Raw genomic sequence first — 121,896 nt, 5'->3', positions numbered from 1 at the left:
GGCGGCCGGAAGAAGGTGGCACAGCCCCCCCCCCCCCCCGCAGCTCTCCGGAGCCTTTTCCTGGCCGCTGGAGCAGCCTGGCCACGTGTCTCTGGAGCCCTCTCCCGGCCGCTCCAGCGGCCGGGAGAAGGCAGTGCAGCCCCCCCCCCCCCAGGCAGCTCTCAGGAGGCTTCTCCCGGCTGGTGGAGTGGCCTCACCGCATCTTCGAGGCCACTCCAGCAGCCGGGAGAAGGCAGCACGGCCCCGCAGAGGACTTACCGCATCGGCTGCCAGTCAGTCGATGTGGTGATTTCGTGGCCGGGCAAAGCAGGCAACGGGGAGCCCGTTGGCTGCTTGGAGCGAGATGGACACTCAGAGGGGCCAATCAGGAGCCACTTCGCGGCTCCTGATTGGCCCCTCCAAGTTTTTATCCCGGACAGGGCCCGCCCTAACTCCTCCCACACAGCCCTTAGTCAATTATTAAGTCCGCGGCACGCCGCGCCGTGGCTGGGGTTTAAAGATGATTTATTTTTTGTTTTTCAACAAATGGGAAATATAATCTCTTACTGCAAGGTTTACAATATTACCATTAATAACTTTCTCCTAAAAAGAAAGTAATTAACAGTTACAAGTTCTTGACATCACAGAAACAAAGAATAAGACCATTTTCTAAGAACTGATGGTTTCAAACATTATAGATATCAGCATGTTTTGGGAGTAGGAAAAGCTAATTATACAACGATATTATATCATGGAGCAAACTATTGCAGTTGAGAACAGGCCAACACAGAAAACAGGGAATACTGGACAAATGTGTCATAAAATAATACATATACACACCATGTCGGATGAACATCATTCCTACTTAACATGCGGCTTGCTACAGCTTTTAAATTACTTAAAAAAAATTCAGTCAACTTCTTATAAAATGCATATTGGTCCATGAACTATATGATAAAAATAAATCCCAGAGCCTCTAGGAAAACACACACAGCCCAATTTAACAAATGAGAATGATCTATCAAAGCACAAAATGCATTTCCTTTTTTCAAAAACAATGCTATGTTGAGTCTTCAAGAATATATTTCTTTTGGCACTATTTGTTCACCTCTCATTTTCTCTCAACAACACCACATCCTTTATCGCTTAGCAAGGCATTCTTTGTCCCATCTCCTTCCAACTCTTGGAGACTAAAAGATCCCTGCTTTTGAGGACAGTCACTATGAAACATCCAACATAGTAGCCATAAATTTGACCCACTCCAGCATTCTTCCCCATTGAAAGCAGGAAGGTAAGTGAACCTAAATGGGAGACACAAAGATTACTGACAAAAAAAATTGTAGGTCTACGATCAGGCTCGGATAAAAAAATCAAGATATTAATTTCATTCTATGCTTATACTAGCTTCAAAGCCCGTTCCTAAGAACGGGCCTTGAAAGGGCCCCCTCCCCTGGGCTCCGGCCAAGCAGCTTAAGGTGGCTTTGGGCCACAGCTCACAGCCGGATCAAGTGGGGGCAGTCAGGGGCTGGCCAGGTCGTTAGCAGGCCCAGGACAGAGCTCCTTAGGCAGTCAGCAGGCCCTTGTTAGTAGGCCTTGCTTAGCAGGCCAAGAGGCCCTCGTTAGCAAGCCCTCCACCATGACCCTTTGCCGAGGGCCCTCTCCCCTTACCTACTGCTGGCTCCAGGCACTAAGGCATGTCTGAGAGCAAAGAGGCTAGAGTCCAGGGATGGAGCTGCAGAGGCAGAGCCAATCAAAGTGCAGCCATCTTTGCTGGCTGCACCCTGATTGGCCCTATTCCAACTTGGACAGCCGAACACACATGGCTAGATCAAAATCATGCCCTTTATTTGTACCTATTTTTAAAAAATCAGAGGTTTGTCGCATGCCTTTGCAGATCTTTTTACCTGGCTTGTAGGTTTTCAGAGGTTTTTGTGTCAGGCTGTTGATGATGTTGGTCACAGCAACGTTGGCATGAAGCCCAGCATGGTATGCCATCTTTGGCTCCTTGACATGAGCACAGTCGCCAATGGCATAGATGTTCTCAAACCCTTCCACTTGGAGGTGTTCGTTCACCTTCAAAGCACCATCATTTGCCAGCTTGTCAGCTAAAAAGGAAAAAAGAATAACTGAAGTTCAATGAACTGACCAACAATTAATAGCAAATGTAGTGGGAATGCCACAACCCTCCCCCCCACACACACACAAAGCAATGCCATTGTTTTCTGTTATTTAAGATAGTCTTCTATGCTTAATTTGTGGAAAAGGTAATTATATTACTTGAAACTGACAAAAGCCAGATAGTGGCATGTGGGATGCACATAAAATGCTGGAGAGGCAGGGTGGGAAAATAACTTACAGAATGCACTGCTGTATGCTGATGAATTGACCTTTATTCCAGTGCAGAGAATTACCATGTCGGTAGCAACCTCTGAGCCTTTGTCAGTCTTCACTGTCATATCCTCCTTGAATTGGTTTAAAGTCAGCATATCCAGATTGGAAACTCTCTCACCTGTTACAGACAAACAAAACCAAGCCTCACACCTCATGGAACCTCTGAAACCAGGATGTTACCACGGCTCTCGTATTTTAAGACACTATGCCAAAGGCTACCCACAGAGTCTCACTGTTTGAAGAAATATTGTTTTAAACACCACAGGAGACCTTCTAAGCCCACTGGTTTCAATGGGCCATGAGAGCTCCTAGTCTGTTTAGGACTTTAGTATCTCAGCAATGAAGAGTGATCATTACCAATCATCCAAATTAAATGGGATGTTTTGAAAATATCTTTGTGATCAGATGCAACTAAAGTTCAGAAAATAGAGTGCAGTTGGGCGGAGTTTACTGGCACCAAGGGCAGGGCTATGCACAGCACGCAGCTCTTGAAAAAACTTTCTGTCAAAATAAATACACTCTGTTCACTAAGCACCTGGAAAAGCAGAGAACAGCAGGATGAATTAATCTTCCCATTACATCTAACGTCTGCCACAGAAGGCACCTCCCAATAGAACTGTTAACATTTCAGCATACAGAAAAATTACACCTGCTGTATGTCTATATCTCAGCCTAAAAGAAATGCAGATACATTGTTCTGCACATCAGATTAAAATACAGGCCAGCAAAGCCTCATTCAAATGTCTTTTATCGAGACTAGCAATGAAAGTTATATCAAGTGTAAACAGTCCTAATAGAGACTCTGCAGGTGCTAGCTAAGTATTTGGATATTGGGTTAATATAGCAGTTTGCCCAGTCATAGAAGCATGATACAGAGTGCAGTAACTAAATCCCCCAAGAAGTATTTTGCAAAAGAAGTAAACTTGCATTGATTTAAGTAGATTCGGTTCACATTCAGATTGTAGTCAAAGGAAGTGAAGGAAGCGTAATCTGAAGAGCGCTTTCCCTATCACAGATGGCCAGCTTGTCCAGCATCATGGATGTGGAAGCATCTGAATCTACAGGGGGGACTAGCAGAGATGTGTGTCTCCATGGAAGGCCATGTAAAGTGAGTGAAAGGACAAAGGGAGGGGAAGGTTTAGAGGGCAGCTCCCAGTTTATGACAAAGGGCAGCATCTCATTTAAGGAGATAAAACCTATATAGAGTGATACTAAGGACTTGGAAGTCCTAAGGACTTGGCTTAGAAGGGTGTAACTTTGCTTAGGATGGGGCAGCCAATCTAATTTGAAGCATCCCTTGGAAGCACCTTTGATGGGATCTGGCCGACAAGCTTACAGGTTAAACATTATTACTGGAGAAGCAAGTCAATGCCCCTGCAGAAAAGGCCGCCTACCAGCTTCATTTAGCCCAGAAAATGGACCCCTACCTTGGCTTGGCTGATCTGGCCATGTGGATTCATGGTATGGTTACCTCAAAGTGAGACCATTGTAAAGCCATCTATGTGGCTCTGTGCTTGAAGACAACTCAGAAACATCCGTTGGTACAGAATGCTGCAACCTTATTACTATGAGGCAATAAACAGAACATGTATGTCATACCCGATTCTACTGACACGCCATTGGTTGCCAATTTCAAGGTTCTACTGCTCACTCCAAGCTCTTAATGACCCACATACCTGTAGAACCATTATTCCCACTATACCAAGTTTTCTCAACCAGGGTTTCGTGAAACCCTGAGGTTTCTTGACAGCCCTGGAAGGGTTTCCAGAATGGGTGGGAGTTAATTTTTATATATTTTTTTAAAGTGTTATATATCAGGTGATATGACCCTATAAGGTCATGTTGACCAGTTTTTCCTTCCCCAGATGGCCAATGATGGGCCAGGAGGGGGTGGAAGGGGAGGGGCCCCAGATGAGCATGTACATAGCTATGCTTCCCAACCCTATTCAGCACAATTGTTCCACTTCTGGGATTTCTCAAAGCCTGGAGAATGTTTCAAAAGTTTCTCAATGGTAAAAAAATTGAGATAGGCTGCACTATACTCTGCTGTGATAGCTTCGTGCACCCAAGCAAAGCCTTCTTGGTGTAGCGGTGTAGTGGTTTGTTGTAGTGGTTAGGAATGCGGACTTCTAATCTGGCATGCCAGGTTCGATTCTGCCCTCCCCCACATGCAGCCAGCTGGGTGACCTTGGGCTCGCCACGGCACTGATAAAACTGTTCTGACCGAGCAGTGATATCAGGGCTCTCTCAGCCTCACCCGCCTCACAGGGTGACTGTTGTGGGGAGAGGAATAGGAAGGTGACTGTAAGCCGCTTTGAGCCTCCTTCGGGTAGGGAAAAGCGGCATATAAGAACCAACTCTTCTTCTTCTTCTTCTTCTCACAGTGCCACCCTGCAAATGGGTAAGATTGGCAGCTTCCTGTTCACATGCATTCTTTGTCCCATCTTGTGGGACAGCCTGGGGAGGACAGGAAGTCTCCTATACTTGCATCATTCCACAGAATGTGGAAAACCATAATCTTCAAGAGAGCATTTTGGAAAAGGTACAAAATATGGTAGCATGGAGCCGTCCAGAAGGGGACCTTTATAACATGGCAGGGTAGTAGTCCACTGCTCTGATTACTGTAGGTATTGCTTGCAACTGATTGAAGAAGATAATGAAGTTTTTTTATTTCTTGCTTTTTATTTTAAGGCAACTCAAAGTGGCTTACAATCGCCTTTCACTTCCTCTCCCCACAACTGGTGCCTTGTGAGGTAGGTGGGTCTCAGAGAGGTCATCCAGGAGGCTCCATGTGTAGGGGTGGGGAATCAAACCTGGTTCTCCAGAATAGAGTCTGCTGCTCTTAACCACTTCACCATGCTGGTATATAGTGAGACTCAGTAAGAATGGCAAGCTATATAAAGAACATAAAATAAAATATACATACAGGGAAAATGCCCTGGAAAAGTTCCCTTCAGCTAGGCAAGAGCTCAAGATACCCAATTAAATACTGCGTATACATAAAAAAAACAGTTATGTACCTACTGAACAAGATATGTACTCCCATCTGGATAAGAATCTCCTTCACTTTCTGCCGCACGCTAGGGAGGAGTTCTACATCCGCCAATGCAATTTTTGAATGAATAAGTGTGACCTGAAAGCACAAACACCAAGCAAAATAGGTTCATCTTGTGGAAAAGCATCAGTTTAAGACCTTCCATGTTGTGTTTGTGAAGTGCCTTTAAGTCACAACTGATTTACGGTGACTCCATAGGGTTTCCAAGGCAAGAGATGTTCAGAGGTGGCTTGGCTTGCCACTGCCTGCCTCTGTATTCCTTGGAGGTCTCCCATCCAAATCCTGACCCTGCTTAGCTTCTGAGATCTGATGACATCCATATTAGCAGCTTTTAATCAAAATAGCTCTGCGTTTATTACAACACAGGGACATGTACATTTCAAAGCTCACAAATTATGAAACTTTTCAGATTCATGCTGACTCCATCAGCGCATTAAGTTAAATCAGTTTCTCTGGAGACATTATCCAGCTATCCCCCAGAAATCTATTATTAAGACCCCCCCCCCCCACAAAAAAAAAGACTTCCAGCAAAGCTGTGGCATCATATACTTATAGGCAAATGTACGGAGGGAAACCATGAGCTATTCACGCTTTACGATTAACCACTGAAGAAGAAGAAGAAGAAGAAGAGTTGGTTCTTATATGCCGCTTTTCCCTACCCGAAGGAGGCTCAAAGCGGCTTACAGTCGCCTTCCCATTCCTCCCCCCACAACAGACACCCTGTGGGGTGGGTGAGGCTGAGAGAGCCCTGATATCACTGCCCGGTCAGAACAGTTTTATCAGTGCCGTGGCGAGCCCAAGGTCACCCAGCTGGTTGCATGGGGGGGAAACGGAGGTTATGAGAACAAAAGGTTGGATGTACACTCTCAGCTGCAATTATCCCTTCCCAGCAGACTACTCTTTGGTGAGGGGAGCTAACAGAATCCCAATCTAATGAATATTCCCAGGATTCTTGGAGAGAAGCTATGACAGTTACGCTAGTCTAGAGCATCTCTGTAGTGTACACGCTCCTAAAAATACAGCCATCTTAGTTCCTCCTTGGGGAACAAGCGTGAATTTAAGGAGAACAACAACAAACAGGTAAGTAGACTGAACCTTGTACCTCTTTGGCAGGATATTCCGTCTTAATCTCTGCTGCCATCTCAACACCAGCAGCACCGCCACCCACAACCACTACGCGAGGAGCTTTCTGAACCTTTCACAATTGAAGAGAGAAACCAAGATTAGAATCACGGCAGTGAGGCCTGGGCCTTCCTTTCAGAGGCCAAAGAACGTCCGTCTTCAGCAGCCCAACCTTCACAATCTCTCAAAGCCTGAGGGGAACTAGCTTCTCTACTAAACGTGTCACAAGGCAGTAACCCACCCTGCCCCTTAACTGAGGACAGACACCTAAAGAAAGTCAATTCTCAAGGTGTTTGGACCAGCCAGTAGACCTTCTATACCAGGGGTAATCAAACTGCAGCCCTCCAGATGTCCATGGACTACAATTCCGATGAGCCCCCTGCCAGCAAACGCTGGCAGGGGGCTCTTGGGAATTGTAGTCCATGGACATCTGGAGGGCCGCAGTTTGACTACCCCTGTTCTATACTATATTTGATAACACAAAGACATCCTTCTGGGGGGGATAAAGACTCTCATGCAGGCATTATAACTGCAATTCAAGTGTTTTCAAGGCCTGGGTATCTATTACATTTCTTCTAAAGAGTTCAGAATGGCATACATGGTGCCCTCATGTTCCATCTTACCTCAAGCAATCCTGTGAGATGTCTTAGGCTGAGAAAGAGTAACTCTTCTAAAGTCATCCTGTGAGCTCTAGGGCCAGTTGCTTAACACACCCTGGTTTCCTTTTTTGTAAGTATCTGCCAGTATTTTAAATGTTACTCAATTTTGCGGCCCGATGTGAAGCAAGAGTACGGGGGGAGGGTTGAACAGGATCACTGTATTTTTCATGCTGGTCTTCTTTCTTTCCCGTTGTTTATGTTTATGCTTTATTACCTGCCTGGAGGTGTGCTCCAAAACTACACAAATACCATCGCCATCTTCCATTTTCACAGCTGGGAGCCATCTCATTAGAGGCCACCCTTTCAGTTCTTGACTGAGGCAGTTGGAACCCTCTGAGGAATTCCAACCACATGATTCCCACAATAAGCATTTTAACTCATCAAATTATTGGACCTATCTACAACCACATTCATGATACAAAAGCATAAGCAAAGGGATTTACCTCCTTGACCATGTCCTCATAGGTCTGAATGGCTGATTGCTGGTCAACAATATGGTTAAATTTCCCAGGGAAAGGTCCGTCACTCCCTGTGGCAAGGATAAGGTGAGAAAAGGAGAGTTCCTAAAGGGAATATTTAAGAAAAGGATTCTGAGGCTTGCAATGAAATCAGTCAAAGTGTACCTTTTTATTGACTTCATCAGACTTAGTATAACTCTCAGCAATAAAGCCTGTTTTCTACAGGAAAGGTTGATAATATTTTCCTGCAGTGATCAGAGCTTTCAATGCTAAAGTGCTGTCTTATAGGGAGCAGCAATCTGGGTTCATAAGATAAACAAGACTAAAGATTGGCTGCTAATACAATTTTTACATCAAATCTGCAGGATCCCAAAATATGCAGCTGGTATCATTCTAAACTGGAATTTGGCTGGCATTCCAGTAAATCTAGAGCCCAGATTACATCTGAAACTTAATACAATATTCTCTAAAGATAATAGCTTATTATATTCATGAAGCAAAATAATTTCTCCAGTTCAAGGAATCAGGCTATAATAGAAACACTGAACATTGTACCGTATGGTCATATCTTAGGTATATTGTTTTCAGACAGATATTGCGGTTGTGGGTTAGGTATCACAGAATCGGTGAAGGTTTGATTTGAAGGTCCATGGTATATACCAGCAAAACAAGCTTCCCCAAGATACTCTAGATACTATTTTTTTAGTATTTTAATTACTAAATGTTAGATACTTTAGTGATTAAATCAAATGGGATTCTGTCCCAGGAAATAGTCTTTTTTTAAAATCTAAATTCCTTGTTTGTTGGTTCTATAAGAGTTTGGGCAGCCTGTGACAAGACCTCTGTTGTCATATAGCCTGCCCTCTCTGGCTTGAATTCTTTCTTCCTTTTCTTGCTAGTTGGGATTGACTGATATTATACCAGACCTGTCGGCAGAGGGAGGGAGGGAGGGAGGGAGGGAGGGAGGGAAGGAAGGAAGGAAGGAAGGAAGGAAGGAAGGAAGGAAGGAAGGAAGGAAGGAAGGAAGGAAGGAAGGAAGGAACAATGCTGCTTAGGACTGCAGTTGCTCTCCCAAAGCAAAGAGGACTCACACATTACCACAAACTCACTTCACCATCATGCAGCAGTACGTGTTGTTTTTCCAAGTCTATGCCAACCACTTTGCCTTGCCTGAAACTGTCCCCAAATGTCACTGAATAGGAGATGAAGGTTTTTGGCGCAAACCCTGCAAAAAAAAAAATTAATGGTACCTACTGGGGAAGAATACCGGAAGTTACATGTCAAGGACTGCATACATGTGCAAATTCTAGTTCTAACACCAACCCATCATTCCGGCTCACAAAGGCACACTTGAACTGAAAAGAGTGAGTGCTGCAGTGGAAGAAGGGAGAAGGTGCCATTTATCTGCTTGAATTTCTTAGCGGTTCTTGGTTCATGACAAAATGGATCAGATTGCCCCTTTGAGAAGATGGCTGGGGTTTAACAGCCGAGGCACCTTCTCTCTTGTGGCTTTCTGGCAACGCTAGCTGCATCCCTGCTCCCAAAACTGCTATTCCCTCTCAGCTTTCTCCCCTCCTTCCCTTCTGCTCCTGCCCCAGGCAGTAAGCACATGAAGCCATTGCCTAGCAACGCCATCACAGGAGGAGGGTGGCAGGGAGAGGCCTCCCTTTGTTTGCTCATAGGCTCCGCCCACCCCCACCCCTTGCTCCTGCCACTGCCCGGCAGAGCAAAGAGCATGTCAACATACACAGGAGGGGGAGCCGGACTGTAGGCACAATTCAACTGGGAGGGGAATTCTCTCATCTTGCTATCTCCATTTCTCTCCTTCTCTCATCTGAGGTTCACACACATAACAGAGAATGAGGTGGAAGAGAACTCAGGGGGCAGAATAGACCACCTTAGACTGCAGGTGGAGAAATGACGTTTTTGGAACACTTTGTTAAAACGAACTCCCAGCAAACAGAAACTGAAATCTGCCCCTTGCTTTTCTGATCCATCTTCTACTTTTGAAATGGGAACGGACTTTGAAACGAACTCCCAGCAAACAGAAACTGAAATCTGCCCCTTGCTTTTCTGATCCATCTTCTACTTTTGAAATGGGAACGGACTTTGAAAGCTGGAATCCACCCCCTGCCCCGTGAAATGGTACGGTCCATCCTAGATGTTCCACGTCTGCCTGTAGGCATCTGCTACCCACCACCTTTGGGAGCCAGATCTGGAAACCACTACCCAGCACAAACTCCTGTTCTAAGTCTCTACTTGGAAAGAGAGAAGAATAAGTAGTGTGAGGATAGTGTTCATACAGACTGTGAGGGGCAAATTCCTTTCCGGTGAGGTTGGGCAGCAACTGGAGAGAAAGAACTGTGGCCAAGGAGAATTCTAGAATAACATGGGTCCTGTTTGACACAGAAGGGGGTCCGCCTCCAAAAAAGACCTTGACTATGGGCTAAGATACAATTCAGAGTGGTGAGGGCAATCTGGAACTGCTCTTATCATACTCAATCAAGCCAAGGTCCCTATTCCCTTCCAGGGTTGGGCTCGGGGGAGTGGGAGCTCTACAAGTGTCAACTACAGAAGGTTGAACATAGTTGTCATTGGCTGTCCTCCATGATCTCACCCCGGAAGTCTTCTCCCCAGTTCTCGAAAACTGTTTATAGCTTTTAAAAATCCCCTTTAAAAATGAATAAGACAGCACATGGAGAGATTAAACAATTGCAAAGTGTTTTAAAGCCAGCATTTACTTTGTTTGCCTGCATGTCTATCATTTAAATCACAAAGCTGTCCTTCATCTTTAGACTCTTCCTTCTAAATCAGAGACCTCCAAACATGGATCTGGGAGCCCAGTTGTAAGTTCATTTAGAAACACACAAAAGATTTGCTTCGAAGACCCAGGCTGCTCCCTTCACCCAGCAGCACCTTGCTTGGTCTCCTAGGCCTCTGAAGCAAATTGGGACAATGGCATTTTGTACCCCCCCTTCCCCCAATCCTGGCTGGACAGCCCCAGTCTAACAAAGCCTAAAACCAGTGACCGAGGGGGCTGAGCAACAGAGAAATTACCACTGTCAACGGAGGCCCGGAGGGCAGCAACATTATGGTGGAAAGCGTCTCTCATGTCCACAAGGATAAAAGGGACCCCCCAAGATTTCAGTTGATTGGCAGCCGCAATGCCACCAAAACCTCCGCCAACGATCACGACACGAACCGAGTCACCCACAGAGAGTCTGGACCCCATCGCCAACTGCTGCTCCTGCTGAGGATAAAAGGAAACTGGTGAACTTTGTTACGGGTTCAACATACACAGAGAGAGAGAGAGAGAGAGAGAGGAAAATGTGCCGGTCCCAATCCCGTCCTCGCAGGGACCGCTGACTGCTCCCTATATTCCGCACCCCCCACCCCTGGAAACCGAGGACAGGATTCCCCATCCCCACATTGGAAGTTGACACCGGGCGGCAGCCTGCGGGGTCCCGGCCGCGAAGGGCTGCTCTGTGCAAAAGGAGCTGAAATCCAAACTGCTCGCCTCACCGGCGGTTAAGGACTCGCCGCTCTCCTCGCCTGCACCGCGGCAAAGCCCCGGGCGCTTTCTCTTTGCTAACTGGGGCGGGGGGGCGCCGATTTCTATTCGCCGCCGCCGCCAGCCCTGCGAACGCTCCTTGCCGGGCGCCGACTCAGCCCCTGTGCTCTCCACGGGATTTGACGGCCCGGAAGAGGCGCGCCGAAACTGACCAGCCGCCCGCGCCGCTCTGCTCCTCGCTGCCCCCTGGCCGGGCCTCGTGAAAACAGCAGGGGGCGGGCGGCGGAGGCTTCCGCTTTCACCACGCGGAGGGGGCTGATATTCGCCCCAGGAGGAGCTGCGCTCTTAGCCGACTGCAGTTTCTGTTGGGTTCATGGCCAAATTTCAGTGGGATTTATCCCAGGATGCACTTTGGAGACGAACAGAGCGACTGGCAAATTCTGGTGGAGAGCCCTGTTGGATTGAAGTAGCAGAACACAGTTGGAGTCCAGGGGCACCTTTATGGCCAAAAAAGTTTTACTCAAGAGACATGAGCTTCCGTGTGCACACCCATTTCTCCAGGCAGTGCAATGGGAATCGCTAGACTCCATACATAAGGAGAGAGTAAACTGGCAGTAAATTAATAATAAACAGCATCATAAAAATATACCACAAATATCATGAAGATGTTGAGCTGATTCAAGAGCCTGGCCAGAAAAACAAGCTGAACTTCTAAGTTTATAAGTTTGTGTTCAATTCCTATTGGAAAACTTAGCAGAGAGGATAATATTGTCAAGATGAATGATTAATGGCAGATGCATTCCCAGTTGTAGAGCAGAGTACTAGCCCCATCCAACTTCAGCCAAGCATCCCGCCCCCCCAAGTGAGTGAGGTCTCCTAAGACCAGAGAATGAGTGGCTCAAGCTTTTGTGAGCTTGAGGCCCATTTCTTGGCCTAAAATGGCAGCCTCTTCGCTTTAAAGGGGGGATTAGATTCCTGGAGAATAGATCCCTCAGTGTTCAGTCGGGCATGGGGAGCAGAGAGAACCTCCATATTCAAATGGGGGAGGAGGTGTTAATAATCTTGAAAATAACTAAATGATGCAATATTGCTTTGGTCCCGCCCGCAATGCTCCAAATGCTAATGGAGTGCTCAGATGCACCATGAAAAGAGTCAGTTCTCCAGGAGTCTACCCCCTGGTTATATAGAAAGGGTAGGGATGGGGAAAAATATGATGCAACAGAAGAGGGGGAAAATGGAGACAAGGAGGTAATCGGCCGCATTACATTCCTCAATCCAAAAGAAAACCATCCGCTACATTGTGTTCCTCGATCCAAAATGCAACGAAGTGAATCAGACAAGCAGCCAAAAGAACAAAAGGAAAATCTTTCCTCAAAACTGTTAGCTATAGGTCAGATGTTTGAAAGATTGACCACTTGTGGGTTCTTAAAATTTTTATTTGTTTCCCATTCTGGGCTCCCTCAATCTCTGTCTCTTGCCTGGTTTCCCTAAAGAAAATGACTCGTGGTCCTTGATACAGAACGATCAGTTTTGAGGAAGGGTCTTCCTTTTGTCCCAACACCTCATCATGCTCCTTAGACTGATGGCTGAAATCCTGGAGTTAGAAGAAGCCATACAGGCCATCTAATCCAACCTCCTGCTCCATGCAGGATTAGTCTAAATACTGCATATGTTTGAACAGATCAGACTTGCTATCTTTTCAAAGAATAAGAATTCAGTTGTTGATGTCTCAATAACAGGTTCAGAGACCCAAGACTACTTTGAATAAAAATCCCAGAGTATTGTTTTCTTCAGGAGCTTGTAGAGGAAGAAATTAAAGAACTTGAAAGTTCAAGGTGTAATTTAAAGAGACTTGAACAGGGCATGTTAAAAAGGCTTTCCACTTGCAAGGAAGCTATTTTTAAACCAGCAGATAAGGGTGGAGTGGGGGGGGGGTGAGGACAGCTGTGATATGCGATAGACATGACTGTATTGCAGAGACATTTAGATAGCAAAACAACATCCAGCATTACAAAAGGAAAACAGGGAACCCTTCTTCTGTGATCAAGAACAACATTGTTAGCATTTTAGAGGAAGCATTATTGGAGGGATATATTAATAAATCCACATATGATTTCCTATTGGATACTGAAGCTACAGAGCCACAATTCTACTTGCTGTCTAAAATCCGTAAAGGTATCTTCCCTTCTCCTGGCAGACCCATTGTCTCAGGTTGTGGTTTAGTTTTGTAACTTCTGGCAAGTCCAGCAGCACCTTTAAGACCAACAAAGATTTATTCAGGGCATGAGCTTTCAAGTGCAAGCACTCTTCCTCAGACTATGAACTCCTTACATGAGAGGGAATATATATCAAAAAAAAAAAAAGGGGGGGGGATATTCTGGGGCCTGGAGGTTTGAACAAAGACATTTATTGGTTGTAGGTCTAATTCACTTTGTTGCATTTTGGACTGAGGAATATAATGTGGCTGATGTAATTTTCCTCTCGCGGGTATTGCTGATTACCTGTGTGTCACCGTATTTTTCTCTTTTGTTGCATCATATTTCCTCCTACCCCACTCCCCAACATACCTTTTCTATATAATCTCTCTGTCTCTGTTAGTCTTATATGATAGAAACAATGTCCTTCTACACTGGCTAATTTCTAGGAACATTCAGAATACGTATCTCATTTCAACTGCCTCCAAATGCTTAGGTAGAACCAGTGATTTTAATTTTTCTCTTCTTCTCGCTGACTGTTTAATGAGACTACCATCAAGGTAGCAATGTGTACTGGGGTGCTCAATAAGGAAATTATTATTATTATTTAGAATTGTTTTAGCATTTAAGTAATTTAATTTTATCACTAATTTTAGGAATTCTGTAAAGAATGCCTGGTTATGTATCCAGTGGGCATTACACATGGTTGTTTTGTAATTAGCAGATCATGGATTGTAATAAATTATGTATGTATGTGATTATAATCTGAGGTTTTATAAACTCATCTCTCTGAATGCACGATACTGCTGGGGAAGATGTTGCAACACGTCATTCCTTTAGGATGCCCCTTCCTTAGGGGTAAAATTCCCTTATGTCAGTTGATGATGATGAAGTTAGCCATTCACTCTTCAGGCATGGATACATGGGAATCAGCTCCACTCAAATCACTAGGGACACTTGCCCAAATATTTATTAGCATACAATTGCACTGCCACCGTGCCAAAGAAGAACAGTCACCTCATGCCCACCAGAACGTGTGAATGACTTTGTTCCCCATGAAAAAACTCCCCCCCCTCCCCAGACATTCTATCAGAGTTTGGCAGAGCTATGTAGCCAACGGGTGACTCCATCTTCGGCAGCCGTTCAGGAAACAACTGTGGTGGTGACTTTGCAGTTCTTTTGCAATGAGGGTTATTAAAGTCCTTTTGCAAATTAAAAAAATAAGCAAAGACACTTCAGTGCACTTCAATGCAAATTCAACTCTCCTACATCTCAAGAGGTATAGCAAAACAATGAAACAGAACTCATAATTTGGAGCTGTGCTCCTCTATATGCCATTTAGCTTATTACACTAGAGCAGGCTTTCTCAACCAGGGATTCCTGAATGGGTGGGAATTAATTAAGTTTAATATACTTTTTAAATTTGTTAAACATGTACTGGGTGATATGACATGTACTGGGCGCGGTCCTCTCCCCCACACTGTTCAACATCTCTCTCTCTCAGCTAGAGACGTAGTTAAGACCCTACCTATGTATCTCCATTTTACTCTCAAGTTTGTTAGTTTCTAAAAAAACCTTTACACTTTAATCAGATTGTGCACTGTTCCTGTATTAATTACTCTGCCCACAGGTGTCAGAATAGGACAGGCTTTCTCGGCAGGGGTTTTGTAAAACCTTGTGGTTTCTTGATGGCCCAGAAGGGTTCCCCCAATAAGGTGGGAGTTAATTAATTTTAATATATTTTTAAAATAAAAAATATTGAGTGATATGACCATATATGGTTATCTTAACCCCTCCCCCCCAAATGGGCAATGATGGGCCTAGAGGGAGAGAAAAGGGGAGGGGCCCTATTCATAAAAATCCTTGCTGACCAAGGCTTGTTGCACATGGTAGCAATTTGGGTCTAGGCAGTACTATCATTTTAACTTAACTGCGTTTGGGGGATGGGGGTGGCAGGGGGCAATGGAGCAGCAGATGCCTGCCTCAGCCCTGTTCCCAGCCCAGCAGAGTAGTCCACTGGGCCATTTCTGGCATTGGGGTGGCAGGGGTGATGGAGCCCGATGTTACATTCGGTGGAAATGCCTGGGTGATGTCACTTGGTGACATGTGACTTCTGGGATCATGGCAGGGAGGTGTGGCCTGCTGACATCACTTCCAGGGTTTCTCAGAGCCAGAAGAATATTTCAGGGCTTGCTCAATGGTTATAAGGTTGAGAAAGGCTGGACTAAGAGGAGGTCCCATACAGAATCTTTGGGTCTTGTCTGGGTTAACCAGTCATACATGTGTTTGTGAATTCCCTTCTGGGAACCCAGTACTCCAGCAGTATGGGCCTGATTCTGAGCAGGACCCTAGCATGTAGGAAGAAGGGTCATGTGAAACTGTCCTGGGGGAGAATTGGGCAAGTCTTCATGTGCCCCACCATGAACGCGTTGAGTAAAGAGGCAAATAGAACCCTTCCCCATGCACTTCAGGTCATGAAAGTGGCGTAGGGAGAAGATGTAAGTCCTTTCTCCCCCTGCACTACGTCCCAATCCAAATGGGTTCCCACCTGCCTAGAATTTCAGTTCCCAGTAGGAGATTTGCAAGTGCCTATGACATCATGTGACCCCTGAGAGCTTGAGCCACACAGCCTAACCTACCATGTGGGGCTGTTGCGAGAGCAGAACTATGTATGCCACTGAAATCCTTGCAGGAAAGCTGGGATAAAAATATAATGGAAGTACATGACTTCCCAAAAGCCTTATCAAAGTCCTCCTTAAGTCCTCCTTTGTTTAATCAAATGTTCTTGGAAGGGTGCACAGGACTGTGGCCCTCCATTTACACGGAAATCTATAGGGTTAACTTCCAAGAAAACAGGGAAATAATCCAGCCACACGTCTCTAACGTGGTGTGAGCTTCTCTCTCTTTTTTGCTGCTATGATGCAGAGACTGCTCATGGCTGTCCCTCTACCTAGTGTACAGAGCAATTGTAAGACCACTTTCCTGGACGAAAGCCCCCTGGAATCGATCTGAGTAACGTCCTGAAAAGACCCGCCAAGGTCTGCTCTCCTAGCAGTCGCCAAAGCAAAGGCAGGAGCAAAATCATACAGAACAGCCACATGGATTGCAGAAGTCTAATTTTAACCCGTCTGCTTTATTTGCTGTGAGCAATCAATGGTTCTTCTGGATCCAGATGCCATCACACAGGGGATGAGCATTTGTTTCCAATAAGTTTATTAAAACACACATGCATAGGCCAGGCTCTCTTTCAAACGCTTGGCAGAAGCAAGATCCTGTCCCCCCACAGCACATTTTCAAAGCCAGTGGATTTCAAGCCTGGACTCCAATCAACGAGGCAGCTCGGCCAGCATATAAAACAAGCCCTGGCCCAAAGGAAACAGCTGAACTCAAAGAAGGTGTTATGAAAGGAAGAGGAAGTCTAGAGGGGCAAGCTCCCAGCAGATGGAAAGGCACACAAAATGCAGCTGCCAGCGTGGTAAACTGGATGTTTTTCCTGTGCCGGGTACAGGTGTGTGTTTCATGCTTTCCCAATATTGTCGCATACCTCCGTGTTTGGATGTTATTTTCAGCCTGCCGTCGGCAAACAGGGCCTCTCAGTAACAGTAACAGTCCAGTTGGTTTCCAGCTGGTGGTAGTTTTCTTTCCACGGCCTGGATAACAAAGATATGTGTTTAGTTCTCAGAGGGATGGCCACCGTTCCTATTGGGTTCAAAACTTCATACGATGAGAACGTTTCTGAACTGTCCAGCTGTGACACAGAGTGGTTGTCACTGTTTCCCCTGAGCTGCCAGATTTCCACCGACAGATCAAGTGGCCAAAAACACGGAGACATGAAGGCGCTCTCAGAACACCCTAGCCCAGCTCAGCAGGGGAGGAAGTGGAAATATCCCTTCCCCTCAGCAGAGAGGTCTGATCCTTGCCAGGGCCAGCTTCACTCCTTCCTGAGCCCATTAAGCAGCCCCAAAGCTAGTTAGTTCACAGTATGGTGCTCTGTTCATACTAAACGCAGTTTCTCAAAGGTTCTCCTGTACAGTCCTACCGCCATTACTAATGAAAGATACTGTTTAGGGTTATTGCTGGAAGGCCCACTAGAAGACAGAGGATGTTTCCTTGACAATTCAGTCTTCTTACTCCTGCAATAGCAATAGATAAACAGAATTAGACACTGACTTCAGTGGACTTACAGGGTGCAATAAGGGAACTCACTGATTAGCCACAATGGCCAGGCTCTGTCTACCGTGTTCATAGATTCAGCTATACTGTCTGAAGGAGCAGAACAAAGTTCTTTGTTTATTTGTATCCTGCTTTTACTACCTGAAGGTTTACAATTGCCTGCCCTTCCTCTCCCCACAACAGACACCCCTATGAGGCAAGTGGGGCTGAGAGAGCTCTAAGAACCGCGACTGACTGAAGTCCCCCAGCTGGCTGCATGTAGAGGGGAAGGAGGGAAACAAACAAACCCAGTTCTCCAGATTAGAGGCTGCCACTCTCTTAATCACTACGACAGAGCTGAAAAGGAAGCTTTGATTCTGTAAGGTGCTCCTAGACTTGAATCTAGCGGCCATATGGATGTTTTCTCCAACTTAGCTAAAAACTGGTGCGTCTTGAGGGGGGGGGGGAAGCATCTGTTGTAATCTAATCATGCTCCAATTGTCCTTCCCCCGTCCTTTGCATACTTTCCCCAAACTGCTTTTTTCTGATTGGGGGGTGGGCATTGCAGACCAAGCTTATCCTTGTACCTTCTGGACAGGAGCATGTTCAAAGGTCCTTCCCCTCCCCTTAAATTTATCATCTATGAATTCCCCCCTCACAGCCCCCATTTTGGTCAATGCACCAGGGGATGGCTTTTCAAGGTAGTATTCATGTATTTGCATGGGGAATTGTTCTGGTTCTGCACTAGTTCCTGATTGGCAGGGGCGATGGTGAGTGATCGAGAGAAATGCAAAGCAAACTCCTGTGTGAAAGTTCTGTGCGACCCACCGCTTCCGCTTGGAGGCTGATCTCTGTTTCAGCTGCTAAACTGTGTGTGTGTGTGTAGGGGGGGGAGGATTGGGAAGGGAAAACCTCTTCATCATGCCCTGCTTTAATCACCCTGTTTCCAGGGTGTATGATGGTGGTCCCAAATGATTTTGCAATGTGGAGTGGCCGTTTTTGAAGCAAGATTAATCAGTGAAGGTAGGAAGAAAACAGGAAAACAGGTTCGTGTGCAGGATTCTAAAAGGGGGAGGGGTCATAATACATTCCGGAACCTCTGTGGAACTTCGTAGTTTGTCCTTTGTTGCTTTATCTTGAACTTTTTATTATTTTTCTATCATGTACCATTATTAATAAGTTTTCATTGATTCAATGAGTAGCTTTTTGTATTATTTATTCTATTTAATCTTTTTTGGGGGGATTAAACCCTCAGGTTTTTTGGAGGAGGGTTAAACCCTCCCCCTTTGTGCACAGCCTTGAAGGAAAACAATGTGCACCATGGCTGCATGTTGCCTTTAGGAAGTAGCTCTTAAGCAGATCACTCCAGCAACAAAGACTGAATACAAAGTTGAGGAATGCATCTGGGTCTGTGTGTCTGTTAAGGATAACTAGAGGCTTGTGAAAAGATGCTCGATTCTGCCCCACCCATGGCAAGAAAGACCAGTCATCTGTACAGCAGCTGGATTGGAATTTAATAGCACGTCAAGGAACAGGGTCCTCAGAATCCCAAGAAAGGGAGAAAGAAGGGCCTGAAGTCAGTGGGACTTCACAGGCTGTTGGGTCTTCAGCTGTACCACACGAGAGCTCTTCTTTTGGCTAGGCCGGATGGGGATGACACTGTTCTTTCATTCCCCAAAAAGACTTCTAAATTTTCTTAACAGACATTTTGATCCCTCCCAGAGCTGGCCTGCCTCACTTCCTTTCCAAGGGAAAAATTATTTTGTTTATTTTTATGACTCCACCTTGTAAAACTTGGCACGTTAGCAGACAGAGAGGCTCTCTCTTGAGCGCCACTGCAAAGCAGACATGTGTCTTCCCTCACTTTCCCATGCACACAACCATGAACCTGCAGCAGCATAAGGAGAACCCATTGACTCTGGCTACAGGCTACTAATCTTCCCAAGACCTGTACCCAAGATCTTCCTTATGCCTCTGTACTGGTGGATAGAAACTGTCTTTTGCTTTATACAAGGGTCTTCACAGGCTGAGGTTTTGTTTTAACATTTTCTTTACTTTCACAATCAACAAAGACAAAAGACTTTACGATGGCCCCAGCAAAGGGCTTCCAAGGCAAGCGAGGAGCAGAGGCAGACGGCTACTGCTTTCCTCTGCAGACTCTTCCTTGGTGGTCTCCCTTCCAAATACTGGGCCTGCTTCGCTTCCAAGATCAGGCTGTTCCATGCTGCCCCCCTCCAACAACTACACAGCAAATAGAAATTCAACAGGAAAGGCTTTCACCATCTTTCGCTCATACCGTGTCTATATTTGCAGTTTTTGTTGACAGAAGAATCTGGACAGTCTCACTTTTCATTTTCTCAAAGGCTGGATTCCAGAGGGATTGAGAAGACTTCCAAGATAGCAAGCATTCGCGTGTACATGCAGGAGAGGCACTCTATAATAGGCTTCCCCCACTGATATCCTTCCAAGCCATGTATGGCTTTTTGGATCACAAATTGTGCTGCCTCTTCTTACTCTTATCTCAATGGTCCAGGAGAAATAGTCCATGAAATGAATGGAAGCTGAGCTTTTCATGGCATGGAAACTGCCAGGATATTTGTTTTTCCTCCAGGCAGTTGGCAACTTATCTCCTGGCCCCTCCATTATCTCAGATTGCCATTTGCACCAATAACGTAAGCTTAAGCAGTATGACTTAAAATTGCTTGTTTTAAGGTGCCATTTACTTTCTTGAACCAGACATAGCAAGACTCTGCTCTCTAAACAGAATTTCCCTTTTATCTCAGCACCTCGCCGGGAGGGATGGGGTTATTTCCTTGCTGTGCTCCCGATTGGACACAAGAGGGCAGTGTACTGCAGTTTTGTTTTGTTTTTAAAGCTGCACAGGAACTAAGAACAAAATCCATGCTGTACCTTTTATGAAGATCAACCAATTTTGCACAAAGCACTATGCAAGATTTCAGGCTCCTCAGAGCGCTTCCTCAGGGAGGATGTTAGGACAAAGTTCTAAAAAGTAGAACTGTAGAAGGCAGATTTCTCTGGTCATGATCTGAATGTTCATGTAATGATAAGTGTGTTGATGTTTATGTTGCTACCTCACTCTCTCTTGTTACAGACTATACAGCTATCCCTCTGGAATATGATCCTGATTTTTGCCATCTTAACCGTATTTTGCTTCCTTGTTGGCTCAAACGTTTTGGGACCAGGGAGGGTGACACCTCTGTTGTCACAGTAGCTATCCAGCAACTAGTCAGATCAAAGCTTGTCAGCGATAACAACAGTGCAACAGCAAGAACAAAGCATAGTGCAAGGCTACATACAATCAAAACTCAGTAGTGTATTTGTTATTATGCCCTCTGAGCCTTAGAGAGACAGAACTCTCCCATTTAGGTTTAGGTTTTGTGCTTTTACCTGTATATGCAGCATTCCACAGTAGATTCTTGTAGATCGACCAGCTTGGTGAAATTGAGGTGATTCTTTGGAAACTCTGAGATGGATTTAAAATCTAGAAATAAACCCAAGTCTGTGTTTGTGCAGGTTTTTTGAACAATTGGTCATGCAAGATATTGAAAATATTGAAAATCATTTCCATGTCCATACATTATCAAAGTGGGCTCTTTTATTATTATTATTATTATTATTATTATTATTATTATTATTATTATTATTATTATTATTATTATTATTATTATTATTATTATTTATTATTATATTTATATTTATATTTATATTTATATTTATATTTATACCCCGCTTCCCCCCGAAGGCTCGAGGCGGCTTACATAACCCCGTCCCCTAAACCATAAAATAACAATAAGATCCGATAATTTACAGTAATGGCAACAACGATGGCTTAATCTGCTCATTTGGTCTCCGCATCCTCAACTACAGGAGGGGGGTGACTCTCTCTACTGCCAGGGGGGGCTGATCTTCTTTCTGCCCGGCCTCAGTTATAAGCCTGGCGGAAGAGCTCCGTCTTACAGGCCCTGCGGAATGCTGGTAATTCCCGCAGGGCCCTCAGCTCTTCCGGGAGCTCATTCCACCAGGTTGGGGCCAGGACCGAAAAGGCCCTGGCCCTGGTTGAGGCCAGGCGGGCTTCCTTGGGGCCAGGAACGACCAATAGGTTAGCCCCCACAGAGCATAAAGCCCTGCGGGGGATATAGGGTGAAAGGTGGTCCCTCATATATGCAGGGCCTAAACCACGGATGGCCTTGAAGGTCAAAACCAAAACATTGAACCTGATCCGGAAGGCGACCGGTAACCAATGCAGCTGCCTCAGAACTGGCTGGATGTGAGCCCTCCACGGTGTAGCTGTGAGGACTCTAGCAGCCGCATTTTGGACGAGTTGCAGTTTCCGGATCAAGCCCAGAGGCAGGCCGGTATAGAGCGAGTTACAGAAATCTAGTCTAGAGGTGACCGTCGCATGGATCACTGTGGCCAGGTGTTCGGAGGACAGATAGGGCGCTAGTAGCCGAGCCTGGCGAAGATGGAAAAATTCCCGGCTAGCTACCTGTTTAACCTGTGCCTCGAGTGTTAGTGAGGCATCAATGGTCACCCCTAAATTCCTGGCCTGAGACGCGATATTAAGTTGCGTCCCAGCCAGAAAGGGTAAGCGCGCTTCCTGATCTGCCCCCCTACGGCCCAACCACAGAACCTCCATCTTGGAGGGGTTGAGTTTCAGGTGACTCTGTTCGAGCAATCCAGCTACGGCTTCCAAACATCTGGCAAATGGATCTGGGGGGGAGTCCGGGTGGCCATCCATGAGGAGAAAGAGCTGGGTGTCATCAGCGTACTAGTGGCAACCCAGCCCATAGCTCCGTACCAGTTGAGCCAGAGGGCACATAAAGATGTTAAATAATGTTTTTTTTAACATTAGACAGATTGGCTCAGGATCAAAATATTATTATCAAGCTGATTGACAAGGGGGGGAGCTCCTCCTCCTCCTCTTCTATAATTGTTATGGATACAGCAGATTATGTAGCTGAAATAGATGGTTATGTGATACTATTAGCTGTAGGAAATTAAGCAAAGATCCTGCAAACAATGTACTCAGGATCATAAAAGTAGTGGTCCAAGAGGCTTTGGCCTTTGATCATATTGATTTTAAAACAGCAAAGTTTCTAGTAAAAGAGTTTTCTAAGGTACCCATATTTTATTGCTTGCCAAAAATTCACAAACTGGGTCATCCACCTCAAGGGCAAACGACTGGGCTGGACAATAATCCATCATTGGAACCCCCATCTATTTGTGCAATTTATTGTGCAAAAATGTACAACATGTACATTAGAGATTCTTCAGATCGTATCTCAAATATTGATAATTTAAGTTGTTTTGTGAACTTGTGTTTTGTGACCTTGAACGTCACATCTTTATACGCAAGTATCCTGTTGGTGGAATCTGTGCTCTCAAATGCCACCCACTTATTTTTGATGGGCCTCACAGATACTATTTCAGAAAACAAATTCAGTCAAGTCAAAAGTGGTGTTGGGGTTCATAGAATCCTTGCAGCACCAGACTAGAGGTATCTCTGTAGCTGCTGCCTGTTCTCTCCAGACCATCCCACACAGGCAGGTTTCTAAGGCAGAAGAAATGCATGATCGGGATTCTGACCCTCCCCCTCTTCTGAGTATTAAAGGTAAAGGTATCCCCTGTGCAAGCACTGAGTCATGTCTGACCCTTGGGGTGACGCCCTCTAGCGTTTTCATGGCAGACTCAATACGGGGTGGTTTGCCAGTGCCTTCCCCAGTCATTACCGTTTACCCCCCAGCACGCTGGGTACTCATTTTACCGACTTCGGAAGGATGGAAGGCTGAGTCAACCTTGAGCCGGCTGCTGGGATTGAACTCCCAGCCTCATGGGCAAAGCTTTCAGACGGCTGCCTTACCACTCTGCGCCACAAGAGGCTCTTCTTCTGAGTATTAGGTCCTGTCAATTTGTCTATTCAGCCTTAGGTGAAGAGGGATCATTTGTGAAGGCAGCAACAGAAGGACACCTAGATCTTAGGAAAGTGATCTCCACTAGAATCAATAATGCATGGGATGGCTGTAAGTGTGGGCAGGGGGGGGGGCTGGATAGCAATTGTGTAAATTCTTGCTGTGAGGGTGACATTAAAGGCTGTCTTTAAAGTCCTTAAGAAATAGCTGGATAGGTTCTTTAATCCAAAAACAAAATCAAAAGACCAAAATAATGAGTTTCTCATTCACTCTTATTAGATATATTATTCCTTCAACTTTTTGGCAACCAGAACGGGGTCCCAGGTAAGTTTCTTCCATTTTCTGATTCTTCCTCAATGATTGCCACTCCATAATCTATGTTCCATTTAGCAGTTATAAATCAAATAAAGTGTATCACTTTGTTGTCTTGAGACAGTTTACTCCTACGGGACACGTAGGACCCTGTTCTGGTTGGCAAAAAGTTGAATGATTAATATACCCAATCAGAGTTGATAGGTGCTTTAAGCGGATCCTGCATTGAGAAGGGGGTTGGACTAGATGGCCTCTATGGCCCCTTATGACTCTATGATTCTCTTCTATTAAAGGTCAAATAACAAAGTTTGAGAACGATGGGACCTTTAAGAGAACCTTATTCAGTGGAACCTTATTCAAGGTATAATCTTTTGGGTGCATGCATGTTCATGAAAGTTCATATGCTGAATAAAACTTTTGTTGGCCTTAAAGGTGCCACTGGACTCCAACTTTGTTCTGCTGCTTTGTGCTACCCACCTGAAACTATTAAAGGTAAAAGTATTTCCTAAAGAAACAACATTATTCAGGGAGGGACACTGGCTCATTAGTCTGGTTTTTTTTTTCTGAATGAAGCTTTGTACCTTTAGGTTCAGCTTAATAAACTGGCTCATGTCTGGGGGTGCTTCGTCCACAGTGGACTGTTTCTATGGCAATGACTATCCCTTCTTGAAAACCTTTGCCAGATCCACCTGCAATGGCCAAGGCTAGCCACAGAACATGGCTTAACAACTAGCAAATGAACCAGTCCTCCCAAATATAGTACCAGTAGATTTATTTATCTTATAGCCTGTCTGTCTCCCAGTGGGGACCCAAGTGGTTTTCATAGCTCTTCACTCCTCCACTTTATCCGTATAATGATCATGCAAGGTAGATTAGGTTGAGGGCGTGGACTGATCCAGTGATGTGAGACGTATAACAACCAACGTTCTGACCTGATCTCCCCACTTTTACCTTTTCCTAATGCCACAGATGCCAGGTCTCTTGAACTGCTGCTGATAATTGCTCGGAGACCACTGAATGGGTAGAAATTTTTATCTATAGTTATGACCCACAGGGTAAAGCAGTAAACATCACTGGCTTTTTCTTTTTGTATTATAGAACCAATTTGTATACTGTTTTATATTTTGGATGCCATTAAAGGTTTTTGTACTGACAGAGTATTGACGGACCCAGGGGCTTTCCGCACCGGGATCCTTGTAGCAAATTGTTTGCTGAACGAAAAATCGCCATTTAAAATAGTGCAATTCGTCATTATGCATACCTGACTTTGTAGTGGAATCCAGTTGCGTTTCTATCGTTTCCCACAAGCTTCCGGTCTCAGCAAAAATCGCTAGACAGGAAGCGCTATTGCCAAGCTCGTCCCGCCCCTGGCCGTCAAGCAGCCAATGGGCAGCCGTTAGCATGCTCCCAAACAGCCCCTTTCCCTTTAAGAAAGGTTTTTTTTTAAAAAAAACACACCCATTGCAACGAATATGTGTTGATTCGTTGCAACAGAGAGACCCATCAGCTGGCAGGTGTGTTTGAGCTGTCGTTTCATCGTTGCCACGCTCCCCCCAAGTGAAAAAAAAATCCCCCCCTCACGGGCCCGATTTTCGGCCGAAAACAGTGTAAAAAATAAAGGGAAAATACATCAGCAAACGGGCTTGTCTGTTGTTTGTGCTTAGTGAATAAACAGCTCTGGGGAGGGACTGAAGCCGGGGAAGCCTCTAAACAGGCTTGCTGGTGGGTTGAACTTCGCTCGCTCGGAGAAAAAAAAATGGCGATCGCTTCGCCGGAAGATCAGAGGAGAGAGCCAGGGGGAGGGACTTTGTAGAAACCACAACAATGGTAACGCACAGAACTTTCCCGCTAGTGTTGCAGATTGGTTGCAGGAGTGTAGCGCTTTCTGGAGGGTGAATCCACTTTTGGGGATTTCCCTGAAAGCGCTACAAGGAAGCGCTTTTTGCGGATCGGTTTCAGGTGTGTGGCAGATTGTCAACGACGTTGTGCATAATGGCAAATCAGTAGCGTTTTCAATTGGCAACCATTGTGCGATTTTGAAGGTGTGCGAAAAGCCCCCCAGTGTCATCCAGCAAGTTTCCACGGCCCAGTGGAGATTCAGTCCTCTGTCTCCCAGACTTTAGTCCCATGCTCTTACTGCTGAACAAGATGGCCTCTCTGTGAAACAGGATGGAAGGAAGCAACCTTGCAGATACATTTTTAGCATTGAGAACATCTCAGAGGGAGCTTGTACATTGCTGAGTTAGCAAGCACTCTATCCACCCCTGGGGCCAGGCGGGCTGGACAATGCATGCACCACATAAATGAAATTCTCTTTGTGGACATTTGCCCCAGTCCCCCTTGGAACCTGTGCCTGTTGACTGGGTGATGGTTGGTGTCATTCAGCCTTTTCTTCATACGATAACTTTCTGGCCTGCAAGCTTTGAGAGGGGCTGTGTAAGGCCTAATGACAGAGGGAAACTGGCAATTGGAGATGGAGGAATTTCCCTTTGAAAAAGGTATTGAAGAAGAATAGAAGCCTTGAAGCTCTGCAGGGGTAGTCAAACTGCGGCCCTCCAGATGTCCATGGACTACAATTCCCAGGAGCTGGCAGGGGTTCATGGGAACTGTAGTCCATGGACATCTGGAGGGCCGCAGTTTGACTACCCCTGGTCTATTGAATGAATAGAAGTATATGTAAGTCTTCCATCGAACACAACATCCATGCCTTTTCCCCAGGAAGACCCAAGAGCCGTATATTCCCCAACATTTGAGCTTCCCCTTTCACCTGAATGTAAATCAGGAGACTTGTCTCTCTAAATTAGCCCCTTCCAGTTTTTCTTTTTATGCTGACATTATGCTGTTTGCTTATTTTGGTAAATTGAAGGCTTACATTTAGGAGCTATTAATAGTGTTGGGTGACAGAGGGAGGTGGGGAAAGTGAGAGGACAAATTGGCTGCTATTTGTCTTCTGCATCCAGCTAATTAAAAATTTAAAAACGCCCCCCTCAATCCAGCTAAAATATCACACCTTCTAGTGACAAACTTGATGGTTTCACACCTATTTTAAATATCATTAGTGTAACAGGTTTTTACATAAATATTCATTTATTTACCTACCAATAGAGCAGTAAAATGGAGCTACCAAGTGACAAGGTAGGGGTGCCAACATACTTGGGATTCCAGTCCATTAATGCAGAAAGAAAAACTGATTTTTAAAATAAGAACCCCTCCAAACAATTCTGTAGGGTGAGCATCCTCATTCCCCAAAAGGAACGGTGGAATATTGAGGGCAGTTGAATGTCGATTAAGGGGGGAGAAGGAAAACAAAATGGGAAAGGCAGAAACGAGCCCATAACAGCTTAATAGTATCTTAGAGCATTGGACCACTCAAGTTCAGGACTAGATAAACTGCTGCCTTCCCACTTAGTCCCAAACTTCAGGAGTTGAGGGAACTACTAGACTGCCTGTGTTCCAACCCCCATACATTTCTCATGAGGTTCATTCATGGGTAAAGATTTCTTGTCTCACGCCAGGTGGTGCCCAAAAATCAAGAGTTTCCCACAATGATATTTCGATAAAATCTCAAACTTTTACATTTGCCATTTTTCCCAGTTAAAAGAAATCCCATTACTGACACTTTTGTTTTTCATTCTCTTCGATCATCTCCCCAGTGATACTTGGGAGTAGCCCATATATGAATGCAGAGGCTTCTGAGCTTCCCATGCTTGGTCCTTGATTGCAGAGCTGCTCCTGGAAGGGGCTACAAACAAGCAAAATCTTGTTCCTCTCTGGCATTCCAAGGCTTCACAGCACCACCACAACGTTTATTTTAGTGCTTGGGCATTCAGGACATGTGCAGATATATCTAAATAAGTTTATGTAGTTGGATATCTTCAGGTTGGACAAAAATATGAGCTGGGATTTCTTTTAAAAAAAAAAACTCTACACACACTCTACACCTGTCATGCTTTGACAGGTTCTATTCATTCAGGATAGCCGAATCTCATCAGACCTTGGCAGCTAAGCAGAGTTGGCCCTGATCAGTACTTGGAAGGGAGACCACCAAGGAATACCAAGATGGCAGGCCATGGCAAACCACCTCAGCACATTTCTTGCCTTGAAAACTCCACCAGGGGTCACCATAAGTCAGCTGGCAAAATAACAACAAATCCTTTGTGATGCAAATTCAAGATGGGAACCAAGACCTATCAAAACAATCCAGCTGTTTGCTTCCATTTGCCTCTCTGCTGTGGCCTGATTATAAATAGGAAACAATGAGTTGTCTCTTCCATGCATTTGGCGGATGTTGCACATTATAGAAGCAGGTTGGAAGCTGGAACCAGTTTTGCATGGCAAAAGGCATGCAATGAGGTGATCAATGGTTTTTTAAGGGAAAGTCTTTCCTACCTAAGTGCTTGCTTCTGTACCCTAATAGTACCTGCTGAAATAATATCTGTAAAATAAATTATTTCGGCCAAGACATCACAAGTGTCAATGCTTTCTTTTCTAAAGTAAACCTAGTCCTATTACAGCTGCTCTGCAATTCCCTCTCCTTGACCAAAAGAGAAGCATGAATCAATATTCCAATTATATGAAGGGATATCTGACAGAGGAAGTACTGCCTAACAGGCCAAAACAAGTTTTGAACATTCCCATGAAAATTTGGCAGAAGATGACTAACACCTGATTGATTCAGAGAGCTATGATAAGAATAATTTCCTACATGTATTTCCTATATAATGTAATCTATACTTTTAACAGTTTTATGGTCTAAGATTTTATATTATTAACATATGTATGCTTTTAGCTGTTTTATGTTTTGTAACTGATTGATTGCTAATTTTCACTCTGCCGATCTATGACCGTAATAAAGATCTGTTTACCGTTTAGCTTTTGAACAGCAGTTTGTCCCATCACTGGGCAAATCCTCCTCTGCTAAAAAATCTCCATCACAGCATATAGGGCCAGTAAGAAAATATTTACACGCTGGTTTAGCTGCCGAATTATTTTTGGGAACGCTCCTAGCACATAACACAGACAGCTCCACATTCAGGTAAATAAACAAAGGGGCTGTTTGACTCCTTCGGAACCTCTTAACTGCACTCCACTTGTTACTCAAAGAACCCACCGCCAAGATATTTTCTAGACACATAACTTGGCTCTCCTCCTTGGCCTCCTTCCCCCATGAGGTCCTTTCCCCTCCATGTGGCAAATCCTTGCCGTTTAAAGATACAGAGTCTACTTCTTGTCCTGTATGTGGGTGTTTCTGTTTTGAATAAACTAAAACAGCTGTTACTGGCAGCACAATATTGTCCTTTGAAACATGGGGGAGTTAAAGTGACAGAAGAGGCTTCCATGTGAACTAAAACCAAGGCTGGAAGTCATGGAAGGCAAGATGGTAATCCACCCCCCCCCCCCAGGAGAAACAAGCTTTTTAGTAGCCTGCTGAAAAGTTGGCAGCAACAGGCTATGGATATCTTTCTGGCCTGTTGCATACCTTCAGTTCTTTTACGATGCCTGTCCTGCTCTAAGGGGACATCTGCACAGACCATTTTGTACACAGCAGCCAAGAGAAGGCTCTGGACCAGAGGAATGGAAAATAAGAGCACTGCTGGCTCCCTAATTCCGGTTGTTGTTGACGAGGGGGAGTGCATGAATGGGAGCGTGACCCAGCGGCTTAACGTCATACTGGCCCCTTGTGGTGGTATGGGGCAGAGTAGGGCAACAAGAGGCACAATTACCAGTGTGAGTCTCTCTATGAGCCGCACGATATAATCCCTGCTTTAGGGAAATGTATTTCAGCATCCTCTAATGAGCTCTGAAGTGATGGAGCTGCTGTGGTCCCACACAGATGTCCTTGAAACTGGTTATTGAAAGTTTAGTTGTTGACTTTAGGCACTATAAACTAACAGTCTTGCCCTTGAAAGGTCACCCTTCACCAAACATCGCACCTTTCAAAGCTGTCCTGACAGCTGATGGACATCTGCCTGGCTAGGTTCAAGAGGCCACACAGCAACAAAGCCGATAACTGTTTATGTACCATTCTCCTGGGCCAAGTACATCCCATAAAACATGGCCAGAAATGTAGCAAACATAGTGATTGGCAGAAAACATGGAGGGGGGGGGGGGACTGCTTTCCTATAATCTGGTTCCCTAAATGCCTAGAAGACTATTCATTTTTATTTAGAAAGGGCTGTCTCCCGGCTAGACTGAAGATGTGTTCATCAACTTTTTTTTACGGGGGAAAAAAGTTCCTTAAGTAAATAAATTACCTCTGAATGACTCCCTTGTGCTTGGGAAGGTCAAGTGACTGGCTTTGCAGAGAACTGGCTCTCTCTGTCTATCCTGAGGCTAGCAATGGAGGAGGGAGTCCTTCTGTGCTGTTCCTCAAGAGCTGCTAATGAATTCTGCTCTGACTGGTGGGTTTGCTTCTACCCTGAGAGGGAAATCCCAGACTGCCCTGAGCTTCATCCCCAATGGAAGACTTTCGGGGACTGTACTTTGCCAAGGCATCATAAGCCCACACAGATCAAAATGATCTGCATAAAATCAATGCACCCTTAACCAAACTAGGCCAAATCCTCATCTGCCAAGATAGGTAAACTGAGATTTTCTGGGGAAGGGGGGTAGGAATTAACTCCCACACTTACCAGGTTGTGCCTCTGAAAAACATCAATACATCAGACTTTGCAGCCAATGTATTTTCCACTCTGATCTTCACCAAATCCCATCCCCTTTGTGTTCATCTACTGCAGGGCAAAATTAAAGTCCTACTTACATCAGCACAGAGCCGAGGAAGTTCAGAAACTAGAGCCAGGAAGCAGGGAAACAACCACAGGAGTCTCCTGGACCCATTCTGCACACATTAGATAATGCGCTTTCAATGCACTTGAAGCAGATTTCCCTGTTCTGCACAGGAAAATCCAGTTGCAAAAGCACACTGAAAGTGCATTATCTAACATGTGCAGAATGGGCCCTGGTCTTACAGAGGCAGCAAACCTAGCCACATTCCTTTTCAGTTCAATGATGTGGAAGAAAGATCTGATTCCAGACCAGCTGAGTAGCCAGTCCCTGGTGTGGAATGCTTCAGCAGAGTTCCAAGTTGCAATCTAGCACAGTGGTCCCCAACCCCCGGTGCGGAGATCAGTACCGGTTTGTGGATCAGTCAGTACCGGGCCGCGGCTCCTCCTCGTCCTCCTCCCCAGCTGCTGCCTCGGGGGCTGCCCTGCCACTCTGCTGCTGGCTCACCTTTGGTGCTCTCCAGTGGCCGCCATGGCTGGGGCTCCTCCACGGCACAGCACTGCACAGCTGCTGCTGGCAGCACCCTCCAGCGGGCGGCGGGAAGTCAGGGGCACCAGTGGGAAAGCAAGTAGAGCAGGGGCTCAGGTGGCAGTGGTGACGTCCCTCAGCAAAAGACTACCCCTCCCCGGGCCTCAGTAAAATTGTCAAGCGTTGTCCGGTCCCTGGTGATAAAAAGGTTGGGTACCACTGATCTAGCAGGTAGGCATGCTTGAGCCTCCCTGAGCCTTTGTTTTCTTGGGGGAGGGGGGTTGTCATGGTGACCACGTAGTGTTTTCAAGGCATGAATCATTCCGAGATGGTTAGCTACCGCTTGCCTCCAGTCATGACCCTGATCTTCCTCAGAGGTCTCCCATCCCAATGCCAGCCTGGGTCAGCCCTGCTTAGCTTCTGAGATCTGATGAGATCAGGCCAACCTGGGCTATAAAAGTCAGATCGATGATCTTTTAGTTCACACAACTGGGCTGCAGCTCCTTTGTGTCTTCTCGTGTTGTTAAATCAGTACCCAATAGACCTCTTTTCTATGGATTGTCATTGTGTTCTGACACCAGAACTCTTGATCAAGCTAGAAAATGAGCTAATTCCATGTGGTCACAATCACATTTCCCCCTGTTCTTGGGGGAAATTAACTAATCCTTTTGGTAAGTAACAGAAAGAGGAAGTCTGAACTGAGGATACGTAAAATATTGTTGGGGGAACAAGTGCTGCCTTTCCTCAGTACCCCAGACAGTGAATGCTATTTATGGCTTCAAGATGACAGAGAATGAAATGTCATGGTTTCCCGCTTGGGTTCTCCCCTTAAACAGAACACTTTTTTTCCTGTGAAAGATTACTACAATGTTAGTAGGGGGGCGGGGAGACATGCACAAAACATTTTGTTGAAATCAGACCAGAGCCATTCTTAATTCAGTTGCTTTTCTGCTTCCATTTCCTGGGAGACATTTCTGAGCTTTTATTTATTTGTTTTGGTGCAGCTCTGATTCCTGCTAATAAAGTATTTTCCATCTTTTTTCCCATATATATATAATAAATAAATAAATCAACTGCACATTTTATACAACTAAAAAAAGAAAGAAAGCCAAAGCCCTCCAGGTACTGGCAAGTTGCAGCCTCTCTTTTGAAAAGCTGTTACAGCATTTAAAAAAATAAAACGTTCAGGAGGAAAAATCCGACACCAAATGGAAAAAGCATAAACAAAACTAAAAGAGCAGAAAAAAAGACATAGTTGCACAGTCAACATAGTGCTGGTTGGAACCTCTCATAGCCAAAGAAAATTTGCCCTAGGAAGTACTTGAAGTAGTCCACCTCTCTGAGAATGAGGATGGCCACCCTCCGGGTTGGGCCTCAAGATCTCACAAAACTACAACTGATCTCCAGTCAGCAGTCAGTTACCCAGGATGACATGGGCGGACTTTAGAGCTTCACAGGGTGGACATTATAAAAACTCACCTTTACTGAGCATGCTCCCCAACCTGCCCCCCTCCCCCGACTCTACCCTGAAATCTCCAGGGATTTCCCAACTCAAAGTTGGCCGCGCTTCTGAGGACTGTAGGACTAGCATGCTGCAAAGCCAAGCCCACCCATAAGTACTTTAACGGGTGGGAGGCCCTGATTCAACCACAATGTCTTAGTCATGCTTTCTCATGCTTCCTGGCAGTAGCGTCCAAGAGAGGGGAGCAACGTAATTATCGTTCTATTATGCCTGGCACTCATACTGCTTGTGGGCCAAGCTATATTTTACAGGGATGATGTTACCATTCATATTAAACAAGTACTGGAGACCATTCAAGATCAAAGCCATGGTTCCAGGGAAGGCTTAGGCCCCCTCTTTTCTCCCGTGCTGTTTCCCTGGCAGAAACCACAAAAACCTCCAAGGGGCTCTGTGCTTAGAGAAAAATACAAATGCTTAAGTTGTTTCTATTCTTTTTTGGACTACTGTGGCTAGTGGTGGTTTTTGGGCACGGGTGGCCAAACTGTAGTTCTCCAGATGTCCATGGACTACAGCTACCATGAACCCCTGCCAATTGGCCATGCTGGCAGGGGCCCATGGTAATTTGTGAGCCACACTCTGGCCCTCCCTGTTCTAGAGAGTGATTTCTATAGAACAGATAGTTCAAGGAAAGGATAACACCTTACCCAGCACCAGAATCATTGATCCAAATTTCCCCATCTTCTATTGCTGCTGTTAAATATTACATGAAAATGTTTATTTATTGCCTGCCCAAGAATACACTACGAAACATGAAGCTGGTAGGAGTGTATGTGTGGTTTAGCATATATAAATAGAGTGGGAAGCAGCTGCAAGAGTCCTGAACATCACAGAGAAGTAAATTGCTGCATTGACATCTCAGTCAATGCGGCAACTTACCACTACTGCCTTATGTCCAATAGACAGGTGCAACCAACACGGACTGTGCTGCATCAGCCCTTGCCCTTCATGTTACCCTGGGTATGAGTGGACACACAAACACTTTCTAAAATGCTTTTCTAAACTGTGGTTGAGGACGACATCACAAATTAGATGGCTGCTCCCCTTCCCACTCCCTCCAAGCCCATCATTGGCCATTTTGGGAGGGGGTGCAGCTCAACATATGGTCATATGTGGTCAGACTACCTGATAAATGATTAACAAAAATAATTAATTCGCACCTATTTGGGAAACCCTTCCAGAGCCATCAAGAAACCCCAGGGTTTCACGAAACCCTAGTTGAGAAAGCCTGGCCTCCTATGATATAGGTGCAGATTAGAAGAGGAGTTGGGTTTTGTATCCCGCTTTTCACTCCCTGAAGGATTCTCAATGCAGCTTACAATTGCCTTCCCTTCCTCTCCTCACAACAGATACCCTGTGAGGTAGGTGAGGCTGAGAGAGCCCTGACAGAACTCTGTGAGAACAGCCCAAAGTCACCCAGCTGGCTGCATGTGGACCAGTGGGGAATCAAACCCAGCTCCCCGCTTTTAACCACAGGACCAAGCTTAGCCCCTCCATAATGCTTTCTGTGCAAAATTTGCAAAAAGCTAACTGCACTCCAGAAGCACTCTGTCTTTCTAACCTTTATTCAAAGACTGTTATTTTTATCTACTAACAATACATGTTTCCTATTAGGATCGATTTTTTCCCCCTTGGCGTTGGGGAAGGGATCCAACATAATTACATGGACGGGGATGACTTAATTATACATCTGCAGCAGCTGTGCAAAGTTCGGCTTTCATTTCCTGATCACTTGGTACCCATCAGGAAATAGGACCTCAATGTGCACTGCTGACTACTCTTTTGAGTGAGTTAAAATCAACGTGGTTTCTTATTCACTGCTTCTGCCCTTTTATACGCATTGTAAGAGTCAACAGCCTCTGTTTAAAAGGCATCAATAGAAAAAGAAATAAAAACAAATGAAGCTTTTAAAAATAAGTGCCTAATAATAAAACGTGCCAGAGTTTACTCATGACAAGAAGGAGGCTGACTTGTTGCTGGATTTGAGCCTTTCCCCCCTGCATGTGCGCAGCTCTGACTGAAGTCTTCCCGGCTGAAGAAGACTTCTGTTTAATATAGATTTGTGTGGTGTCTGAACTTGGATACTGCAACAAAGTGGGCCTTCTTTCCGGCCCACAAATAAGGAACGGGGACGTCTGAGAATATAAGAGGCTCATCTTCATGACAAGCAGCCTTCGGGTTGTTTGTGATTTCTGACTGCTGCCTATATTTTTCTTCGGAAACTCAGGCTGTTGCCCAACATGTCTGCATCCCCTAGACTTCTTTTTCTTCTTTTTCGTCTACATGATTCAGTAGCCTAGTCTGTAGGAAAATAAATCCTCTTTGGAAAGCAGCAGAGGAGAATTATTGGCAGCTTCCAACCAGCACTTTGAAAGGGCACAAAAAACAACTGGGGGGGAGGGGAATACAGATACAATACAGTCATAACCTTCTATTGCCCAATTCAAAACAAGCTTTTGTCTATCTCCATTTCCAGACATTGATTGTGACTCAGTAACAACTGATTCAGAGACAAGACTGAAAACCAGATGGCAGACTTTTTTTTTAATGGCCTACTGGAGACCAAAACAACTGATGCAACTCAGAAAGAAGATCAGTTGATCTCCAGAGACGCAGGATAAATACTATTCCATTCTCTCCCTCTTTGAATGCTGTTTTCATAGCCTGCTTTTTAGCTCTCGTCCAATGGTTTAGGTGCAGGGCAGGACAAAAGACTGCAAGTGCATGAAACTCCGTGGATTCGCTCCCTGTTTTGCCTGGTGATCTTGTGTGAACCGGTCACATCTCCTCCAGTTTAAACAAGGCTTTAATTTATCTGAAGATCTCGTGCAGAACACATTCAAAAACACCCTCTGTCTAAATAATGCAGCCAGACTCCTTCCTGACTGTCCTCTTCAACAACTTTCCTTCCTTTCTCCCCTTCCTCACCAAATATTGGCTTGACATGTTCTTTAAGGCTGCCTTGGCAATAGCAGTGCAATACTATGCTTTTGTCACATTTTCTCAGCAGGATGAGTAACCAGTTTCTTTTGCTTAAAGTATAAATGTGGGGATTTTTTTTTGAAAGGAAAAAAAGAAGTCTCTCTTTCACTTTGGATGTTTACTATATAAAAATGCCCCATGAATGAAGAGGCGATGCCTGTACTGAGGAGAAAATGCACATGAGGTAGGGAATCCGGTACCCAGCATTCACTGCTCCGTTCTGCACCAGCTTCTGGACTCTTCTTCATGTCAAAGCATGGCCTGCATGATTATCCAGCAGGCACCTTGTGAGAACAAAGCGCACAGGAGAAGCAGAAGCATGAGCTGGGCCCACCAGAGATGGCTTCCTCTTGCCCTCAAGCCTTTCCACTAAGGGTTCCTTCCCCAGTTCATTCTTGTGTTCCGTCTTGTCAATTCCACAGAACACCAAGGTAGAGAAAGTCCATCAGCCAAGGCCGCTTTTACGTGACCCTGAAGGTCCTCCTCTCCTCTAGCAAGCTGATGGATCTGTTTATGAGGATCTCGGGGCTGCTGGCCAACTTGTAGCCAAATAGGTTCATGGCTGGACTGCAGACATTCTGTACCACCTGGGCAAGCTTGAAGGGAATGCTGAATCGCCACTTCTCAAACTGTTCTGAGGAATTTTTCTGGGTGGAGTAGATGCCGTTACTATCCTGAGGTGCCTGAGTGTTCTTCTGAATCCATTCCTCCACCTGAGGCGTGATGGCAATGCCAGTGAATTTGTACATCTCCTTGGCTTTTTGGAGTGGGGACCTGGCAATGTCCTCGTAGCGGACCAACATGTAGCGACCCCGTAGCCATGCTGGCTGCCTCAAACCAAGTTCAGCTGAGAGCCGGATGCTCTCGCAGTTACCTCGTAGCCTCTGTACTTCATCATCACTGATGGTCGCTGCACCTTCAGTTGCCCATTTCTTCCATGTTTCGTACTTCCCTGAAAAAGCCACCATCCGAGAAGCCAGCACTGCTCGTGGGTCCCGTACCAGCTGAATTATCCTCATGTCCAGACGAGGGTCTTCAACCAAGGGGCGCAAAAACTCTAGCTGGCGAATCCGTACTGCCTTAAGTGCCATGTGGTCTTTGCGCAGGCAGGCTTCTGCGGCCAGGGTCATGTTCAAGGGACCACAGCGGCGGTTTTTGCAGTGGTACTTCTCGAAGACCTTCTTGACAAAAGGTGTGCAGACAGGCTCCTCACATAAAGAGCGGCTTGAACCACGCCGAAACATAAACTGAGTCAGGTGATCCTCTGGGAATGGAATTATGAAGTTCTCCAAAATGTAGAGGTCACAGAGGAAAAGCTGTTTCAAAACATCTCTGTACACGAGGGCTGACCCCACAGCATTAGCACCACCAGGTTCAAAAGACACCGTCCTTTCAATGTGCCAGAGTGGCTCAAAGAGGTAGAAAATGTTGCCCTGTTGGTTGAAGAACTCCCCTACAAATGAGGAACCTGTGCGGGTAGTGGCCATCAGGAGCACATGCTTTCGAGTCCCTTTAGCGGGTGCCAGGAAAGGTTCCCTAGTCCCCCCAAGTTGCAGTGTGACATTCTGAAGTCTCTTCTTGAGCTGGGAGAAAGCTGAATCCAGTTCACTGAGGGACATGAGGGAGCCATTCTCGGACAACACCAAGCCAGGGTCTGTGCTATTGGCTTCTCCAAGGGACAGCGGAGACTGCTTCAGTTTGTCTGACACTCTAAAAAGAAAAAAAGAATACTTGAAGAGAAAGCGAGACCAGTGTTTGGAGATTACTTTGGGGCTTATATAGAAGAGGGCTTTTTGGTCTGTGTAGTTTATCATGCAGGAAGCTAGTGGGGCACAGTTGGTAGAGGGCAGGACTATAAATAATGAAGTTCAAACCCTATACAGCCATGCAATGAACTGGTTGTCCTTGGACCAGTCATATGCTCTCAGCCTAACTCACAGGCAAATTTGCAAAATGGGGAAGGACCCAGCTAACCACAAATGGCTGCTATGACAGCTGGAACCCATCACAATGTCTGAGAGTTCCAACCCAGACATGTTCCCATGATGAAGGCAGCCACTCCCACAGGGCTGCTCCCTTCTGGCACAAAGGTGATGCCTCATCTGCTCTTCTGAACTACCTTCTACTCCAGTGAATGGAGGAAAACCAGGGTTGGATCTTTGCACTTTTTTTTTTGAGGGGGTGGGAATGGACACCAGCTGGATATTCTGATTGGTGGTGCCATGCTAGGCATCACTGGCCTAACAGTAACATTTTTGTGAAGGGATGAACTCCTTTTGGGCACTAGTCACAAATAGTTTAAAAACCTGGTCCCATCAATTGGAGGCTCAAATACCAGCTAAAGATTGGGCCTTGCATTTTAGCAAGGTCTTTGGAGCCCATCTGGCCTTACCCTCAATATATCCCTTCTGACCTAGCAGATCTTCCTGTTTGGCCCACAGTTTCAGAGGCTGAAATCAATGGTCTGATCTCCTCATTAGCATCTGATAAGTCCCAAGGGGAAGATCTCATCCCTGCAGATCTTTATAAAGCCTTTCCATCATGGGGGGTCTACTGTACTAGCAAAAACTTTCTCACAAATTAACAACACAGGCCAAATCCCCCCTGGATGGAAACTTAGCATTGTTGTGCCCATTTATAAAAAAGGGAACAAATCAGCTCCTAATAACTACAGACCTATTAGTCTGCTGGATATAGCAGCAAATGTACAGCAAGTATTTACTGATTAAGCTGGATGAATGGGTAGGTGAAAATCATATTTTATACCTGCATCAAGGTGGATTCAGAAAAGGCCTTAGTACCATTGACCATTGTCAAATACTTGTCTATTCAGGAATAAATGGCCCTCACTGCATTCGTTGATTTGGCTGCAGCATTTGATTCTATAGATAGGCATGGCCTATGGCAAAAATTAGAAGATGAACATTGATAGGCAGCTCCTATTCCTACTGCAGAAGTTGTACTTGGACACTTATGCTCAAATCAGAGTGGGAACTTCCAGCTGCTTAACCAACAAAATGCCAACATGCTAGGGTGTCAAACAGGGATGTGTGTTAGCTCCCCTGTTGTTTAATTTATACATAAACAACATTGTAGAAAGACTCTGTAGTCCACAATTTGTTTCTCCTACACTTGGAGATCAAAAAATATCAATCTTACTTTATGCAGATGACATGGCCCTAATTTCCCTCACAAAGATTGGGATGCAAAGACTATTGCAACAACTTGGTGCTTATTGTAAAGAAGAAGGTCGTAATATAAACTACAATAAGACAAAAGTAATGGGCTTTAGAAAAAGGGCTAAAAAAATTCTTCTATCAGTCACAGAAATTCATTTAAATATTGGGATATCATATTTAGTGAGAGTTTGAATTGGAAACTTCATCTGGCCACTGTTAGAGCCTCTGCAACAAGCGTAATGAGCACTGCTGTTCTGATGAAGGCAGAAACTGGTCTACCTTCTCTTAGTGACCAACTACACTTTGCAATTCTAAAATTGTGGAAAAACCGTAGGTTAGCCAACTCAAAAAAATATAGTCATCAGTCTTTTAATATAATGTTATCTAGGGATCTAGCATGGCATAGCCTTATTAATAGCCTTCTTGCATGCTACTCCATCCCCGATGACCTCCTAAATTCATCAGTTAATAACTCCCACCTTAGAGACTGGATCATCAAAAGTGATGCCCAGATACACAGAATGCAAATTTTGAAAATTGTCAGCATCATGGTTCAAGCAGTTTAAATATGACTATCAAACCCTGATATAATTGAACCAGTTGCAAAGTTTTTATATCTTGCCATGAGAAATCATGAATACATTATGTCTTACTCTAAAGCATGATCTTTGCCTTTGTTTTCTCTAACAGTGGATCCTTTTGCACTTTCCCTCCTTATATTGCACTTTTATATGCTATTAAAGGCTTGTTGTTGTTAAAATATGACCATCGTAGACCCTCTTATCTAAAGATTCCGAACCATAATCTCAGAGCAGCCTTTACATCACTTCGTTTTGAAACAATGCCCATGGAGGTCTTGGCTATTATAGCTGTACACAAAAAAAACAGTGTTTGTGTATTTGTGGTGCACAAGCTCTGGAGCATTTACCTCATTACATATTTGACTATTTACTTTACGCTCAACCTAGGGCCAAATTGCTCGATGAGGTTTTTTGTGGCTCTGTTGCTGAAAAGATAATCTATCTTTTATCTGACTGTATTGATAATGTCACATATAAAACCTCACTATTTGCTTTGGCTGCAAAGAAAATAATGGCCAATGTTGTCACCATTAAGGCAGGCTCTTAATACTCCTGCTTCTCTATATTTTTGGAGGCTGTTTCATAGTTCTGTGGTCTTAAATGTTATGTTTTTATACAGTTCTTTTTATTCTGTGTTATTGTTTATAATCTTGTATCTTATATTTTGTAAAGGCCTATGGCTATATACAAATAAATTTATTGTACTGTGAAGGGATGGACTGTATATGCTGCTATAAGTTCTATAGTGTGAGTATAGAATAAACAGGGGATAGAGAGAAAAAACTGCACTTGCTGAAATTCCCTCTCTAGGACATTGCTCTAGGAGACCATTTTAAAAATCAAATTAAATAGCATACCACCAGTTACATGGCCCACTGCTGTGACCTATTGTGGTGTTTGTGTGTGTGTTTCAAATGATCTGGCTTCCTTCCTGGATGAAGGAAGCCAGATCAGATCAGCAGGTGCAGATATTTACCATGTTTCAAAAAGACTGGAGAGATAGTCATAACAAGTTAGGACCTGCAAGACTGATACGCAGACAGCCTGAAGACAGAATAAAGACACAAACATTCTTTGTCTACTTCAAATCTCCTTTCTCCTTACCTTGATATTATGTTGTTTTCCTTCTCAATAATGACAAGGGCTACTACAAACACCAGGAAGATAGCAAACCTGCTCCTCATCCTCAGGCAGTGCAGAAATTCTCCAAAATCCTGGGGTAATGTGCGTCCTTTGTCCATGGAGGAAGTCTGAGATGTTCAAGGTGTCGCCAGGGAAAGGTCTTTCTTCTTCACATGGAGCAAGGGACGGGGGGAATCCCTACTTTAACTCATTCAGTGTCCTTCAGCTATCTGGAGACCATTTCCTGATGCTAGTTTCTCCAGATGAGAGGCACTGCTCTTGTTCTGCAAGAAGAGAAAAAAATGGTGTGCGTCAATAAACACATGGTATGTACTTCTGGACAAAACAGATGTGGCATCCTTTTGCCACCTATGATGAGCAGCACAGAGAAGTCACACAAGTTCCTACACTGTACTCTTATGTGAAATGGTTCTTAGACTGTGAGGAGACTTCTCATGACTCCAGACAGAGCTATCTGAGCCTGTCTTCTCATGATCTGGAGCCAAGAAACACAATCAGCAGAATTATATGTTGTAGTCCTTAATGAACATGCCATTTTAAACTGTCCCTTCATGTAAAAAAATATACTGCACACTTTTGGAAGTGATACTTGCAGAGAACTTTTAATTTTTTGGGGGGAGGGGGGGTGCATTCGAACTTGTTACCGACCCCCTGTACTCTGTAGAACTACAGTCTACTATGAAACAAGATCTTCCTGATAATTTCGTTTGGCTCTAACTCTGTACTCTCAGGGCTACTGAGCTCATTAATTTTTTGTGTGTTTTACCTCCACCTTCTTGCAATGCGTGAGGCATAGGATGTTTGTGTGAAGAGTGTGGCATCTTGCTCTCATAGTTCATCTAAATGCACCTATCTATCCGTCACTTTCTCCCCAAGAAGTACAAAAGAAATAAAAAAAAGAAAGGTTCCTAGTGCAAGGCACAAAGGAACTGCGGATCAGCTTTCCAGGCAATTAATCCTAGTAAAAGACCCCTTTTTTCTACAGTAAAGTTCTCCTTCTTCCTCAATGCTGACTTAGGGCTAGTGCAAATAAAGGTGAAGGTCGCTCCTGTCAATCTACAGAAGCTGGTTATTTATTGATTATATTTTTAAGTTGTATTCTCTTTCCAAAGGAAGATAATTCAGTCATTATTTGTTAGTTGCATTCTCTTCCCAAGGGCAACAGAAACAATATACTGCAATCTGTAAAACATACAGCACTTTGCAACATACTGTGTAATTCAAAATCCAATAAAATCCAAGGTTAACCATCACATAATAAACACTATAATGATAATAAAACAACCATATCTATCCACTATCAGTTAAAACATTATTATTATTATTATTATTATTATTATTATTATTATTATTATTATTATTATTATTATTATTATGCGATTTATTGCCCACCACTCCCTTGCGGCTCGTGGTGGGTTACAACATTCTAAAAGCCCATAAAATCCATTAAAATCCGTTAACGATAATAACAATCCCCCAATTAATAGCAGGCTAACATGGCAAGACTGGCTAGTCCACTTCTCCCTCCCCCTACTAGCAGGTGGAGAGGGGATAGTGATGGTCCCATCCCAATCCTAATCCCAGGTCAGAAAACATATTTCTGAAGCCTTTACCTTCTGGCAGAATGTAGTTAGGGAGGTAATCAGCTGATTTCAAAAACTCCTTGCTTATAGAGTTGGCAACCTCCAGGGCTTGGAAATCTCCCGGGATTACAACTGAGCTCCAGAATAGAGATATCAGTTTCCCTGGAGAAAAAGGCGACGGCTTTGGAGGATGGCATTATAGGGCTTTCAAAGGTCCACAGGGCCTGCAAGACGGAGTTCTTCTGCCAGGCCTTTGGTTGAGGCTGGGGTAGTTAAGATCTGGGCTCCATCCCCTGAAAAAAATTAGATTGGTGCAGCTCCCCTTTAACCACCTCATGAGGTGTCATCTGTCTGTATGAGCTGAAGGAGGGAGTGTCGGCTGCTGCTGTCTTGAATTGGCTATGTTTTTAGATGTATGGGGTTTTTAAAGTGGAGTCTCATACATTGTTAGCTGCCATGAGCCAGTTCATGGGAGTGACGAGACAGGAGCTGAATTATAAATAAACTAGGGGCCAAGCCCGTTGCATCAGGAATACAACAGCGCTAGATTGGGACGAGGGGTGGAAGAACTCTGCAGAAGGTCTCTCCCTCTCCCCAGGACCTGGAAAGGCTGCAGGCAGCTGTAAGGGAACTCACCAGTAGGGGCAGCTCTCATGCAGCAGGGATTTGCAGCCTTTGAGCTTCGGTGGGAAGTGGAAGGAGGAGGGGGTGGTCATGGAAGATGATTGGCTGGCTGCTGGACAGACAGGCAAGCCAATTGGAGGAGGAGACACTCAGAGGCAGGTCAGCCACCCTGAGTGGGTGTTAAGAGCTGAGTGGCACTTAAGCCATGAGACACGCTCGTCCTCCAAGGCCTTACCAGAAATATATTATGTGGGGCAGATTATAAATAAATAAATACTTTTCTGAGGTTTCTCCTGTCTCCAAACCCCACTCTTCTCTGCCCTTCCCTAGCAAGAGGGTCTTATACTGAAAAAGGACACAACTCTACTTCCTACCCTTCCGGATTTTACCTGGATAAAATCTGAACTCAGAGCAGATGGTCTCTCCTGTACTTATGGGGATGGAAGGGAACAGCCTTATTATTATAGAAGTCACTACTGTGAGTGGTAGATGGAAAGCTACCTTTTCAGTGCATTTCCTTCACTTCTGCTATCCTCACTAAACTTTCTCAATAAAGCAAAAATCGATTGGTTTCCTTGGACAGTGTCCTAAAATGAGAAAGTGAGCACAACAAATGGATTTTATAAAAGCTCACTAGGATTTATTTATCAGATTTCTACTTTCTGGCACTTCCTCCATCCTGACAGAGGTCAGAGAAGAATGTCCTTTCTTTTGAATGGAGACATAATGTGTGGAAATGGGCAGCCGAATCTTTCCTAGGCATGGAGGCAAACAACATCCCATTAAGCCTCTATTAAAAGGACACAACCATTTTATTCTCCAGGCAGTTCACAACCCTACACACGTCAATGGAAGGGCAGAACAGACAAGAATAAATTGTTCACAGTCCAGTCCATTTCATTCCTATGGGCAAACTTTAAAAAGAAATGGAGGAGGAGAAATTGTGTTTTTGAATGGATAGGAGAATTCTGTACACAGAATTTAAAGATTTTATATGTGGGCCATTCATAACAATCAGAGAATAAGCACACATGGAAAGAAGTGGCTCTACACGTAGCCTTTTCTGTTCTCTGAGAAATTTAAAAACTGCTCTAAGCAATGACAATAGGACTGTGTTTCTCATCATTAATCATGTTACAGGTAGAGCTACCTGTAACATCCTGGCTACTGGTTGGGGATGAGGGTTGCCAGATCAAATTGGGAAATTTCTGGTGATTTGGGGTAGAGCCCGGAGAGGACAGGGTCCTCAGTGGGGATACAATCACAAAGATTCTACCCCCAGCCATTTTCTTTAGGGCAGGGGTAGTCAAACTGCGGCCCTCCAGATGTCCATGGACTACAATTCTCATGAGCCCCTGCCAGTGAATGCTGGCATGGGCTCATGGGAATTGTAGTCCATGGACATCTGAAGGGCCGCATTTTGACTACCCCTGTTTTAGGGGAACTGATCACTGTATTCGAGGGATTCCAGGGGATCCCCAGGTCCCACTTGGAGGCTGGCATTCCTAGAATTTAAAGGCACTAGCTGATAGAATAATAGTCACAATGGCCACACAACAGCTAGTTTTGGCTTAAAACACTACTACAGAAACAATAAACCTGGTTTGTTCAAAGACTGTACTATGTCAGAAACACTGTCATGGAAAAACAACATTAATTCTGCAATAGCCCTTCCAAGTCACTGCATCTATGCCTGGAGGACACAGTAGAGAGCATATCTCGGATAACCTGCTCTCTCGAATTTGCTGAAGTAACAGAAATGCCATCAGGCATCTGTAGGCAAGAAGGGTAGTTAATCCATCCCCTACATGCTGATTGTCTTTGCAGATGTTCTACCCAAGGCTGTTTCTCCTATTAGTGCTGTCTATACTGGAACATATTATGTGTTTTCCCTGTTACTGCTGCAGCTGCTAATACGGGACTTGGGAACAGGGCTTCTACATGACGGTTCTCCCACATTTTTGCTGCCCCAGTTCCGACAGAAGTTAATGCTCCCTGGTTTCAGCAGGGGCTTCTTCGCTTTTTGTTTTGTAATCAGCATCTGACATATTGTTATAGCATTGTACTATTATAACCATTTGTCTACCAGGTTCTCTGAAGCTTTCATGAAAATGGTTCTAGCCTCCTTTTGCAGCAGATATAGGTTTCCTCCTATATTTGTGCAATAAAATAGTCTAGAGCAGGGGTGGCTAAACTGTGGCTCTCCAGATGTTCATGGACTACAATTCCCATGAGCCCCTGTGCCACCCCTGCTCTAGAGACTTAGTTTTTTAACAACGAAAGAAAGCTGAAGATTCAGAAAACCTGACATAATGTTATAAGGCCATAACAATATAGCACCAGGAGATTTTTAAAAGATGTTACCAGTGGTGGAGCCAATACAAGCCGAACTGGGAAGATCCGTACTTTCCTATCCTCATGGGTGGAACCTTGGCTTCACTGCTATCTTTCCCAAAACATCTTAGCAAAGTAGTTGGAAAACACTGCATGAAACGAGTGAAAATCTAGGAAGCACACAGAAGCACTGAGATGTTGCGGGGAAGCAGGGAGAGAATAAACCCACTTCCCAACAGCATGGGAGCCAGGTCATACAACCCATGACCTTACTTTTTTTTACTGCTGGTAAAACAAAATCAATTAGAATCAGCCTGCAGGAAAAGACTAATAGGGCAGGGAAGGGCTGAACACTCTTTTCCATACTGTAATTGCTCAGCTATTCTGCCTGAACCACCGAGGAAACATGTGTAACTCTCAGCATATGGAGAGCTGGTGTCTACATCAAGGGCTCATACTGTGGTATGAACAAGGCTCCTAGTAACCCTGAGAGCAATATAAAAAAAGCAGGGGGCCTCCTTTCTCTTTGTATCCTCCATCCTGCCCAGGAGGAGCAGCTGCTGAGAGCATCCGTCAACCTCTGCCCTTTACATCTTACCTTTCCCAAAATAAATCTTCTAAAAAGACCCTGTGCTGAACTTCCTCTCTAGCGGAAGCCCTCCTACTTTTCAGGCTCCCATGCTCAGAGCTCTACAATGTAACCTTCTGCATTGTGTGAACACAAACCTGCCTATCCCACCAACTGCTAACTTGTAGAAGTCTCAGTAGGGTATTGCTTTTATTAGGATCAAGTGAAAAGGTACCAAAAAAAAGAGCAAACTTCTGAATTCCTCAAGCTGGATATTAGGCTGAATATTAATGTCACACATGTGCCACACACACACACACAACCTACAAATGGGGTATGTTGCAGGGCAAAGGCCAAAAGTGCAAAACTATAGATCAATTTTGTTTAGTTCGTAAGTCTAGGATCCCCATACCTGGCAGATAAATTTGACGTTTTTCAAACTCAGCATATAATAAATATAAATAACTACACTAAACTGTAAATATCTATACTGAACTGCAAAACCATGTACCTCAGGTGTTTTATTTTTTTCTCCATGACATAAATGTTATTCTTGTTCACTCTAAAAACACATATTCTGATTTAAGCTCAGGATAGAACCAAATAACTGCTGGTGTTTTCAAAAGGAGAACAGACATGTTTTCTGTGCAATCAGGATTCTGGTTTAAAATCAAGCATGACCTAACCTGATCAAATCTCTGTAACACTTTCCTAATTCTATTTAAAGACTGTTTTGGCTTTTGCTTTTGACTGATGAAGAATTGTAATGAATTCACAAGTATGCTTGCTCGCTTGCTTATTTATTTATATATACCTACCTCCAAGCCTGCGCCCTCCCCACCCAATCAGCCATCAAAGTGCTTACAACATCATTCTCCTCTCCTCCTTTTTATCCTCAAAATGTTGACTCTGTGGGGCAGGTTAGGCTGAGGGAGTGCAACTGCCCCAAGGTCATCCAGACAACTTCAATGACAGAATGGGTTTGGAACCCAGAGGCCAGCCTAGACCTCTAACCACTACACCATGATGGTTCCCTTCTGGGGTACCAGGGTCCCCCCCCCATATTATTATGGTAACATCTAGCCAAGTGATTTGTTTTGTTGTGATACTTGATTTGGATCAGAAACAAATGGGGGGGGGGTGTCAGTGTTTCCAGGTGGAATTTTTATCTAGGGGTCCATAGTTGCTCTTAGCAGCCCTGGAGACACAAGCTAGAGAAGCCACAGCCTCATGCAGAAGAGTAATCAGCTTGAAGTCTGTGTTCCTCTGTCCATAGCTCCTTGCAGGATTCGGGCTCAGTAGTGTTCTTGCAGGATGAGTCCCAGAGGTAACACCTGCTTCCCTCTAGGAATACTTAAGACTCAGCTTTGCTGGTTCAACTGTTTTGTAGGGGTCCTCTTGTGATTTAGGGCTTGTAAGTCTTTAGAATTCATGGATATGACGCTTGCATTATATTTGGGGATGAAAGTGTAGTCCTGTTACTGAATTTCAGTTAACTGGTTTGCCTGGGAACATCTTGCTCCTAAGGAGGCCTTCTCCAACATCCTGCTATCAAATGAAAGAAACATACATACTAATAGTAAGATATATATATATATGTCATATACATGACTACAGATTCAACAGTATCCTAAAGAGATTACGAGACCAACAAAAAGGCAGTGATAGAAGGGTCCTGGTCTTCTTACTGTTTATTAATTCCTCTGTAAACCTAGCTTTTTAGCTCAGGTGCCTATTTCCAATAGTTCATATGGTTGCAGGAGTCTGAGTGTTTGCAACTTGAAAACAAACACCCCTGGTGTTATTTCCAGTTAAATGGAACTTCTTTATTGCTTAACACTTCAAGATTTCATTGGTTCAAGGTTGTAAACAACTGGAACATGGAACAGATGTCTTGGGCTGCAGACAGACTATTCAAGGAAAGAGGTCTGAAAGAGAGACTGGCTGCTCATATGTTCACCCTACCTTTTGGTTCTGGCAAACAGGATTCTTCAGGCTTTTGATTTAGTAACTACCACATCTGTTTGATCACTGGTGACAGTGGGATAAAAGTTCGCAGGGGACTTTAGAGAAAGGGATACCTCTTTACACGTCTACTGTCTTTCTCAGGTCTTAATATTATGAAGTTATATGTGACAAAAATCCAGCTGCAAAAAGCTATTGCAAACTTTTAATTTAATATGCCTTTACTAAAAATTTCTTGCAAGGGTCCATGAACTACTTACTCATATTTCACTAACCTTGGCGTAGGGTCTTCTAACAGGTAGAGCATGGAAATATACCCACCACAACAGCTAATCAGAGCAGTGCTCCAGATCAACCTTGTGCTGGGAAAAGTTTTAAAACCTGAAGGAGTGGTTGTTGCTCAGAAGATTTTAGGATGAAGGTTGAGAGTCTGATGGTAGTTTGGAGAGGTGAGGGAGAAGAGTTAGTGTAACAGAAATGTGCATTAAGGGCCTGAGGGATATCTGGTTGTGGTAAGTTTCCCTCCCTGAGTTTACTGAGGTATTAAAGTAGACAAGCTGGGTTTTGCTAGCAGTGCCTAGGGATGTGCACTGGGGGAAAATCTGCTACTTTTCAGATTCAAGTTTTCCTGATTCATTACAACTCAAATCAACTGAACTACTAATTCAGTACATTGATTTGAATTTGGCTGCTTTGGTAAACTTGAACTGATTTGACTGAATCAGCTGCCAGATTTGGCTGGTTTAAATTGATGGGATGTGTGATTTGGCTCAGATAAGCCCGAAAAGTATTTGAATCAGCCCTGATTCTAGTACTTTCAGTCTTAGCTGAAGCACCATCCCATGTGTAACTTAGTTATAGGACAGTCAGGGCACCATACCTCTTGCTATGGTGGGAGGCCTTCTGCTGGCAACTATTTTGCCCGCTGTCACTCTGGCAGCAGCTGGAAAAAGTGTGAGTCATGTCCACCATGACTGCACTTCTGTAAAAACAGGGACATTGTATTGGGAAGCTTTAGGAATCATCTTAAGCTCTATAGTTTTAGAGCTACTTGATATCACTTCCAGCCTACATTATTCTGGACGTGACATCATGGGAAGAAGAGTTGGTTTTTATACCCCACTTTTCACTGCCCCAAGGAGTCTCAAAGTGGCTTACGCTTGCCTTCCCTTCCTCTCCCCACAAGAGATATCTTGTGAGGTAAGTGAGGCTGAGAGAGCCCTGATATTACTGCTTGGTAACAACAGCATTATCAAGGCTGTGATGAGCCAAGATCATCCTGCTGGCTGCATGTGGAAGAGCAGGGAATCAAACTCGGCTCTGTCACTCTTAGCCATTACACCACACTGGTATGATGCTGCATGCCCCCAATATCCCCTGCCCCCAGGCTCCCCCCACATTACTAGGCAAGGCCTAGCAACCATAACCATATTGCTGTGCTGATACGTTATGAACTTGCCCAAGTGAGTGCTTTCTGATAATGTACGCCATACCATTCCACAGTTCCTTGGTAGGTGCTAATATTTATATCAGGCACCATATTGTGCCAGTGAGTATTATTGCTCCCTGGTTATGCAATTTTCTGCTGTGAAATGTTTTTTTTCTTGCTATCTGTTTTATCTGGCTGCAGTGCTGGATTAAAAATAAATTTGAATTTGAATCTGAAAGTCAGTATTATTGATCAGTCCAGGGTTTGATGGGTTATGCTCAAGCCTACATCCCCAGCTTCCTTGAACCGATTTTCTCTTTTTAATTTCCCACTGTGAACGCCAGTGCAGTAGGGAAGGAGATAAACTGTGTTATGACGGGAGCAAAAATTCCTCTGGGGAGGTGTCAGTCATAGTGCTGTTTTACTAATAACTATCCCCCTGCCTCAAAATACATCTGGTCTGCCTTTGAGTTTTTGCCTTTGAAACCCATGCACTTCTAACCAGGAACTTGTAACTTGTGCAATAAATAGATTCTTTATTCTTTGTTTTTTTATTTTAAAACCAATATGTCTACATAAAGTCTAGGGAAGCAGAATATTCAGCTCCAGAAAGAGGAGGGCATGCTTTGGCCAGATGTCTTATGCTTATGAATACCATATGTTTAGTACTTTTAAAGACCAATGGGTAAAAAAGCCTGCTCTACAGATTACATTGCTAGAGTTGTACAGTGGTGTCTTTTGCAGTAGTTATTACGTGGTATCTGAATGAGAGCATGCCAGGAAAAAAGGAGCATTTTCTAGAACACAGCAGTGGTGAAAGGGGGGGGGACCCAATTATGACTCCATTCAAGCACATATGGGAATAGCTGTGTATAATATCAACCTTTGCAAGGAGCAGGCAATATGAATGATTGCCCAGGCCAGGTATAAGCTTTACTTTCTACCCTTCTGGTCAACTGCTAAGTATCTCCTTCCTGCTGCACCTCAGGACCCAACATTAGTTTCTAGCTGTAGTGTCAGTAGCATACCTGGAAATCTGCTGCAAATCTAGGTTCTGATACATAAAGCTCACAATCTGATATTGCTTTGAAGGGATGTTTTTTTGTTCTACTTTTTGGGTAACACAGAGTCAAATTTCCTCCAAAACAAAACCTCAAGCATAAAGTGTCCCTTTTCCTTTTTACGGATTAACATTCCAAATTATAGATGCCTTTGAAAATTCTAAATCTATTCCATTGTGTTGCAATTGGCTCTGACATGATGAACAATTCAGTTAACAGATCTGTCTTTTCTTGAGAAAGATTTTAGAAAAAGCAGTGGGTTTGGGGTTTTTTAGTTCACCATACAGTCACTCCAAAAAAAGAAAAGAAAAAATCCATAGTATCTTTGTAGACTCACACACACAAAAAGCCAAGAACAAGAATCATGTTCAAGACACACAAACTATTCTTAGTTTCTCCTGTAGGTGACACACAATAATAAAAAGACACATTTACTAACACATAGCCTGAAGGGCTACATTTCTTATTTAAGGTTTAGCATGTGTTCTCTGTGCTGCTTTAACACACAGCTGTCTGCTTCGAACCCCAGAAAAATGTGGAGCAATTTTTCTTGCTCCACCCCTCCCACCATTATGTGCCATTTCTAAATCCCTTTATGACCCATGTCAAAATATCCTGACAATGGAGACATTGTTACTTCCAAATTAGTACTGGTGACCAGTTTTTATGGCAAAAAATCTCAAGGATAAGGAAAGGCAGCACATTTGTAGAGCTTTCCTTAATCTGGGCACAGATTTCTAGCAGAGGCTACAAAAGAGCAGTGTCAAGTCCTTCATTTTTACACTATGGAAAGCTGATAAGAATACTTTTCTGGAAGGAGACAAAGATAAGCTTTCTGCTGACACATGCTTAGCCTTGGATGAAAAGCAGGAAAATGGGAAATGGCTTCACTCGCTTTAAAATAGGGGTTCCCAAAGTGGGCAGTGGCTTTCCCCCAGGGGCAGTGAAAGGATTGGGGGGGGGGAGGAATTTAGGGGCAGTAGGGTTGCAGCACTCTGACTCTTCCTACTGCAGTTGTGTTTTCCTAGCAAGAGATATTCCAAAGTGGCCTGTCTTTGCCTCCCTCTGGGTAGTAATGACCCTGGACTTCCTTGGTGGTCTCCCATCTCAGTGCGGACCAGGCCCGCCCCAGCTTAGCTTCCTGGGAGTGACAGCTTCAGAATGTGGGCTGGATGAGGTCCTGCTGAGATCCTTCCCCTCCTTGGACTCTGTCCTTCCAAGGACCCACCCCAGATCTCCAGGATTATCTTCAACCAGGGTTGGGAACCCTCCCCCTCTTTAGGAGGTCAGAAAAGCCTTCTCCTGCTTACTCCTGGCCATGGGATATTCCACGGCTTGCTTCTCTCTCTCACACACACTCACTCTTTCTCTTCAATGAGGACCTAAAGGGGCTTTTCTAAGAAATTCATATATTTTTTCCAGACTAGACTTGTGCGCTTCAGCCACTTCGGCGGTTGTTCAAGCCTGAAGCTGCCAGTGCTGCAGTGCAGGGGGGAGGGGCAGTGCCAGTGGTGGCACGCCAGTCAGCACATGCACGCAGGCCCCTCCTACCCATGCTGCGGCGCTGGCCGCTTTGGGCTTGAATGGCCGCCGAAATGGCTGAAGCGCACAAGCCTAACTAAAATATGGCTACTGCACAATGAAAAAATAAGTGTAGGCAGTATAATGGACTGAATTTGCAGTAGACCTAACACCAGGAAAGAGGTGTGTGTTTGTTTGTGGGGAAGGGGGCACAAGGGATGTGACCTGACAGCCAAGGAGGCAGCTGCCTGAAAAAGTTTGGGCACCAGTGCTCTAAAGCAACCTCCTTCCTTTAATTGTTCTGTTTATTTGATTGCCTAAACAAACTTCAGTTCATTATATTTCTATTTGTGGAAGGGGGGTATATTACACATTATATACAAAAATGTTATGTTTAGAACAGATATCCTTATCTTTTTTCAACCTGTGGGATCTGTCTGTCTATCTATCTATCTATCTATCGTCTGCCTTCCTTCCTGAACTCAAGGCAGATCATATGATAACACCCCATAAAACCCCATTAAAATCTTAAAACTATAAAAATCACAAACACAAGATGGTGTCCATGAAGGGGTTCATCAGATGGAATGGTGTAGCCTGAGAGGGCCTATTGATCTTAACAGACCTGACCTCAATTGAGGACCTGGCGGAAGAGCTCCGTTTTACAGGCCCTGCAGAACTTTGACCTTTGGAATTCTGACTGTGGGGTCACAAAATGGCTGCCACAGGAGGTGGAACCAATTACAAAACAGTTCCCACAGGAGGCACGGCCAACCACAAAATGTCATAGAATGAGATGTAACTCTATGATCGCTCTTCACCATTTCAGGAAGAAACCCTGCTTTTAAACCTAGCATATTGCACTTTAAAACGTTTTCTTACATGAATACAACTAAGAAACATAATCAAGTAGTTTGTCTTAATTTTGCAGGTGTCTGACACACTTATGCAAGAAAAAAAGGGAAGAATACACAAATCCTTCTTTACCTTGCTGTCCCCAAAAAAGCAAACGTCACATAAGCTGTGAAGCCACCATCAATATGGATTGCTTGGAGACATGAGATGAAGAACCAATCATATTCCCCATGCCTTCCTGAACTGAACTTCTTCCACACAGACACATGGCATTCAATCTACACCCAATGACTCAAGGGTGAAATGAGGACAAAACCCTGGCGAGACAGCTGATGGTCAGTTTAATTTTAGCTTTCTTTGAGCTTGTTTTACTTCAGGGGGAAAAACATCAGAATGGAGCAAACCTCCAAGCAAAAATGTAGTTTTGTTATTTCCCATTTGCGATCTTGTGAGAACATTCCTACCTTATTCCAAGCTCCACTCTCCTTAACAGTCACAGGTAACAAATATTTTCATTACCCAAGGAAACTTACACTTGATATAGGAACTGTGTAGGTGTTTCCTCATTACTAAGCTTTGAGCAACCCATGTCTGCTCCTCTATTGCTGCACTTTCCGAGTATAGTATGTCCCTTCAAGCCAGAATTTTATATTACAGCACACTCACTGACCTCTGTCTCACCACAGGCCTCCTCTTAAAAGCCATATTTCTGTTTATGAGCTATTCTAAGGCCTGTTAAAAGTCTGCAGTGGCTCACAAAGCAATATGGTCTGCAGTTTTCATCTCAGGCTTTGCTTGAGGATGCTCTTCAAAATGGCTTTTATCTCAGTAGGGTGTAAAATACCATGGGCAAGTGACCAAGGACATTTCCTTGTTTTTTTGTGTGTCATTTTATTATATATTAAAATTATGACTCATGGAAAGTAAGCAGAGGTTGGAAGATCCAATACCTAAATGCAATAGCCCCAAATTTTTGGTTCCTGTACCAGGCAGTGCTCCCCTTGACGGCATCATATAATAATAAACTAAATGCTTGACAATTTGCTAACAGAAACAAGCTGCCAGAAGTAAGCCACTTCATCATTTTATATAATAAGAATGCTGACTATGCCAACATTCCAAAAAGGACAAATCCAAGAGACTTTTTCTTTGTACAAGAATTTTCTTACTTTACAGTAGAACACAGCAACCCACCCAGCCAGCCCTTCTCCATGAGGTACACAGAGTACACTTCTTTCCAATCTCCTTTCTGTTCCTCAAAGTTGCCTAAGGAGATGGTGAGCTCCCCCTCACTGGCAGTCTTCAAGCAAAGGTTGGATACACACTTTTCTTGGATGCTTTAGGATGCTTAGGGCTGATCCTGCGTAGAGCAGGGGGTTGGACTAGATGGCCTGTATGGCCCCTTCCAACCCTATGATTTTGTGATTCTAAGTTAAAATGATAACTTCCATCAAGCTGAAAAGGGGGGGGGGGAAACTAAAAAACCCAAAGGGAAGTGGAAGGTGATGAATGGAGCGCTAAATAATCCTAGTCACAGCCCAGACCTTTTGCAATACATCCTCATATGCTACACATATCCCAGAGTGTCCAGAATCCTAAATTGAACCCAGGCAGCAAAATCCCATACTACTCTTTTCACAATTTAGAACTAAGTTTGGAGCTGACACAGTAGTGCAGCAAGGCTCATTGTCTTCTCAGGACTACAAACATGGATGATAAAGCCAAGGACTAGGAGTGTCCTCGTGTAGCATATAGGTTTTGTCTTCCTGGTCAGACATGGCTGCAACTAGGCAGAAAATAGAAGGAGGAGTGACTTGTGCTCCCCCTTTCCACAATTCCATGTTTTGTTCAAAGCATGGAGATGCCTGTATCTATCCAGAGGAGATTACGTCTTCCTTGTACTTCAGGGGAAATGTAGGATCACCTACACCTTCTTTCACATCACGACCCAGCCATCCTATGTTGGCCAGTGATTCTGAAAGCCATTAACATGTTCAAGAACACAATGTATGCTAAGACAACATTTTCCTGTAATGTTGTTCATGTTACAATTACTACGATGGCTTCAGTTTGCTGCATTAGAACCTATTTGAATTTTTATGAAATGCTGCTAGCTGAGATTGGGGGAGAGGGGATTTCTTCATTCATGTTAGACTTTGACTAATTTCTAAATTTCATGTTTAATATTTGCCTTAGGTGTTTTCAACAATGATGCAAAAATCCTGATAAGCATATTGCATCTAGAGTATCAGCTTGTAGATAAATTGTAGCTCTGAACTGGCACTATCAGATACAGATTTGGTCTTTTTATTGTCCGATTCTGACCTCCAACAAACAAAACATGAATGGGAGCCAAAGGAACTCTGCCAGACATTACATCAGGCAAGAAAACTCTTGAACTCAGCCTGAAAGCCAAAAAATACATTTTTGGGTATTGGATGTCAGCTGTCACTTCCTATACATCCTTCCAGCAATGCAAGGAAAACAGTTCGCTGAAACAAAGCAGCCAACAAAGAAGAGCATGTTGTAGTGAGGACAAAGGTATATATAGTACAAATTTTTAAAAGATGAACAGAAAGAAGGGAACTCTGTGCAATGGACATTAGTTCCAAAGTGAAGTGTTATAGTCGATAGATCAAAAAATCTGTTGATCAACTTAAAAGGTGTTCCTGATTAAGTGGGCAATATGTTTCAAAAATCCTGCTAATTATCTTTCACACTTTTAAAAGCCCACAGGACGCAGGCAGCCCCTTAGAAGATATTCAGACCTTCTTTGTTCACCTTCCTAATCAAGAAATCATACTGTTCCTTCCAACATACACATAAGCAAGCTTTGAAAATCAAAAGGCTATAATATAACTTGCCTGAACTGAATGGCCCAGTCACATCTTGGACACTAAGTAGGATTAGCCCTGGTTAGTATGTAGATGGGAGACCAGCAAGGAATTCTAGGGTTGCAGAGGAGAGAATGGCAAAGTACCTCTTTTAGTCTCTAGCCTTGAAAACCTTATGTGGTTACCATAAGACAGCTGCGACTTTACACACACACACACACACAAACACACACACACACACAATATAACAGAGTTCATGAAAGCATAGAGTTGGACGGGGCCATACAGGCCATCTAGTCCAAACTCCTGTTCAATACAATCAAGTGCAAGGCCAACTGATTTTCAGGGCTGAATGTAGTAGATTGTGGTTCAGGGATCTACTATTCTGTGTAGGGCTGTGAAAATATTTTGGGTCATCAGAATATATATATATATATATATATATATATAATATTGCCTCTCCTTCAAAAAGCTTAAAGAAGCAAACTCAGATCTGCCTGCTTTCATTTTACCCTCTACAGGGGAAGTGTTCACATTTGGGAAAATCTATGATTCTTTGGAGGGCATACATATTTCACACAGAAATAAAAATGCATGGGATTCACCTGAAACACGGGTGTGATTTTGGGAATTTATATACATCGATCTAATACAGGCATTTTCAACTGCAAGGAACGGCATGCAATTTCAGTCATGCACAGGCCTGTCTATAGTAATCTGAATCCACATCAAAACCCACAGGCCTATACTCTGGCCTGCCTTGGGTACCATGTCTCAGGTGTTTTGTGACTGATCATAATCTAACAAAGTATGCCCTTACTTTTTACCTCCACATTCCTGTCCCTAACAAGTGTGTTTAAGGACTGAAGAAAATAACTCCCATACATGGCAGGGGCCTACAGCTGCCTTCCTTCCTCAATAGACACAATTCTTAGCCAATTCATACACCCACCTATTTTTGGCATGGTACAGTCCTTACATGGGGACTGTAGCATATCACCTCTATGGGAGGCTTTTTTAATGAAATAATGACAACACACTATGTTACAGGGAATGATGTGTTTTAAAGCATTCTTTCTCACTTGGCATCTTTTATTGTTTATGGAGGGGGGTGTTTAACAGTCGCACATACAAAACCTACATACACAGTCCCTGTAAGAAGATATATAACATTAAAAGATAGCACAATAAACAGTCATCAGTGTATAACAGAAAAGACTTGAGAAACATTAGCACTGGGCAGTAGTAACTGAGCAGTTGATGTTGCAAAGTCTAATTTTATCATGGGCCCAGCTTCAAAAGAGGCCATGCAAAACTGCTGTCATATATTAGTGGGCTTACCAAAACCTGACTTTAGTAACTTTATCAATAGCACGTCCCAGAACAGGCAGTAAATGGAAGAAGGCATCTCAAGATAGAAACTAACAATGGCTTCTCGTGAGAATTGGAAGTTTAAAGGAGGGATTTGTGGACACCCAAGATGTATACATTCAACCAACCCGTTCTGCAAATTCATGCACTGCTTAAAAAAATCTGAAAAACTTATTTGATCAAAGGTAACAGTGGAACAAAATAAGTGTGTACATATATCATGGGAACAAGCAAATAAAAAATATCTGTAACAATCTGCACCTCTGTTTTGGCTATCATCCTCATTAATCTTAGACAGCAATAACTGCAGGGCAGTGGATTCAATATTGTGAAAGCAAGTATTTCAGGCGATGCATGAAGTAAAAAATATACTGGTTTTGAGGAGGTTTGCAGTGCACTAACGTGCTCTAAATAAATAAATTCTATTCCATGCTTAGGTGGGAATAAACCCCATTGGGTGTAATTGGTTTTAGTTCTGGGTAGAACTGTTTCTGATAGTATTTCTCTGCTATCATCTTACAGTGAAGTCAGAAGTTCTCTTGAACAAACTTAACTGCCCACCTACCACCAAATGACACAAAGAAAAATTCCATTTATACTAAGCTGAACAGAACTAAATGACAGCTTGCTTGAATTACTGCTTGGCAGTGATGGTGGGAGAGCCATTAGCACCATAATAATATTCATATGGTGATGCATCTGCAACTTACTCATAATGTTCTGAATTACAAAGATCTAATTAAATGTGAGATCTGCCAAAAGAGGGGGAGACGAATACAGTGGGGGAAAAGCTATCTTCTAGGCAGCTGATTCAAAGACACAAGTTTTTGTAGCTAAGATATATTTCCATCCAATTAACCATGAGTACAAAATAATCTGATCCTGTGAAAGCATAGGTGTCAGTTCATCTAAATCAGAGCATATGGCTTTAATCTTTATTTTTTACAATTTCTACCTTGCTTCTGCAGTGTGTTCAAACTGGTTTTCAACAACAAGTAATTCTATTCCATTTATCTTCCATTCAATTATTTTATTAGTGCTCATAGACCAGCAGGTCTATGTATCCTTCCCTGTTTTCTGTAAAACGCCCTGAGCACTCGGGGAGAGCAGCATACAAATAAATAAATAAATAAATAAATAAATAAATAAATAAATAGATAGATAAGCAAGCAAGCAAGCAAGCAAGCAAGCAAGCAAGCAGAACAGAGAAGAAGAAAAAATGAAAATTAGTTTAATGTTTTACAGGTTTTGGTCCTACCTCAGTCTTTCTCAACACTGGGGTTTCTTGAATGCCCCAAAAGGGTTTCCTGAATGAGTAGGAGTTAATTAATTTAAAATGTATTGTTAAATTCATTAAACATTTATTGGGTGATATGACCATATATGGTTATGTTGACCTGCCCCCCCCCAATGGCCAATGATGGGGCTGGAGGAGGGAAGGGGCTACAGGTGTGTGTGTACAAAACTATGCTTCCTGGCAATATTCTGCACAATCATGCCACTTCTGGAGTTTCTCAAAGGCTGAAGAAGGTTCCAGGGGTTTCTCTATGTTTAAAAAGTTGAGAAAGGCTGTCCTACCTTAATGGTAGGAATCCCTGTATTGAATCCTAGAGCAACATGATGACACTTCCTGTTTTTCCTGGAAGTTATATCAGGTCACATACAACAATAAAGCCCCCATAACCCCAGCCCCCCCCCCCCCAATCTTTTGCCCTATGCCAAGCATGGCCTGGCAACTCTTAATAGGGACTATATTCCTCTAGTCTGATTCCATCTGCACTGCCTTATTTGCTTCCGGGTCCAATTCAAGGTACTAGTATTGCTTTAAAAAACCCTATATGGTTTGGAGCCAGCACACCTTAAGGACTGCCAGTTACCACATCAACCTAGTGGACCACACTTGTCAGCTCTGTAGGCCCTGCTTTGGGTGCCCACAGTCTAGATCTTACACCCCCAACCCAATGTGTTGTGATATGGGGGCCATGCCATAAAGGGCTTTAAATACTCCTCTGTGTCCACATTTGCCAGATACCCTCCAAGCCCAGAACGAAATACCAAATGCTAAATACCCAATGATCCACACTGATATGTTGTTGTTTTTTCAAAACAGCTTTTCTGCAACTGCGGACCCTAACCTAGTACAGCATCTGTGCACATCAGGCTAGGTTCTTCTGCCTTTCTACCTTTCAATACTTTTACCGCAAACATGTTCCATTTTTGCACCAGTTTTCTGCTTCTGCTTTTTCTGAACTTGCACACATCAACTTTCACAGTAAAAGGTAAGAAGAAAAGAATGGGACAAAGGTGCCAAATGCATGAAAAAATATGCCACTCTAGCAAACTTGCAGGATTAGCCACAGGGTTTCAGTTTCTGAAACACATTTAGATCAATGTCCTTCCTGCTCATACTAAATATACAAACACTGGCAAGTGTAATATATGACTGCTTAGAGAAACATTCATTTCAGAGCTGCAACTGAAGCAACGACAAGCAGCTATTTAACTTCACATTCTGGAAGCCAATTCCCGGCAGAGCAGTTTCAGCTCACTTCCCCTAGCTGTGGGTGTACAAAGTAACTTATTGAAAAGCAGGAATGATTACAGAGGTCCATGCAAGACGTCGGTTCAATTTCTGAAAACATTACTTGCATTATCTCTGATAATGACCCGCCGTCTGTGTATTTAAAGCTCCTATTAGCTGCTATTCAGATGGAATGTGCGATTGGGGTAGATGCTTTCTTGTTTCCTGACTTCTGAGTCTGCTATTAATCAGGTTTTGTCCAGACAGTAAAGCTTTCCATGTTGCTCAAGGCCTACATTCCAGCAGAACATGTCCCGTTCTGTCAGGAACTGGGGGGGGGGGGGAAGAAAAGAGAAATAAAAGTATGCAAATCCCTCCCCACAGCCTCCCCACACCCCATTCAGAGACCCTTTTTAGACTGCCAATATGGTCTAGCTCAATTCCCATGAGCCCCTGCCAGCATTCGCACACATGGGAATTGTAGTCCATGGACATCTGGAGGGCCGCAATTTGACTACCCCTGGCCTAGCAGTTAAAGTGCCAGCTCAAGATCAGAGGCACTCATCTGCATGATCCTGACTCAGTCTCACACTCGTAGCCTAGCTACCTCACAGGGTTGTTGTTGTAAGCATAAAACGAGAGGAGACTGACACGAGACAGTTTGGGCCCCCACTGGGCTAACCTGATTGATGGAATAAATAATGTACAATAGGCAACTGGTGGGAAATGAATATGCTGCAAACATCTTGCAATAATTTATATATACAGTATAGCATTATATGCCTGCCATTACTGCTGGTTATACTGGGAGAAATGCCAGCTCTGGGAAGAGATATTCAATTCCTTTTTGTCTTTCTTTTTTCAAAAATAAGCTATTACTGATATCAAGTAGAAGTGATCGGAACGATGCAAACCTTGCACAGCAAGTCACATTTCTGGTGGTTATTGACACTGTTTTTACAGATGGGTTCTTTCAATATGTGACTGTTTCAAAAAGTATCATGAATCAGTCCAGCCTTGTTTTTTCCCAATGAGATGTCAAACTGAGGTCATAACCACACATACGAACTCAAAATCTCATGGCATTCCTTCCTTGAAAGGGAAGGCCTGCATAGCATCCTGGCCAAATTCCAACATTAGTTACTGGGAATGTAGCAACCAGAGCTCATCTAGTTGGAGGAAGGCATAGCATTTTCTTACATGCAGCTGATACATCACTGTGAATCACCTGCTCCCCTATGATTACAAAGCTCTTTTTAGACTTGGCATAGCCAAATAATTAATGGGGCACAAAGAAGTTGCTGGGCTGCACTTTGTCCACACTGGATTGCCTATCTGCCTCTACCGTCGCTGATGTGTCCAGGCAAGATGAAGAGAACATTAAACATCGGAAAACGGGAAGCAGAGGGACAAATAAGGTTCTAAAAAGAGAACTGTGTATCAAAGAACTGGACTGATGATTGCTATGCATCTATAACTGCCTGTCTGTGCAGTTGTTAACTTTTCCTCCTCAATAAATACCTGTTCAACATGCAGGAAGGGAAACCGGTTATTACAGCAATAGCTTAGGTCTCCAGTCCCTTCTCTCCTCCAAGGATGCAAACCCTTGAAGTTCCCACCACTCGAGGAAGCAATCTATGGAAACCTGACAATCGGTGCCTGCTGTTTATTACATATCTCATTTCACACAAGAGATGCTGACCTACACAAAGTAGTTCAGGGACACAAAAAATAGTGTTGAGTGGGAAACTGAAAAGGATGCACTTTAAAATCTAACACTAAAGACAGAGATACTCTTCTGCAAGAATGAGATTTGCTCCTCTAGCAATTAAAGTAGGAATGGATAGGGCAGTAGTTGGTAAGTTTTATTCATTTATCATGTGGCATGTGCGTAATGTAGCGGATGTGGATATTAGGAAAAGTATTTAGCGGAGTAACTTCTATATACTAGAAGAAGCAGAAGCAGCAGCAGAAGCAGCAGAAGCAGCAGCAGAAGCAGAAGAAGCAAAAGAAGCAGCAGCAGCAGAAGCAGCAGCAGAAGAAGATCAAGAAGATCAAGAAGAAGAACAAGAAGAAGAACTGGCTTTTATGTCCATCTTTTCACTACCCAAAGGAGCCTCAAAGGGTCTTACAACTGCTTTCTCTTCCTCTCCTCACACCTTGTGAGATAGGTGAGGCTGAGAGAACTCTGACAGAACTGTTATGTGAGAACAGCTTGTAACAGAACTGTCACTAACACAAGCTGGTTGCATGTGGGGAAGCAGGGAATCAAACCTGGCTTGCCAGATTAGAAGCTACTACTCTTAACCACTACACCAAGCTGGCTACTACTAGCCACTAAGTGCACAATGCTAATTACCAAATACGCCTCAACCACAACTAAAATGTTAGGACATAAAACAGCACTCAATAATGCAACTTTATTCATACAGTTATGTTTATGATATATGCTTTTGATACACAGACCTCAGGCATGCATCCAAATGAGACCCTTGTGGCTGACCCTCTGTTTGATTCGTTTGCCGCTTTAAGGATCTGGGGCAGAAAACTAATATCCTGGATTTTATCTTCAGGGTAGGATGAGCAATATAGAACAACTGACTATCAGAAGCCCCTATCAGAATGACCTAAAACCCAAGATGTTCCCCATCTCTCCCCCCCCCCCCCCCATGCTTCCAAGATTTGTCAGGTACTTCTATAGGGCTGTAAGGATCACTGGTTTAGCATAATGCTTATGTCTGCCCAAACTGGTGGGACATGTCCCTAGTGGTTTGGGGGAACTAACTGGGGAGGGAAAGGAGCACAGCAGGATATATAATGTCATAGAGCAGGGGTGGCCAAACTGTGGCTCTCCAGATGTTCATGGCCTACAACTATCATGAGCCCCTGCCATCATAGACCATAAAGTCTACCCTCAAAAGTTGCCATTTCCTCCAGGGAAACTGATCCCTGGAGTCTGGAGATCAGTTGAAATTCTGTGAGACCTCCAGGCCTCCTCTTGATGTTAGTAACCCCAATACTACACTACGGACTATTTCATTTTTAGATTCAAAGTCAAGTCCAACATAACATGGTAAAATTCCACTTTTGAGTATCACTTTTCTCTTCCTCTAAAGTGTAACGTCCAGTTGTAAAACTACCTGAATCTGGGCAAGATTAAAATTATAGGTTTAAGGGACAAGCTAAGGTTAGTTTTCACAAGACAACTCAGGCAGATGTGGAGAGATGCAGACCATGTCCCTGGCAGGGCTGATGAATCAGGTAAAACAGAACAAGACACAATGAACAGCTGATATGCAGTGACCAATCACAGTGGAGAGTGGAGCTAGGCAAAGAGATAGCAAAATGACTTGAGCTGAAGGATGCTTATGCCAGTATGGTGTAGTGGTCAAGGACAGCAAACTCTAATCTGGAGAACTGGGTTTAAGAACAACAAAGATGCCATGTTGGATCAGGCCAAGAGCCCATCCAGTCCTACACTCTGTGTCACAGTGGCCAAAAATGTCAAGAGGTCTACCAGCAGAGCTGGAACTCCAGAAGCCCTCCCACTATTGCCCCCAAGCACCAAGAATACAAACCATCACTGTCCCAGACAGTGTAATAGCCACTGATGGACTTCTAATCCAATCTCTTGTTGAAGCTATCTATGCTTGTAGCTACCACCACTTCCTACAGTGGCCAAAACCCAGGTGCCATCAGGAGGCCCACCAGTGGGGCCATAACTCCAAAATCCTTCCCCCTGTTCCAGTCACACCTTGTGTCTAAGAGCCATTAATGGACCTCTGTTCCAGATGTTTATCCAGTCCCCTCTTGAAGTTCTCTATGCTTTTAGTTGCCACCACTTCTTGCAGCATTGAATTCCACCTATTAATTACTCTGCAGGTGAAGAAATCCTTCCTTTGATCTGTTCTAAGCCTACTGCTGATTAATTTCATTGAGCGCTCACAAGTTCTTGTATTGTAAGAAACGGATAAAAGTAATATTTTCTCTACCTTCTCTATCCCATGCACAATTTTGTAAACCTGTATCATGTCACCCCTCAATCATTGTTTCTCCAGTCTAAAAAATCCTACCCCCTTTAACCTTTCTTCATAGGAAAGATGTTTCATCCCCTTAATCATTTTAATTGACCTTTTCTGCACCTTTTCCAGAGTTGTAACATCTTTTTTCTAGTGCGGTAACCAGAACAGTACGCAATATTCCAAGTGAGGCCACAGCATAGATTTGTACAGGGGCATTATGGTACTGGCTGATTTGTCTTCAATCCCTTTCCTAATAATCCGCAGCATAGCATTTAACTTTTTTATTGCAGTCACACACGGATTCGACATCTTCAGTGAGTTATCTACCATGACTCCAAGATCTCTCTCCTGGTCAGCGATTGTCAGTTTGGACTCCATTGACATATATTTATACTTATCCTTTTGCTGTTTTAATATTATTCTCTAGCCTTTGATCTGGGGTTTGATTACCCACTCCTCCACATGAAGCCTGCTGGGTGACCTTGAGCCACTTACAGTTCTCCCAGAACTCCCCTCAGCCCCACCCACCTCACAAAATGCCTGTAGTGGGGGAGAGGAAGGGAAGGTGAGTGTAAGCCGCTCTGAGGTTCCCTAGGGTAGGGGAAAAAAACTCTTTTCCCCCCCACAAGGATGAAATGGCATGAAAACTCTGGAATACCACTTCATTCCCAGAATGTCTCTTATTTAAACCAGATAAGAAATTGAGTCCTAACTTAATCCTGATTCAAGTCACTGGGATTCGGATATTTGAGCAGGAAATGTAATTGGTTGTTTAGAATAGATCATGTGGACAACATAATATTGTAACATTTGTCCCTTGAATTAACCCCTTGAAAGCAGTAAAGGTAAAGGTAAAGGTATCCCCTGTGCAAGCACCGAGTCATGTCTGACCCTTGGGGTGACGCCCTCCAGCGTTTTCATGGCAGACTCAATACGGGGTGGTTTGCCAGGGCCTTCCCCAGTCATGACCGTTTACCCCCCCAGCAAGCTGGGTACTCATTTTACCGACCTCGGAAGGATGGAAGGCTGAGTCAACCTTGAGCCGGCTGCTGGGATCGAACTCCCAGCCTCATGGGCAAAGCTTTCAGACGGCTGCCTTACCACTCTGCGCCACAAGAGGCTCTTTGAAAGCAGTAGCTGTTGTCAAATGATAAACAGGGCCAGATCCTGGCATAATAATTCTAGGCACTTGAGACTTTCCCAGCACAATCTGTATAGCTGTATTAAATTTTAAAAACACAGTGGGCAGAGTGATCGGAAGAAAGTGTTCAAAGAAATTCATTTTAAAAAGCCCAAACCTTCCTCTTTGCAGTCATTATATACATTTAGATAATAATAAAATAAGTCCAACCTGTATTTTTGTACCACCTCTGTAACACCCTTTAGTGCTGGAATTAAACTCTTCACTTATGTGATCGCAGTCTGAGCATGAAGGCAGAACTTAAAGTCACAAATGGTCCATTGTTAGGTGAAACAGAGAGTGTCTCTGTGCACCTTTAAACACTTCCCCTCTTTGGGCAAGCTGCTCCCAGCTTTCTAATGTTAATGGCAATTTGAAGCAGGCGGTCTGGAGGGCAAGCAATGCGAAGCATTTTCTTTCAAACAGAAGTTGACTAGTGTTAATAATGCAAGCTAAAAACCTTCATAAAACTCATGTGTCATTGCCTTGTCGAGCCGTAAAATGCTTGATATCATCAAGCCAGGATACAAAATACATCCTCCTATTTGCTCCGGAGGATGAGAGGGAAGGCTTGAAGCAGGCTTTCTCAGCCAGGGTTTTGTGATCCCTGAGGTTTCTTGACAGTTCTGAAAGAGTTTCCTGAATGGCTGGGAATCAATTCATATACATACATACATACATACATACATACATACATACATACATACATACATACATACAATTTGTTAACTATTAATCAGGTGATATGACCATATATGGTCATGTCAACTTGTCCCCCGCCCCCCCAAAGAAATGGCCAATGATTGGCTTGAAGTGGGTGGGAAGGGGAGGGGCCCTAGGTGGGCATGTACACTGCCATGTTTCCCAATCGTATTCTGCACAATTGTGCCACTTCCGGGGTTTCTCAAAGTAAAGAATAAAAGGTTGAGAAAGGCTGGCTTGAAGGGGGAATGTGATTTGCAGAAATAACCCTGTGTTTCTCCTGACATGTGTAATTCCACTTTTGCAATATGTGAGCAGGAGCAACTAATGCCAGTGCTGTGTTGTAATATTCCAGATTTCCCCAGGTCCAAATTATAACCAAGCTGGTGTGCTCCTTTTGTTTCTAGAGCTTAGGCCTTCACGCGGCACTTCTTCCAAGCGATAGGGCTGGAAATAGTCTTTTACAATAAAAATATAGCCCAGAGGGACTAATTTCGTCTGTCATGCAGCTGTGTGCTCACTATCCCACCTAACGAGGATAATTATAAATTAGCATAGGATTTCCTCCCTATTAGTAACATATGTAATTGGAATGCTGCCTTTAGGAAGAATGAGAAAACAGAAAGCATTACACACAGAAAAGAAAGAAAGGGGCTAGAGTTGCCAACCTCCAGGTGGGAACTAAAGACATCCTGTAATTTCAGCTAAAATCTCCACACTACAGAAATCAATTCCCCTAGATCAGTGGTTCTCAACCTTCCTAATGCTGTGACCCTTTAATACAGTTCCTCATGTTGTGGTGACCCCCAACCATAAAATTATGCAAGTGTTCTTTCACAGAAATTAAACCAAAACTGACCAATGGCGTAAAGATCCATTGTTCATGATTGTATATACATTGTTTTTTCCCCGGAATTTCTCAGTTCAGTTCTGTCTCTTGTCCCACCATACCGTTCTCGCTCTTTTCCACTGCTCCAGACAGATGAACGCTCTATCTTGATTTACCTTGCAAGGCTGTTGTGTAGATGGTGCCCCCCTGGCCAAGCTACTTGCCTTGCCGCAACCCCTGTGAAAGGGTTGTTCGACCCCCAAAGGGGTCCCGACCCCAAGGTTGAGAACCAGTGCCTTAGATAAAGGGGCTAGTTTGGAGGGTGGGCTGCAAGGTATTACACCCAGTGAAGGCTCCTCTCCTCCATAAACCATGTGCTCCCTATGTTTTACCCCCAAATTTCAAGGAATTTCCCAACCTAAAGCTGGCAACCCTGATGATCTAGTAATCAAGCTACAGTGTACATTCTCTTTCATTTATCAAGACATCTGGGGGACTGTGTACAAGAAAGGAGGCACATTTCATGGGAAATGTGAAGGAAAGCAAGAATAAATGAAGTCATGGTTTCCCAAGATGACTCAGTGTTCATCTAGAACTCTAGAAGCGAGAACAGAAAATAAACATAGCTGTAGAATTCTTTTATTCATTCACACTAATTTATCTGTGGGAAGCTTTCACCATTCTGCCTATACGTCTAGGACTGAAATCAGAGAAAAATTAAACCCAGTGGAAATCAGTCTACAGCCATGATCAATGCACTGTGGTTAAGCCATTAAATGGTTTATGATGACAGGCCCCAGTGCACTCACATATTAAGTGGCTGGTCCTGAGGAAGGAACTTCTATATTTGGGAAAAACTGAATTTGAGTCCTGCTAAAAAGGTGGAAGACTGACTTTGCCTTTGACTTTGACTTTGCCTGATCTCTCTTGACACTCAAAAACAGCCCCACCAGAGTCTCCATGCCATGAATTGCTTCCTATCTACTTTCCTTTCCAGGAATCTGTATATTTTCTGTCTCTTCTTTCCTTTCTCCTCCAGTCTATTAACAGGACCCCACTAATGCAACTGTGATGGCCAAACGCCACCTTCCATGAACTTCTATGCCACTTTCCTCTTACCATTTTTAAAAGAAAAGCAGCTTCTTAAAACTGCCATCAAAAGTGTATATGAAGGGAGACTAGAAAGGACTACTCAGCCACCTCTCTCCTGTCATTACTTGATGTTTAGTCATCAAGAGATAAACTGGTACCAACCACAGATTATTTCATCCATCAATTAAGATGTTATTTACAACCCTGGGGAACCTATATATGGCAAAGATTAGCAATTGACAGCCCTAGATTGGACATGTAAAGCAGGTACATTTCATTAAAGGATCTTTGATAGTGCCACAACCCTGCCCCCACAGCCAAAAATATCTAGTTAATGGAGCAATTGACTGAACTATTTATATCATTGTTGACTACATATGATCGATTGCCTGCAGTAGGGACTTGAGACAAGAATATCCTTGAATATCAGGGGGGCATGGTATGCAGCAGCACAAAGAAATGGCTGTCTTTGCCTAAGGCAACTGGGAAGGTCACCTTGAGCCTGGATTTTCTAAGTAGGTTGCAGTAAATGGAATTAAGCCAGACCTGGATTCCAAATAATAAAAATGCCCTTGTTGCAGCACAACGGTCAAAAGAAAGAGATAACTCCCATGTTTCCAGATGTTGCTCTCTCTCATCCCCAAACATGCGGCCCTGAATCCAGTCTTTCCCTTAGCAGCTGGCTCTTCCTGGTCAGCCTTGATGAGTCACTGGGAAACTTCCCATATTAAAACCATAGTGAGCTCAATGTGCATATGTCCTTGCACATTTTTCAAAAGAAGCACAAGCAAGTCAGTATATCAACAGTCCAATAAGACTATGGATGCTCGGGGGAAATGAGAAGGAACCTGAATGTACCATCTGGAGCAATGACCCCTAATCACCATTCTTGTTCATATAAATACACAGTAGTTCTTGTTTACTATGAAACCATAAAATAGCTACCGTAGTTGTTCTCTTCCCTGCAGTACAGCCACATGCAGTGTCACCTCTGGTCTAGTACATCTTTGCAGTCGGCAGTTTTTGCCACTTTGCACAATATCAGCTCTCCCCACCACCTCCCCAATTTGCCCCTTCTTTCTCAAAGCCCATTCTGAGGTTTTTCTGCAAAGCCCAAACCTTTACTAAGTTACACAAAAACAGAATTTGTTTTAAATATTTAGTCAAACATATTCTGAGATATGCATTTACCACACATAAGAATGACTATTAAACTGGAACACAGAACTAGTGTGGCTTGAAACAACCAAGACACTTCTCTCCCTCAAGCAAGAGCACATTTAGCAAACCATTATCCTAATACGACAGCAATTAAATTAATGTTAACTTTGACAAATGCTTGCTACTTTAAAATGCACAAAAAGAAGTGATTTCTCAAAGCAAATGAAAGATTCAAGCAAAAAGTATTGCTGTTTAGTGAAAATGAACACCGGGATAAAGTATAAAACAGTGGTTCTCAACCTGGAGGTCAGGACCCCTTTGGGGGGTCAAACGACCCTTTCACAAGGGTCATGGCAGGGCAAGCAGTTTGGTGGGGGGGGGGGCGCCATCCACACAGATCGAGGTAGATTGAAGGGTAGATCGAGATAGAGCGTTCATCTAACTGGAGTAGTGGAAAAGAGCGAGATCAGCATGGTGGGACAAGAGGTAGAACTGGACTGAGAAACCCCGGGGGGGGAGCCCAATTTATATACAATCATGAACCATGGATCTCCAATGCCATTGGTCAGTTTTGGTTTAATTTCTGTGGAAGAACACTTGCATGGCTTTATGGTTGGGGGTCACCACAACATGAGCAACTGTATTAAAGGGTTGGGAACCACTGGTATAAGGCATTGCCATAACATCTTTTCAAGATGTTTCACATAAAGCACTGAAACCAGTATGAGCTGGGCTCCAGAGCCTTCCCTCCTACTCCTTCTAGAAGAGCTGGAACTTTTTGCTATCTGAAGAAATCGTGGCTTACAATCCGCTCCTGTTCCTTCTAAAAGTCAAATCAGCTCTGCTGTCCGAGTTGCCATCAGTGCTAACTGAAAGGCTCTCACAAAACGTTTACCTGCTTGCACTGCGTTATCTATAATTCTGTATACAAAACTGAATGTTTCCTTGACAAATTAGTCACATTCCTTTCATATAGTTGGTTAAACATTTATCACTATCATGGTTTGGATCCAGGACAGTGGCTCTCTAAATTAAAGAATACACACACTCTCTTATGCTTCAGCCATAAGTTGCATTGCATCTCATCAGTTTAAAGGTGCCTTAGATCTCCATTTGGCAATGGCTCAATAAACAGGGGATATACTTAAAATTATGGCTACCATATCCAGTCACTAGCCATTTATTCTCCCAAGGGTTTTTCATTCTCCTCAGTATCTGCACAGGATTTTGCTGTGGATCCGATATCCTCCACCACCACCCCCCACACACACAAACCATCCATTCTCCACACAACACATGTGCACTCAACTTGGTCTTCTCTGATCCCCGCTGCCTAACAGATGGGGATGTCAACAGAGCCAGATGAGTTTCCGTATCTGCATGACCAAATGTGTGTTGTCAGCATGGGATTCCCCCAGAGAAATCATGCTTTTTTCAATTCATATACTTCTGGCCAGATTATAAATGCTGACCTAGGAACAAAGATGTTCATGTAGATGCACCCTTAATGGCTAAGCTGAAATCAAAGTTATGTGTATTCCACAATTCTGCAAATACAAGAACAAAACTAATCCTGGGTGCAAGGTTTAGTATTCCAGGAACCTTGCTTTAACTACACCCTCTCTCTCATACACCACCCCCCAAGGAGTTAACCCTTTATGTGAAGAGGGAGTCTGAAAGTACGTGGGTTACTCATGCTGCGGTTTCAAGTAGAAAAGCATAAATTTTAGAAATCTATCTACCCCAGCAGCTAACCCTTCCCTACAGCTCTGGGTGCTTTACAGAAAACATTTCGGAACATTTATATGGAACAGTATCAGTATCAATATATAACAATATAATAATGTAACAATATAACAAAATAACACCAAATGGAACTAGAACAGTATTTCGACAACAATAACTTTGACACTCCCTTGGTAGGTTCGACCTCTCAGTCGGGGGGGACGGGGGGACCTGTAGATGTTATGGGTCAGTCGGCCCTCAAGCAAATGCCTGGTGGAAGACCTCCTTTTTGCAGGCCCTGCAGAACTGTGGAAGTTTCACGAGGGCCCTGATCTCTTTGGGGAGCTCATTGCACCACGTGGGGGGCAGGACTGAAAAGGCCCTGGCCCTTGTTGAGGTCCGACATGCCTCTTTAGCACCAGGGATCTGCAGCCAGTTGGAAGTGGCAGAGTGTAGACCTCTTCTGGGGGTATAGGCAGGGAGGCGGTCTCTCAGATACACTGGGCCCAGGCCGCATATGGCCTTAAAAGTGATTACCAGAACCTTAAGCTTAATCCAGAATTCAACTGGGATCCAGCCAAGTTCTTGGAGTACTGGCCGGATGTGAGATTTCCATGATGTCTTAGTGAGAATCCCGGCCGCGGCGTTCTGCACCAGTTGGTTTCCGGATCAAGGATAAGGGTAGGCCTGCGTAGAGTGAGTTGCAGAAGTCCAATCTAGAGGTGACCATCGCATGTATCACTGTGGCTAGGTGCTCTGATTCCAGGTAGGGAGCTAGTAGTTTGGCTTGGCGGAGGTGGTAAAATGCCAGCCGTGCTACCTTTGTGATCTGGGCTTCCATTGTAAGGGAAGCATCCAGAATCACACCCAGGTTCCTGGAAGAGTGAGTCACTAGGAGCTGCAAACCTTCCAGCGTGGGCAGGCGCGCTTCCTCCCATGGTCCCTTCCTACCCAACCACAGGACCTCCATCTTTGCAGGGTTGAGCTTCAGACAACTCTGCTTGATCCACTTCGTCACTGCTTCCAGGCATCTGGCTAAAGATTCTTGGTGGGGGGGGGGGAGTACAATGTACAATTAACTATGTACAATGTACACATAGAATCATAGAATAATAGAGTTGGAAGGGACCTCATGGGTCATCTAGTCCAACCCCCTGCACTATGCAGGACACTCACAACCCTATCACTCATCCACTGTAATTTGCCACCCCCTTAAGCCTTCACAAAATCAGCCTCTCTGTCAGATGGCTATCTAGCCTCTGTTTAAAAATTTCCAAAGATGGAGAACCCACCACCTCCCGAGGAAGCCTGTTCCACTGAGAAACCGCTCGAACTGTCAGGAACTTCTTCCGGATTGAGACGGAATATCTTTTGAATTAATTTCATCCCATTGGTTCTGGTCCATCCCTTTGGGGCAAGAGAGAATGCTCCATCCTCTATATGGCGCCCTTTAAAATACTTGAAGATGGTTATCAGATCCCCTCTCAGTCGTCTCCTCTCCAGGCAAAACAGACCAAGCTCCCCCAACCTTTCTTGATACATCTTGGTCTCCAAACCCCTCACCACAGGTTTTCGAGATCAATTTGACATACAACTAAGATGCTTTGCTGCAAGATTTTTAATTCCAGGTCAAAATATATACAAGCTCAAAGTGATACCACAGTATGAATTAAAAACAGGATAAGCAGAAAACACCTGTGTGTGTTTTTTTTTTGGGGGGGAAACCACTGCATTAATTAATTAGGTTTGTATCTTGCCATTCTAAGGGGCTCAGGGCAGTGTACATGGATTGTTCCATTTCTTCTGCTCATTGGAAATGAATTAGGCTAATAGACAGTCCCAAGGTCACCCCTGTGAGCTCACAGCATGTCACTCCAAAACTTTAACCACTGCATAAAATGGCCTTCCTGACAAATTATTTATAGACTTGCATAAATCACTGCAATCAGTGAAATTTCACTGCGCTCAGTGAAATTAGTTAAACTTGCTTCCCAATAATCACTGAATAGGACTGCTATGGTTAGGGGGGGGAAATCTTCAGATAAACAAACATATGAAAGAAAAAGAACATTCTGTTTGCTGTGGTCATTGTTTATTTTCTGTTCAGTTGATTTGTTTGCTTCTTGATGAATAACAGAAGTGTGCAGATGTCTCTAGCTTTTATTTTTATGTCATGCTGTGCAGGAGTTTTTCAAAAGTTTTATATGCACAATAGCAAGGAGCCCAACTGGTGGTGAGGGACCTTCAAATTTGTAACATGGCCCAAGTGGACACTTTATGCTCAGAATTTTCATGTACAAAAAAAGGGAAGAGGGATAGGATTAGTCTCTACGGGTTGCAGAAGTCGCCATAGCCACACTGCACTGAGAGAACCTTTTTCCCACGACACTTCCTAGAATGATGGGGCATTTGGGGCCAATTCCACATGGGCGGAAAAGGCCAAGAGGACACTCCTATGGACGCAGGGCAAATCCCTGCTTCCACGTGGCATTGCCACCAGGTTACCACCCTCCCGGGCCTGGCGCGGATCAGGTCCCACAAGCCCAGAGCTAAGGGAACGCAGATTCTTCTGAGTTCCCTTAGCCCACTGCGGGAGCCAACAAGGTCTGTCCCACAGCATGCCCATCCTCCCTGTCCTATAGTGGCCTAGAGGAGGCAAAATAAATGCCCTGGTTGGCTTCACAGTGCTTTGTCACGTTGCAGGGTGAGGCAGACCGGGGCATTTATTTTTATTTTGCAAGAACACAATCCCACCTTCCTGCAAAATATAACCCCTGCGCCCCTCCCTTGGATGGCAAAACTAATCTGGTGCTGCTATGTGCCCCCTGTGGGGAGATGGAAGACTTCAGAGCTTTATGCTCTGCAGCACCACATGGCCGGTGGCCCGGCACAGCTGCCATCATGCGGGATCAGCCTGAGAGAGACATACATTTCTCAGACACAAGCTTTCAACTTATCCTACCCTGCAGCTCTCTAACACAACTTCTCCTATCAGTGTTCTTAGGGAGGAGACTGACAGATGTGCAAACTTGTAGACACCCAGAGTATTATAGAGACAAACAAGATGGTAGGAACATATGAAACGGTCAGAGTGTATGAAGTCTGCAGGGTGCCACTTGGGACAGTACAGAAGATACCAGAGAGAAAAGGCCTGATCTGTTGTTTAATGCTGACACTTGTGAAGTTGCATTGCAAGAGGTTTCTCCTCGCTACTGTTATTTGAGAGAGAGAGAGAGAGAGAGAGAGAGAGACAGAGAGAGAGGTTCTGCACCGGTTGTACAAGATTCTCCACTCATCTGTCACGTCCTTTTCGACTCACATTAGTGCAGTGGTTCAAGAGGAAGAGATGGACACTTTTGTTCTTGTGTGTGTTCTTTGGGTTGTTAGGTTTTGCTTTTGCTTTTGGTGGAAGCTTTAATTTTTAAAAAGCTGAAGTCCCCTATGGCTCTCCTCAGATCCCTGCCTATTTTCCCATGACAAGAAGCCAAGACAGATTTCGTCTGCTTCCTTACAAGTCCTCAGCCATTCTAGATGCCCAATGGAACAGAGCAATTAAGAGAAAAATTAGACTGAATGTTATGAGTCCCAACAGGAAATCCATTCTCAGCAGCACTAAGAATGGACAAGGCCACACAGAGACAAAGCACGGAAATATAATGAAGAAAATAGGACAAGATTAGAGCTTCCCTGCCTAGATTGAACTCTAAACACACACACAACAGCTGTCTGAGGGGAAAAGTCGTCATACCCTGAAGGGCCAATAAAAGAAGGGCTTATTACCAAAGCTTAAGTGAAAACCAATTCATGTTCACAAATAACAACAGGAACAAAAACTAGATGAACAGGACAGATATTCTGTGGTTTCCTCTTGTACTTACTTCTTCTTGAATGAGCCGGGAAGGGAAGGGGGGGGGGGAGAGACTGAGGTCCTGTTTTCTCTGGCACAAGCCAAAACTGCTGAAGGTTAAAAACCGAGCCCTAAAGCTCGTTGTGATTCATGTAAGTACCTGGAGTACACACACGGAATAATCAGTAGAGAAGTAGAAGAAAGCAGGGAAGTAAGTTTGGGCCTAGTCTCCACAAAGCCTCTCTGGAGCCAAGGGTTTTCCATCCCTGATCACAAGCATGCAGGCTCTGCTGGATTTTGGAACTTGCCCTAGTAAAGAGGAGGGGATGTGCAAACATCTCTTCCCTGTGGATAATAATGTTAGGCCCAAAATCTTAGTGCAAATGCTCAAAAGCCAAAATAACAAAAGTTCCCCAAAAATCCAAAGTAAGTCAGGCAAGAAAACTTATGGATGAAACAAAGAGAAAAGGGAGACCAAACAGCACAGCAAAGGTGTCTGAAACAGTGATCTCTGCCCTTCCAGGGCTGAAGAGAAAGTTTTAATACTTCGCATTCCCATACTTGTACAGTGTCCATGATTGATTGGATCATGTACAGATGCTAACTATTGGGTCAGTCCGTTGTTTGGATTCTGCTCTGACAGGTCAATAGAACTCTGATACTGGTGTTCGGGATGCACATCAGAACATCATTTCCAAACAGTTCTCATGGGAACAGGAATTGCCTATGGATGGGCACATTCCTTACCTCCAGTTGGTAACAGTTACAATGTAAAGGAACAGTGATGAGTCTCCCTGGAAACTTTGTATTGGTGCCACCAAATTCCATGAGGCATGCAGGGTAGGTGCTGTCTCCACTTGCCCACTATGGTGCATCCTGACCTTGCAGGAAAACCTGGACCAGAATACATGCTCATTATGATTCAGCTTAACAAATATATGAAACAGCAACAATTAGTATTCTTACTAACTATGGATCTAATTGGAAATAATCCCACAATTTCTACCCGCCTAGCTTTTCTCAGGTATCTTCTCTCAGGCCTATCGGTAATGACCACTTCTCCACAGAGATAAAACTTCTAAAGCGTAGCATATCAGAAGCAGCTCTAACTGGGTGAAGGCAGAATTAATAGTGGTGGGATTGGGAGAATCACAAATTCCAAAACTGAAAAAAGGTAAACAAATATCCAATACAAAGGAAACCCATAACTTTGGCTCTGATATTTTCTTATCACCGACTCACTAAAATTCAGGAAAAGTCGACTGATAACATGTTTGTTTATTTTCCTCAGAATTCTTCTCAAATGTTTCTCTTGGATGTCAGTAAGTTAACAGAAACACTGAGTCTTCAAAGTGAGGAGGACTATCCCTGAACAAGATAGATCTTTGCCTGGTCCCACCATTCTTCATTCTGTATTCTAATAAACTCTGGTAAAATATCTACAGTGGGTGTGCCTAAACTAACCCCTAGTGAGTGAGGCATTAAGATGGAATAGTTCATAAATACCCTACCTCTAACAGAAGCTTAATATGTGGAATTGAGACACTGAAACTGCTCATTGCAATATGGTAAATAACATTACTTGCTAAGTAACTTCCCATTTTCCTCACACAGTTGGCTACCCTATCCAAAACAGACAGAAAGCTTAAATTAAGTATACACATAAGCCTACACACTCTTTGATGGCTAAAAAACTCTTGACACTTGAATCTATTCTCCTAAATGTGTGAAAAGTCTTGTGATGAGAAGTGGGCTTGAGAAGTGGGCTAAACTGAATAAGATGAATTTCAATAGGGACAAATGTAACATTCTGCATTTAGGTAAAGGTAAAGGTAAAGGTATCCCCTGTGCAAGCACCGAGTCATGTCTGACCCTTGGGGTGACGCCCTCTAGCGTTTTCATGGCAGACTCAATACGGGGTGGTTTGCCAGTGCCTTCCCCAGTCATGACCGTTTACCCCCCAGCAAGCAAGCTGGGTACTCATTTTACCGACCTCGGAAGGATGGAAGGCTGAGTCAACCTTGAGCCGGCTGCTGGGATCGAACTCCCAGCCTCATGGGCAAAGCTTTCAGACGGCTGCCTTACCACTCTGCGCCACAAGAGGCTCATCTGCATTTAGGTAGGAAAAACCAAATACACCAATATAGGATGGGGGAGACTTGTCTTGGCAATAGGATGTGCAAAAAGGATCTAGGAGTCTTAGTAGACCATACATTGAACGTGAGTCAGCAGTGTGACTTGGTGGCTAAATAGGCAAATGGGATTTTGGGCTGTATCAAACAGAGTATCGTGTCCAGATCACAGGAGGTGATGGTACCACTTTACTCTGCTTTAATTTGGCCTCATTTGGAGTACTGTGTTCAGTTTTGGGCACCCAGTTGAAGAGGGATGTAGACAAACTGGAGCATGTCCAGAGGAGGGCAACAAAGATGGTGAGGGGTTTGGAGACCAAGATGTATGAGGAAAGATTGGGGGAGCTTGGTCTGTTTAGCCTTGAGAGGAGGCAACTGAGAGGGGATCTGATAACCATCTTCAAGTACTTAAAAGGCTGCCATATAGAGGATGGAGCAGAGTTGTTCTCTCTTGCCCTGGAGGGACAGACCAGAACCAAAGGGATGAAATTAATTCAAAAGAAATTCTGTCTAAACATCCGGAAGAAGTTCCTGACAGAGTGGTTCCTCATTGGAACAGGCTTTCATGGGAGGTAGTGGATTCTCCATCTTTGGAAATTTTTTAATAGAGGCTGGATAGCCATCTGACAGAGAGGCTGATTCTGTGAAGGTTCAAGGGGGTGGCAGGTTACAGTAGATGAGCGATTAGGATGTGAATGTCCTGCATAGTGAAGGGGTTGGACTAAAGTTCCCTTCTAACTCTGTTATTCTATGATTCTATGATGGGAGACACTGGTCTAATATAGAACAGGGTACATCATCATGCGATAGGCCTGCAGTTCTGTGACCCACAGCCCACCTTTGAACACTAAGGAGTGAGAGACAGCAATTAACTGCACAGAGTATGCATCTCATAGTTGTATTTTTGGCTCAGAGTATTTCAAAGGATACACCCCAGAATGTGGGTGTCGTTTTAAAAGGAAACACACAATGTTTATATACAATGCTATATTCTAGACCACCAGGAATGACTGGGAAGCCCTGAAGCAGCAAGCTGATGTCTTAAAAGTTCCTGCATTTGAATGCAACTGAGGTGTAGCTGGCTGCTGTTCAGTGTTTTGTTTGGGTTTTTTTGCTACAGAAAAAACAATGTTGGCTGCTGTGTTCACACACACCTCCCTGCTGTGCCTTCAGGGCCTGTTCTAAACCACAAACCTACATCTGTGCCTAAATAAATTGTGTTTTCAGATCAGACATTCTTATTTCAAAGGTCTTTTAAGGAAATTATTTATCTCTGCGGACATCTATTTCATTGTTAAGGAAGATGGCATGGAGGCTGAACCGTACCTCTTCCTACTTGTGAAGCTTTTCCCACCCACCCCCAGACAAAGAGTCCAGAGAAATTGCTGAATGGGACGCCTGTTCCTTCCAGCTAGTTTGGAATCTGTATTTGCTTCTGTTTAAAGTGGTAAAGCAAATATTGGGCTCAATTAGAAGGCAAAGACTGGTGTTGAGAAAAAAATTCTTCCTTGTAAAGCAATCCATTGTCATGTTCTTAAGGAATGGTGATACATTTCCCAGAATGCACCTGACCTGTACATGCAGCACATTTCCAGGAAACTTTGACCCATGTCCAGTGTAAATATGAAATCAGGTTTGTAAAAATTACCAGACAAAATAAATGTGCTTTAAAAGTGGATGTTGAAAAACAGGGAGACCATAAATTCCCCCAATTAGTCACTGAAAAGGGCAACCAGTACTAAAATTGTAAGGGAGGTTTACCCAGTCTTTCCCAGGGAACTATAGGGTAGGACAAAATCCAGTTTATATGCACAACACTCTATTCTCCCCTTGAATGAATGAGGGTTTTATGTGGATGATGCTTCCGAATACTAACAGGAATTCTCCACAGAAGTCCTTACATGCTCTCACAGAAGAATTTGCCCATGTGTCTTTTGCTCCAACCTAGGATTTGGCTACAGCAATCAACTGTGTCAACAAAAGTCAGAGCTTCCAATCACAGTGGCAGAGGTCCAAGCCAGAGGAGCAATGGCATTGATGAAGTGTACGTGAACCTGCCTATGCCAGCCTTGGAGGAGAAGCTGGAACATTCAGATCCATGCAACAGTCGGATCAGGCTCATTTTTTCCACAAGTGATCACATCTGGGGAGGATGCGCCATGCCTCCGAATAAGGAAGAAAGGGTGCCATGAAGGATTACACAATTGCCACCTATTTTTGACTCCACCCCTTTTTCCAGAGCTGGCCACATCCTAGACAGTACCTAACTATCTGGAGGATAACATTCTGTCACTTTCTATAAACCAAGTTAAGTTATAAAGTTGCCAGCAGCTCTACAGGAAAATGTCCTTTATGAAAATTTAATGTGTGGGAACGAGCAGTTGAATTTTTCCATACCACAGAAGTAGACAACATCAACATAATTTCCATTAAATCTCTATTTAAGGGGCAGAGCGTTTTACTTCTAGGCCAGTTGGCATGCCCAAGTAGAAATATTAACAACCAGTGTTGGACACTTCTTTCCAAGGAGTACCTGTTAAGATTATAGTTTACAATTTCTTTAGACTCTTTCAATTTAACAATTTGTTGCATGTTTACAGGAGGCAGGTGACAGAACTGGCCTTTCCCCAAGTCTGGCAAAAACCGAACTCCCACATCTTATTTCTGTCAACAAATCTGCTATTCCACCAAGCAAAAAAACATAGTACAGCCCTCAAAAGATGTATATAATATTACGTATCCAAAACAAAAACAAAAAACCTGTATCACAACAGTTGTAACTGCTTGGCTTACTCAACTGTTTTCATCTCTTACATTCTGACGGCCAAGATCAGGATGCTGAAGCAGCTGAGTTAATGAAGTGGCAGTTAGATCAGAACAATGTGGGAAACATTTTTGTCTTGTTTTAAGTGGAAATAGGGGAGATCTGTAGGTTTGGATATTAATGTGAATTCAGAATTGTACATAGATTCTAGTGGGTAGCCATATTGGTCTGAAACAGCAGAATAAAATTGGAGTCCAGCGGTTCCTTTAAGACCAGCCAAATTTTATTCAATAATAAATAAATTTGAATAAAACTTGGTTGGTCTTAGGTGTCACTGAACTCAAACTTTGTTCAGAATTGTACATTTGCAAATTGTTTCTTCCTACCTTTGGTAAGAGCCTCTTGTGGCGCAGAGCGGCAAGGCAGCAGACATGCAGTCTGAACCTCTGCCCATGAGGCTGGGAGTTCAATCCCAGCAGCCAACTCAAGGCTGACTCAGCCTTCCATCCTTCCAAGGTCGGTAAAATGAGTACCCAGCTTGCTGGGGGGTAAAATGGTAATGACTAAGGAAGGCACTGGCAAACCACCCCGTGTTGAGTCTGCCATGAAAATGCTAGACACCGTCACCCCAAGGGTCAGACATGACCCGGTGCTTGCACAAGGGATACCTTTACCTTTTTAACCTTTGGTAAGAAGCTGCTTAGACCTCTGGAAAATGTAAGAAGTGGCACCTTCCCTGCACAGATATGTGTCTTGGAATTCTGCACACCTACATGGCTCTTTCATGCAGACTGCCCAGCCTATAATTTCTAGCATTCTAGCACTCCCAAAGACACCCATTTTGTAGCAATCAAATAACACCGCATGCTGGGTGGACATCCCCTCACTGTAAGTTGAGGGTGAAAGTACATGAATGCCAGGCTACAACACACTACAGATACATGTGAAGAGTTCATAACTTCCTTTCAAAAGTGTATCTAGGATGTTTCATTGCAAATGGTGCAAGGGATTGGTGCATTTTGTACCTCAGTAAGGTGCAGTTTCCTGATTGTTTTGCATTAGTATTTCATATTCTACTTTAATCTCTTGCAAAAGTTAGTACCTCTTTAAAGAACTTGGCTTTCAATAATTTGTTCAAAAAATATTTTTCAATATTTGTCATCCCCATTTATTGCCCGGCTTCTCCTCCATTGGCAGTCTTTTTCTTCCTCTAATTTTTTGAAGTCATCCATTCACCACAAGCTTGCTTATTTTTCCTCAGCTAATTTTCTGGAGAAGCAGATAGGCACTTCAACCCAAAATGTATCTCAATCCACAGAAAATATCTCAAGCTCCCTCTCCTCCCCCAAACATTTTCCCCACATTGAATCAAATAATTGGTGTGCACAGGCCTTGTTATGCAAATACAGCTTTAATGTAAACAGGCTCATAACTGGGGGCTGCAACTATGAGAGGGACCATGACAAAGACTTCAGAAATGCACAAAGAACCAGGGGAACTAGGAGCAAAGGAAAGTGAGATGACAAGTAAGAACACAGTTACAGGCATGCCTTAAGCATTCTTTGTTTCTATTCTATCTTTCTTCAAAGCATCCCCAAGAATGTACGTCTTCATTCAGTAAATTAAAGAGCACAGCTAGAGAATATCCCCATCTGACACAAGTCTATCACACTAGTCCAAACAAAAGCTGAAGCCTAACTTTACATCTGTCTCTTGCTACTATCAGTCCTGCGTCTCTTTAAACCTGCTAGCATTTTACATTACTAGGTGGTTTAAGCTTTAATGGAACTTTTTAAAGGATTCCATCTAAAAACAAGGCTTGTTGGAGGGCTGAGTTTCTAAAGTTGTTTTTAAAAAAATTGTTTTAAGATTACCAGTGTACAGACCTTAGCCCATCTGGATGGGCCATACTGCCCCTGAATTGAAGAAAAGGGCTGTCTTAGAGATGATCTACAGCAGGGGTAGTCAAACTGCAGCCCTCCAGATGTCCATGGACTACAATTCCCATGAGACCCTGCCAGCGAATGCTGGCAAGGTTTCATGGGAATTGTAGTCCATGGACATTTGGAGGGCCGCAGTTTGACTACCCCTGATCTACAGAATATGCTTTGAGTCCCATTCTTCCTTCAGGTCTCACTTTGTACTTATTTTTCATTCTCCATCAATGGACACCTTTTCTTCAGTAGCTATAATTTAAAAACGGGTAATCTTAATCCAGATCCTGTTTTGGCTCCCTTATATAATTTCTGAGAGTACAGCAATTTGAATATAGAATATTTTGGAAGAAGAATTCTTGTTTTGTTGAATTAAAATAAAAGAATCACACCAGATACATTAGTCAACACAATCATTTTTCACCTATACACCACTTTCTTAATATTGCTCGCTGGCTACTGTGGAAAGTGGCCTGCCTTTCTATTGACAGTTCAGGGCAGGAAGAATCAGGGAGGACTAAAGCCCTGCAGAGGGCTCTGTCGAGGCAGGACAAGTAGGCATCCATGTGGCAAATGGGGTTCAATATGGGCAAGTGCAAATACCACACGCTGGAGTCAAATATCCTAACTGGCAGGAACTGATCAAGAGATAGACCTTAGAGTTGTGGTACATAACTCACTGAAGATGCCAACTCAGTACGCAACTGCAATTAAAAAGGCAAATGCTAGGCTGGGGATTATTAGGAAGTGGACAGAAAACAAACCAGCCAGTAGCATAATACTAATCTATGGTATCATTTGGAATACTGTGCACAGTTCTGGTCACCACACCTCAAAAACAATAGTATAGCATTGGAAAAGGTGCAAAAACTAAAATGATTAAGAGCATATAGTACCTTCCGAATAAGAAAAGTTAAAGAAGTTAGGGTTCTTTAGCTTGGAGAAACAATGAATGAGGAGTAACATGACAGAGGCTTACAAAATTATGTATGGGACAGAGAAGGTAAAGAAGAGCTGTTTTTTTGTACTCCACTTTTTACTATCCAAAGGAGTCTCAAAATGGCTTACAATCACCTTCCCTTCCTCTCCCCACAACAGATACCCTTTGAAGTTGGTGTGGCTAAGTGAGCTCTGAGAGAACTGCGACTGGCCAAGGTCACCCAGCTGGCTGAATGTGGAGGAGGAGTACAGACTCAAACCTGATTCTCCAAATTAGAGGCCACCACTCTGACCTCCTACACCAAGCTGCTTCTCAAGAAAAGAAAGAAGTACTTTTATCCCTCTTCTCATAGGCTTTCAATGAAATGAATAAGCAGTAGGCTTAGAAAAGATAAAAGGAAGTACTTCTTCACCCAACGAGCAATTAACCATTGGAATTCACTGCTGCAAGCAGTGGTGGCAGCTACAAGCATAGACAGCGTCAAGAGGGGACTGGATACTACAGCTCCCACAGCACCCACTGCAGTTCCGCCCAACCCACTGGGCTATCAGTATGAGTTACTTTCATATTAAATTTTTCTACGGTTCCATGTTGCTTGTTGTTTCACTTCATTCATCATTGTCTGTACTGTTATCTGTACTGTTTTGTTCTGTTTCATGTGAACCCCCCTGAACCTTTGGGGAGGGTGGTATACAAATACAATAAATAAATAAACAAACAAACAGAACAGAGGTCTATCTGTGGCTGTTAGCCATAAGGTATGGATGGGATGTTATACTCTGTATTCTTGGTGCTTAGGGGACAAAAGTGGGAGGGCTTCTGGAGTTCTGGCCCCACTGATGGACCTCTTGATGGGTCCTGGGGTTTGGCCACTCTGTGACACATAGTGTTGGTCTGGATGGGCTATTGGCCTGATCCAACATGGCTTCTCTTATGTTCTTATTTTTTCAGTTGCAAGCTACAGAAATCACTTTTTCTCAGTTCCGAATTTTGGGAGACTTTGGTGTATGATCTAGAATTGTCAAGGCAAATGCAGTTCAGAAATGGTTTCCCATTACCTGCCTCTAAATAGTGAATCTGAAGGTGATCTCCCACCCAAATACTAACCAAGTGCTTAGGATCTGAGATCGATGCGCACATCATGTATCTGGGAAGGTAAGATCTGACTCAGGAAATCTTATATGGAGAAAGACTTGAGTCTCTAAAGTGACACTAGACCCCTGCTTTATTTTGCTGCTGAAGATTAACACTGCTACCCATTCTCCAAAAATAGACAGGAACTGCTGCTCTGGGAACCTCCCCTGACTGAGGCCCTCCTACAGCTCTAATACCTACTCCTGGTTATCTGCATGAGCTGTTTCCTTTTCCCCACACCAGTACATTTGATCCTCACCAATTGCACAGATGAGCTGAACTGCATATTCAGTGTGGGTTAGCCCGTGGAGTAGAAAGATAAACAAGATCCTGCACTACTTGGCAATTTCTGCTCTTCCAACCTTGAACTGCTTTATATATCTCCAGTAGACAAACACCATTATACTATTTTTCAATATTTAGACTTGAGAGGCCTGGCTTCAAAAAGTGCATGATGGTCCCGTCCAGAGAATGTATCACTTCTGAATGCAGATGGGGCAATCCTAAATTTGAAGCCCAGTTTTGTAAAGTCCCTGTATATGGGAAGCTACCACATCCAGGAGGAAAAAGAAATCTAGGCCAGATTTCTACCTAACATACTAGGTTTCAATATGTGGGGAGTTTTTTGTTATGCTGCAGCAGATCCCTAGTCTGTTTTCTGAAGAGATCATAGGCAGACACACCAGCTACCTTTCCTGAGAACCAGTATGGAGTAGTAGTTAAGAGTGGTGGCCTTTAATCTTGAGTAATGGGTTCAATTCCCCACTCCACCACGTATAGCCAGCTGGGTGACCTTGAGCCATCCACAGATCTCTCAGAACTCTCTCAGCACCACCTACCTCACAAGGTGTCTGTAGAGGGGAAAGGAAGGGTAGGCAATTGTAAACCAAACTGAAACTCCTTCAAGTAGTACAAAACAGAGTACAAAAAAATTAGCTCTTCTGTAAAATTGGCACTCCAATTTATTTCTACGATGTGTAGTCTACTATCAAAATACAAAACTAATTGTTATAATAGTGTTGTTATTTACAAAGAAACAAGAAATAGGCTCTGGCCAGCATTCTTGGAGAGAAATTTATTTCTAAATAAATAACACATAGAAAAAAAAATACAAATCTAATCCTTAATCCAGTCAAGGTCAAGCAGAGTGTGAGGTCTGCTTTATACATGAATTTCCCACACGCTAGCTTTTTCAATGCAAAATGGTATGAATCTGAAAATGTATCTACTTTGCCACGTGTTTATACATGTCAAATATTCACACTCATTTATCACGCACGATGAATGACATATGGAGGTCTCTGGCAGTTTCCTATACAGAGCTGTGCCCAGAAAATATTTGAAACAATCTGTACATGCTGAGCTGAGGGAAACAAGAACTGCACAGGAGCACTCTAGCATAGCTCCCATTAATTTCAGTGGAGATGAGTGAGAACTTCCAGGTGGATGGGACCCCCTTGTCTGGTGTGGCCTTATGAAATGCATGATTTATTTCAACCCATTAAAATGCAGCATGCAAGCTGCTGACTCTTCCTAATTGGTAGGTTTTCGTCCACTATCAAAAGCATTTTCAGGACAGGAAAACCAACCTTGTGTAATTTTTAAAATGCACATCTTTCAATCTTAAACTGTGGTTTTTTTTTTTAAGAACATTGAAAGTAATGCTTCATTTCCTACCCTATGTTTGAGGGAAAAGAACCATTGTTACCTTGCACCGCAGAGATTTAGCAGGCTTTATCAACAATGTAAAATCTATTGACGCAATCCCATCTCAGTGACCGCAGTGGGATCTTTGAAGGGTGCAGGGTGATGCCTGTTTACTCGCAAGTAAATCCCACTAACTTCAAGGCGGCTCCCACTTGTGTACCTGTGACAACTGCGGGCTTAAACAGACGCTGAACAGTCCAACGCTACAGAGTCACCCCCCTTTAAACCCAATGGATTCAGACGGGTGCATCTCCGTTTAGGATGGGACTCTAATTCACGCGCAGGAGTTTAAAATGCTTAGTTCTGGCTCCACCGCGCCTTAGCATAAAAATGCATGCCTACGGGGATAAAATCTTCTGCTACTTCCTCTCCTAAGTAAACTTTCTACGTGTGTTTGGCTGGGAGCCTCCCCTCCCCTCCCCTCCCCCGCCAGGTACCCACGGAAGCTTTGCTCTTGCTGCCAGGATGAGGATGTGCCCGGGATCCCCCCCCCCGGACGCATCAGGAGCCCAGTCGCCGAAGCACAAAAGGGCTCCCTCGCCACCAAGAAACAAAAGAGTGTGAAAGCGGCGGAAGGCGACGGACGGCGCAGCCAGCTGCGAAGCACGCCCCCCCCCCCCCCACACACACTCACCAGCCGCGCTCGGGGCGCATCTGTCGGCTCCCCCTGCCGCCGGCTGTCCAAGCAGGGCCCGGGGCTGGCAGCTCTTTCCGAAAGGGGCGGCCGGCTGTGGCCCGCGGACCAGCCGCTCCAAGCGCTCCCGTCGACTGGGGTCCCCTCCTCCTCCTCCTCCTCCTCCAGCCTCGCGCCGCCTTGGCCTCAGGGAAGCCGCTTGCACGAGCCTGCCCCGCGCGGATTTGCGGGGATGGGGAGGGGGAGCGGCGGCAGCAGGGCGGGGGTCCCTTCCTGCCCCTCGCGCCGGGCTACAAGAGTTGCATTGACGCCGCCGGAGGGATAGGGGCTGAGGCGTGAAGCCCGCTCCCCGCAGTCCCTCCTCCCCCGCCTCCCTTCGGCTACCCTGAAAGACACACGCAGTCCTTCCTTCCCGCGGGGATCCCTGAGGCGTTTCCAGCGGCCCTGGAAGGCGGCGCGCGCGCAAAAATCAGCCCACGGGCGCCGCTCCGCGCACGAGGCAGCGCCGCTTGCCCGAGGCAGGCAAAGTTGGGAACTGGGGAAAGTCGCGCGGTGCCCTCCCGGCGCGGAGGCTCCGGTCTCCCTCCGCCGCTTTATGCAGGCGAGGGAGGAGACAAGGAGGGGGGCGAGCCCCACCCCACCTCTTCGCTCCTTCTCTCGCTCGCTCCCCTCCCAGCCTCCCTCTCCAGGGAGCTGCCGGCTAACAAGGACCCTTCTGTTGGCTTTGTCCAAGACCCTCGCTGACAAACTATGCGGCGGGTTCCTGAGGCGCTCGCCTGCGGGCGGGGGCACGGAGCAGCGCCGGCCTGAGGGCTTTGGCCCAGGTGACGGGAAAGGCGCGGCCTCGTCGTGGCCTCTCTGGGGGCCCGTGGCGCGGAGAGAGGACTAGAGAGCCTCGAAGGACCCTGGACCCTGACCTGATCGCTCAGGCACGCCCGATCTCGGAAGCTAGGCTGGGATTTGGATGGCAGACCTCCAAGGAATATCAGGGGCATGATGGGGAGGCGTGCGATGGCAGACCATCTCCTGCTTGGCTGCCAGACAATCCTGGGATCTCCTGGCTGCAGTACACACATGCCGTATGATAAATAAATAAGCCTTCTGGACTCCTTGGCGATCAACAGGTGGCATGGCCTGGGTTGCATCGACTTCCTCGGGTTGTGGAACATCCTTATGTGAAAGCTTTAGTATGTGCTTTTGCAGTGCTGGAACAGACCTAAAGGAAGTTTTACACCACACTATTTTCGAGTATGATAGGTGCTCCCGTGGAAGAATTAGGAGGACACTCATTTCCCAAGCTTTCATCAACACAGTAGAAATGACACGTGCATGTGTAAAGTCACCATGTGGAATCACTGATTTCGGACAAAATAGTGCAGATAGGGTGTAGTGGTTAAGAGTGCGGACTTCTTATCTGGCGAGCCGGGTTTGAATCTGCGCTCTCCCACATGCAGCCAGCTGGGTGACCTTGGGCTCGCCACAGCACTGATAGAGCTGTTCTGACTGAGCAGTGATATCAGGGCTCTCTCAGCCTCACCCACCTCACAGGGTGTCTGTTGGGAGAGGAAAGAGACAGGCGACTGTAAGCCGCTTTGGGTAGAGAAAAGCGGCATATAAGAACCAACTTTTCTTCTAAGTTTTAATGTATTGCTACAAAATCATATTAAACAAAAATCTCAAAATGTGAAGCTATTGTTTCTCAACATACCCCCCATCTATAAATCTAGGTCGGAAGGCAGTGTTTCTGTCTCTTAACTCTTCGGCAAAGAATTCTGCGCTCTTCAATTTACACGACGTCAAAACAGCAGTTCTGGCTGTTCAAGGGACTTAAATAGTGTTCCTTTGAAATGTTCTTTGAGTTTGTGGACCAAAAAGTCTGAAGGGTCAAGATCAGGGCTGTCGGGTGGATGAGGGTAAGGTTTCCCATCCAACTTCTTGTAGTGCAGTCCTTGCTACCCTCAAAGATTGAGCTGCTGCATGTTCATGATGGGGTAAAAATTCCTTGGTGCAACTTTCATGGCTTGTTTCTCACTAGTGCAGTTTTCAGTTTTCTGAAAACTTCACAATAAGTACCTTGTGTCTTTGATAAATTTGTTTTGTTTGGAATAAATGTTTTGCTTGGTAGAAACCCATGTGTGTGTGAACTGGAAGCATAGTAGCAATACTTTCTGTCTTATCCTTATATGGCTGAGCCACTAGCTGAATAACATCTTCACATACTGGCATAGCAAGACTCTTGTCACATGTGAGTTTTTAAATGCTGCCTATACAGCTTTGCTGTGTGTACAATCACATTTTATGGTTTACACAGTTTTCATGTTAATTCTTCCACACGCAAGGTAGGATGCTATAACCATGCATGTGAGGTAGGCCTGAAAGGCCAACAGCAAAGAAGATTCCAGAAGCTTGATGGGAGAGGAGACCTAGAATAGAAGAATCATAGACCAGTAGTCTGACTGTACGAGGCAGCTTCATTTATATATTTCATTTATCCCTCTTTCCTAGGCCTTAATTCCAGAATGACAAATATCTGTGTCTTGTTAAATCCTTTCTGTGCATTTTCAGAAAGTAACTAAGGCAACAGTACACATCTGATGTGGCCATTTGGCATAGTTAGGAGTCTAGCTTTTGCCAGTACGTATCACAGTGTTCTTCACTGTGAGGACCATATTGCATTTGCTTTGCTCCTGTGTTCTAAGAAAGCTGATCCACCTTCTTCTGCCCACTCATCTTTCATCTCTGCTTGGTTCATGACTGAAGAATCTCTTTACAAATTCATGAAAGCTTGTATGTACACAGCAGGACTTTTTAACTCCCCCCACCCACTGCAAACAACATTACTGGCAATACTGTTTGCAATTTCCCTCATTTACCAAACCGTTGTTTAGGTGACATAAGGTAAACAGGATCTCTCTCAGGAAAAGGGGGGAAATAATTCTATGCATAGACCTTGTTGGATCATAGTCTTTGAGATAAAGTCCAGCATTGCCAAGTAAGCAACAACCCTAGCACAACGAGGTACTTTCAAGAAGGATGCCTATAAATCATTTTCTTACCTACTCACACTATCCAAGACCTCCCACATGAAGTACTCAGAGATTCCAAAATCTTTTCATAGGCATTCCCAGTTTTCATCCAGATCCATCGGTGATCTTTCCCATAAATTAAAACTTAAAAACACAAGTTTGGCCCAAGAAATTCAGATTCCTGAGGCTGAGAAAATAAACAGAATAATAAGTCAAGTACACAACAGTTACAGATATCAGGGCAGATTTTTAATTGGCTTTAAAAATTAATTACAATGTAATAAAATGTTGGATGCCAGATAAACTGTTCCTGAACAGCAAATGAATGTTGATCTGTTAACACTGGATGCAGTGGAAATGGGGAGATGCATATAGTTTAGTTCCATGTATACTGCCCTAATACAAAGTGCCAGCTAGTCAATTTTCCTCATAACAACTTATGGATGTGAAAGCTGGATCCTGAAGAAGGAAGACAGGAGGAGAATAGATGCTTTTGAATTATGGTGTTGAAGACAAATGCTGTGAATACCATGGACAGCCAAAGTTACCAACAAGATAGTTTTAGAGAGGAGCAAACCAACTATGTCATTAGAAGGGAAGATACTACGGCTAAAAAGAAGATAGAGACAGAGTTCAACGAGATCTGAACACAATGGAAAAATGGGCAAATGAGAACAAGATGCAATTTAATAAAGATAAGTGTAAAGTTCTGCATCTGGGTCAGAAAAATGAAAAGCATGCCTACTGGATGGGGGATACGCTTCTAGGTAGCACTGTGTGTGAACGAGACCTTGGGGTACTTGTGGATTGTAAACTAAACATGAGTAGGCAGTGTGATGCAGCGGTAAAAAAGGCAAATGCCATTTTGGGCTGTATCAACAGAGGCATCACATCAAAATCACAAGATGTCATAGTCCCATTGTATACGGCACTGGTCAGACCACACCTGGAGTACTGTGTGCAATTCTGGAGGCCTCACTTCAAGAAGGACGTAGATAAAATTGAAAGGGTACAGAGGAGAGCGACGAAGATGATCTGGGGCCAAGGGACCAAGCCCTATGAAGATAGGTTGAGGGACTTGGGAATGTTCAGCCTGGAGAAAAGGAGGTTGAGAGGGGACATGATAGCCCTCTTTAAGTATTTGAAAGGTTGTCACTTGGAGGAGGGCAGGATGCTGTTTCTGCTGGCTGCAGAGGAGAGGACACGCAGTAATGGGTTTAAACTTCAAGTACAACGATATAGGCTAGATATCAGGAAAAAGTTTTTCACAGTCAGAGTAGTTCAGCAGTGGAATAGGCTGCCTAAGGACGTGGTGAGCTCCCCCTCACTGGCAGTCTTCAAGCAAAGGTTGGATACACACTTTTCTTGGATGCTTTAGGATGCTTAGGGCTAATCCTGCGTTGAGCAGGGGGTTGGACTAGATGGCCTGTATGGCCCCTTCCAACTCTATGATTCTATGATTTTATGATTCTATGATTCTAAAACTCACTTACTTTGGACACATAATGTGATCAAACTTGTTCAAAAAATTATTAATGCTTAGCATGGTCAGCGGCAAAAGGAAACGTGGTTGCCAAAGGATCCGCTGGCTCGACACGATCAAAGCCGATACTGGGATGACCATGAACAAATTAAAAGAAGCAGAGATGGGCACATGGCGAAGACTTTCCTATAGAATCGCCGAGGGTCGGGCACGACTGAATGGATAACATCATCATCATCATACTGCCCTAGTTATGGAAAGCCAACTCAAGATTTATTGCATCCAAAATTTTGCTCTTTTCAAATGCTTCATTTGTCCTGCATTTTGAACAGGAAAAAATCCAACAGATATATCATACTGAATTCCTGTGTAGCCCCAGGTCACTTCTGAGGAGAGGCACATTAATCCTCTCTTCATTGTAGAGAACTGCCTAAGGCATTCAGATACACTGAGCAGCTGCTGCTTGCACTTCTGACCTGCTCCCCTCCCCAGACCCCAAGATTGTTGGTCTCAGGATAGCTCCTCTGAAATAAGAAACATTCGGGGGAAAGTTGAGGCTAAATTCCATGTCATGTATACATATCCTGTCTCTCACCCAAAGAGCACCTGTTGGGTGGAGTAGTCATCCCACTCTCTCTCTCTTTCTAAAGACAGATTGTTATCATTTTATCCAGATTCCCTGCCATGAGCTGCATGTGGGAGTGGCAGGCTAGGGGTCTAATAATTAATATAAAATTATAAAAAACCAAAAAACCAAAACACAAAACACAAAGCATCAAGAACACAGAACAGGCAATCTGCACTGCTCACATTTCACTCTAAGGTTACATTCTTATTGTTGTTATTAAGTTATTTCTCTTTAGCTTCTCCATCCCATCATCCTGTAAATCATAAACCCCAAACTAGACCTTCCATATTTTTATATCATATATATCTTTCATCATATTTAAATAGTAAGTAGGTAGGTCTACATTTACTTTCTTTAACCTTCAATACCACAGGTCATCCCATTATTTCTTTCTCTTCTGTATATATAAAGGCAATAAAAGGTTTCCATTGCTTCGTAAATGAAGACATTGTTTTTTCTCTAACCATTTCTGTAAGATTGGCCATTCTCTAAGCATATATATTATTTTTATTGGCAACTCATCTGTCTCAGATGGTGGAGTGAAGTCCCACTGGCCGGGAAAAGGTAGCAAGTTGAACACTGAACAAGATGCAAGCTTAAAAAGCCTAACTGGAGGAAATGTTTACTCCAGTTTCAGCATCAATATCTTTAGCATATCCTGGATAATGCTGAATTAGTCTTCTCCTGCCTTGCACCTCCTTTCACTGGTAGCAATAATAAAGGCAAGGGTTTCTTAACTATTCTTGAGTTTATGGGCATCTTTGGAATTCTGTCACAACATGGTGGGCACAAAATAGCTGCCAGAAAATGGCTTGGGGCCCCAGAAAAAGCATCCATGGTGCCATGTTGGGTACCCCTGATATAGGCTAACTTTTTATGCAATGTTGTCATCTTTTCTTTGCACAATGAACCCTGAATATGGACATTGCATCTGAGGAAGTGTGCATGCACACAAAAGCTCATACCTTCATTAAACTTTGTCGGTCTTAAAGGTGCTACTGGACTCAACATTAGTTTTGCTGCTTCAGACCAACATGGCTACCCACTTGAATCTAGCTAAATATGCCGTACAGTTATGGATCTTTTTGAATGCCAGTCACAGGGATGCATATATATAGAGGCATCCTTAGAGAGATATCTCCACGAGAGATCTCTGATCCCAGATTGCCTGCATTATTGTTTTGGTGCTGAAATAGCTCCACGTGAAGTTCCAAAGCAATCAACATCTAGTGGATGAGCGACTCTTTGGGGCCAGTAGCCCTACCCTAACACACATTTCCTAGCTTTTGCACCTTTGTGTTTTTTTTTGCCCCATGTCTTTTCTCATGTCTTTTCTTGTGCTACAAGAATAAGACAAGGGCTTCCAGCATAGCACAGATTCAAATGAATAGAGTAGCAATCCCCACTGCTCTAACAGGAGGTCAACAAATTCAATTTCTCTCCCTAGCACCTATTTAAATTGATTTCCGACTCCAGCTCCAAGAACGGCAAGTGCAGTGTCACTTCTGAGGTTGCTGCACCAATTATTCTTTCTGAAGGATTCCCCCCGCGTTTTGGGGGGATCTGGTATTTGAAGAAAAAATGCAATCTGAATGCAACATGAGTAAAAAATAATTTGGCTGTGTTATGTTGCATGCATTAAGAGTTGTGTGTGTGGCACTGAGACTGGTTTTAACAAAGAACTGGAAAGCACCAGATCTATTATCTCCATCGTGGCTCGATAAACCGGTGGAACTTTCAAGTAAAAAAGTCTGCAGCCAAAGCAGTAAAGGGAAGCAACACGGTAGGAAGTACTATGGACATTTTAAACGACACATTAGAGCAATTCAGGGATGCAACAAAGGGGTAGAAAACGGAAGAAGGCCGTTTTTCTCAAAAGCAGCTCAACCATGCCTTGCTAACCCAGCGCAAGCAGGTTTGTATGAACAGGTAAATAAATTTCACTAGCAGTCAGTTACTGAAATGGGTCTGTCTGGAATAACAGAAAAAATCCATTTGCTAAAAAATCCAGTTACTAAAATGGAATACAGAGGCAGTTTGAAAATGGCCTGCATTAGAAGGGAGCTGCAAAACAGCAGGCAAACAAGGAAAGCATGGATAGAAAATTGTCACAAGATACTTTTAAAACTGATAACCACATCCTATTATACTAACAGAGTTCCAGGAAAGTAGACCTGATCTCTTAGAGTTTCTTTGATGCTTCATGTCTTTTAAAAGCAATTCTCTTCACACAAACACTGCTATTTTGACAGCCACCCCGTGACAAGGCTACTCCTTTCATTTCCCTATTATCATGACAGTCTTGGGCCTATTATGCACGGCCGCTGAAACGGCGGCATGGAGAACGCGGAGGAGGAAAAACCGAAGCAAACCGCTTATGCACGAGACAGAACGCAACGGCGGCAAAACCCAGAGTATCCAATTATGCACATGGCTACTCTGGACCCGCTTCTGGTTGCATCCTGGTCCCGGGAAGCTCCACATTCTTCTGCATCTCGCTAATCAGGCTTTTTCGGCGGCATAAGTTGACTCTGCACCCGGTTGCCGCCTGCAGCGTGCATAATTGGTGATTTTAGCCGCCGCCATTCCAACCCGAATGCAGACTTTCCACTCCGTGCATAATGGGCCATAGAGAGAACCTCTAATTTGAAAGGGCACTGCAGAGGACTTTGTTGCCATGTTTTTCAGCTGCATCCGCAGCATTTTCGTTTTCTCAGCCCCAGCATGTGTGGCCACATTTATGCATTACATGTACGCAGGACATATACACAGGAATCAAGTCTTACTTTATATTTTCACGTTAACTTAGCACTTTACACGGAATCAGACTTTCAGTCCATCAAGATTAGTATTGTTTACTCATGTTGGCAGTGGGTGTTGAGGGTTTTAGACTGAGGTCTTCCACTTCATCCAGTACCCGGTCCTTTTAACTGGAAATGCTGGGGATTCAACCTGGGACTTTCTGCATGCAAAGCGCATGATCTGCCACTGAGCCACTACTTTAGCACATGATTTTCAATGACTTTTGTTTCATTTCACCCTTGGGTACTGAGAGATTATATTTAGGCATCAAGATTAATCAGCAGGTTTCTCTAATATCACACAAAGGCACTTTGAGCCAAAGTGTTTACTATGTGAAGCTGATATGGTAAAAATGTTCTTGCAGTGACTTTACAATCAGACAACCAGATTTGTAGGAGAGTGGGTTCACATTACATTCTCCTGAGAACCGCATATCTTTTAAGAGCCCTTGTTGGAGTTATCTGCTCCGTAGTGGCACAAACATGGGGTAGTTTCACATAGTACATTAAAAGTATGGAGGTATGAATTATTATTCATTTATATTATATGCAAAGTTTATATCCCACCTTTTGTCCCACCAGGGTTACCAAGCAGCTTTCTCTTGTACTTGCAAGATTGTTTTGGGAAGATTCCCCTCCCAACCCCAGGTTTAAATAGACTGAAAGGAACTCACTCCAGTTGTGGGACTAAAGAATCCTTTTGTTAAAGTTTAAATAGGTCCAGAATCCTGTAAATGAATATGCCTACTGGAATCAGAATCCTGCCGATGATTATGACCACTGCTGCTGTTCTTCTGGGCAGCAGGAAGAAATTCCCTGGTAAATGAGTGCAATCCAGAAATGACATCATGGCAGAGGCTAATGCTATAGCATTCTCCCCAAACTCTATGGTTAAACCTTAGGCTGTTTGGCAAATGTAAACTTTGGGTAAATGCTAGAGCATATCACCCCCTGCACAATAGCATCACTTCTGGGTTATGACAGAAAGGACATCATTGCACTAGGGATGCCAATTCCTGAAAAGCCAGTCACTGTTCTACTGTTTTTGTTGCTCCTGCTGGTTGGTGGCACAGTCTGGAGGACTGGTGATCCTGGATCAGGCCTGAATGTGGGTTAGCTGTAATTTCTTCTGGAACATCTACCAAGCCATGTCTGGCAATAAGTGGAAGTCCAGGGGTGGGGTAGGGACATGAGGAGATTCCCAGCAGTGACATCACACCTTTTTGGGAATCAGCAAAACAACATAGTTTTACCATGGATTTTTCAGCAATTCCTAGAGAGGATTGATATCACTTCCAGGGGCTTTACGCACCGGGATCTTTGTTGCAAATTGGTCACTGAATGAAAAATCTCCATTTAAAATAGTGGAATTCGTCGTTATGCATACCTGACTTTGTAGTGGAATCCAGTTGCATTTTGTAGCGTTTCCCACAGCTTCCGGTCTCGGCAGAAAAGGAAGCGCTATTGCCAAGCTCGTCCCGCCCCTGGCCGTCAAGCAGCCAATGGGCAGCCGTTAGCATGCTCCCAAACAGCCCCTTTCCCTTTAAGAAAGGTTTTAAAAAAAAAAACAGACCCATAGCAACGAATCTGGGTAGATTCGTTGCAACGGAGAGACCCATCCAGCTGCCTAATGTGAGCTGTCGTTTGATCGTATGATCGTTGCCACGCTGCCTCGAGTGATAAAAAAAAAATCCCCCCCCCTCTCATGGGCCCGATTTTCGGCTGAATTAATGTGTAAAAAATAAAGGGACTTTATTTCAGCAAACGGGCTTTTATGTGGTTTGTGCTTAGTGACTAAAGGTGAAGGACTGAAGCCAGGGAAGCCTCTAAACAGAAAGAGGCTCGCTGGTGCGTTTATCCCCGCTCGCTCGGAGAAAAAAAAATGGCGATCGCTTCGCCGGAAGTTTGGAGGACAGGCTCAGGAGGAGGGACTTTGAAGAAACCGCAACAGTTAACGCACAGGTCTTTATCGCTAGTGTTGCAGATTGTTTGCAAGAGTGTAGCGCTTTCCGGAGGGTGAATCCACTTTTTGGGATTCCCCTGAAAGCGCTACAACGAAGCGCTTTTTGCAGATCGGTTTCAGGAGTGTTGCAGATTGTCTACGACGTCGTGCGTTATGGCAAATCAATAGCGTTTCCAATTGGCAACCATTGTGCGATTTTGAAGCCATGCAAAAAGCCCCCCAGTTTTCTCCTGGAAGTTACATCATGTCATCACTGAAAACATTTTTTTTTAATCTCCCATTGGAGTGCTGGTAAAAAGATGGTAACTCTAGCCCAGGTCTCCCAGCAGTGAGATCTCAAGTGCAGACTCTTTGCACATGGTGTCAGTATTTGGGTACTGCAGAATTTCCAGTGCTGAGGTCTGGACTGTCATGGGCTGGAGGAAATCCCTGTGGTGACTTGATTCCCAGAACCTTGTAATCTGCCTCAGGCACTGGCACTCACCTTGGCCTTCCACTGATGTGTCTAGCTCAGAAGGGATCAGGACATGTAGTCATGTAGTTTAGTGAAATGTGTAAAAAAAAATGGTGCAGCAAGCTGTGTTTCACTTATGTAAACTGCTCATCATTCAGCTTTATCACTTCTTACCAGATGCACAGACATAAGAATTACTCCCTTTCTTGTACCTCCCCTGTTTCTTCTTCACTGTAATGTATGAAATCTCCTGAGACAGAAATCACCTGATCCTTTGGATCGTACATTTTATGTAACTAGAAATAATTCTCACATTCAAAGCCTTGTTGGAAATAAACTCTAGTTTAAAAAAATCTAAGCCCTTATATGAGAATGTTTTTTCTTCTCCACAGCTAGCACAGAGCATGTCAGATTAAATTGTGAATTGGAAACTGGTTTCCATATGCACAAAAAAAATAGCAAGCACTGGGAGCTAAGAATTGAAATATTTTCCATCCTGGATAGGGGAAGATATCCCACTTCCATTTGAGAGGTACGGAATTCACATCTAGCTCTGGAGACACGTGAACTTTTTTATTAAAGCTGTGGCATTTTTATGTACAGAAAACAGTACTCCTCATCGTGTTTGCTGGATATTTTATGGCTCCCCTTGAGCTTCATATTATTAGATTATCAGAAGCATCTGGATTTCCAGTCAGTGTAATTTGTAAAACAAAAATTCTTTCTAATAAAAATAATTAATTTTTCACCTGAAATATTTCTAGGATACTGTAGCCTTTTAGACAAAATTTGACATATATAAAATACACCTTGTATTCCAGCCATAGTACTGTGAGGAACTTCAACTGTAGGCAATGAACTCATCTCAATCTGCATCATTTTGCATAGAGGGCTTATAGATGACCTGTCTTCCAAGAGCTCTATTGGCTGCTGGTGGAGTTCCAGATCAGATTTAGGATACTGGTACCTTTAAGGCCTTACATGGTCTGGGTTCTGCATATCTGCGTCTCCAAATATGTTCCCCAAGGAATTATATGTTCAACAAATACCAAATTGTTGGTGATTTCCAGCCTCAGAGAAATCTAGCTGACCTCAACCAGAGCCCTTTGGCTCTTGCACCCATCTGATGGAAGGAGTTGTCAGAGAAGATCCAGGCCCTGACGGAACTTAGTTCCACAGGGACTGTAAAATGGCATTCTTCCACCAGGCCTATGGTTGAGGCCAGGCTTGCCTAGAACTGCTATGGGTCTCCCTCCTCTCCTCTCCATGTTTCACTCACTATATGAGATTTTCCATGCATTGGGGATACCATCATAATAACTGAATTGCCAATTCAACTGTGGTGGCTATGGAAATTATTGTATTTTACTATTTTCTTATTGTTTTAAATGTGTACACTGTTATATACTGCCATAAGCTGTCACTTGGGGAGGGGTGTCTAGAAATTGAACCATAAATAAAATAATAATAGATGTGCAATTTTTATTTGCCCCCTCTGGGTAAGATGGTAGTACCGTGAAACTTCCATTTGTCCACCATCCCAGGCACTGCCCTTACGTGTCCAGGGATTTCACAAGGCAGAGTTGGCACTCTTAACTTCATGTGCAGTTATCACTGACAAATGGGCTTTCCTCTATAACAGTGGTTCTCAACCTTCCTAATGCCATGACCCTTTAATACTGTTCCTCATGTTGTGGTGACCCCCAACCCAAAGATTATGCAAGTGTTCTTTCACAGAAATTAAACCAAAACTGACCAACGGCATGAAGATCCATTGTTCACGATAGTATATAAATTGGTTTTTATCTGGGGTTTCTCAGTTCAGTTCTGCTTCTTGTCCCACCATACCTATCTTGCTCTTTTCTGCTGCTCCAGACAGACAAGTGTTCTATCTCGATCTACCCTGCAAGACTGTTGTGTGGATGGTGTCCCCCGGGCCAAGCTGCTTGCCCTGCTGCAACCCCCATGAAAGGGTTGTTCAACTCCCCAAAGTAGTCTCGACTCCCAGGTTGAGAATCACTGCTCTATAAGAACAAGAATTATCGCATGTGATCTGAGAAGCAGGAAGCAAGTACCCCGCTTGTCCCTAAACCTGTAGAATTCATGACCAAGGTGAATGTTAAACCTGGATCTACACAATACAGTCTCTTGACCATGACTCTCCCCTAATTTTCAATGAAAAATATATACTAAGGAGCAACCAAAACCATATAGAGTAGGAAAGAGCTCCCCATCTACCACCAGCATGGTGTAGTGGTTTAAGAGTGGCAGACACTAACCTGGAAAATTGGGTATGATTCTCCACTCTTCTGCATACAGCCACCTGGATGACCTTGGGCCAGACATCGTTCCCTTAGGGCTGTTCTTGCAGAGCAGTTCTCTTCGAGCTCTCTCAGCCCCACCATTTGCGAGAAGACTTGTCTGTCATTTGCCAGATGAGAAGATAGAAACTGTAGTGACATCCCCAGACTGAGTTGTCTGTACTCCTCATTTGAAGTACTGAGTGTGTAAAGATTATAAGATGGTCTTGTAGACTGCACACTGCACATATGAGCCTCTTGTGGCGCAGAGTGGTAAGGCAGCCGTCTGAAAGCTTTGCCCATGAGGCTGGGAGTTCACTCCCAGCAGCCAGCTCAAGGTTGACTCAGCCTTCCATCCTTCCGTGGTCGGTAAAATGAGTACCCAGCTTGCTGCTGGGGGGTAAACGGTAACGACTGGGGAAGGCACTGGCAAACCACCCCGTATTGAGTCTGCCTTGAAAACGCTAGAGGGCGTCACCCCAAGGGTCAGACATGACTCGGTGCTTGCACAGGGGATACCTTTACCTTTACCTTTACCTATACCTATACCTATACCTATACCTATACCTATACCTATACCTATACCTATACCTATACCTATATACCTATATACCTATATACATATATACATATATATATATCCTAGACACAATTAAATCTTAGCATTTCCTATAGTATAAATGTGTTTTTACATATTGTAGTTGAGCCAAGAGCCTTGCAAATATAAAATAAAAAAAATACCCTGTGGAAGGAAGATAGTCTGTAATAAGTTGCATGTGTAACCGGAGAACTATAGGCAATATTCTGTTCACTAGGAAGACTGAGATCAATAGTCCAATGAATCTGGAGACAAAATTGGTCATTCTTGCTCATGCAGGAATTTTAAAAGCTTTCTTTGCATGTAAAAAGGAATCAGGAGAGCAAAATGTTTACTATGCAAACAAGCATAATTACTGTGTCGCGCAGCCATCCCAGTTATTTTATTTCACAGCACTTACAGAAAGCTCAGTACATTACTCATGCAAACACATAATAATTTCCTGCATTTGGACAGGCATTGTGAAGTGCAAGGAAATTGACTCCCATCTGGGAAACAAGCAGGAGGAACTAGTAGTCCTAATAGAGGAAGGGGGCTATGACCTAATAGGAATCACAGAAACTTGGTGGGATAATACTCACAGTTGGAATACTAGAATCGAGGGGTACAATCTATTCAGAAGGGACAGACAAGAAAAGAAGGGGAGAAGTTTAGCAATATATGTTAAGAATCTTTATACTTGTGAAGAAATACAGGTACCTGAGCATGAAAGTTCAGTTGCGAGTAGGAAATGAGAGTGTTATTATTGTGGAGGTCTGCTATAGAAATTGATACTACAAATTGGTACTATAGAACCATCAACCTGTGGTGAAATACTTTCTTTTATTCCACTAACATTGCTTGTCAAACAGTTTTGTGCCCATTTTTGAAGCATGGCCAAAAGAGAGAGAAAAGTTAACCTATTTGAGCCAATAGAACAGGAGAAAGTACAGTAGTATGCACACCACAGGGAATGATGCCCTTGCTCTGTCAAATATATGGCTCCATCATGCCACCTAGACATTTTTATCATCCCAAGCAAGGTACTCCTATTCCTCTTGGGCCCGAGCTTCCACCTGCTGAGGCCTTGACAGAGTTTGTAAACGTGGATTTTGTCAGCTTGAGTCCTAGAACATATTTTATAGGAGTGTTAAATTTGATCTGAGATAAAGGCATTGTCCTTCTTAATAGGTTAATTGTCCTGTTTTCCGTCGTAGATGAGGATTGGAAAACCACCTTAACAGTTGCTGAATATTTAACAGTGGTAATAACCTTGTAAGAGGGTGAGATTTTGATCAGAAGAACAGTCAGTTAAGATTTGTGGGGTCCCTGGCAGGCTCCTGCTGTATTCCCCAGGAAGGGGATGTCTGTGTGGTTGATGACTGGGAATGAAACAAGCCCTTGTGGTATGGTGGCACATTGCACATGCCGAGTGCCCACTTGGCTGAAGAACTGACTCTGATGCTTTCTTCAGCTTTAATCTGTGAAATTCAAATGCTTAAACCACCAACTGTTAGACACAGTGGTGTAAGAGTATTTGAAGTTAATGGCACTCAAGTTAAGAACAACTTTTATATCTCATTTTTCTCTGGGACTTAGATGGTTTGCTGGCTTGACTCCTGAAAGTCAAGAATGTGTGAGCATGCAGACTGTATTTCCAGGCATCCCACACCTCCTTATCCCAGCAGCCGCTGCCTCTATGTTCTAAAGCAATATGTTCCAAGAATGACATCAGAAAGAAGGGAAGGGAACGGAATCAGTTGCTAAAGCAACCAGAAAGCCTTAGGCTTGGAATGGAATGGAATGGGGGGGGGGGAGCATCTGATTCCAATTATCTTGCAGCAGCTCGAAATATTTGCATTTCGGTCCAAACTGGTGATGTGTCAGGAACAAGTCACCCAATTCTGTGCTGATGGGTGTTTCAATTAACCCCAATGGAGCCGAGTAGAAAAGCATCTGGAAATGCTCAGAAGAAATCCAAATGCCAGCCAGAAAAGAATAAGGAAACCGATTAATATGCATGCCTAAAGATGTGTGTGTGTGTGTTGTTGTTGTTCTTCAGATACTCATCTAATTCTGAAGACAACTTTCAGGCACCCCTTTTATCCAAAGGCAGGACAATGCCAAGATAACCATTAGCACCTCTGAACTGTCCTGCATTTATTTCAGGTAAGCCATTACACATGTGCTTAATCTGGTAGTTATCTTCTTACAGGATGATTAACCCAGACAAATGTTCAGAATGCCCACCTCATGATCAAGAGGAGCGATTGAAAGCAGCTATACATCCCATCAGATAAACCCATTTGCCCATAGCAACCTGGAGTTTGAGCCAAGGAGGATTTGTAAAGCTCTAGACTCTAGAGTCCTCCAGCAAATCACCTGCCCAGTGAAGTCCCATGTTATGAATTCTTGTGGTATTCTCTGTGATAAGCCCCATTTCCTTCATTGGCTTGATGTTAAGAGATTGGCCTGCCAATTTGTTAACATTCCATTTTGTATTCAAGTCAGTGCTTCCCCCACTTTTTATGGATGCCAACAGGCCAGGAGAAAAGTGTCCTGTCCCTTGCATAGAGAGATGCATGTGCATGTGCAGAAATGGGCAATTTGGGTTTTTCATGGCATGAAGGTAAATACCATCACCTTGCATTTGCTGCAAATCAAGTGACTATTAAAGGGATAGTTAAGTGGAAACCAGTTTAAAAGTTGGTTGTTCTAGCATCTTTCTTTCAGCGTGCAGCATTTCTTTTGTCTAACATTCCCTCGTAGCATAGGTGAAATTCCTTCTTCAATTAAATAGTACACTAATAGAATAGAAATGCCTCTGTTAACTGTCAGACCACTCCCTATCTGCAAATAACCTATAGCTTTCTTAAAACAAAGCAATGCCTTCTGATTAGCTTTATTTAAAATGATCTTCAAGTTTCAAAACCTGATTTGAATACTTATTCTGACTATATAAAGCCTTTTTTTGCAAAGGGGAAGAGAGATTGTGCCCTTCTTTCTAGCCTATATGAGGTAGAACCTGCCATAGTAGTAGTCAAGGCAGAGAGAGGGAGCAAAAGGAGAGTGAAGGGCGCAGGCGTGATGCCACTTCCAATGGCAAGTTCCAATGAGGGTGTGGCAGAGGGGTGAGACTAGCTGACATCATTCTGGAGGTCCTCGAAACCTGAACATTTATTTCAGGGGCTTCTCCAAAGTCAAAAAGTTGAAAAAGGCTGCTCTAGTCCAACTATCACGCCATGCTGTCACTTTGTTTTTTTTAGGATTTTTTTTTCTGAGCTCTTTAAAGTTCTGGAAAGATGTGAGCTAATATGTTCTTCTTGGTGTATGGTTCTGAGGGAGTCATGTCGTTCACTGAGAATGTGGTTGACATCAGGCCTGGAGAAAAATGTCTTGTCCCTTATAGAGAGCTAATATAGAGAGGAATTTCCACGCAGAGTGCTGCACTTTGTCTCCTGCCTGCAATTGCAGGATAGTAAATTGCACTTTTTCACCCCTCCACACTGAAAAGCCTCCCCGCTTTTTTCTGCCGCCATGTCTCACCTTTTCTCCTCCTCACTAGCCATAAAAAAGGCATGAGAGAGAGCAACACGCTCTTTACTCACTGCTACTCTGCCTTTTAATCACTGGAGACAACCCATTGGAGGTTTGTGCGTCTCCGAAGTTCCCCCGATCACTTTTTAAAAAAAAATTGAAACCTACACATGGCAATGTGTATGCGTGGCAATGTGTATGTGTAGCAATGCGTATGCATGGCAATCCATATGTGTTGCCATGGAAGATGCAGCCCCCCCCCCCAATCCAAATGTAACTGGCCAGCAGAGGGCATGGAGAGGAAGGCAGATTCCCACCCCAAAGTAATTTCCCATCTGTAAGGTTCTCTCCAGTTGTCCTAATTAGCTGCCGCTGCCTTGGCTGCCTCGCTGGCCAAGCTGCCAAACCCCTGTCCTTTCTTTTCATCTCCCCCACACCGCACTGGTCCACAGCAATGATGGTGGTTAATTGGGACTACTGGAGTGAACCTTACAGATGGTGGTTGAATTACTGCAGAGGTGGGAATTTGCCTCCCTCCTTTAGAAGTGGCAGGCAGGAAATGGAAAGGTGAGGGTGGGTGCGAGGGTAGGGCAATGCTCAAGAGACTATATCATGTTTCCCCCTCCATATGGTCTTATTGCTGGTTGCTTGCTGCTTGCTCACCACTAGGATGCACGATAGAGGGTGGAAAATCCACTTTACAGATTTACTGCATTGCACTTTAAAAATGGCTGAATCTCAACCCATCTGCTGGACAGCCTTGGGATGCTGGCAACATCATGAGGAGGGAGCTCTAAAAGCTGCCATCATTCAGAGACTGTCTAGAAACATATTCTTTGTGCGGAAATGAGTTAATGTGTAGAAAGTGGAAGCTTTTCAGTGTACTGAGGGAAATATCATCTGGGAAATAATATTTCATTAAGCTTCAGTTAAAATAATAGAGTGGGACTGTGATTGAGGGAAGACTTGTGGGTGGGGAGACCCAGTGACCTAACCTGCCTTAGTCCAAGGCCCAATAGAGGGAGGGGAAGACCTCTATTGATTCTGCTTGTTCCTGACTTTTCTCACAGCAGGTCTGCAAGCAGGTAGATGGTTTGTGGGTGGCTTATCCTCCCCCTTACCTTGTTATTTGCATGTCTAGGGTGCCCCCCAGGGGACTTTATCCCACTCTCAGCCATTGCTATTCTCCAACTCTCTACACAAATTCACTCTTTCTTCCTTTAGGTGAAAAGCACAGTATTGTTTTTGCCTTGTTGGATGAGGTATACAGCCATTTCTTAACAATAAGGCCACATTAAGGTAACACTTACCCTCATTAAGAAACACTGGCAGCCTCCAGGTAAGACCTGGGGATCCCCAGAATGAAAGCTCATTCCAGATTACAGAGATCAGTCCCCCTGGAGAAAGGGGATGCTTTGGAGAGTGGATTCCATAACACTATACCCTGCTGAGATCCCTATACTCCCCAGGCTGCATCCCCAATATTAAGGCCCATTCTGCACAAGGTTCAATGTGGCAAATTGCTTTCAGAAAGAAAAAATGGAATTTTAAATAGTGGAATTCGGCATAACGCATACTTGCCTTTGTAGTGGAATCCAGTTGCGTTTCAATAGTTTCCCACAGGTTTCCAGTCTCGGCAAAAATCGCTAGAAAGGAAGTGATTTTTGCCCTGCTTTGTCCCACCCCTGGCTGTCAATCAAGCGAGCAGCCAATGAGCAGTTGTTACCATGCTTCAGAAAAGCCCCTTTGCCTTTAAGAACAGGTTTAAAAAAGAAAGAAAAACACACGTTGCAACGAATATGACTTGATTCCTTGATTCCTTGCTTCCTCCTAACGTAGAGACCTATCTAGCTGGCAGCTGGTGTGTGCGATTTCGGCCAAAAATAAAGGGAACTTGTAAACGGGGTTGTGTTGTGCTTGGAGACTTAGGGGAGCTTTAAAGCAGCTCTGTGGAGGGACTGCAGCTGGAGAAGCCTTGCTGGGTGAATGAAGGCTCACCGTCTCATTGCTCTCCGCTCGCTCCAAGAAAAAAAATGGCGCTCGCTTCGCCGGAAGTTCAAAGGAGAGAGCCAGGGGGAGCGACTGTTGAAACCGCAACAATATTAACGCACAGGTCTTTTTCGCTAGTGTTGCAGATTGCTTGCAAGAGTGTAGCGCTTTCCAGAGGGTGAATCCACCTTTTGGCATTTCCCTAGAAGAGCTACAACGAAGCGCTTCTAGCGGGACTGTTTCAGAGTGTGGCAGATTGTGTACAACATCGTGCATAACTGCATATTAGTAGTGATTACAATTTGCCACACTCCTGCAACATTAAACTTGTGCGGAATGGACCTAAGTCTGTGGGTTCAGTGAACACAGACTCCAATGCTTCAGAACAGCTCTTTTTATTTAGCAACTCCAGCAACAAACTCCAGCTACTGAACAGAGAAAAACAGGCAAACTCATGCACTTTTATACCTTTCAGGCAGCCCGCTGCTGCCTCTGATTGGCCCTAAGCTAAGGTGACCAGATTTTAACATTGGTAAAGCGGGACACCATTGACGGGGGGGGGGGGGGGTGTCTTGATTAAAAATTTGGTCGATATGGAGCAACAAAAAGTTTCATAGAATGCATAGAATGCAAAAATAGTACTGTAATATATATATACTAGATATTAAGCCCGCTGTGGGCAAAATACAGCGGGCCCTAGCATGATGGATGGGTGGAGGGATGGGGTGAAGGAAGGAGGAAAAGGAGAAAGAGAGACAAAAAGACAGAAAGAAAGGGAGGAAGATAGAGACAGAAGAAGAGGGAGAGAAACAGGTAGCCAGAAAGAGGCAGATGGAAGAGAGGGAAGAAGGGAGAAAGGGAAAAACAAAAGGAATGCTGGGAGGAAGGGAAGGAGAAAGGGAATGCTGGGAGGAAGAAAGGGAATGCTGGGAGTAAGGGAAGGAGAAAGGGAATGCTGGGAGTAAGGGAAGGAGAAAGGGAATGCTGGGAGGAAGGGAGGAACAGAGTAAGGTAGGTGGCCTTGGGACCTTCTGCTGGGCCCAGGGGCAGGCTTGGCTGCCCCAGGGCCCGGCAGAAGGCTCGGGACGGGGGCGGCGGGCTTTGCGGCCTACTGCCGGGCCCAGGGGCAGGCTAGGCTGCCCCAGGGCCCGGCAGAAGGCTCGGGACGGGGGCGGCGGGCTTTGCGGCCTACTGCCGGGCCCAGGGGCAGGCTAGGCTGCCCCAGGGCCCGGCAGAAGGCTCGGGACGGGGGCGGCGGGCTTTGCGGCCTACTGCCGGGCCCAGGGGCAGGCTAGGCTGCCCCAGGGCCCGGCAGAAGGCTCGGGACGGGGGCGGCGGGCTTTGCGGCCTACTGCCGGGCCCAGGGGCAGGCTAGGCTGCCCCAGGGCCCGGCAGAAGGCTCGGGACGGGGGCGGCGGGCTTTGCGGCCTACTGCCGGGCCCAGGGGCAGGCTAGGCTGCCCCAGGGCCCGGCAGAAGGCTCGGGATGGGGGCGGCGGGCTTTGCGGCCTACTGCCCGGCCTAGGAGCAGGCTCGGCTGCCCCAGGGCCTGGCAGAAGGCTCGGGACTTTGGGAGTGGGCTTTGTGGCCTTCTGGCGGGCCCAAGGGCAGGTGAGCCTGCCCCAGGGCCCGGCAGAAGGCTCCCTGGGCGAGGGGAAGCCGGCCGGAGGACTTACCGCTGGGGAAGGCTTCTTCCTCTGAGCGGCAACTCCCCGGCCGGCCCAGGCGAGGCTGGGCCAACCAGCCAATGGGGAGCCGCGCTTTGCGCGGCTCCCCATTGGCTGCTTGGCCCTCGAGTGACACTCGGAGGGCCCAATCAGGAGCCGCTTCGCGGCTCCTGATTGGGCCCTCCGAGTTTTTATCCCGGACAGGGCCCGCCCTAACTCCTCCCCACTTGCCCTTACTCCTTTATTCCTCCCGCTCCTCCGGAGCGGGGGGAGGGTTAAAGATTTTAAATTTCAACATAAGTACAATTTGCCAGGTGCCCCAGATGTCCCTCCAAAAGTGGGACAATCTGGTCACCTTACCCTAAGCAGAGCAATCCAATTGGTTCGAAGCAGAGCTATCTGATTGGCTCACAGAGCAATCTGGTTGGACCTTAACAGGTTCCTTTGATTGGTTAGTTCCTTGGCTGGCAGAAGCCCTCATTTGCATCAATGGCCAAATTCCCACAGACATAATACCCAAATCTCCAGGAGTTTCCCAACCTGGATATGGCAACTCTAGCCCCCCTCCCATCCTCCACTGGTGGCCAGGGAGGACTTGGGAACCCTGGCTGTATTTCCCCAAAGACAAGCCACTTTATGCTAAGGCAAATATACCATTTCCCCTTCCTCTCCACCTTTACCCTCACAAGTATTTTCTAAGAGCTAGTTTGAGGCACTGGTTAGATTACAGTCTGGTATACCCAGGATTGAATCCCCACTGTGCCATGGGAAATTGCTGGGATCCCTTGGGCTGGATACAGATTGTCAGACTGTCCTACAACACAGGGTTGTTGTGAGGATAAAATGGCAGAGAGGAGAATGATACATTCTGCTTTGGATCCCCTTTGGGGAGAAAGACAAGCTATAAATGCACTAAAACACAATGAAGTGGCTTTGGGTGAGAGATACTGCCTGGCTCAAATTGCCTTTCATAATTGAGTAGGGTTTTAAATGGTTTATCCTAGTAGCACATGTAGCATGTACAGTTCTAGAGCCCCCACAGTGCTGCACAGTTAGGGGGGCTTCATACTGTGATTATTAGGGGAGCTAATTAGGGGAGCTTCATACTTATGCAGCTTGTGGACTGCAAGAAAAAAAATGCACAATACACATACTATGTTAGCATCGCTCATTGAGCAGGCATGTGGACCACAAGCTGCCTAAGTGTGAAGGTCCCCTTAGATACTGGAGCATTGCGCTTGTGCATCCCACTAAGGTTTGAGAAATGTTCTCAGCAAAGCTAAGCTGCCAGTTGCTTCCAGTTAGAGATGGGATAGCCTGTCTCGTCTCTTGGGGTAATATCCCAGCACTCACCAGATGCAGGATATTCCACTTTCTTCCTTTATGTAGCAGTGTCTGCCGTTTCTTCAAAGTGGATGATGTATGCATGTATAAAGGTAAAGGTATCCCCTGTGCAAGCACCAAGTCATGTCTGACCCTTGGGGTGACGCCCTCTAGCGTTTTCATGGCAGACTCAATACGGGGTGGTTTGCCAGTGCCATCCCCAGTCATGACCGTTTACCCCCCAGCAGCAAGCTGGGTACTCATTTTACCGACCTCGGAAGTATGGAAGGCTGAGTCAACCTTGAGCCGGCTGCTGGGATCAAACTCCCAACCTCATGGGCAAAGCTTTCAGGCGGCTGCCTTACCACTCTGCGCCACAAGAGGCTCTTTGTATGCATGTATACATACATGCATATATACACACACACATACAGCACATGTATTGACTTTGCAGCAATAAAAGCCGTCACCTCAGAAGAGAGGCAGAGAGGAAGAAGATGACCGTTAAACTGTCATGCACACCGAGGGGTGGGGCTGATTCCGGAGCAGAGCTTTCAGACCCCCTCTCTCCTGGAACCTCAGAGACTCAAATTAGGCTCCAGAGAGGTTTCCCTACACTTCTGAAGTTCCAACTGTTCCTAGAAGGGGGACCCACAGTTACTTGTGCAGCACAAAGAGCAGGGCCAGTTGTGCTCTGTGAATCCTTCAATCAGGCCTTTCTCCTCCAGTCCTAACCTGATGCCTTTAACTCTCTCTCTCTCTCTCTCTCTCTCTCTCTGAGTACACAGATGTTTTGAAGAAAAAACTGGGTCCCCTATATACTGTTCCCAGAGCACTCTGAGGGAAGGATAGCATCCAAGAATGGAAATAAATAAATAATATCTTTCACTTATGGTCTCCCACAGGTTGGAACTGACCTTGGCTGGCTGGTGGACGTCATGTAGCGATATGTGATTATTAGTTTCTCATTTCCTCCATTTATCTGTTCCTATTCTTACAAGATCTGAGAGGATATTTAAAGTTAAACTGAGTGGCCTTCAGAGCTTCATGCTTCCATACATTTTTCTGCGAGAAAACCAAGTGAAGCTGAGGGAGGGCATAAGAACAGCAGGATCTGTACTACAGTCACAAATAGGCAACTGTAGAATTCAGAAACTTGTTACCAAATTGACAGACCATTTAAAGACAACAAATGAAACTAGAGAGTGTCTCACCCTGAAGACAGGCTTACTGATAGAAGCCTCCTTTGCAATGTAGCTGTTTGGCATTCCTGTGTTCTCAGTTTCTTTTACACGCTGCTATACTTGGATAGCACAGAGAACAAAAAGTTGTAGCCCCAGGGCCGCCCGATCATGATGAGAACTGCTGTGCTCTGTCTCCCTCTGTTGACCTGAATGTAAAACAGGGAAGCGTTTGTCGTGAGAGACTCCCAGAGTGAATAGCGCCTTTGCAAGGCAATTGTGGTTATCTGCCGTGTCCAGTTAATGTCAACAGAGAACAGGAGATAGGTGGAAGCGAACAATGCTTATGCTACAATGAGTCACTTTGTTTTGAAAATGTCGCAACTACAAACATAATTACTGTGTCGCGCAGCCATCCCAGTTATTTTATTTCACAGCACTTACAGAAAGTTCAGTACATTACTCATGCAAACACATAATAATTTCCTGCATTTGGACAGGCATTGTGAAGTGCAAGGAAACTGACTCCCATCTGGGAAACAAGCAGGAGGAACTAGTAGTAAGCAGGAGGAACTAGTAGCATGGGAAACAAGCAGGAGGAACTAGTCCTAATAGAGGAAGGGGGCTATGACTTATTAGGAATCACAGAAACTTGGTGGGATAATACTCACAGTTGGAATACTAAAATTGAAGGGTACAATCTATTCAGAAGGGACAGACAAGAAAAGAAGGGGGGAGGTATATCAATATATGTTAAGAATATTTAGACTTGTGAAGAAATACAGGTACCTGAGCATGAAAGTTCAGTTGAGTGTATTTGGGTAAATATAAAAGCAGTAGGAAATGAGAGTGGTGTTATTGTGGGGGTATGTTATAGACCACCAAGCCAGTCAAAGGACTTGAATGAGATACTGGTAGACCAAATTATACAATTTTCAAAGAGGGGGGAAACAGTGGTCATGGGTGACTTCAATTACCCAGATACCTGTTGGAAGACCAACTCTGCTAAAAATACAAACTCTGTTAATTTCTTAACCTGTCTTGCCAGAAGCTTAATTTCCCAGAAAGTAGAGAGGGGAACCAGGGGCTCTGCTATTTTAGACTTGATTCTTATATAAAGGAAAGGACTGGTAGATGAGGTGGAAGAAGTGGGCATACTTGGTAGTAGAGTAAGGTGACCAGATTGTCCCACTTTTGGAGGGACATCTGGGGGCACCTGGCAAATTCTACTTATGTTGCAAGTAATATATATATATATATTACAATACTATTTTTGCGTTCTGTGTGTTCTATGAAAATTTTTGTTGTTCCATATAGACCAAATTTTAAATCAAGAACCTCCCCCCCCCCCTGGTCAATGGTGTCCCGCTTTACCAATGTTAAAATCTGGCCATCTTATAGTAGAGACCATGTGTTTTTGGAATTTTCAATTGTGGGAAAGAGAAAACCTTTAAGTAGTCGGCTGTATAGACTGGACTTCAGGAAAGTAAATTTTAACAGACTTAAAGGTATGTTGGGTAGAGTCCCGTGGTCAGAAAGACTTGAAGAGATGGGAGTCCAAGAGGGCTGGGAGTTTCTTAAAAGTGAAATACTGAAGGCTGAATCACAAACAATTCCCTTGAGAAGGAAAGATGGAAGAAGCCTAAGGAAGTCAAGGTGGCTCCATAAACAGCTGTCAAATGATTTGAGGGGGAAAAAAGAATCATTTAGGAAATGGAAGGAAGGCCTTATTATCAAGGATGAGTATAAACAAATAACCAATAAGTGTAGGGACAGAAAAGCTAAAGCTCAATATGAACTTAGGCTAGCAAGAAGTGCTAAAAATAGCAAAAAAGGCTTCTTTAGTTATATTTCAAGTAAGAAAAAGACTAGGGACATGGTAGGACCACTGCTAGGACAAGACAGTAAAATTCTAACAGATGTTCCCCAGAGATCAGTCCTAGGGTGTGTGTTGTTCAACATATTTATAAATGATATGGATGAGGGTTTAGAGGGGATACTAATTAAATTTGAGAAGATGCTAAACTGGGAGGGGTAGCAAACACAACCAAAGACAATAAGAATACAGGATGATCTTGAGAAGTGGGCTAAACTGAATAAAATGAAGTTCAATTGGGACAAATGTAAAGTTCTACATTTACGTAGGAAAAACCAAATACACCACTATAGGATGGGGGAGACTTGGCATTATCATGTGCAAAAAGAATCTAGGAATCTTAGTAGACCATACATTGAACATGAGTCAACAGTGTAACTCAGTGGTTAAAAAGGCAAATGGGATTTTGGGCATATGGGATTTTGGGAACATGTAAAACAATGTCTGCTTCTGTATTGTAAATGCCTAAAAGGAAACAGTGTGATAGAGCCAAAATTGTAGCTTGATGTAAACAATAACAACAAAATATCTCTGAACAGTTATATCTCAGAGGAATATTACTGTTAAAGCCCTACGTTTGAACAGTTTAGTACATAAGTAAACATTTTTTCTCACTAAAGAATGCTATATAGTTTATTTTCACAGAAGAAAATAGCCAATTTGTCAACTGGCTGCCATAATAAACAATTTTCTAATTTCTCTGGGTAAACTCTGACAAAGAGCTTAGTGCAAGTTAACCAGCTTTCATAAAGATTTTGACATATTTTTACAATTCAGATATTGATAGAAATAAAAATCCCAGTATATCCCTTTATATTTTTACCACTAACGTAGAACCTGCACCAATCACTACTATATTCATTAGGCCAACTTGTGTGAGAAAGAAAGTAGGCATACAGAAGGATAGCTACATGAGTGATCAGGATTAGACCTCTGAGGAAGACCCATTTTGGAGCTGAAATGCATTAGATCTAGCATTGTATGATGTACATTATGTAATTTCATTGATTAGCCTATGGGATTTGTCTATGTTTTTAACTTTTTAACTGTATAAGTTATGCTCAATAAATGGGAATAAACTCTGGGCCTGTTTGTCCCATCACTATGTCATTAAAGGATAGGTTGAAAAGCAAGAGAGTTAGAACACATCCGTTTTACCCCTCTGAAGACTGGGAGTAAACCAGAGGTGCCGGCTCTTATTTTATCTGTTAGATTGCTGTGGGGTTCATGTATCAAAACCAGTAGCTATTTATTGATGTTTGTAATGGCTAGCTTTGGTTAGCTGTGAGTCAAAAGCAGATTTTAGGTCCACAAAAGTCACCAATAGATGTTTGTTAGGGCTCCTCATGCATTTTAGGGCAAGATGGTATAAGATCAGGCAATGATCGTTCTACTTTGCCCTTTTCAGAAGCCCACTTGCTCTGGGCAAATGATTTCATAGGAGGCTTCTCAATCTTCTAGCTTACCCAAGAAATATTTGCTGTACAGGCTAACTTGGCAGTAATTCCTGGAAACCCAGGGAAGTATTTTAATAGTTTGGGGAGGGGGGGGGGACAGGGGGAATAGTATCTGATATACGTTTTGTTTATATGCTACTGCCCCTTTAAGACTAAACCATGTGGCATTCTGGGAAAAATAGAGGTGTTGGTTAGAGATGGTAGTTAGCATATTTCAGTACTTGATTTTGGTTCTGAAAGTATTTTAGTTAGGGCATTTCTGCACATCGCAAAAATAGCATTATGACAGCTAAATATTATCACGCCTCCAGCCATTCCTCACCTTCTTGCCATCTCGCTGTAGTCTGCTGCCTTTTCACACTTCTTCCTCTCCACAACTTGGCTGTTTAGCTTTACAATTTCCCTTCTTAACCATACAGTTTGGTACAATTAGCTTTTTGAAGGCTTCACACCCTCCTAAATCCACTTTGTCAATAACAAAGGTCTAACTCTGCTTTGGACTGGACTGTGAACTCGGTTGATTGACTTTAGCAGATTATTAAGTTTAAATGAAACAGGAAAGCAAGTAGAATGTATACAGCAACTGTACCTAGTTCCTCTGAATACTTCTTTGTTTCACTTTGCTAAACTGCAGCTGGTCAGCATTGATTATGAGACAGAAGGATTCTCTTTTTATTCTTCAGGCTTCAGTTCTACTCCAAGCTACACCCCAGATGTAACTAGAGACAAAGCTTGATGTCACAGGTTTCTCCCTGAAGTGTAAAAAAAAGAGCAAACCATACAGAGGGATGATGTGCTGAAGGATTTGGAAATTCCTTTTCTAGCATAACAACTGCTGCTCCCTTTAATCATCTTAAAGGCCCATTATGCATGGCCGCCGAAACGGTGATTTCGGGTCACATGGAAAACGCGGAGGGGGAAGATGCGAAGCACACCGGTTATGCATGGGACGGGGTGCGATGGCGGCAAAACCCAGAGTAACCGATTATGCACGCGGCGATCCCGGCGCCGCTTCTGGTTGCGCCCCGGTCACCCGGAAGCTGCGCTTTCTTCCGCATTTCGCTAATACGGCTTTTTCGGCGGCATGCACCGAAGCTGAGGCCGGTTGCAGCCGGCACCGTGCGTTATCAGTGATTTTAGTCGCCGCCATTCCACGCCGAATGCGTGCTAAAACCCCCGTGCATAATGGGTCAAAGAGATTTCTTAAAGAGATTTCCATTCCATCCTCACAAAAACACTGTGGGGCAAGTTGCACTGAGAGCAAGCTTCCATGTCAGAATTGCTGTCCCTTTGAGGTAGTTGAAGCTGAGAGAGCCCTAATATTACTGCTCAGTTGGAACAGCTTTATCAGTGCTATGGCAAGCCCAAGGTTACCCAGCTGCCTGCATGTGGAGGAGTGGGGAATCAAACCTGACCCACCAGATTAGAAATCCACACTCCTAAGCATTACACCAAGCTGCAGCCACAATTGCCCCATTAATGGACACATCCTCCCACACATACATAATTTCTGAGGAAGAAGAGCCATATAGATGATATTCCACATGTGAATAGTAATTCAAGTGTGTAGCTGATAGGGGACACACACTGCATCTTAATGCCATGATGGGTGTCACTCTGCAGAAATTGCCTGAATTGCGGTGTTTTACTTCATTGGATATCTTCATTTTGCCTGGGCAATCTTCCAGTGTACTCGGATTTTAAAAACAGCCATCAGGTTTCTGTTCCTCTTTCACTTCTGCTTATGGCAGGGTTGAAAAAAACAAAAGTAACGGCACACAGATCTCTGGCAGCCCACACCTTCTTGCTATTGTTTTTGAAATGTCCAAACTTCACAAGGAATTCAAGAGTAAAGGAAGCTCCCATTCCAATAGCCTTTACCTCAAGCAATCATGGTCTAGAAACCACATTGATCCCATTATCACTACTTTTTAAGACACTGAGGTAGTTATAAACACTCATAACAAGATCTATATGAGAGTTTTTGAGAAACTCACTGATAGAAATTCTGTGTTACACTTTGATTCATTTCATCATTATTTTCTAAGTTATAATTCACTTTATCACCAATTCCTACACTTTAAAAGGAGTGTCTCTTTAGATGAAGATTTTGTAAAGAGTGCTGACATCCTACTGAGCCAATTAAGAGTACATAGGTACCCTGAAGAAATAATCTGTAGAGCAGGCAATGGAGAAACCAAGAAAGAAGGAAAAACTAATCTCATGTGCATTTACATTCATGCCTTTAGCATATAAAATTAAAAGAATCATTTGAGACTTGGGAACATTTGTTAACAAGCTGTGAGAACAATCATTAATTATTTTAAATGAACTACCATTCTAGAATATGCTGGTAAGATCTCCTATAGTATCTATGACCAAGTTAGGTGATATAAGGAGACATTTTAAGATGCGGGGTGTAGCATCTGTTTGTTTAGCTGGGAATAAAATAATTAGAATTACCTTTGATAAAAATTAAAAGGTTCCTTCAACATTTTAGCAATTGTGGGATAAAATAAGTAGGTTACCTTATCTGGTGTCTTTGCTCATTGCATTACACAGGAGCTGGCAAAATCCATTAGAACTAGGATCATAGAACATTGCTCTTGGTTTAGAACTCAGAAAATTGATGCACCTTTGGTAAGTTTTTATACACAAGTGGGTCATAGTTAAAACAATCTTAAATTCTGTGCATTGGAAGGGTTCACCCCTCATAAATATAATCACGTAGATGCAAGGAAGGTTTTGTTACAAAGATAGCCATATTATATTCAACGACTGAATACATTAGCTCTGCATAGTTTAGATTCAATTTTAGATTTGTGGTGTGTTTATGACAAAACAGATTCATAATTCTGAATGTTTTTCACTCATTGAATGACTGCAATTTCAGGTTATTCTGAATATTTATGTCTGTTGAATGCAGGATTGAAAAAAATAAAATAAGTAGTTTACCTTATCTGATGTCCTTGCTCATTGTATTACATACATGCAATTGGCAAAATCCATTAGAACTATGATTACCTGCATTTATGTTCACCTGCTGAATTGTACTATTAAAATGCCTGGGTGTAGTATCCTATCATCTGCAGTCACTCTTTGAATTTATGTGCTGTGATATACATGTTTGTATGTAATGTATCTGTTGAATAGTTTAAATGAGTCCTAGTATGCCTTTTATAAGTTGTAGAAATGGTTGTTACAACCCATTTAGCAACATTGTACAAATGAGGTTTGCTGTGTCAGAATCTTTAGAACTTTTAGCGTTAAGACTCTCCTATTAATTGGTGAGCCATAATTAAACCCTTATCGAGACTAATATGAGCTCTGTAACCCAACCATGAGTGAGTGTTGACTTTAGAAGATAAATATGCACTCTGTTTCTCTGTTGATTTGAGTATAATTTTTTTCTTTGTTTAAATGATCCTTTACAGTAGCTGATGTTTGTTATCATTTATAGTTTAGAGGAATTTGTGTCTGAAAAGATCCATGGAAACTGATCAAAAATTAACCCGAAGCAGGTGGCAATTTAAGTTGAAAGAGAATAACAACTCTGTGGAGAGACATTAGCACTGAAACATAAAAGACTATGGCAATAGAACTTTTGATATGACATTGTATGACTTTGATCATTAAAGAAATCCATTTGACATTGTAATTGAGAAGCTTCAAAGTGACAAGTCTCTAACAGTACAGATTTGGTGGTGTGCTGTAATCCTTAGACTACACTTCATATGATTGCAGGCCCTTGCTCTGCCCTGGAAATGGTTTAAATCAGGGATCCTCAACCTGTGGTCCTCCAGATGTTCATAGACTACAATTCCCATGAGCAAATGCTGGCAGGGACTCATGGGAATTGTAGTCCATGAACATCTGGAGGACCACAGGTTGACTACCCCTGGTTTAAATGTTCTAAGGGAGGGATCCCCAACATATTGCCCACTAGGGGCCTTCCCAGCAGGGCTTCTGATTAACCATGGGTAGTCTGATTGGCTGTTCAGGTTAAAATCATTTTGTCTTGATGCCAAAGTATTGATTGTGTTCTCTCTCACACTCCGCTTTCCTAGTATACTTTTAAAAATCACTCCTTTTGACCCCTGCACTTGGGCTTCGTGGGGGTGGGGGTGGGTGGTTGTGGCTTGACCTAGTATGATGGCAATTTTATGGCTGCACCCACCACCTTCTGTCAGAATTCCACAGGTGCCCATGGGCTCAAAATCTTAAGAGGTGGTGTGCAGAAGATGCAGGATCTAAACTGTTGCAATAAAACAGGACCCAGCAGTCAGCTGTGAAATGATGATTTTATGATGATTAGTAAATGAATCTATGGAACATCATGAAAGTGGGAGAACCCAAGCATATATAAACTAGTCTAGGAGCAATACACTCAAATTATGGGAAAGGAACTTCCACTTAAATATTAGAAAGCATTATCTGATGGTCAGGGCTGTTTGTAGATGAAATATGCTGCCTTGGAGGGTGGTGGAGCCTCTTTCATAGGAAGTTTTTAGGGGGAGATTGGATGAGTACCTGTCAGGAGTGTATGTTTTTAAAGACCCTGAGAAGTTGGGGCGGGGGCTTGTCTGGATGACCCTTTGTGGTCTCTTCCAGCTCTGTGTGATTCTGATCCTTCAGATGTTTATAAAAAGGTAAAGGTATCCCCTGTGCAAGCACCGAGTCATGTCTGACCCTTGGGGTGTCGCCCTCTAGCGTTTTCATGGCAGACTCAATACAGGGTGGTTTGCCAGTGCCTTCCCCAGTCATTACCGTTTATTACCGTCAGATGTTTCTATTATACCTTTATTAACAAGTCCTAACTATGGGTATATATTTCCTTGGCAAGTGACGCTTTAATTTGTCTCTTGGAAAATTGAAAGCCTCCCAGAAGCAATGGCAGAGATCTCTCAATCCGTGGCAGAGCTTCTTAGACCCAAAGCACCATGGCATGGCCAGTATTCTCCTGCTGCAGTGCATATGCATTGCTAAAGATAGATGGGTGATCTTGTGGTCTGCAGCCTAGTGACCTTAAATGGCAGGGTTTGGCCCAGTTCTGTGCTGGTGTCCTCTGTTGTGGTGCAGGCTTACACTGAATGTGAGGTAAAGCCAGAGGTAGCGGGACTAGATACCTGCAAGGTTGAAGGTAAAAGCATATATAAAATGATTAAATAAAATATATATTTAATATCGCAGTGAATTTAAATAGTCAATTAAAAACAAAATAGGTCTGTAGGCTTTATAGGTCTCACACACTGTGCAGTACATATTACAGACCATGCAGTATACTCTTAGTAGCACTGACTGGAAACAAGAAACCACAGAAATCAGTCAGATGTATTTTGGCCACAAGGGCCTTCTTCCTTGGTCCCATTAACACCACACACACACTATATGAAGGAAACTCTATCACAGTGAGTCATGGATTGCGGAGCCTAAAATTAATAATGAATCAAACAATTTCTCTTTCTGTAAAGCATCTCTTACAAGCCCTTTATTCCCATTAAAATATTTGCCTTATGTTCTTGTCACACATTGGTTATTCTGTCATCCCACCCATCCCCCCAATATCCCTTAACTCAGTGGTCCCCAACCTTTTTATCACCGGGGACTGGTCAATGCTTGACAATTTTACTGAGGCCCGGAGGGGGGGGTAGTCTTTTGCCGAGGGACGTCACCTCCGCCGCCAGGGTCCCTGCTCCACTTGCTTTCCCTCTGGTGCCTCCTGACTTCCCACCACCCACTTGGGGGCACTGCCAGCAGCAGCTGCGCAGTGCCACGCCGAGGGAGAGCCCCAGCCATGACAGCCCCTGGAGAGCACCAAAGGTAAGCCGGCAGCAGAGTGGCAGGGCTGCCTCTGAGGCAGCAGCTGAGGAGGAGGACGAGGAGGAGCTGCGGCCCGGTACCAACTGATCCACAGACCGGTACTGTTCCTTGGACTGGGGGTTAGGGACCACAGCTTTAACTGAAAGATTTTTTTTTAAGAGCTTGGTATGCAACTGGAGAAGCAAGCAAAATAAAACAGCTAGGAATAAGTGAGAATCATCTGATACAGATAGCCCAGGCTGGTAAGAACTTGGAAACTAAGCAGAGCTGCCCCTGGTCAGTATTTGGAAGGGAGACCACCAAGGAATACCAGGTTATACACAGTGGCAATGGGAAACCACCTCCAAACATTTCTTGCCTTGAAAACCTTAAAAGGTTGCCATAAGTTGGCTGCTTTTTAACATCACTTTCCACCACTTACGGAAGCCACTCGGGTAAAGGGTAAGCAGGGGTAATAGATCACAGCTACTGGGACTGGTAAGTCCTAAATTAAGGGTTCTTGTACCTTGAATAGGCTGGAGAGAATTTCTGCAGCTGGAGATTCACAAATCTGAATGCTGCACTGAATGAGAAAAAGGACTCTATGAGCTAATATATACCCAAGATTTTTGAGTTGTTCAGCATTTATCCTGCTCCACACCCCCAACTTTGTTTCTTGAAAAGCAGCGGAAGAAAGGTGTAATTTGCACTGCTCAGAGGTAACATGGATATGCTGCATAGTCTCCATTTCAGCCCTCAGCTTTTTCATAACTTGCAAATATACAACTTGGAGCTGCGTCAAAATGCTGGCAAACATAGGTGAAGCTCTCTCTCTCTTCCTCTCTCTTGCTGCTGAAATTTAATAATGGTAAATGCAAGTTCAAACGGAACTGAAACATAGTAAATTTATGCCAGAACCAAAGCAAGCCCAAACATGCATCTATCTCTGTATATTTGCATTCTATTGCAGAAGTGAAAGCAGAAACATTTGGCTGCTGTAGTTGTTTCCTTCATATAGAGCAATGAGCTGGTGATAATGTTGCACATGAGGCCCTGAAAAACCTCCTCCACTGGAATTCCTCAATGTGTATAAACAAGAAGACTAACCAATGCATTGTGATATGTGCCTCTATGACCCAGAGTCCAGTTCAAATGTTTACAGTGTTACACTAGATTGACAGAAGTATGTGCATATAGGATAAAAGCAGGAGAGATGGAAATATTACAAAATCAAGGGAGATGGCCCAGCAACTCAATAAATAGTATAACTGTTGGAATTGCAATCAGGAAGTGATTTGGTGAAATCAGCCTTGAAAGGCTGTTTTTTACCTGCTTAAGCAGCTGAGCTGTACCTGTGTGCTCAGTAGTGGCATCAAGTGGTCATTGGTGAGGTTACAGGGAATTCTGAGCCATGTGCTCTGGGAATTCCTTTGTTTAAGCTGGGCTCCCACCCTCTTCCTGCTTCTTTAGGATGAGAAGTTCCATTTGCTTTGCAGGAGGAAGCTCATCCTCCATTAGGCTCTCAGTTCTCTTCATCCACTGATCTGTAGGCATGTAGTCTGCTTGCAGCCCAGCCATAAAGGCTTGCAATGTGTTTTCTTTGTAACTACTTTTAAGCTTTGGGACACTGCTTCAGTAAGGAGACCAAAGCAGTTGAATATGGTATATGTTCACGTATAATTGTTCCAATTAAAATTATTCCTTTTAAGCCCCAAAGTGTTGTGAGTCTGGATCTGTGCTTCATCCACACAGGTGACTAATAATTGCATACTTTCCAAAGGTTCTATTGCTCTGCAACTGTATTTCTCTGGAGGGATTTAGGACTAAGCCAAGTCCAAAAGTCCCAACAATTACAATAATATTCAAAACACATATAAAAATAAGAAGTTGGATCCAGTCTAAATTTCTGCCTATCCTCCCTTCCCGCCGCAGACCCCACACTTCCATGGCATTCCTCAAGGTCCCATATACCTTTAATAGAGATTGCTAGTTTAGCGACCTGCCTGATTTAACACTGGACTGAGGAAAAAACAATTTCCATAGGAATGCATCTCAAAATGTTATGTGCACACCTTGCCCATTTTTGAGTGCAGACTTTGCAGCTTGGCAGTTACAAAAAAACGTCTGGTCAGTTTCAACACTGCAGGGTGTCTGTGTGTGTGTCCCCTTTTGCCTGTGTTACTTTCTGCTCCCTTACATTCAATGGACTAAACCAAACATTCATAAGCAGAATATGAACAACGAGGATTTAAATGGAAGATACTTGCTGGATATTACTGTACAGCTCTGATAGGGCAATTGTATATGTTTTTCCCCCCAAAAAACTTTGGATGATGCCCACCCCACATCACAAGTGACATTCTATTCCAATTTAGAAAACTGTCTTTTTAAAAATATTATAGCTGTGGAACAAATACACTGGAGGAAAAAGAAAGGTGTGTAAAGTGGGCACAGAATCCTAAATCAAGATTAAAGGCTTTCTACTCGGAAAGTCTGCAGCAAGATGTGGATACATAATGGTGTACATTTCTTTGTTTCTGGCTGCTGCTGAAAGACACAGGAAGAAAGTCAGCAAATAATAAATTAAAAAGAGGCACGCAGCAACTAGGGCAGGCTGGTCTTAGCTTGTTTACAGTTTCATTCTACCTGACCTGCACAGAAATCTCTTTTATGATGCATGTAACTGCTAGGAATACAAAGTCTGTGTCAAAGTCTGCTTCCAGCCTGACCTTTCATTTTTCCTTTGACCCATGCTGAGAAAACTACTGATAGCCATAAGTGTTCGCTATCACGAATCAAAGGCAGAATGAATCATTTATATGAAATTAAAGACCAAAATAATACAGTACTGTGGAAATTCAGCCAATAACAACTGGAGCATAAAATAGAAATGTTGAGAAAACACAGTTACGCTCTCAGGTGCATGTTATATTTACTAGGCTACAAAAGCGTATCAAGATAAATAGGATTTTTTTTTCATCTACTCTTTTTCTCCAGTCTGCAGTCATGACCTTGATTCCATGTTTACTCATGGGTGGGCGGGGGAGGAAGCCCCATTAAAAACCCATTGGAGGGATGGGCAGACACTAAAACAGCCATCACATAAACACCAATCTGCAAGGCTTCTTCCCCGTGGTAAGGGTTCTCTGCTTTGTGTTTGTTGGTGTAGCAAGTGAACAGGCATCAGAAGCAGACTGGGAAGTAAAAATGGTGCTGGAGCATGCCAAATGTTAGAGAGGCTGCTCAGCTCAATGATACAAACGCCAGTCGTTTGCTCACCCATTCCATCCTTCTTCATACTGGTAGCAGCATGGGAGTAGGCAGTGGGTGAGCTGAAGCCAATAATCCTTGTCACTGAATGGCCTGAGCCGAGTGGTCCCTGAGGCACTGGCAAGAGTGGGTGGGGCTTGGCTGCCACAGGCCTACTAAGGCTGCTGTGGGCCTCCACCAGGAAATTTCCTCATAAGTTTAATGGCCGGAGTGTCTTGTACTTTGGTGCAGGAGCTGCCACATGTAGAATTTTCTGTGCACTTTTCTGAGTCTCTCCCCACACCCCGATCTTTCCTTTCCACACCACTCTGGAATGACTCTGCGCTGACTCTCAGAATTGTAGTCATTATGCACACCACCATAAAGAGTCACTCCTTTTCATTTTTCTCTTCACATTTGTGCTCTTCACATATCAACATACAATAATCTTTTCCATCTGAAATGCCACCCAGAGTTTTTTTAACTGGTGTGCAGAGACTTCACTGTGTGGTGGAGTCTGAAATGGTCAGCTGGTCAGTGAATCCCCATCTGCTAGCCTATAGTTTCCCCTTCCCATTCTTTTCTGGGCAATCTTGACAAAAAATTTCCCCTGGGGAAAAAAAAAAGTTTGCCCTAAACTGACGGGCACAATTAAACAAACATTAGGCATATTTAGATCCCATTGACTTCAGTTGGAAGTTTTGCATGCTACTGAGGCAGAAGCCAATGCCTGTGTATAAACTTTGGAGAATACACTGTTTCTATCACTGCTCACTGCCACTATGTTCCCTGTTTAGGCATAAAAATCCTAAAATCCTGACATTTTCTCTTTTTTTCCTTCATAGGAGGAAGGTAATATAAAGACTTGTGTGCAAATGATATCCATGCATGTAGCATGAGAACCCCCCCCCCCCCCCGTGCTTTGGTCAGGATCTAATTACAGACCTGTGGTTGCATTCTGTTCTTGAATTTGATCCACATTATACAAAAAGTGATGCTGCGGAGTGACTCATCATTCATAATTCTATTGAGCTCAATGTAAGGAAGGGGCCTGGAACAGAAATCCTAATCTTTCTTTGTCAGTCTTTCTCAGAGACACGTTGCGAGCCAATCCGAACACAGGCAAACAGCCAATTCTGAATCAATTGTGGCTGGTGACTTGGCCTTAATCCTCATATCTGGTTTTCAGAGACTAAGGATCAACTTTATCTTATCGCTAGGGTCCTCCATGAGGTCACTTCAGTCCCATGACCAGCAAGGATGCCATGAATAATCATTTTAAAAACCTTCTCTGAAACACCCACAGGAGATTAATTCAACAGGAAAAGATGCTGGGGCTGTAATAACTTACATTTAGCAGTCATAACAGAAGCCCGGGATATAGACATATTTATCGGCAAAAGCGGACTCTTTTGTGTGTGAAGCTGTAAATCATAGAGGAGCAAAGGTAGTTTAAAAAAAAGCTAGCAACCCCATTTCTTGAAGATAAGAGATTGCTATCTTATGCTGTGAGGCCAGGTAGCAGTTTTGGCATGCTGAGGCTTTTCCCCCGCAAAAAGGCCATTTTCCCTGTTTAACTGTGAAAAACTAGTCATGTCTGAGATTTGTTAGTGGAGTGTTACATTAAAAGCCTTTTTTGATTCATAGCCTACTACAGATTCACAGTACTCGTCTGCCCCTTAAAGGACCTTGATGGGGC

The 121,896-nt window shown here is 43.9% G+C and overlaps 2 protein-coding genes across 6 annotated transcripts; both read right to left on the bottom strand.

Annotated features, from left to right (window-relative positions):
* Positions 1 to 487: 487 nt before the first annotated feature.
* On the bottom strand, positions 488 to 11,411 carry AIFM2 (AIF family member 2). Of its 3 annotated transcripts, none has more exons than XM_077350536.1 (9): positions 11,187 to 11,410; positions 10,722 to 10,914; positions 8,774 to 8,889; positions 7,650 to 7,769; positions 6,528 to 6,620; positions 5,395 to 5,503; positions 2,336 to 2,488; positions 1,884 to 2,084; positions 488 to 1,280 (listed from the first exon to the last, which is right to left on the bottom strand). In XM_077350536.1, the coding sequence occupies exons 2-9, from the start codon at positions 10,894 to 10,896 to the stop codon at positions 1,126 to 1,128; spliced, it is 1,122 nt and encodes a 373-aa protein (XP_077206651.1). In that variant the 5' UTR covers positions 10,897 to 10,914; positions 11,187 to 11,410; the 3' UTR covers positions 488 to 1,125. The 3 variants fall into 3 exon arrangements, with proteins under 3 accessions (XP_077206651.1, XP_077206652.1, XP_077206653.1); XM_077350537.1 differs by having other exon boundaries at positions 10,722 to 10,911; XM_077350538.1 differs by lacking the exon at positions 6,528 to 6,620 and having other exon boundaries at positions 11,187 to 11,411.
* A 5,108-nt stretch (positions 11,412 to 16,519) lies between these two features.
* On the bottom strand, positions 16,520 to 85,486 carry CHST3 (carbohydrate sulfotransferase 3). Of its 3 annotated transcripts, none has more exons than XR_013233709.1 (5): positions 84,889 to 85,486; positions 40,381 to 40,682; positions 28,630 to 37,226; positions 19,819 to 21,024; positions 16,520 to 17,503 (listed from the first exon to the last, which is right to left on the bottom strand). XR_013233709.1 is itself a non-coding variant. In XM_077350533.1 (3 exons), the coding sequence occupies exons 2-3, from the start codon at positions 40,515 to 40,517 to the stop codon at positions 35,978 to 35,980; spliced, it is 1,386 nt and encodes a 461-aa protein (XP_077206648.1). In that variant the 5' UTR covers positions 40,518 to 40,682; positions 84,889 to 85,486; the 3' UTR covers positions 27,710 to 35,977. The 3 variants fall into 3 exon arrangements, 1 of the variants encoding a protein (XP_077206648.1); XR_013233710.1 differs by having other exon boundaries at positions 85,273 to 85,486; XM_077350533.1 differs by lacking the exons at positions 16,520 to 17,503; positions 19,819 to 21,024 and having other exon boundaries at positions 27,710 to 37,226.
* Positions 85,487 to 121,896: the final 36,410 nt, after the last annotated feature.

The sequence above is a fragment of the Paroedura picta genome, chromosome 8, assembly GCF_049243985.1.
Source record: "Paroedura picta isolate Pp20150507F chromosome 8, Ppicta_v3.0, whole genome shotgun sequence".
Classification (NCBI taxonomy): Eukaryota; Metazoa; Chordata; class Lepidosauria; order Squamata; family Gekkonidae; genus Paroedura; species Paroedura picta.
Note: the sequence above shows the minus strand (reverse complement) of the source record. Positions and strands in the feature narration are given on the sequence as shown.

Coding starts and splice junctions, on each gene's coding strand:
- AIFM2 (XM_077350536.1), bottom strand. CDS start 10,896: ATGGGGTCCAGACTCTCTGTGGGTGACTCGGTTCGTGTCGTGATCGTT. Junction 2,489..5,394: donor GGGAGTACATATCTTGTTCA/GTAGGTACATAA, acceptor TGTCTGTAACAG/GTGAGAGAGTTTCCAATCTG. Junction 2,085..2,335: donor AGCATACAGCAGTGCATTCT/GTAAGTTATTTT, acceptor TTTCCTTTTTAG/CTGACAAGCTGGCAAATGAT.
- CHST3 (XM_077350533.1), bottom strand. CDS start 40,517: ATGGACAAAGGACGCACATTACCCCAGGATTTTGGAGAATTTCTGCAC. Junction 37,227..40,380: donor GAAAACAACATAATATCAAG/GTAAGGAGAAAG, acceptor TTTTCTTTTTAG/AGTGTCAGACAAACTGAAGC.